The sequence below is a fragment of the Sarcophilus harrisii genome, chromosome 1, assembly GCF_902635505.1.
Source record: "Sarcophilus harrisii chromosome 1, mSarHar1.11, whole genome shotgun sequence".
Taxonomy (NCBI): domain Eukaryota; kingdom Metazoa; phylum Chordata; class Mammalia; order Dasyuromorphia; family Dasyuridae; genus Sarcophilus; species Sarcophilus harrisii.
In genome coordinates this window covers 449265348-449409526 of record NC_045426.1, presented here as the reverse complement: position 1 = coordinate 449409526, position 144179 = coordinate 449265348, and the positions used below count along the sequence as shown (strand labels likewise).

Here is a 144179-nt window from a genome sequence, read left to right as displayed (position 1 = left end):
TTATTTACTATGTCCATAGTGAGATAGAAATATTTCCTAGAGTCAGCATGTGTGCTAATCCTTATTGAATATTCTTTGGAAAAGTTATATCTATTTTATTGAAATAAGTTTAACCCAACACAGTCCTTTGTGGGCCAAATGCTTATAATTCCAAGAGTTCAGTAACCCTTCCTGAGAATACTAAATAATTGAATTTTTTTATATCTTGTTTTTGCTGAGTTATTCTTTCATAGTTTGAACAGTAGCGTTAACATTGTATTGTTTTTCCAATGAACCTCTTGAGAGCAGGGACTATCTCCTATACAGCCTAGCAAAGTGGTGAATGCTTAAAGACATGCTCAGTAATCAAGGAATTAAAAAAATATCAAGGAAGGAATGAAACAAACTTTTGTTAAGTACCTACTATGTGTCAGGAATTGTGCCAAGTATTTTTATAAACAATATTTTATTTGATGCTTTCAATAGCTGGCTCTAGGTCACAAAAGCAGAGTCAGTATTCAAATCTAGATGTTCTGACTTCAAATAATCACTCATTCCACTATGCCTTGCTATTTTCCTAGCTATTCTAGCTCTGATAATTGGAAATTAAAATGAAAACTACAAATTACAGAAGCTGGTCTTCTTCCTAATATATTTTGTCGAAGAAATACAAGAAAATTTGGACCCACTGTTGACGGAGCTCAGACCCTGCCTATTCATGTATGAAATGAGATGTAAAGCCCACGAAATGTCTGTTATACAGTGTTATTCTTTGTTGCAAGCGCAATCACCATGATTAGAACCTGAAAGTATGCCATATCTGATTTTAATCAAATCAACAGATGTTAATCAGTTGCTGTAGCTTTCTTAATTCTCTTGATGTGTTTTGCATGGCTTCTGTGCAGAATGGTTTAAATGAGAAGGTAAAGTGTAGCCATCTACAACTTCAGAACCAAGGCATAAAATTAATGATATTTCAGAACTTTTTTCTTTCAGTAAAGCTAATTAAGAATCTATTATGCTCAAGACCATGAGGTTGTGCTTTGTGGGTGTGCAAAATGATTAAGACACAGTCTCTACCTTTGTGGATCTTATATTCTAGTAGGAGAGGATAAATGTGCTTCCTTTCCTCTCCCTTCCCTGTCTCACTCTCTTCCTTCCCCTTTCCCCCATCTCAGTCTTTGGTTGATGTGGTAAATCAATATCCCTATATCTGTGATTAGAATCTAAATAGTTCTGATCCATTATGTATTAATGCCAAACTGTTATATTTCTTTTATTTCTCAATGAAAAAAATAACATATCTCCGTGGATGAATAGCAGTCATGGGATCATACTCAGTTTTGCCAGATAAGTTACTCTTGGTTGTAAACCTTTATATTTTGCCTTAGGGAATATCATATTGTAATCTCTATGATTCTTTCTAGTGTTAGCTGTCAAATCACATAGGATTCTTTTTATCTTTCTTTCTATCTTTCTATCAGTTCTTTACTGCTTGAATTCTTTCTTTCTGCCTATATGCAGGATTTATTCTTCGACATGGAAGTTCTGGATTTGGGCTATGATGTTGCTTGTAGTTTTGGCTTTGGAATGTTTTTCAGGGTTTGACTGGTGGATTCTTTTATTTTAACTTTGTTTTCTATGATGTCAGGGCAATTTTCTTTTATGTTTTCTTGAAATGTGATATCTTACCTCTTTTTTTTTGGTCATAATTTTCAGGTTAGTCCTGTTTTTTAAACTGTTTTTTCCCCTCTAATCTGTTTTTCAAGTTGGTTTTTTATTTGATATTTTACATTTTCTTATATTTTCAGTCTTTTGACTTTTTCATCATTGTCATCATTGTTATCTCTTTTTCCTCTTATTCTTCTCCTCCTCGTTCTTCCTTTTCTCCTTCTTTCTCCTCTTTTTACAGATGAGTTCTAATGTTACCTTTGGCAGCACTTTATGATTGATAAGTTAGATGTTTGTTGACTAAGAAACTTTCTGGGCTCTTTTGGTGAGCCCACTATGGCAATTCACTTTATAGGTTAAAATTTTATGGCATGAAACAATTATAATCAATAACAACATCATTTCTGTTATAAAATTTTAAATTTTTGATGGTCAATTAACTCAGGGTTTAGCTGTTTCAATTGTATGCTATATATTTTTGTCATTATTTTTCTCCCCTCCTCCATTCTGATCCTAACTTGACGAGTCAGTGTGTAGATAGTTGACCCAGAAATTTTTTCCTTTCCTTGGAAAGTAATTCAATATATGTTAAATATGTACAGTTCTTCTATATATATTTCCACAAATATCATGTCTCATAAGAAAAATTGTATCAAAAAGGAAAAAAATGAGAAAGAAAACAAAATGCAAACAAATAATAACAATAATGAAAACACTATGTTGTGATCCATACTTAGTTCTCGCAGTCTTCTTTCTGGGTACAAATGGCTCTTTTATTCACTGGACCATTGGACTGTTCTGAATCATTTCATTGTTGAAAAGAGCCATGTCTATCAGAATTTATTATAGTATAATTTTGTTGTTGCCTTGTATAATGATCTCCTGGCTCTGCTTCCAGTTTTCCTACATCCCCTTCAACATTCATCATTATATTTTCCTATCATCTTAGACAATCTGAGTGCCAATTCAAAGTTGTCTTAATTTGCATTTCTCTGATCAATAGTGATTTAGAGCACCTTTTCATATGATTAGAAATGGTTTTAATTTCTTCATCTGAAAATTGTTCATATTCTTTACATTTATTAATTGGAGAATGGCTTGAATTCTTATAAATTTGAGTCAGTTCTCTATATATTTTAGAAATGAGGCTTTTATCAGAACCCTTGAATATAATTTTTTCCCCTAATTTATTGCTTCCCTTCTAATCTTGTCTGCATTGGTTTTGTTTGTACAGAAACTTTTCAAATTAATATAATCAAAATTATCTATTTTGCATTTAATAATGATCTCCAATTCTTCTTTGGTCACAAATTCCTTTTTTCTCCACAGATCTGAGAGAGAAATTATCCTATGTTCTTCTAATTTGTTTATAATATCACTCTTTATGTCTAAATCATGAACCCATTTCGACCTTATCTTGGTATGCAATGTTAGGTGTGAATCAGTGCCTAGTTTCTGCCATACTAATTTCCAATTTTCTCAGCAGTTTTTGTCAAATAGTTAATTTTTATCCCAAAATCTGGGGCCTTTGGGTTTGTCAAATACTAGATTACTATAGTCATTGACTACTTTGTCTTATGAACCTAATGTATTCCACTGATCAACTAGTCTGTTTCTTAGCCAGTACCAAATGCTGCTTTATAATATAGTTTTAGGTTTGGTATAGCTAGGCCACCTTCATTTGCATTTCTTCCAATTAATTCCCTTGAAATTCTTGACCTTTTGTTATTCCAGATGAACTTTGTTATTACTTTTTCTAGCTCTGTAAAATAACTTCTTGAGAGTTTGATTGGTATGGCACTGAATAAGCAGATTAATTTAGGTAGTATTATCGTTTTTAATATCTTAGCTCAGCCTATCTACTTCTTGTTATATCTTTAGTAAGACGAATGGATGAAGAAACCAAATTATCTCCCCATGATATCTAGGGTAGAGGAATGGGCCATTGAAGTCAAGCACAATTCAGGTAATTTCTTATAAATGTTCCTCAGATATGGAAACTGAGGCCCCAAAATATCAAATGACCTATTCAGAGTCATGCAATGGGAGGCTCCTACTGAGTAATGGGAAGGTTGTGATAAGAAACAATATTGCCTGATTCTTAGTCCAGTTCTCTTTTCAAGACAGAATGCTGTCTCCTTATGTCACTTCTACTTTGAGGTTTGTTGTTCTAAGCAAGTGAACTGAGTAATGTTAGCATAGTGCAAAAGTCACACTTACTGATGGGGAAAAAATACATAGAGGCTTGCCAGAAACTTAATACTAACATTCTACCAACTGGCTTAGTAAGTATATTAGTAGAATTAAAGGATGGGATACAACATGTGGGGAGTCTTTTGATCTCTATTCTTGGGGAAAAAAAATCTTAGCGTGTTGATATATGAATGATTCATGGCTACTTTTAGAACTTGCCATTCTCCTTGGAATATACAACAATCACAGAGAAATACAAGTCAGGCATTTCTGCCCCAAAGAGTCACTGTTTCTTGTCATTTGTCAATTCAGAGCTTTGGGGTTGTCAAACTAACTTAATAACAAAGTGACATATTTCATGTTTCTATTTATACCCTTTTGGGAACTGGTACCATACTTGACCCCTTCTGGATTATGGCCTTATTGTGGTAGAGGGACTCGAGAAGCTCAATAAAACTATGAGCTAGGCTATGGAGTGTTACCCAAGATGGGATAGGTCATAGTGGAGAGTTCTGATGAAAGGTTATCTATTGGAGAAGAAAATGGCAAATCACTCCTGTACCTTTGCAGAGAAAACCTCATGGATAGTTTAATATAATGGAGGAAAGAAAGGCATGGCATGTTATGATCTGGGGGAATCACAGTGAGTTGGACATAATTGAATGACCGAACAACAACAACCATACCTAATAGAATTCTGGTCTGTCCTAGGACAACTACACATTCATCCTTACAGTATTTTCTATAGAAGCTGTACCTTCCATTACAAAGGAGTTTCCAAACAAAATTACATATGGTTGATATGGGTGAGGTTGTTTATAATGATAACTGATGATACATATTTTGGTATTATTATTATAAAAAGTCATTGCTCTCTTCTCTCCAGTATTCATAAATCTGTTAACAAAGCAAAACTCCAGTTCTCTCTCCCTCCCTTTCTAGGTCTTAATCTATCTTTCCTTCCTCCTTTCCTCTCTCTGCCTCTTTCTTTCCCTCTTTCTTTCTCACCCCTCTCTCCATGATGTCACCTGTATAGATATAAGAAAATTACAGTTCATTTCAGGCAATTCAGTATTTTGTACATTATAGTCTATGAATGTTGATGGACAAAAAGGAAATGTCATCAAAGGAGTTGTGAGAATTCAGTTCTGCTCAATTTAACAAACTACAGTAGACATCTACCAAACTTATGCAAGGTGTTGAAGATTAAATGATCAAAAAGAATAAAGAAAAGAAAAGAAATTCAGATCTTAAGGACCTCATATGCTTTAGGAATCTCTATGACTTGTTTAAGTAAATCCATAGAAAGATCAAAAGGCCATGCTAGTCTTAAGATACGTAAAAATGATTCCAACTGTCTCACATGCTCTAAAGTTTATCAACACACAGTCAGGTTTATATGGAGTCTACTATATTATGTGATCAATCTGGAGTTTTTAAAAAGTAAGGTATCTAGTTGCCTTTGTGAGATGGAGAAGAAAATTATAAAAATATATTAAGCTTTATGACAATTGGACTTATATTCTAAGAGGGACACAATAAGAATCATATATAGTATGATAATGTTAAATTGCTAAGAATGGCTAGCATTTAAATATCACTTTAAGGTTTTATAAAATGCTTTATAAATACCATCTCATTTTATTTTCATAACAATCCTGAACTATTATTATTCCCATTTTACAGTTGAGGAACCTGAGACAGACACAATTAAGCAACCTACTCAGGGGTCACACAGAAGGATGCTTCTGAGGGTGGATTTGAACTCACTTCTTCCTGACCTCCTGACTCCAGATCCAGTACTCCATCCACCATTCTACCAGTGTCTGCACATATGTTATGCATTCATTTTAAATATAAATATGTATATAATCATGGATACTGGAAAAAATCAATATCAGTAATAATGCTAGTTTAAAAAATACTAAGATGATATATTTGACTTTGAAAAATGTTCTTTCTCTATTGAAATTCTGCAAGATTAAATTTTTAATTATTAAATTTCTAAAGTTCCAATTTAGCCACCAGGTAGTGCTGCTATCAACTCACTTGATTCAGAAATGAGCACTTAGTGCTCTTAGTGAAATATTTATCTCTAGAAGTTATGCACTTCACCCAACACCAGAGAACGCTTAGGGGCAAATCAACTTCTCTTTGGCTCTTAGAAAGCCGGCTACCTTTCTCTCTTAGCTCTGTCCTTTTTTGAGTGGCAGTGGGTATTAAGAACAATATCCTAACTCCTGTCTTTTTGAAAATTAGGTTAATTTTTCAATATGTATTGACACAATCCTGGATATTTGATTAGCTTGAAGGATTATAGGTTCAGGCTCTAGACATCATTTCCTAGTTACTTGAATGTGAAATATTCTCTGATGCTTAGTGGATGGACCCGGAGGGCAACTCAGGCAAGGGAACTTTACTTAGTTGAATCTACTCAGATATCCTCAATGCCTATCTTTATTAAATCTTATTCTCTTGCTATGGCCAAGTAATTTTTTTTGCTAACTTGAGTGACATACAAATATCTCATTTTGTTCCACTAGTGAAGCTAGTCTGCAAAGAGATTGCCCTGAGCCAGGTCTAACTCAGAAAACAGCACTTACCTCATTAGGTTAAGGATTTAGTGTGGGTTTTTATGTTTTAGCTCACATTTCACTAGAAAAAATTCTTCCCTTCTTCTTATTTCTGGTACTTCTCAGTTGAAGGACTATGAAAAGGTACAAACTATATGCTGTTCTTTAATCATGATATACAAAAAAGGAATGAAACCACAAATATCAAAGCACTCAATGAAGGCTTACTGCCTGTCACTCATTCTCTGAGTGAGCTCATTCCTTTAGCCAAAATTTAAGTTCTCAAAGAAACATGGTTCTGGAACTTATAGGTGCTATTCACTCAGGGGATCACATGCTAAAGTTAGTTGCTGGAGGTCCTGGCCAGCTCCAGCTGCCTCTGCTTTTCCATTTTGCCTTTGCTCCTGTATCTGCTTTGATCTGGCTAGACTTTCTCAAAGCGTGTGGAACTCCCTCTCAAAATCTTATCTCAGGTTCAGCTGTTCCATGCAGATTACTATCTTCTTTCTCTCTTTGTTTTCTTTATTCTTGAAGAGTTCACCGACACCACCAAACCCTCAACTTATGATGGCAGTGGGAAGCATACCCACAATGCTAAACATGTTAATGAGAGTCTAGTAACTTTAGCTTATGTGAAATGTTCTAAAATAAAAACAAAATAAAACATGCATGGTCAACAGACAGTTTGTTTTATTTGGTTATTGTCTTTTAAAATTAAATTGATTTGATAGGAAATATAATAAAGATATATTTAATTTTCAGCATTATTGGAGAGTTCTTTGCAAGTTGCATATAAGATGTTATTGAAAGTGCTAGTAACATGAAAATGTGGAAAGTTGATCATGAAGCAAATGAGATGGGGCAGTGGCAGAAACAGTGATTACACACCCAGTGAGAAATGCAGGCATGGAAATATAAACTTTGTGAAAGCTCTAGGTGGACCATCTGATTTGACTGCCACACAGCTCAGATTCCTTTTAAATAGAAATGTCTTTGCATTTGGTAAATGAAGTTACTCTGTGTTGGGTGTCAAGAGAATAATTCTCCAATTACCGTTGCATTAGGCTGTCCAAAGCAAAGGCAACGACCTGGGTCTGGCTGAGCAAGGATTCCCATTTGGCACCAGTTCTATGGCTGTTGAGGGGATGACATTTGGCATCCATGTGCTCTGCTTAGCCTTGAACTTCAAAGGAAACCCCTTTCAGCAATTTTCACGAGTTAGCGAAAATGATCACGCTAAAGTAATGTCTAGTGCTTGGGAAAGCGTTGCTATGTTTTGAATGCAATCTCTTTCAAACAAAGACTATTTTCAGCTCTCTCCTTGAGTCAGTGTGCAGAAATTCTATAAAACTTTTGGCATCTTCATCTGTGACATTAGGAATAATTGCCCTTATTTTCACTCCTTTGTCTGGTTTTGGATGGTTTCTTGATAAAGAGTTTCAAAGTAAAATGTGGACAATGAAATGAACACATGGCAAGTGGGACAAATTAAATTTTTAAGAAATTGCAAACAATTCTTCAGTAACTCCTCTTTAATCTGTGACCTTGATATGTGTTTGACTAAGTAGGATCAGATTTAGAGGCTAGTGAATACAGTGTTCTCATGGTGAAAAAAAAATGGCTATAGTACAGGTCATTTTAGATTAACCACATTGCCTTTTTTGTTAGTATGAATAGACTGGTAGGTCAGAGAAATTCTGCAAATATAACATATCTGAATTTCAGTACAATATTTGACAGAATCTCTCAGGACATTTTTGTAGATGAAATAGAGAAACATGGGTAGTATAATTATTATATGTGTGTGTGTATATTATACATATATATATATATATATGTATTTGTGTAAGTAGGTAGATTCAGAAATATTTGAATGATGACATTCCCAAAATATTATTATTGGATTGGTATTCAACTAAGAGGGAGGTCGGTGTTGGAATGCCCTGGAATCCTTAGCCCTCTTCTGTTTAACATTCTTACTAATGACTTGGATAAAAGCTTGTGTGTGTCTGTCTGTCTGTGTGTGTGTTTACACACACACAGACAGACAGACACACACATATGAGGGTAGAAAGGGAAATGATCTAGCAAGTGGGGCTAGTCGGGAACCAAACCAGGGAGAGATACCTGAAGGCAAGAGTTGATTTTTTTTTCCATTGTTCAACTCTCCATCTACACATATCACTTTCTACCATATCTATTTCCATTTTATGCATTTCTATTTTCAGCCCAATGCCCAACCTTTCCATTTCTTTGCTACCAAATTCTCTTCCTAACCTGCTTGATTTGTGGGGAATCAACATATATTAAGCATCTATTATGTGCATCTTGTTTTCCTCATTAAGTTGTAAGCTCTTTTAAGGTAGGGAGAGTCTTTTGGCTCTTTTTGTTTGCTCAGTGCTTAGCACAGTGCCTGGTACAAAGCAGGCACTTAATAAATGTTTGTTGATTGATGTGTCAAACATGGTACTAAGTGCTTTACAGATATTATCTTATTTTGTTCTCACAACAACTCTGGGAAATAGGTGCTATTATTTTCCCTATTTTATAGAGATTTTTAAAAATACTTTATAGATGAAGAAATTGAGGAATATGTAAGTTATGTGACTTGCCTAGAGTCACATAGTTACTAAATATCAGGCTACATTTGAACTCAGGTCTTCCTCACTTTAGTCCTAGAACTCTAGCTATTGGACTGCCTATCTGACCCTAAGAATAATTACTCTGGCAACTAAACAGAATTTCCATAAATACTCCACTTTCAAATAATATAATAAAGCTTGCTTCCATGAAAATTATAATGATAAATCAGAGAGGCATTTTGGGAAAACTGTGGGACAGATATAGGCATTTTGTAACTTGTAGCTGGACAGTGGGGAATGGGAGGGTCTTTGATCAGCATTTTGAGGGTCTTAATGGGCTTCTGCCTCCTTTTTTCTTTCTCTTTGCTTCATTGGCTGATTCTTTAGTTCACAGAATCTGGTAAGATAGCAAGTTATAAGAGGAAAGGTCTCAGGGCCTCTTGAGGAGAACAGACCTTTATCCTTTTCCTTTTTGTTTGTAATTTTTCATTCTAGATGATTAGAATGGAATTTGTTACATAGGAAATTTTGAAAAGTTGAGTGACTTGTCATAATAATGCTTGGTTAATTATAAAATACTATGTGTTTTAAATTGTCCAAACAACACAAGATCTTCTTTAATAGGTGTTTACCTCTACCTTTCATCTGACAAATATGTGCTATGTGGATTTCTTTGTTCATATAAGCCTATCAATGAAAGAGATGGGCCTTCAGGCCCATTCAGTCAAATAAATATCAACTAGATAAACAGAGAACTCAGAAAAGCAAGTCAAATAACAGGAGAGATCAAAAATAAAACTGGTGAGTGGGAAGTACAGCAAGGAAAACAAGAGGGTACATTGGTAGATAGCCAGCCAAGCAGAAGAGACTAGATTTCAAATAGGAAGTGGTATGTGGAAAGGATGGTGATGGCATGAACTGATGGATGGGGAGTATTACATAGGAAAAAAGGAACATTGGATGCTGGGTTGTTATTCCTTCTTCACTTTCTAAAAGACCCAATGACTTATGAGTTGTGAGTCTCACTCTTTATTCTAGAGGTATTGAGGTCCAGTGCCATGACAAATATCAAGATGGCTTGTGATGACCTAGAATGCAATCATTGACTTTGATGTCTGTGATACCTGGCAGTTTCTAAGTGCTCCACAGTGATTGCTTCAGCTGCCTTCATGATCAGTGAAATAAACTACTCTCCAAAGGATAGTGGATAGAAAGGAAAAGTATTAAGAGAATGGCAGAGTAACAGAGCAGGGTTTGGAGAAGTAGGCAAATAGTAGACTCAAAGCAGTGATTTGGGTAAGGATGGAAATATTAGTAGTGCCTTTTATGTCCATGTTTATGTAGGAGAGATGGGTAATGATTCCACAAGCATTTATTGACCACTATTTGCAAATAACTATGCTAGATATCAAAGATACAAAATGAAGAAGAAAACAATTCCTGCTCTCAAGGAGTTTGCATCCTTTAGGGAGAGGGAGGAGGAGACAACATGTTCAAAGATTAGTGAATACAAACTATTTCTAAAGTAAGTACTAGGTAATTTCAAGGAAACAGAATACAAACAATTGGGGGTGTTCAGACAGACCGTGTATAGGAAGTAAGACTAAGCTGAGCTTTGAAAGAACCTAGAGCTTCTAAAAGATTCTGCCAGTCATCCCTAGTATGGTCTCAGGCAAATACTTGTCTATGTCTCAGTTTCTTCTTTTGAAAGATGAGGCGATTGGACTAGGTGATTTCTCAAGACTTTTTCAGCTCTAAAACTAGGATGCTATCTGGGGAGAGGTGAGAAGGGAGTGAATAATGCTTTTTAACAATTCATAAGATCTGCTAAAAGCTTTAGGGAGTTTCATGACTATATTATATGTTTTGAAATAATATACCAATTCCTATTCTCTAATTGGATAAATTTGAATTGCATAATAAGCATCCTCTTTTAAAGGGTTTTTGGAAAATGACCTAATACCTTTAATCCCACAAAACAAATTCGATGTGTTTTCTCCTTAACTTCTTTTACCTTTCATCCATAGTAAAAAACTGGAGAAGCTACTCAGTCAGACTCCATCTCTGTGGAATTTGGTTAGCATGGATGCTATTGAATAAGATAAGTCTTTAATAATCCCCTAAGTGTCTTAAGTGGCAGTGCCTCTCCCATTTGGATGCTCACATTCCTGTCCCTTTATTGTAATGAGGAAGAATGCTTCCTCAGTCTGGATTGATCATTATCTTGTGGCTTCTACTACTGACATAAATGTCTTTTCTTTTACAGCTACTTCCTGGGCTCATAGGTTTGGGTCTCTGCACAGCAGGGACCAGGAAAGACTACACCTTGTCTCTCTCTCCCATTTCCTACCTCCTCTGAAGTGTTGTAGCTGGGAAGGGGGATGTGTCTGGGCAAACTCTCTTAAAATTAAGACGAGAAGTTGAAGGCATCTGGAAAAGTGGAGCATTTCATGGGCAAAAGCTTTTAATGCTAAGTACAGAAGGGTAACATTGACATAGAGAGTATTTCAGTTTTTTCAATTTTTTTTCCAAGGGAAATAAGAGAAAAAGAGTGAGAGAGACAGACAGGGACAGAGACAGAGAAGCAGAAACAAAGATAAAGAGATGGGGGTGGGAGTGGGGGATAAAGAACAGAGGAGAGACAGAGAGAAGAAAAAGAATACAATTAATTAGCTCTCTTGCCCCAGGCACTATAATTTGCCTTTTACTTTCTGCATTTTCATATTTGAGTCTGAAAAGCAGAGGACCAAAACAATCAGCAACAGATGGCCCCATGTAATCTGCATGGTCCATGAATTCAGTTAGCATGCAAATTGTCATCCTAGGGCGATTCCAGGGAACTGCTGGGGAAAAAAAAAAGCCTCAGCAGGCCTACTTTGCAAAATAGATAGAGGACATGATTAAACTGTCTGGATTCAATCATATGTTTAATTACAATCCCTTTTTTATCTCCACTGCAATGACTGGTAGCGATTATGATACAAATATTGAAAATGTGAATGACGTATGGTGGCAGTAGGAAGGCTGATAGGTGGTCTGCGTTTGATCCAAGTGATCAAAGCCCCTTACCATAGAGGGGGAATTTCTCCCCCAGCTCCCCTTCTTTAGTTGATACACTTTAGGAGAAAGGGATATGTTTTGTGGGAGACAGTTCAATGGCATTTTCATTCTAATCCAAGACAATCCAAGACCTCTTTCCAAGCACAACACTTCGGTAATTTTAACATATTTGATTTCATCTTCACTTACCTACCTTTCCTGGGAGTAATGGGCAATAGACAATGCTTAAGGACTTTGCTTTTGAGAAGTTTTCCTATTTGAGGATCTTGGATGCATCTCTTATCTCAGCTCTAATTAGCTTTCTCCTATGCAAATGCTTGTGTGGGAATTTTTGGGAGTCCACCAAAGGCATTTCTTTTCCTGTAAATTGGAGTTTGGAAAAGTAAATAATTTGGAACAGAAATGACTTATAAAGAGACATGGAAAGACATAGCTAGGATGCTTCTCACTCCTCTTCCCTTACTCCCCCACCAGCCTTGCCATTACAACATGATTAGCAGTCCAGACTTTTTCAAAAATTGAAAAGCTATTTGGCTGTGGCTTTCATCAAGCCTTGGGTTATTACTGCAGTGGCACTGATTTATCGCTGTATTAGTGGGGCACTCTCCAGTTATTTCTCACATTGGCTAAAGTCTACAGGCAAGGATTCACTTGAACTAATGAAACTTAATTCAATTAATGTTTATTCAGCATCCGTGATGTGCTGGCATTGTGCAGGCTACAGTCATAAAACATGAAACCTCAAATAGCTTACAATCTATCTCTCTGGTAGGTGGACAGCTAGGTGCCACAGTGGATAGCGCACTGGACTTGGAGACAGGACCTCAGCCACTTAGCTGTTTGAGTTTGGGCAAATAATTTAACTTCTATCTGCCTCAGTTTCCTCATCTATAAAGAGAAAATAATAATAGTATTTATCACTTGGGATTGTTGTGAGAATCAAAAAAGATGATGTTTATAAAGTGCCTGGCAAACCTTAAAGTGCAATGTAAATGTTAGCCATTATTAATCAAGGGAAACATACAACTTATATGTGTGGAATATAATATAAAATGTCACTAAGCATGTGAGTGAGTGGTAACGATAAAGCATGTGTGCGAGTGCTCAGAAGGGGAAAAAAATCAGTGTGAGCTGAGAAAACACTACAAAAGAAATGGGCCTTGAAGGATGAGTAGAATGGGTGGCTCATTGAATTTTTAAAAATTAAATAAAAATTATGAAATAGCATAAGCATTTCCAAAACATAATACAAGACAAAAGATGATTGCACATGAAACTACAAATCAACTATGCACAACTTGCTATTCCTTTCAAATACGCAACAAAATTATTATGTAAATTTTATTCCTTCCCTTGTCTTGTCCCCTGACTCTAGAGAGGCTACCCTAAGACACAAATACACATACACTCACACAATTATCTACACATACTTTATTTATTAGTTCATTCTCTGGATGCAGATAGTTCTTTTTTCATATGAACTTTATAATTAATGTAGGTATTTATAACAGACAAAATAACTTACTCAAAGTCATTCTTAAAACTATTGTTGTTACTGTATACAATGTTCTCTTGGTTCTGCTCACTTTCCTCTTCATTATTTCATTCAAGTCTTTCCTTATATTTCTAAAATCATTGAGTTCATGATTTCTTATAGCACAGCAGTAGTATTCCATCGCAATCATGGACCACAACTTATTCAGCCATTCCCCAATTGATGGCCATCCCTGCAATTTCCAGTTCTTTTCCATCACAAAGAACTACTATAAAGTTTCTAAAATATATAAGTTCTTTTCCTTTTCCCCTAATCATCTTTGGAAATAAATCATATAGTGGTATTGCTGGATCAAAAGATTTAATAACTCTTTGGGCATAATTCCAGATTGCTTTCCAAAATTGCTTTCACAATTTTACCAACAATGAATTAGTATCCCAATTTATCCACATCCTTTCCAACATTTGCCACTTTCCCCCTTGATTATTTTAGCCAATCTGGTAGGTACAAAATGATATCTTGAGACTATTTTAACCTGTATTTCTCTGATCACTGCTCATTGAGTTATTTGTAAGCATGGTATAATAGGCCACTGATTGTGGAGTCAGAACTGTCTAGTCTAAGCCAGAGCATCTGACTTCTCTGAGCTTTTCCTTATCTGTAAAATGATGGCATAGTATTTGTTGTGAGAATTAAATGAGATGATCTTTTTAAATGTGGATGTGAGCTACCGATGCAATACTATGGAATAGGGAGAGCACTGGGATTATGGTCAGGAGAACTTGGCTTTCAGCTTTGCTTCTGATACTTCCTAGCTGTGTGATTCCAGCTAATTCATTTAACCTTTGTAGAGGGTCATAGACAGTGGGGGAACTCTGGATGAGGTATAAGACCCTTCAGCCTAGAGGGAAGCTTCTGATAATGTCTGGTTGGGCTCCCCATCTCCTCTAAAGGCTCTCAGCCTTTCTGAGAGGTCAGGGGGCCGCGAAAACCTGTGTTGTGATTGAAGCAGAGTGATAGCAGGTGGAAGAGTGATACCAAGTGGCAATTTACATACAATAGCAGCTTGTTTATGTGGTTCCACATGTGTACTTGGCACATCCCAGTGTTGTTTTTGTTACATAAGAGTATGAGGGTATAAAAGGGGAAAGTCCTTGTAATAAATGGACTCCATTTCCCACCATCCTCCGCCTCATCACTTCTCTGCTAGGACAGGATATTTTAATCACCCCAATTTGGGAGCTCTAAAAAGCATGTGGTATGTTTTGTCATCCCAACTTCAGGGCTCTAGAAAGCAGGACACAATAAACCTTGCTGAGCAATTTTTTTTGTTCTTAGAATAAAACACAATCTTCAGTCCTAGTTGCTTTTGTGTAACTTCTCTTTGGCTCTATCTACTTTTAGTCAAAGAATTCTTCATATTGGTCCAGAAATTCAGCATTATGTAGGAACTTTTCTTCTGTGTCCATGTAGCTTGGTCTCAGAATTTTTTCATGCTTCTAGGAAATCCTCCCTGCCACCATTATATTCATAAGTCCTGCTTTTAGCTCTTTTTCCTTTTTTTTAAACTATTTTCAATTAAGGCCTTTATTTTCAAAACATATGCATAGATAATTTTCAATATTCACTCTTACAAAATCTTGTGTTCCAAAATTTCCCCCTACTTTGCCCTCCTTCATTCTCCTAGATGGCAAATAATCCAATGTATGTTAAACATATGCAGTTCTTCTGTACATATTTCCAGAATTATTATGTTGCACTAGAAAAATCAGGTCAAAAAGGAAAAAAAATTGAAGAAAAATGCAAGCAAACACAAGGAAAAATGAAGATACTATGTTGTGATCCACACTCAATCCTCACAGTCCTCTCTCTGGGTGCAGATGGCTCTCTTCATTACAAAACCATTGGAATTACCTTGCTGTTGAAAAGAGCCACATCCATCAGAATTGATCATTGTATAATCTTGCTATTGCCATGTACAAAAATGAATCATTTAAATTAAGCCACATTATTGAAAAGTTAGGTCTGTTACTATATGGCATTCAAATTTTCATGAATTAGAGGGATTTCTTCGTGGATAGTGAAATAAATAGTTGTTGCTCTCAGGAATAGTGTTTAATTTATATTGATAGAAACATGAAGCTATTGTGGCTAGAAAACTTAGCTTAGAGACAGGAAATCCTCGGTTACAATCATGCCTAAAATGCTTACTAATTCTGAGATCCTGAACATCTGTGAAATGAAGTATTGGACTCTTTGATCTCATCCAGTTCTAAATCTATGAATTATGATCTAATGTTAAGCTGTTAAAGAATTTGTTTTCTATCTTTGGAAAGGATTTAACTCAATATGCATTCACCCTAAAATATAATGTCCTTCCTCAGCAGGGAGACTATCTTGAGTTGGCCAACTTCATTAGATTTTTTGCTAAGATAATGGGACCTATATTCAACTCTTTATATAACTCTTACTACTTATATGGTATTAAGCAAGTCACAACCTCTTGAGGTCTCAGTTTTCCCATATGTCAAATCAAAGAGTAGGACTAGGTGGCTTTTGAGATACTTTCCAGTGATCCTATGAATGAAAGAAATGAATATTTTATGAAAAAGAAGTGGTTCTTAGCATTTGGGTTCATAAGATGGTGGGAAACTCCTCTGCCACCCCATATATATGCGTATACTGTAACTCTTGTATGTTTATTATTGCAAAATCATGAGCCATTGGAGATTCAGGCACAGAACTCACCTTGAAAGTGCTAAGAACAGATTTTCAAAGCCATTTATTTTTAATGGTGCTTAAATATCGCCTCATTACTAACATATAAAAAAAGCCTTTTGAGCCGCTATTTCATCTTACAAATGTTAGCTATTCTTTGTAGACAGGAACTGTCTGTTAAAGTCATATGTGACAACTACTGAATCAAAAATGCCTTACAATGGGAGGCTGACATCTGTTTACGATATCCAAGGGGGAAAAAGGGTGCTGTGCATTTTTACTAGAAGAATTTTCCTTTAACAAGGCAGCCTGGAGACTTCAACAGGTCTTTGCAGTAAAGTGGTTTGCTCTGTGTGGAACACCACCACAGGCCTGGTGGATTCATGAGAATTCCTACTTTTTAGTTGTTAGCACAATTCTTAGATGGACATTTCATTGATCTAGGAAGTTGTCATAGATTCAGTGCTCTGTCTTAGAGGTAGTGTGGAGACAGTAGTCTGTTAATTATTCTTTGAGTAGGTGTTGATTTTTTTTTTGTTGTAATCTTTTGTCTCTTGCATCTTTCTTTCACATTTAAGAAGGCCAAATCATTAATTTTTAGACACCTGTAATGGTTGTCCAAGCAAAGTCTTATGCTTAGACCAACTTTATCTGAATTCCATCCAAGACATTGCAATTAAGAGAATATCAGACAGAAGGCAGTCTACTTTGTAGCAAGTTTAAATCTGTGTGTAATCTTGCACAGGTGCGACTTCCTGTGCTCTGGAAAATCCGTCCTCACAAAACAGGCCAACTGTACCACCTGGTTAAAATGGAACATCTGGACCTATTCCTTATTCACTCATGTTCTTCAAATCTTCCCTGAACAAATGGAACTTTAACACAGCCTTGACATTAGAGATTTGTAAGCTTTGTGCACAGTTTGATATGAAACACAGCTACTCTTCTTGTACTGAATAGAGTACAGATATTATATCCCAGAAGTATATTTCAATTAGCAACCTTTAGGTAATTTATGGAGGTCATTTCCACCAGTAGTGATATATCTCATAATGGTGTTAGCAGTTTTCCCAGGGAATTTTAAGAAAGGAACAAGTAGGGTGAATGCCATAATTGAGGATTGGTCAGTATTGCTTTCAATTCCAGTTGTTTTCCACTGGGGTATGAAGGCCTAGAGCTTTAAATAACAATCTAGAAAATAGTGTGATGATATTTTATATTGATTCCAGTCTCTTAAGGGAATTTTCAGATGTCTGATCCTATTGAATGTTCAGAATTATTTACTTTTTATTATTATTGTTATTTTTCGTCCAGAGTGGTGATTTGTAATTCACACTGTGGAAACTTCCCCAATAAGGCAGATAGGTGAGGTGACTCTTGATTTAAGGACTAATACAGCTATCTGGGGGATTGAGAAGCGATATAATTTCTCCATGGTCAGATAGCTAATGTAGCAAAGATAAGACTCAGAAACAGGTCTTCCCAATTCAAAGGATATCCTTCTCCCATTATATCACACTACCTCTCACTAATTCTGTGATGTCAGATGCGATTAATCAGTAATGACTGAGTCCCTGCAATTCTCAGTGATAGAACACTGAGAAGTCACATGGAAAATTGAGGGTCAGCATTTTAGTGATTATAGGAATGTTGTTTAATAAGGATAACATAGATTTTTTGCTGCCCTCAAGAAAATGCTAGTAGGTTAGCATCCTTGAGTAGTGATGAAAAGAATTGGTTATATGTATGGGAATATTGATACATGTGCTCCTCTTCAATTAAATGACTATTTGGGTTCATTCCATTTTCAAAGTTGGTCCAATATGACTATAAAACCTTGTATTCCAGTGGTCATGATATTGGCAAGCCATAGGACTCTCCATCAGTAATACTGTCATCCCAGAGAGGTGTTGAAAGTTGAACTAAGTTGTTCTGACTACTAACTAGGGAAAAATTAAGCTTTCAGCTATCCTCTCTTTTCTGCCCCTCTCCATGCCTCCCCACATGTTAGTTTTGGTAGGGTTTGGATTAGCGCTGTAAGAAAAACCTGGAAAGATTTATGTGAACTGATGCTGAGAGAAGTGAGAGTACCAGGAGAACACTATATATGGTAACAGCAAGATCATGTGATGGTCAATTATGACAGACTTACTTCTCAGTAATACAGTGATTCAAAACAGTTCCAATATATTTGCAATGGAAAATGCTATCCACACCTAAAGAGAGATTGAATGGGAATTGAAGCATACTATTTTTGTCTCCCCTTTTGTTTTGCTTTTTCTTTCTGAGTTTTCCCCACTGTTCTGATTTTTCTTTTATAATATGACCAATATGGAAATATATTTAAAATGATTGTACATGTATAACCTATATCAGAGTATTTGTTCTCTTGGGGAAGGGAAAAGGAAGGGAGGGAGGGAGAAACAATTTGGAACTCAAAGTCTTACAAAAATGTTGAAAATTATGTTTATATGCAATTAAAAAAATAAAATACTATTGAGAAAAAATATTGCTTTAAGTCTTTGGGGTTCTTTCACAATTGAACTAATAGAATCAAGCATTTAAGTACTTATCATATGCCAGACACTGTACTAAGTTCTGCAGATGCAAAGAAAGATCAAGACTGTCCCTGCCCTCAAGGAGTTCACAATCTAATGGGGGAGGCAGCATGTAAATAATAAAAAAAAAAAACATAGAGTACAGAAAAATGAGGTAATTGCATTAGCAACTGAAAGCTTGAAGACCTTCTGCCGAAGGTAGGATCTCACTCAAATCTTAAAGGAAGTCAAAGAAGACAAGGAGCATAGGTGGAAAAGGAGAATATTTTAGATATGGGGAGGAGCAATGCAAAGACTTAGAGATGGGAGACTGAGTCATGTGAGAGAATCATTTAATAGAATAGTACTGCCCAATCATAGCATATGTGGAAGGAGTAAAGTATAAGAAGACAGGAAAAGTAGAAAGGGGGCAGGTTATGGAGATCTTTAAATAACAAACAAAATACTTTTTATTGATTCTGGAGGTAAGGGAGCCATTGAAATCTTTAGAGCATATGAATGGAACTATGTTTTTTAGAAATCACTTTGGCAGCTGTGTGAAAGATCAATTGAAGAAGATAAGAGACTGGAACCAGGAGGAAAGTCATTGCAATAGTCCAGCTGAGAGGTGATGAAGGTCTGAATTATCATCATGGCTATGTAAGTAGAGACAAAGGGATCTATCTGAGATGAAGGTAAAAATGAAAAGATTTGGCAGTACATTGACTTTACAGAGTGAGAATTAAGAGTTGAGAGTAGGAGCCTGGGTGATTAGAAGGATAGATAGTGATACCTTCAATTATAATAGAGAAACTGGGAAGGAAGGAGGGATTGGAGAAAAAATAAGGAGTTTGGTTTTAGACATGTTATAAAAATATAGTCTGAAATGCCCCCAAATAAATTGGTAACATGGGAATGGAGATTAGGAGAGGTGAAGGCTGGCTATATAGATCTGACAATCATGCATAGAGAAGAGAATTGAAGCCACGCTGCTGAGATCCCTAAGTGAGAGACCTTAGAGGGAAAAAAGAAAAGGACCCAAGACTGAGCCTTGGTAGGTATCCTTCTTGGCCTCCATGGAACTGGGATTAAGTTAGTTCTCGTCTAGAAATTCCAGGAATGCTGTTAGTAGAAAAGCATTGTAAATATGGGAAGATTAATACCATCTCAGAATTAAATCCTGACACCAAACCAAACTCAGGTATGGTGGGTAGAACTAGACTAGTCTTGCAAAAGAGAATTCTTTGGAGCCAAGTATGCAGTTCATGAGATAAAAAGATTTTCATTTTTGAGGATTGTCAAGCTTGTGCCTTTTGTAGAAACATAATTGCTTCCAGATTTTTAGAGACAGAAAAAAGGGTCTTTTTCAGCACCACATATTTTGTTCCTTTAATAAATTCTCCATTTAAGGCTGAAGAAGGTTTCACAAAGGAGATTTCATAGTGGTGCATTGAGAGTACTTAATTAACGCTTATACTTAAAAAGTACTTAATTAGTGCTTGCATTAAAAAAAAAGTAAGTACTTAATAAATGCTTACTGACTGACTGGTGATACAAAGGGAGGCAACAATACTTTCCTCACAGAATCTCATGCCTGATAATGGAAAGTGCGATATGCAAGGAAGAGCTGAGGATTTTTAAAAGGGTAAAAATGGAAGAACAATGTATAAATATACAATTAGAAAATATTAGAGTTGGAGAATACAGATTTTGCAAACCATCAAATTTATATGAGATGAAAAAATTGAGAAACAGTAAATGTATGACAAGTTAGGTATTGTATAAGAAGTCTATGGCCAAATGCAAAGTCAGCAATACTTGACAGTCATTTGTGTAACAGCCAAAGAATTTTGGAGCCAATTGATAAATAGAGTGGCGAAGAATTGAGGCAGACAGGCATATGAGGAAAGGGCTTCTGGGAGCTTCTGGAAAGAAAAATAAAACAAAATTATGCTAACTACAAATAAGAGGGACAAAATTCCCCAAAGAGTATGGAACCAATATGAACGTCTACAAATGATTGAGTGATAACAGTGAGGTATGCAATAGAAAAATGGGATAAAATTGGAAATGAGAAGAGGGTGCTTGTTTTGGCAGCACATATACTAAAACTGGAATGATAGAGAGAAGATTAGCATAATCCTACTCAAGGATGACATTCAAATTTGTGAAGCATTCCACATTTTTTTTTAAAAAGAGAAAGGGAGAGATAAAAATTTATTTGTAAATAAAAGAAATTATCAAATGGAAAATTAATTTGTTTGCTGCTGGATGAATTTTTGTTTCCAGGAATAAATATTAAATAAACATACGGGTCCTTTGAAAATACATTTTATGACCCAGATGTTTTTCTAATTTACAAAAATGAAATGACACTTGTGTAAATTCTGCTTTTGAGATTCATGGGCATGAGTTAGATTCATTTTTGTCAGGTTAAGAACCTGAAGGCAGGAAAGAAGAATGGACAATCTCTGAAGGTCAGTCAGTCCTGTGATTATAACAATTAAATCTAACAGGATGGGTTCCTGTCTAAATGAGTAAAGAGCCCAATTTATCTTTTATTGAATAGTAAGTCTTAAGTATTCATATAATGTACATAGTAGGGAAGAGAAGTTTGGAATCCTTGAAAGTGCTAGATAATTTCCCAAATACAATCCAACTCATGATCACTCCTCTATGCAGTTCTGGGCCTGATTCATTGATCATTTGTCCAATATGTAGTGATGGATTAATTTAATGGACTGTCCTTTCAATTACATAATAATCTGGATTCTTTGAACATTTCATTTTTTCTGTTGTAGTTAGTTGGATTCACACAAGTAGAATGTATATTTCTTGAAGGCGATATATATTAGTATCTTTACCACTTAGCATATTGCTTTGTACATAATACTATAATATTAATATACATTTGTTGATTGATTGAGCTTTTGATAAAAAACTTTTGAATGGCCTTAGATCTTATTCAAAGAGGTATAATGTGTTATCTGTAAGCAAGAGTATCTGGTGTAACTCATCATCTAACAGAAACCAATCTTCCATTTTGACTTTTGGGCATCTCAATCTCTTCCCAGAGAATTTGGTTTAGCATAAGATTGTTTTCAATGAGGTCTTGTGGGAAAAAAAAGTTGTGCCCTTGATCACCCAAATAGGTAGAGAGATGTTAATTGACTATTCAGAGGAATACCATGATGGTGCTAGATTGACTAAGTAATATTTAAAAATTCATTAACAGATCTAAGAGTCAAATTTGGTATGAAAAGAAGCTTAGATAAAGAGAAAAATCCAGCCATTTAGAAATTTTTAAGTGCTCTGTTCAGTCATTTTTCCAGTCATGTCCAATTCTTTGTGATCCTATTTGGAGTTTTCTAGGAAAAATACTGTAAAGGTTTCCCATTTCCTTTTCTAGCTGATTTTTATGAGGCGAGGGAACTGAGGCAGAATGAAGTGTCTTGCCCAACAATTATATGACTAGTAAGCAAGCGTCTGAGGCCAGATTTGAACTCCTTACTTTAGGCTCTGCACTCTATTCACTACATTACCTAGCTATCCTTGAATGCTCCAGATAAAGTGAAAGATAACCACTTGCTTGATTGAAAGGAACTGATATTAAAGACCACTAATCTGTATGCCAGAACCTGTAATTATCTAATATTAGGGAGATATTTATATATCCCATGAAGCATACATAGGAGCGTCACATAAATCATATTTGTATTTTCCTCTTTTTTATTCTGAATTTAACATTAAATAAAATGTGTATTTCCATTTATATGACAGCACAAAACCCCTAAGATCCCCAAACTTTCATGCACAGATTGTTTTTCTTATAAAACAAATAATAAATATGACATATAACTGAACTATCTCCTTTCTGATTAGACATTTCCTGGGTGATGTTATTTATTCCTTTTTTTACTTACTTGTCATTGTTGGTAATCCAAGGCAGTTTGTTTATACCCATCATTAATTTCTTTAAGACTCTTGAAGTCACAAGGAATTTTGATGTAATTTCTAAAATTCTCTTGATTGTTTGTGATTTCTTTTGATCTTCCTTCTATTCTAACCTATGCATTTAAAATGATCTTTTTTTCCCCTTTGGCAATCCTAAAACTAGTTGACCCTTTCCTTTCAATTTCCCTCCCATCTGCCCCCAAATTTGATCTCCAGATTAAAATTCTTGTAACAAATATGTATATTCAAGTACAATAAATTCACATAATAGCTCTTTCTAAAAGTATGATATTATCATCTCTATTTTATAGATGGGAAAATAGGTATGGAGAAGTTAATTGATTTAGGATCACAGTATAACATTACTGACTCTGGATCTACTCTCGAAGGTCCAGAGGCCTGTTATAATTCCCTGTCAAGATTTTTAAGTACCCAAAAACATTGGGGTAACTTTTTTCTCTGCCATTGGCTTCCTCCATTTCACATTGGATTGTGTGGTATCTAAAAAGGTTCAAGAGATAATTTTTGGGTAATTGAGCAATTTAATTGTTTTATTAATACTACCAACATTTTAATAGAAGACTGGTCATTTGTCCATCTTTTTCTTAGACCAAAAACGATTATGGAGTGCAGGTTCATGGCTTATATGTCTATTGGAAGAGGAGTATTTTGGAGGGTAGTAATCAACTCTGATTGGTTAACAATTAGTGATAGAACAAATACTACAATGAGACAATGAACCTATTCAAATGAATTTTCCTTATATTTTTTACTCCTAATTTACCCTCAGCCTTAGGCAGTCTTTTCAAAGAATTTATCCTCCACTATCTGACAGAGAAGATTAACTAAACCTCCAGACTGAGGTCTTAAAAGAAGGATTTAAGAAAAAGGGCAAAATCTGAATGTCCCCAAATTATTGGTTATTGCTAATCATTTCTCTCAATAGTTGTATATTATTTTTTGTTTTCAAAGAGATATTTATTTTTATAACTATAGCAAGAACAGAAACACTTTACCCAACATTCAAGGGAACATAATGCTTTCTGCACCATCCTGATCTCTGAATAGAGATAAATTCACAATTTAACTCAATTTATAAATAACATTGGTGCTATGTATAAAGCCAGCATTACTATCTGCTTCTGCTAGGATGGAATAACTGGACCCTTGCTTCTCATAGTGCTGCCATTGGACTGGCTCCAACATCCTGCCTGAATTCCTGGATTCTCACATCCTTGTAGCTTGAGCTCCCACCCAAATAGAGTATTCCCTATCTATTCTTGGAATAGAAAAGAACAAAGGAAAAGGCTAAAGGCTGAGTCCAATTTTTCAGGGAGCATGTGATCTTGGAGATATGGCAGGCTTGGGAGAAATAAGGAGGCCTTCCCCTCTTATCCCATGGTCTTATCAACTTGGAATGGAGTTACATTGATCTCCCAGAGAAGAATGCAGCAAAAATTATGGATGGTGCTTTGGACTATTTTTAGAGATTCCTTCAGTTCTAGCAATATAGTCAATGATCAAAAACTCCTTCAAAATTATATGGCAGGCCAATGAAGAATGTCTATATATGTTCCAGTTCTTATGATTTTCCAAAAGCAGATCCTTAGTATCTTTCATGTAGATGAGGGCATTTTAGCAAATTGATGCTATTTGCACATGTATCAGATCCCCACTGTGCTAGATTTAGAGTCAGTTAGGTGGTGCAGTAGATAGAACACTGAACTTGGAAACAGGAAGACTCATCTTCTTGAGTTCAAATATGGTCTGACACTTATTATTAGTTGTGTGATACTGGGCAAGTCATTTAACCCTATTTGTCTCAGTTCCTCATCTACAGAATGAGATGGAGAAGGAAATGGCAAAGGACTCTTATATCTTTGCCAAGAAAACCTCGAGAGAGCATAAAGAACCAGACATGGATCACAAAATCACTGAACAAGAACAAAAGCCAGAAAACAACTCCACTCATCAGTTGGTTCAACTGCAATCTACAGATGAGGAGACTGAGGCTCAGGGAAAGTAAGTGACTTATCCAACTCACAGACATAGTAAGTGGTAAAGCCATGATCCTAACACAGATTGCTTAGTTCTGAATTCACACAATTAGCAAATATTAGAGACAGATGTAGCAGAACTAAATCTAAGTCTTACTGATTCCAAAGTTGTCACTCATTCTACTACACCACACTGATTTTTTTTTTTTTTTTAGCACTGGTATGTGTTTTAAATATCTAACAAATAGACTGCAGAATTGAGCCATTAAATGGTATCATTTTGTTCTAGCAAGAAGATTGTTAAAGAGCTTGAAAGCCAAACTTTCTGTTTACAGTAAATAAAATTATATTTTTCCTTCTTAGCTCCTGTTTTAAATCTCCTTGGTTTAAAGCATATTATTATTATTATTTTTTAAATGTGTGATTCAGGAATGATTTTGAAACTCTATCTGCATTTTCTGGTGTTTTCTGATCAAATATTTCATAAATGCAGATAAATAGAATCAAAAACCTTTTAGGTAAAGGAGATTTTAGAGATTATTGTAGTTTAAATACTTCAGATTTTTCATTTTTTTGGGAGAGAAGGAAGTTGGGGAGGTACTGGAACTGTTATTTTATTTCTGTAAAGAAATCATGATGAAGAAACTTCCTTTTTCAATCCAACTTAGAGCATTTCTTAGTGACACTGAGACATTAAATGACTTGTCGTGAGTTACATAGCCAAAAGATGTAAAAGATAAAACTTCGATCCAGTTCTTTCTGACTTCAAGGCTAGGTGTCTATCCACAACACCATGCTACTTCTCACTTTACAGATCAGGAAACTTTACAATCCAGAGAAAGCCAAGTAAATGACTTGCTTAAGGTCACATAGGTAGTTAAATGATGGAGCCCAGATGGATTTTACAAGAACAAATCCAGTGTATTTTTCAATATGCCAAATATAATAGAATCTGATGTCTTAAAAGGTTAATCTTCCTTCCTACCCAAAATTTTAGATGGCAACCCATATATATGACATGATTTTAATTACCATCATCACCATCACCACTACTACCATCATTATTATTTTTCAATGGGTAAAAAAGGGGCAACAGTCCTTGGAATTAGAAGCTAAATGGCTCAGAATTCTTTAATTTGGGTGTTTACTGACCGGAATGATCTTCATGGACCAATAAGAAAACCTTCTTGAGTTATGGTTTTCTAAGTATTCTGTGTACCAGCTATGAGACAAGCTGAGAAACATTTCCCCCCTCAAATGTAGACTGCAGGGGTTAATGTCTGCAAGCAAGTTGGAGAGCTACTTCTTGGTGCTGGATCTAATAAAGAGATCAGCCACTTTACTTTCCCTTAGAGTCCTTAGTGGAAAACAGGTCAATCTCAGAGCTATTCCTTTATGTCTTTGTTAAATCTCTAAGGTTGAAGCTGATTAACTTTTAGATTAAGCTATAGCCTGAAATGAAGTTTAAAATGCCCCAACCTTTAAATAAGGACAAATTCTAGCTAGTCATTATTTGAACTCACTGATGTTACAGATTTGTGGTACGGATGTTATCCATTAAGGTGAAAGCAGAAAGGGGCTATAAAATTGACTCAGAAGGCTAAGTACTTTACCTTACGGAAAGCATTCATAAAAATCTGTCCTGAATTGTATGTATAATAATTGGTGAGAACCAGGTGTTCCAAGTTTTAACTGGCCAGGCAAATTCACATAAAATCCTGATGTGCCTTCAACTGATTGTCACCTAATCTCTAGACAAGGTATTCTTGGATTTTGAACCATCTTGGTTTGGGAATTCTTGCCTGGTGATACAGGGGGGAAAACATGACCTTATAAAAATCCATAGTTACATTTGTCCCCAGGGTCAGATTCTTTAGCTTCTAAATTAGTTTAATTCCCTTTGACTTTAATGGAAAACATAGATTGGGATTGCAGTGTTGAGAGCTCTTGCCAGTGATATGAATAGTTAACATTTGCAGAGGGATCTATAATCTTCAAGGTGTTAAGTGTCTGGACTGGTTAGCAGAATAGGTTGGAGCATGGCCCTAATGAGGACAAGGGCAAAGAGAGGTTCAGCCCCCATATGGCTTGGTTCGCTTTTGTCAGAGGAAAAACTGTTCTGAAGCTAGAAGCTGCATCCTTAATAGTGACCAGGTGTTTTACAGAGACATGCTTTTGGTCACAAAGAGGACTACTCTAGATGTCTTACATCCAGTCCATTACTATTATGGAAAAACAGCTTGGAGATCATTTCCTAGAGTCACTGCTATATGCAAAGGACAGTGTAGTATAAAAAGATCTGTGTAGTCAATAAGCTGTATAGAAAAGAGAATTGTGAAAAAAAATGATAGGCATAGTGGTCTGACATGTGTAATATTAATAGTTCATCTTTATTTAACTCCTGACCAAAGCTATGACTATTCTACTATAAACAAGATGGATCAAAGATCTACATCATGAAAGGTGTCAACGCTGAGATGGGTTACTGAATACTACTGAACAGATTACTGAGCAGAGAGACCACAGTTCTTAAGGAGACATACAGTTATATATTATAGTGTAGTATAGAGGTAGAAAAAAGTGAAAGTGGAAAAATACATTTAGAATTAATCCAATTATAGAACAGTAGAGTTTTAAGTCACTTTAGAAGTTATTTATTACCATTTTTAATCATCAGGTATTCATGAAGCACCTAGTGTGTGCCTGACACTGGGGATGAAAGACAAAAATAAAACAATCTGCTTTCAAGGAGTTTGCATTATAATGGGGGGAATTATATGAACAAATGTAGGTGGGTCACTGAAAGGTTTCAGACAAGTGATTATCCAACTTCTCCCTACAACACTTCTGGTGACAGAGAGTTTAATATTTTAGAAAGTAAGTCATTTGATTTTTGGATGTTTTTAATTCTCAGAAATTCTGTTTTTTTCTCAGTGTTGAGTTGCCTCCCTGCAAGTTTTACCCATTGGTCCTAGTTCTTTCCCCACGTCCCAAATGGAATGAACTTAATTCTGTTTCTACAAGATAGAACTTCAACCATTCTGCTCCATTATCTTGTGCAACTGATTTTTGAAACTAAAGTGTATGATTATTATTAAATATCATCTTCTTGGATATTAGGGTAAAGTGATCTAAACTTGAATCTTGACAAGAAAGTTTGAATCTAGATGTGCCACTTACTAGTTGTATGATATTGAACAAATCATCTGCATACATCTATTTCTGTTTTCCCATATAAAAATTATCATCATATAAAGATGCTTTTATTTTTTTATCTCATAAGATTACTTTGAGGAAAGTAGTCGGTAAACAATGAAAACTATATATAACTCTAAATTATTATTTTCATTAACTTTAATATAAAAATATTTCTTAGTTGCTATTTGTTCTTCATGTTCAATGAGGACCAAAATAACATCCTGATGTTGGAATTAATATACAGTATGTCTGACTGTGGCTGCTCAGACCAGTATGATCTTAGAAGGCTCTACCACATGTCAGGCACAAATAGTCCATATGATCATTTCAGAGAGAGTATATCTAAATGTGCACATCCTCGATTTCTTTTGAACTACTGAAATTTTCTTTTGTTTATAGAGCTCAGTGCCTTCTTTGATGTGGATATGCTGTGCTGGCTAATCTTGTGCCAGAGTCTCCAAGTCTCACAATCAATACCAAAGTTATTCAGAGAGATCTTGAGAGTGTCATTGTATTAGTTCTTCTCACCACCATGTGAGTGCTTGCTGTGGATGAATTCTCTATAAAATAATCATTTTGGCATCTGACATTTGAACCATGTGATGAGCCCATCAGAATTGTGCCATCTGCAGAAAAGTTTGATTGCTTGGCAATTCAGTTCAAGAAAAGATCTCCCCGTCCAGTACTTAGTCTTGACAGCTGGTCTTCAGAATTTTCTTAAGACAATTCAAATAGGAGCAGTTCAGTTTTCTGGTATGGCACTGCTACACTGTAAACATCATCCTTCCATGTGTTTTTAACCTTTTTTTGTGTGTCATGGAAACTTTTGGCAGTTTGGTGAAACTTATGAAGCACTTCTCAGAATAACGCTTTTGGTGTAAAATAATAAAAGAACTTAATTCCATTGACAATTATCAAATGTGGATATATAAATATTATATACATTTATCTCTCTCTCTTTCTGTCTCTCTCTTTTTCCCTCTCTCTCTGTCTCTTTATCTCAATCTGACTCTCTTTTTCTCTCACGAAGTTCACATGCTCCAACTGAAGTTCTTCTCTACCCAACCCAAATCCTGATTGCAGTTATATACCAATTATCAGACTATTAAATATGCTTTCTCAAAGAATTTATTACTTGCCTTAGTCTTTTTCTCTGTTCTCATACTACAATATGCTATTTTATGTCTCTTTAAGCACCCTAATTTTTCATCAATATACCAAAATATTACCTTCCATGATCTGTGCCTTTACTCCATTTTGTTCACATTGGAATAGTCATAACCTTGATTTTGTTATTGGTCAAAAATGGTTTACCTCTACTCTCCAGAAGTCTTAAGTCCCTCTCTTTGATAATATCTTCTATCTTTTAATTTCTTTCTCTGCCTCACTCCTCCTAAACTTACATTTTGTCCTCAATATGACTTCCTGTATCTTTACTCCTCCACCCTCTCTTAGTACATCACTCTTACACTGGCCTTGCTTTGTTCCTTTTGTAATTTTATCCTTATAATTGACTCAGCTATGATATTCTCTTCTAGTTTTAAATCCTTTGGATTTCTGGATGTGAAATAAGACCTAAGTTAAAATTCTGCTTTAAACATTTATAAGCAATGGGAAACCATTAAACTTTTTCAGCTTCAGTTTCCTCATTTGTAAAAAAAAAAAAAAAAAAAAAAAAAAAAAAAGGAGATAATAATACCTATCTTGTTGTAAGGGTCAAGTGAGACAGTATATATAAAGTTTGCTATAAAATTTAAAGTGATTTGCTGTTATTATTATTATTTCCAAACCAAACCCCAGTGCTGGATTATATTTTCTATTTACTCTCTTTGCTATCCTTCATACTTAGATTATTCTCCCCCCTCACATATATGTCATATATTGGGATTATCTTCTATATATTCTGTATCTTCTTGATACCTAATTATTTACAGTTTGTCTTCCCCATTAAAGTGTAATGTTATTGAGGGCAGTGGCCGTTTTTATATTTCTTTGTATCCTTAGCTTTCAGGACAGTGCCTATAAATACTTAATAAACACTTTCAATGGATCCATTGATTGATCTGCTTATACTTACTATTCATGGAGGGCTGGAATAAAGTACACACCTATTTTAACTGGACCTATTCTATATCTATGTAGTTAATCTCTATTCAAATCATTCTCCATCAAAATCTCCCCCTACCCCCATCACCTTTCCTCTTTATGAAGAAAATTAATTAATTATTTAATAAATATTTTTCTTTACAAAAAAAATCTTCTACAACTTAAAGGTCACTATGTACTGTTTTAGGGACTCTTTTATTTCGGTTTGACACTACTGATCTATTCCAACATTCTAATTTTATAGTTGGGGAAATTGATGCCTAGAGAAATGAAGTAATATGCATTTGGGAACGACCCAGAACAACCTCTGATTCTCTAAATCATCTTCCCCATGGGAAGCTTCTTCATTGTTATCTCTCCTGCAGGGATTATCTTTCTATTAGCTTATATTTGTTTTCCAAAGTGCTCAGCAAAGTGACTACCTGACACAAGTAAATACTTAATGTTTGTTGATTGAGCGCAAACATCCTGATCATAATCGAGTTTTAAAATACTTCAAACTAAACAAAAAGTTGGGAAATCAGTTAATAGAGTCAAAAAAGGATACAGAACAAATAATAATAATTATTTTAATATTTATTATAATATTCCCAAAATATTTCAGATTTTAAAGATTTGTCTATACAATATTTTAATAATTTGTAATTGCTGAGTGTTATTAAGCTTAAAATGTTTATCTTAAATGCCAACTGAAAAAACTCAGGGTTACATTATATGCAATTTGACATTTTAGATTCTTCCTTTAAATAGTCAACAGAATACAATGTTTCCATAGTATGAATTAGTCAGTGCTTATAGAATGGAATGAATCAATTATAGGTCCTAGATGTAGCTGTAACTAGAACTGGGGTAAAAATTTCCACAGGATTGTGAGATGAATCTTGAAGTACTTATTGGAGAAATGCCCTAAATCATTAGTCTTATAGTTGTAGATTTTACTAACTTGCCAATATAATAAAATTCTCAGGCCATTTTTGCCCTGAAATCTTTGTTTATGTAGAACAGGATGTCCAAAACAGGAGAGATATTTTCTCAGTATTGTAATTTGGCAGGTTTTGTGAGTAATTTCCAAATAAATTGCTTTCTTCCTGGAGGCCTATAGCCAACATTCTTTTCTTTCTTTTTTTAAGCATAGTCTGGATTGATTGATAATTGAAAACTATTTTGAAAATGCAAAGTTATTTTTTAATAAGTGAAAAATATTATTCTTGAAATAATGCTTTAGTTTTTAAGTTGAATAAAAACAACTCCAAGATCTTTTCCAGCAGCCAATCAATTTATCAGTAATAACTTAAAGAGCACCACTATATTTCAAGCACTGTGATGGTCACTGGAGCTATCATTGCAAAACTGAAATAGTGCCTGACTTCAAGAAGCTTGCAGTTTACTAAAGGAGACAACTAGACACCATAGTCAGTGAATAGAAAGCTATCATTGAGACCTGAATTCAAATCTGTTCTCAGACATTAATTAATTGTATGATTTTGGGGGATCATAATAGGACCTATCTCCCAGGGTTATTATGAGGATCCAATCAAAAACTTGGTAAATGCTTAGTATAGTGTCTGGCATACAGAAGGTACATGACAAAGGCTTATTCTCTTTCCTTCCCTATATATGAATGGGTATGTATGTGTATAGAGATATAAATATATTTATATCATATATTTATCTTTTTATCTAATCATCTATCATCTATTGATCTATCTTCTGTCATCTATTTATCACCTATCTATCAATCAAGATATATATGCACTTCCAATCACTATTGATCAGAGAAATGCAAATTAAGACAACTCTGAGATACTATTACACACCTGACAGGAAATGATAATGATCAATGTTGGAGGGGATGTGAGAAAACTGGGACATTGATATGTTGTTGGTGAAATTGTGAATGGATTCAACCTTTCTGGAGAGCAACTTGGAACTATGTTCAAAAAGTTATCAAACTATGCATACCTTTTGATCCAGCAGTGTTACTACTGGGCTTATGTCCCAAAGAGATACTAAAGAAGGGAAAGGGACCTGTATGTCCCAAAATGTATCAGCTCTTTTTATAGTGGCAAGAAATTGGAAACTGAGTGGATGCCCATCAATTGGAGAATGGCTGAATAAATTATGGTATATGAATGTTATGGAATATTATTGTTCTTTAAGAAATGAGCAACAGGATGATTTCAGAAAAGCCTGGAGAAACTTACATGAACTGATGCTGAGTGAAATGAGCAGAATCAAAAGATCATTACACATGGCAACAACAAGACTATGCGAGGATCAATTATGATGGATGTAACTCTTTTCAACATTGAGATGATTTAGACCAGATCCACTTGCTCAGTGACAAAGAGAGCCATCTACACCCAGAGAGAGAACCATAGGAACTGAGTGTGGAACACAGCATAGCATTCTCACTCTCCGTGTTGTTATTTGCTTGCATTTTGTTTTCTTTCTCAGTTTTTCTTTTTCTTCCTTCTTGATCTGATTTTTCTTGTGCAACAAGATAATTGTATAAATATATATACATATATTGGATTTAACATGTATTTCAACATATTCAACATCAATATTTGATGTATTGGACTACCTGTCAGCTAGGGGAGGAAGTAAGAGAAAGGAGGGGAAAATTTGGAACAAAAGGTTATGCAAGGATGAATGTTGAAAAAATTACCCATGCATATGCTTTGTAAATAGAAAAGTCTTAATATTTGAAAAAATATATATGCACATATATATGTATCATACACATGTACATATATTTTATAATATACTATATAGAACAAGGAACTTGGAATATTGAAGATTCGAGTTCATATTCTATCTGATAATTTTTTTGTGAAGATCAAATGAGATAATACATGTAAAGTGCTTTGTAAACTTCAGTTTTTATAACAAAAGCTAGCTATTACTAAAATAATAAAAGCTATGTATAATACATATATTTTTATATATGTAGTAATATCTAACATTTGTACATATATACACACACACACAAAAGAAATACAAGATCATTTTTGGGGAAGATGGAAGGGGAAGCATTAGTAGCCAAAGCAAAAGATTTCATATTGGACATGATCTTTTGTGATCCTTCTAATTGTTATCACTTCCAGCCAAAAATTACTTTCTCTTGATTTTGTATATAAATTTAAATTCACTTATCTGTGTATGTTATTTGCCTCTAGTAGAATGTAAGTTTCATGAGGGCAGGGCTGTTTTTTTGTCTTTGTATTCCTAGAACTTACATATTGTTGGGCATATAGTAGGATTTAAAAATGTTTATTGGGCTAAATATATTTAGAACATTTAAATTTAAGAAAACCCAATAATTGAACCCATTGCTCTATTATTTGGTGAAGTCTACAAAGATAAACATAGCCCAAAGTTTGGTGGAAATAAAACACTGTGTATAGGGAAAAGTCATTAATCTTCTCATTGCATCCACAAAGGAAGCATTATATGTTCTCTTTGAACATTTTAAAGTGTGTGATATCATGCTCTGTACGGGCTTTTAGATAAAAAAAAAAGTTGGCTAATTGACCTATTACAAGCTCTTCCCTTTATGTCTTCGGCTTGAAGACCAGAGTGCCCCCTGAAGAGCAGTACTTTTATGAGGTGTTAAATCTGCATTGCCAAATGTGACTTAGCAGAACTCTTGAGGCTGTCAGTGCCCTGTAATCTGGGCACTGGGCTACTAGGAGATTTGTATCTCTAAAAGAGCACATGCTCAGATCAGCTTATAAGGAAATGTGAAGGAGGTCTGGATTCTGTATAAATCTTCTTGAATATGGCTTATCTGGATTTATACAAGACTACATCCAAGAGTACCTTCATGTCGCCATTTTTATTTGCTCTTTGATCCAATTAAATATATGTTAGAGAAAAATACATGTGTAAGGATTATTTTATTTCTTGTTTTGTATCCCCAGCACCCATTACAGTATCTTGAATATAGTACACCCTTGATCAATGGTTGATTAATGTATGATAGAAAGCTTGTAAAGCCTCTCTAATTAATGAAGCAGATTCTGACTAATGGAGGTCAAGGAGTACAGTGTGTTGAAGTCATAGGACCTAAATTTGACTCCTCACTCTTCCACCTACTATTTGCTAGGACTAATTGTTTAACCTTTCTTGGACTCAGTTTCTTCTGCTGTAAAATGATGAAAAATTCTAAGGTCTCTTTCACTGTAGATTGGGTTGATAAGCTTATTTAATATTAATTAATTAATATTAATTGGTAATAATAATTGATTAAATTCCATTCTATAAGCACTGTCTAATTCATACTATGGGAAACATTGTATTCTGTTGACTATTTAAAGGAAGAATTTAAAATGTCAAATTGCATGTATTAATTAATTAATATTAAATATTAAAATGTTAATGAAGGAAACTGGTGAGCCTATTTTGTCAAGAGAGGATGGCCACAGCAACTCAAGAAAATTATCTAATAAGATTAAGAAAGTTGGTGAAGAGATTGGTCCACATGAAGCCTCCTCATACTTAAGACTGATATTCTAATGCTAACTACATACAGTTTTTTGCTAGACTAATAATGGAAAACCTTTCTGGCTTAGTACTAAGCAGAGCTTATATGCTGTGATATGGTCCTTGAGAAGAGACAGTCACTTCTGTGTCATAGTAAAGCCTCAGATTGACTCTTATATGTGTATTTGGGAGGCAAGAAAATGCTGACTTAAGATTTCCAACATGGACCATTTAACTGCCATGCAGAAAGTTGCCTGGAAATTATGATTATTCCAGGGTCTGAGTTATTAGATGTCAGAGGTAATACTTTGAACCTGTCTTCCATCTCTAAGGCCAGATTCCTATACACTAAGTCATACTCATTATTATTGTGTATGTAGCAATCTATTTCTATATCATATTTTCCTCTTCTTTGCAAGCTCTGTGAGGGAGCTTTGTATCTCCCCCAATACCTAATTATGAATTTCTGTGCATAGGAAATGTTTAATTAATTGAATTGAATCTTCTTGGTTGGTGCCCTGATTTACCTTCATTCTTTCAAATATTCTTTTCAATAAATAATGTCCTTCCAAGGTTTCAGTGTGCTTATAAGTACAAACCTATTTCTCCCTCCTGTCCCCCGAAAATATGTTTCTATTTCCCTCTGTGTTCTTGGATGACAATATATGAGTTAAAGAAGGAGTCAATGATTGCTATTAGGGCACTCCTCTACATCCCCTCTTCTCAGTCATGTTGTGTATTTATTTTGTACATATCTTACATTTATCTGTGACAATGTTGCATCCTCCCAGGATCCTGTAGGGCCCTTGAAGTTAGGGACTGTCTTGATTTTATCTCTGTGTCCTGAGTGCCTAATAATTTACTTGGAACATAGTATACAAAATTTAATAAATACTTTTTGATTGGTTGATTGATTCTGTCTCCCATTAAAGAGATGAAGAGACAAATATGTTTGAATTCTTCATGGTCTCACTTATTCATGAATAATACCTATTTTTATTCATTGGATGGGGCATTATTTAAAGCATTCATATATTTATTAGCTGTGTGATTTTTGGCAAGTCACTTATGCTCTGTCTCAGTTTCTTCAAATGTAAAGTGGAGATAATAATGGTACCTAACCTTCCAGGATTGTTGTGAAGATCACATAAGATAACTGTAAAGTGTGTAGTATAATACCTGGCATATAACAGGTGCTATATAAAAAAGCTAGTTGTTTATCTAATTCATGCTTTGGCTAATTTAGGTGAAAAAGTTTTGTCCTTTATATTAGTGATTAAAAATCTTTGCAAAGATTGGTATATAGAATGAGAATATAAAGAAATGGCTTCAAGAACATTACCAGGTGATTGTTGCAATATGCATTGTATTAAGAACTATAGGAAATTTATAAGACAAATTTCACTGATAGATTTGTATCTTCTCTGGTAGTAGGATTATAAGTTTAAAATCTCTAGATTAAAAGGGTAGAAATCCGAATCTTTAAACCAGCATCAATTTATTATATGAGTCTAGTAAATTAAACATTTTTTATTTGTTATGCTCATGTGTAACAGACATGATGATATTTTCTTTTCCCAGAAATTATAAGATTAGCATAAATCAATGTACTTGAGATAGTTGAACTTTCAAGAATGTATTTTAAAACTGAATATTACTCTTTTTTTGAATATTACTCTTGTAGATCTCTTGAGACAGAAGCATAAAGCTGAAAATTGGAAAATTAAATTGTTTCTCAAATCTTATCATTTCACTGTTTTACGTGATGAAACTAGAAGTTGATACTTATCAAATGATATTTTTTAAAGCTCATATGATCATAGATTTTGAGCAGGACTGGATTTCAGTGATCATGGAGTCCAACTCCCTCACTTAACACATGAGAAAATAGAACCCCAGATTGTTCTAGTTTATCCAGTAGTAAGGCATAAAACTGAGTTGGAGGTGGGCCAAAATGTCAACTCTTCAGATTGCAAAAAATTCTACTACTCTTAAGAAGACCACATTTTACCCTGCATAGTTTATCCACTTGTTGAAACCCATTCCTTTTTTCATTCATTCCCTTATCCTGTTGGCAGGGCAAGAGACTTGATGGTGCCTTGTATATAATAGTTATTTAAAAATGTTTGTTGTGGAACAAAAAATATAAATTGAAGGGGAAAATAATAACTCTTGACAAAGCTTCCTATCTTGTTAGTAATCTTTTATGCTTTCCTATTCTTTAGCTCTTTAGAAAGAGGTAGCTTCTAAATATATCTTATAAATGAATTTCCTATTATTTACTATATAGATATTATTCTTGGAAATCACAGGGGCTTGGGCACCTGCCTCTCTCTGTCCTGTATGCAGACATGTAGTCCTGCATTGAATTAAATATTGGAACTAATGAAGCTTGACCTCTCTTTAGGGGAGTGGGCTTCCCACTCTCACATTCATTGATTCATTGCTTTCCTTCTCCCCACGCTTTTCCAATGAGTTACTATTATGATATTATTAACCATAACCATTATAATTATATTAATGATAATATTTATAATGTGAAAATCTAAGATTCTCCAGAAAGGAGAAAGGAAAATTTTTTAAAAGAGCTCTGTTTAAAAAAGAGATTAAAAAAGTTGTTAAAAATAATGGTAATTTTTATTTATTTCATTAATAGAATGATTTAAACAGGATTCAATAACTTAAAGGGGGATGCACTTTCCTGGGCAACATAGGCCACATCAGAATATAAAGCAGTCTTTATTGTGAGGTTGTTCATTTGGCATTTCACCTTTCACCTCTGCACTGGGCTTTGCCCAGTGATGTGCTTCCTAACGGCCTCTTTTAATCCATTTTTGTCACTGCGGTAGCCCTTAATTGTGACAGCTCCAGCAGATGGTGCCATGACCACCTGCACACACCTCCAGTCCTTCCAAGTCCATCAGGCTACCTATCAAAGGAAAGGAAATTTAAATGGAAGAAAGAGAGCCTAGATTATTTTTTCAACTATTTGAAGATAGTCCCTCCATCCTGCCTTCTCTTCTCTTAACTAAATATCCCTAGTTCATTTACAGTATTCTCCTATGATATTGCTTTATATATCTTCACCATCCTAGTACCTTTCCTAGATAGTATCTTATTTGTTAAAGTCAAAGGACCACAGAACTGAAAGTCATCTCCTGTGAGCCTCTCATTGGACAGATGAAGAAAAATGCCTAGAGAGATCAAACAGATAGTGACAAAGGCAGGATTTGAACCCAGGTCCTCCTCCAATATTCTTTTCATTGTCCCATATTGTTACTAGATCGTAAATTGAGGGAAGACACTAGTTTTCCCTCATCTTTGACTCTTCCTCAGCATTTAATGTGGTACATGCTTAAAAAATATTTAGTGAATTGTGATTATGATAATGTGTTAACCAGAACTAACCCCTAACACTCCCAATGTGATTTGAATCTCAATCTCTCTCTCCCTATCTCTCTCTCTCTCTGTCTCTCTCTGTCTCTGTCTCTGTCTGTCTGTCTGTCTCTCTCTCTCTCTTAGAAGAATATTAGGTTTTTTTGTTTTTAGTGTTTGATTGACATTGAATATATATCCATCTTAAACTACTGCTATATATATGCATATATATGTATTTCACATAAATTATTATTTATCAGGTAGAACATTTACCTTTCTGTTCTTGCGTAACTAAAATTTCTCAAGGCTAAGTGCAGGACTTTGTTTTTATTCCTATTATATATTTACTTTGTTTTAGTTTGTTATCGAAGCCCTTGGAAGTTTTGGGGTTTTTTGAATCTCAATTGACCTCTAATATGATTGGCGATATCTCTCATGTTTGTTCTATCTGCAAACTTTTTATTTAAAAAAATTATTTTATTGTTTTTTTTAAATCTCTATCCAAGTCACTTTTTCAGTTATGACTGATCAGTTTTTATGGGTTAAGTTGTTTAAATATTATATATTTACTACACATACTATCATCTAGTTTACATTTCTTCATCTTACCACAAGGATACTATGAGAAGCTTTAAGTCTCTCACAAAAATCCAGAACATTTTGTCTGGCATTTCTCCAATTTAGCTATATAATCCTACCTAAAGGAAAATTTGGCAGAATTTAGACTTAGTAAATCAATGCTGTCTCCTAGAGATCATTTATTTAAAAAAAATAGAATTCATCAAGTATTATTTTGTTAAAACAAAACTCCAGAAATGGGTTGTCATAAATCAGGACGAAATTTTATCATTTATAGTGATTCTTAGATATATGGAATAATAATAGCTAGCATTTGCATAAATATTAAGCATATGCTTGCTTCAAGTCTTTACTTACTCCAATCTATTCTCTATTCTCTCACTAAAATGATTTTACTAAAATTCAGGCCTGATCATACACAATAAACTCCAGTGACTCTATTGTCTCCAGGATCAACCCAAAATTCTTTGTTTGGCATTCAAAGCCCTTTATAACCTAACATCCTTACCTTTCCAGTCTTCTTATGCCTTACTTCCCAACATGTACTCTTCAATTCAGTGATGCTGGCCTCTTGGCTGTTGCATGAGCAAGAAACTACATATTTTGACTGGGATTTTCTTTGGCTGTGCTCTATATCTGAAATGTTCTCCCTCCTCTACTCTATTGATCCTAAATTTCCTTTAAGTCCTGACTAAAGCCGCCCCACTTCTATTGGAAGACCTCTCTAACCCCTCTTAATTCCAGTACCCTCTCTCTCTTATTTACTTCTTATTCATCCTGTATATAGTTTGTTTTGTATGTATTTCTTTGTATGCTCTCCCATTAGATTGTAAGCTTTTTGAGGGCAGGTACTATTTTTTAAAAATATCCCCAGCACTTAGCATAATGCCTGATATATAAGGCACTTAATAAATGTTTGTTGAATTGAAATAATAATTCATACATTATTTTATAATAATATATAATTATAAACACATAATTCAAATTAAATAAATAATGGATAAAAATGGAATTAAATATTATATATATATATATTCAAAGTTTGCAAAGAGCCTTATATATTAATCCATTCACAATTCCATCAGGTGAATTGGAGGTAAATTGAAATTGAGAGAGATTAAGATACTTGTCCTAAATCACACAATTTGAACTCAGACCTCCCTGACTCCAAGTCCAGCATTCTTTCCACTACATAACTAGCAGCTTCTTGTGGAAGAATATGAATGTAAGAATTTTTTTGAAAGTACTTTAATGATCTAATGAAAAATAAACAAGCAAACAACAACAACAACAAAACGCCCAAGAAACCAGATCTTGGGTCACATGTCTAGTTAGTACAAATGTGAGTAGAAGTTATGATTTCTGACACTTAGTGCATTGCTGCCCTTCTGCTGTTTGTCAAACTAGAAATATGATATCACCAGAATAACAATTAGTAGGAAAAAACTTTTATATTTAGCTAATTGTTAATAGAGATAACACATGGCTTATATCAGGTGCATAAGAGGCTAAGAACATAAATACTGCCCAAGATTTAGAGATATCTTGTTTCTGAAAATAAATCACATTCATAATGAATATTATGAGTAGAAATACAAGATGATTTTAAGTGGCACAGAACTTCAGGGGATTTCAATAATCTCAGCCCTGCATCCTTTTCAATTTGTCTTGAGTCCTAAATCCAAACAAAGCTACTGAAATAACAAAAGAATGAGGTAAGTTCCTGCTTAGATTTGAAGTTCAAATTGTCTCCTTATATGGATAAACCTTATTAAGGCACACATCTGTCTTTGGGCTACAGGAACGTAAAAAAGTATATTAAATGCTGACAAAAGTTAGCTTCGTTTATTTTCATAAAAAACGATTTGATACAGTTTTGCTTACATAGGCTCCAAAAGTGAGTATGGTTTCAGCATCAGAGTTTATCCCTCTCTTCCTCTTTTCTTGAAATGAATGGTTTTTAAAGATTTTCTCTCCCAAACTCCCTTAATGTAATGCTATCAGATCAAAACAACTTGCCAAACAATCTATTTCAACCTAGAATCAGGCAGGATGGAGTATGTTATATTCCTGTTGCCAACAGCTTGACCTGGGTTAAAGAGTCCAACCCGCCGCCTGTCACCACCTAATATATTTATAATACTGCTTTTTTTTTTGTCATATTAAGCTGATCTCCAAATCAATGAAAACCTGTAATAAAATAACAATAATATTAATATAATAAAAAATTTTCCAGGCTAGCAATCTTCATAGATAATTTTCCTAACTTGCTGCCCACCAATACGAAAACATACATAGTTGATGTGTGTCCCACCTTCTTGGATACCTAATCTCAACAAACAGATCTTGTCTGTGGCTGGAGGGCTTGGCAGTGGTGGTTGAAGCGGAATTCTACAAAGATGATTAAATATAATAAAGGAACTGGGAATAAAAGAGATTAAGTGCTCATAAGGAAGTTGCCAAAATCCCTCTTGCCAAGAATCAGGGCACTATTCAGCTGTATTGAATTTGATCAACTTCCCACTGTAATGAGTCATTCTTTTCTGGGCCACCTATTAAGGCCAAAAAAAAGTTGGTTTGCCAATGGATAAAATGAAAAAAAAAATGATTAAAATGGGCTCAACATTGTGCTACCATTCAGTGTTTCCTGTCTTTAGTATGAAGGAAATAAATCCAAATACCACAAAATGCCAATGTTCTCAGAATAGAGAAAGATAGAATGACTGTCTCAAATATTACACATCTCACATCTTTAAATCATTCTAACATTTTCTCCCACTTAGAAAGACTCCAAGTGTAAGAGACTAGCTGTGACTATTCTGCCATATGAAATGTGATGATAACCAAGGTAAATCACAAAATAAAAGACATTCTTATTGTTTGGCAACCCTAAACCCCTCTACTCAGCCAAAAAGTGAAAAAAATGAGCCAAATGACTGGATTATTTTTGACCATATGAGGTCAAATAACCAGTGGAATTTTTTTCAGAATTGATTATTTTGATTCTATATAGATATGAACCAAAAATGGGGCATAATTCCTTTTACTGTAACCCTCACATGAGGTGCAATTCCAGTAACTTGTTGAATCTAGATGTCAATAAATGAATGTATGTCTGCTGGACTTCCTACATTTGTTTATTTGTGCAATAAGCTACAGTAGACAGAGCGCTGTACTAGCAGGATGGAGGGATAGATACAATTCTGTAAAAGATATAATCCATGCCTTAGAGGATCTAATATTCTATTAAGGGAGACAAAATAGGACCATGATTACATCAAGTAGTAACATATTGTGTCTTTGGAGTGCTGGAAGGATTGTTCATATTGGGACAAAGATATAGAAAGCGTAGAAGATGTGGTCCTTGCCCACAGGGAATTTTTAATACAGACTAGGAAAGAGAACATATGAGATGTAAACTGGGGAAGAATCATAAAGCAATTTCAACTTTAAGAGAGGGAGCAAGACACAGAAGATAGAGTCAGTAAGATCTGAGTTCAAGTTCCCTCTCTGACATGAGTCCCTGTGAATCTATGAAAGCCTCTTAACCTCATTGTGTCCTTTGCGGACTTTTAAGCCTCTAAATTATGGAGTAGGTATTGATTCCCTATACAAATGAAATCACAAGTTTAATGTAAATAAGCTTTACAATAACAATAACTAGCATTTATATACAGCTTTAAGATTTTCAAAGCATTTTACAAGCATTATGTCATTTGATACTCACCATACCCCAATAAGATGGGAGAGATTATCTCCATTTTAAGGTGGGGGAAACTGAGACAGACAGAGATTAAGTGGGAAGAAAACAAGCATTTATTAAGAACCTACTGTGTCCTAAACACTGTGCTAAGTGTTCTTACAAATATCTCATTTGATTGGCACAACAACCCTGGGAGACATTATTATTACAATTTTACAGATAAAGAAACTGAGGCAAACAGGTTAATTAATTTGCCCAAGATCACTCAGCTATTAAGTGTATGATACTGGATTTGAACTCAGATAACTCTGACTCCAGACCCAGTGCTCTAACCACTGTACCATCAGATGCTTCTTTAGTGATTTAGTGATAGCTTTATAATAGACTTTTATTATCTGTTACCTTGTTATGTGTTATATGTTACCTTGACAAGTAACATGTTTTCTCTGGGCATTTTCTTCATATTTGTAATATTATAGGGGGTTAGATTAGATGACCTTCAAAGTACCTCTGAGCTCTCAATCTTTAATGTTATAATTCTATAATCTAAGTTGTAGTGGGAAGATAGAAGAATTTAGAGGAACAGGATCTAAATTCAAAGTGTGGTTCTGGCATTTTCTACCTGTACAAATTTGAAAGGTTCCTTAATCTTCCTAGGTCTCAGTTTGACTAAAAATGAGAGGATTGCTGTAACTAGCCTCTAAAATCATTTTCAAATCTAAATATATGATCCTATGATTTTAAGAACTTTATAAATATAATAGAAAGGAATGAATAAATTTAAAAAAGCGTTTATTAAGCATTTATTATGTGCAAAGCACTGAGCTATGGCTGGAATTGCAAATAGAAAAGTAGGGTAGTTCTTTCAAACACTTCACATTCTGGTTAGGAAGACAAAATATAGGAAAGCTTGCAAGTTAAAAGGAAAGGTCCCATGGTTTCTGGGATATAGCAGCAAAGTATATGGTATTTCATATGTGATTTCATAAAATCACATCTATTTTTGCTGTTGAACCATTTGATGTTCTTGAGGACTTTGGTGTCAAGAACCTTCTTTTCTGATCTTCAGTATTTGTAGCTAGCACACCTGCAGGAGCAATTTCCAAGCTACCCCCAGGATGATTCTGCCAGACACTAGACTGGCAGTACAGCTTTGACCAATGTGTTTGGGTTCTGGAAGATGGGCTGTCTCCATTGAGGACTAAGGGGAAGAAGAGCTGATGGTACCATGATTTTGCCTATCACATGCTAACCCCTGTCTTTTCCTCAGGGAGCCTTGTTTCAGTTAGGCTGCTTACAGCCTCTGGATTACAGTGGTTGGCAGTTGGTGAGGGTGGCTGGCTGCTCCATAATTGTTGCTTCCTAGGATGATGGCTATTAAGACTGGGTTAGAGGCAGAACCGTGATCGAGTGATATCATTGCCCTTAGGGAATGTGTATTTATCTGCTTATTGGTGACAGTTGGTTAAGAGTTATTGCTTGTGATGTTGAAGAAGATGGGTCTGTTCTCCCTAGTGATTTATCTATTCAATGATGACTGTAGATATTGGTGAAAATCTGTTGATTTGAAGGGTTCTGATTTTCCTGAGGCCTTTGTATTCATGGTTCCTGAATTTTCTCCATTAGGGTCTGAAGGGAGATGGTGATTAAATGGTACTATTAGTTTACTCATGTGCCTCCATTCTGTTCTTCATGGTACCATGTTATCTACTGGGTGTCAATGCCATTGGATCAAACTAATCTCATTCTAGGGAACACTAAGAAAATGTGTAGACAGGTGAATTGCTGCATAACATAGGACTGCATATTTTGTTTTCCTTTTTAAGAAATTGCTCTCATAGCAAATAGTATGGGACTCTGAGTTATACAATTCCAGGAAGATGTTCTAGAGTTCTAGAAATCTAGAAAAATTTGGAGCTGAGCAGACTGTATTTCAAGTGATATAAAAATGACAAGGAATAGAAGTACTATATTTTCCTGCAATATCAGGAATTCTTCTGAAATTTAGATTATATGTTTTCTCTTTTTCCCTATAGGAATTTTAGACTTAGATTCTCTACTCAAAGTCAGTTGAAGTTTTCTTCTCTGGGCCTCAATAACTTTATGTGTCAGATGAAGAGATTGAAACAGAAGATGTTTAAGGTCTAGTTCTTATGATCTAAGTTAACCAAATTTCTTATGAAAAAGCAGTGATTTTGATAATGCCACAAACTGGTATTTATGTGACACTTTAAAGATTCACCAAATATGTTGCATGTACAACAGCCATATGACACAACCTATAGAGAAAAAAACAAAATGGGATAAATATAAAGCACTATAAGTATTATTTTTGGAAAGAATACTAGTATCTCTGAGACTGGCACAAGGCTTTAAATTGAAGAAATCAACTTTAAACTCAGTTTCTCTGATCTACAGCCGTTTCAGTTTTTTCCTCACTGTTCCTGTGAGACTGACATTATGGAATGGGTGTTTTGCAATATTTTCTCTCCTATATGATCCCAAAGAGAATTTAGATAAGAAAGGAAATAATGGAGGAAAGAAGGAAAGAATGGAGGAAATATGGAAGGAATAAATGAATGAAGAAAGAAAAGGAGGAAAAAAGAAGGATGGAAGGAAGGGAGGAAAGAAAGAAGAAAAAAGAGGAAGAATAATGAATGAAGAAAGGAAGAAAAGAATAAGAGAAGGGAGAAAGTGAGCGAGAAGGGAGGAAAGAAGCAAGCCTTTATTAAACTCTTACAATGTACCAGGGACTCTGCTGAATGCTTTCCAAATAATTTCTTAAACAATTTTTCCAAACAATTTCTTAAAAAGAAAACAAAACGTATAAGCCTGCCTAGGTCAGCACAGTCTTATATTATGCAGCAATTCACCTGTCTACACATTTTCTTAGGTGCTATTATTATCTTCATTTTATAGTTGATGAAACAAAAAAACAGAGATCAATGAGTGTCTTGTCCAGCATCACCCAGCTAGTAAGTATTTGAGGCTGCTTTTAATTCATGTCTTCTTGTCTTTATGTGCATAGCTCTATTCATTACTTAGTTGCCTCTATGTGTGATGAACTAATTAGCTCAGCTATGTTTAAGAAACATAAATTGTTAGAACCAAGATTCCCATTGTATACCTTCAGTAAATTGAAGCTGGGGGCATAATGCCCTTATTGTGCATTTATTTCAATGGCTTCCATCTTCCTTGCATCCATTTACTTAATCTTTCAGTTGTTGTTTGTCCTTCGTTTTTTAAAATTTTATTTTATTTGAAGAAACAGAATTAGCGAAAAGAAAAAAGAAAAGCAGTACAACACAAAATGAAACAAAACAAAATAAAACATGGGGCGTGGTTTGTGACCTATTGGTGGCCAATCAATGAGAATCAGAATGGTTTTGGCTTAAGGCATGGTCCTTAAGAAATCTAGTTTAACTTAACAAGATCCTTCAGTAACTAAAGGTTGACTTAAATTCTCATAGCCTTTAGTCAAAACCAATATTGTTTCCCGTTAGTATGAGAGAAAGCAAACATAATTTCATTGTCTATGAAAGGTCCTATGGAGGCAGAGACAGGAGGAAGCACTTGCTCTAAATAATTCCCATGTTTGCTGGAATTTTTTTGGCAGCTGTCTGGACAGCCAATGGAGGGGTGGCTTGTAACATGGTTTTTGGTGGTTCATATGCCTTGGCTCAGCTGTATAAACATTGTTAGGGAGAGACTGGCTTTTTAAATGAAATATGTCTGCAGATGGGTGCAATAAATACTTTCTGATAATTTTGATTTCTTGACAGAAAGGAAAATCTGATAGAAGATATCAGAAGAACCTTCCATTGAACTTGATCATTACTTTTTGAGTATTAGCTAAGAAGAATTAAAGGAAGATCTCAAAGTAGATAGTAGTAATAACTCACATTTCTATGGCATTTTATAAATGTGAGAGTGTTTCATATATATTATGTTATTATTGATAATCTAGACTTGAGAGAATGATGGAGAAAATATTAAGAAAATAGATTAATTAAAAGTGTGTTGTGCATACATTTTTTAAATATTCTGGAGAACCAGTTATTGAACATATGCCATAATATCACTATTGAGAGGCCAGCCAAGTTGTCCAACCTTCACTTTATAGATGAATAAATTGAGAGGTTAAATCACTTTCTTGAGATCACATGGATAGTAAGTACATGATTGAACTAAGAATCAAATTCAGGTCCTGAATTCTAAGTTTTAGGTCAATGTTCTTTTTGTTGCAGCAATAAATGAGCAATGAAAGGATGCAGCCATCAACTGAGGAACAGCTGAACAAGTTGTATATATGAATGTAGCACAGGATAAGTATTGAACTGTGATTTCATTGGTATTGACAAACTCCCAGGTGATAAAACTTCCTCCATCAATCCAGGCTGGTACTTTCTCTACACCTAATAGTCTTAGAGTATTGGCTAGAGCAGAGAGGTCAAACTCCCCAAGTCAGAAGACAGAAGGTTTGCAAAACCTGGAATGCTGCCTGAACCTGATTAAAATCTAATGTTTAATAAAAATTATATACAAAACAACACAATATTAATTTGTGGTTTTCTAAATCAATATATAGCATTCAGTAATCTGTTTCTATTCAAGTTTGATGTCATTGAACTAGAGCACTAAGAAGTTAAATAACTTTCCAGGATCATACAGTTCTTCTATTCTTGAAGTTGTCCTTGAATCCAGGTTTCCTAGCATTGAAGCCAGTTCTCTATCTATTCTCCTATATCTCTATATGAATGCAATAGAATATTATTGCGTAAAAGAAATGAAAAAAGAGATGGATTTATCAAAACTTGGAAAAATTTCTATGAATTAATGTATAAAGTACAAAATGAGAAGAACGAGGAGAAACTTTCTACAATAACTATAATATCACAAAGAAAAATTGATATCCAAGGCCTTCATTTTAGGTCGCCCATCAGCATCTCCCTTCCCCAAGGCTTCTGTTCTCTAAACTCCACTGGCATGATTCAGATAAACAGATAAGACCAAACCTGATTCATGATCATCTTTATCTCTTGTTCTTAAAGTAGTATACTTGGGAGAGAGTTGAAAGGGTACGGCCATGATCCTTGTTCAAGGCAAATTCTCACACATAATAATAAAAATATAGGGAAAGAAAGCCAAGGCAAATGATTCAATACTGCTACTACATCTTCCAACTTTCTCCACTTTTTTCCTGTATTTTGTTTTAAAGTAAGTCATAACTTATCAGGACCATTGACTCTCCCACTAGATTCTAACACTCTTCACTGAGACTGGGCTCTACCAGGTATTGTGTTACAGTTTGAGTAAAGGGCATGAAATAAGAAACACCTGTGTTCAAACTCTGTCCTAGACATTTTTGAGCTGTGTGGCAGCTATATAAAATGGGAAGGATAACACTGAAATCACAGGGATATTGTAAAGTTCAAACTCTTCTTCCTCATCTCTACCTCCTGACTTTGCTGTCTTTAAATTTCAATTAAAAGCTCATATTTTTCTAGAAACCTTTATGAATCTCCTTTAGTGTTAATACCTTCTCTCTGAAATTATCTCCAATTTATGCTGTGTACATCTTGTTTGTACATATTTATTTTCATGGTGTTGCCTCTATTCCACTGTAAGGTCCTTGAGAATGGAACTGGTTTTTTTTGCCTTAAATCCATCAGTCACTACCTCAAAGAGATCCTGTGTGGAAAATACACAGAAATATTATTGCCAAATATCAAAACCCCCAGATCAAAGAGAAAATTTTGCAAGAAATAAGAAAATAACAATTAGAATTATATAATACTTATCAGCAGGTACAATTAAAGATTGCAGGTCCTGGAATCATATCTACTGACAACCAAAAGAACTAGGCCTGTAGACAAAATATCATATACAACAAAATTATCTATAAATCCTGAATGAGAAAAAAATGGACCTTCAACAAATCTGGAGATTTTAAGAACTTTCTATCAACCAAATACAAACTTAACAGAAAATTTAACATATAAGAGCCAGTATGAATTATCAGTTTTAAGAAACTTAACATGAACAAACTGTTTAAACATGGACAAATTATTCATGTTTATACATGTGTGTGTGTGTGTGTGTGTGTGTGTGTGTGTGTGTGTGTGAGTTTCACATCAGCAATAGGGTAACTCAAAAAAAAGATTGGCAGAGTTAAGATAAAAATAAGAAATGAGGTGCAGAGAAATAATGGACACAGAGGCATTAGAGTTGGGAGAGAGAACTTTTAGTTCTTAAAACCTATTCATATTAGGAATGAGTTCAGTAGGTAACACTACAAACATACTATAAAGGGCATAGCATCCTCCAAAATCTATAAGAAATAAGTGGGGAGGGATGGGCGAAGGGGGAAGCAAAGGGTGAGAGAAGACAAGAAAGGGATCCTTGAGTGGGGGGAGGTTAAGTAATAGTAAAACAAGTTATGGAGCAAAAATTAACTAAAGAGGCAGCAAGGATAGGAAAGACGTATGCATCTGAGGTAAGTGTGGGTGTGAGTGTGTGTATGTATCTATATATTTATATATGTATACATAAATATATCTTCTCTTAAATGTAGCTTTCTTGGGAGTGGGGCATTGAAAGGGGGGGAGAATAAAGTAAATAAGGTGAGAAGCAGAGAACCAAAGAACAATTTACAAAGAAGTAAAGAAAAAAATGTTCATTCATGAATAATTTCTTCCACTAATACATACATATATATATATATATATATATATATATATATATATATATACTTTATTGATTTGGTAATTTGTTGTTTTTGAATACTCTCTGATGTTCTGCTGATCATATGACAATATGACAATGTTCTTTTTTGTTTTGCTTTTTTTTTTGTAAAAAATATGTATGTCTTATTCTATACCCCTCTTCCATCATCACTATACTAAGAGATGGAAAACCTGCCTTCTCATCATCATTCTTCTGGAGTCATAATTGTTCATTGCCTGGGACATAGTTCTTTAGTGTCCATAGGTTTTTGGGTGATTGTTAGGTCAGATGGCAATGCCAGAGATTTGTAGGATATAGGGGCAAGGTCTGATGGACATTGGCAGACAGTTATCAGGACAGCTGGTCAAACCTGGTAGTTTTCCATCTCATTTGAAGGAGTAGAGTTGATGACTCCCAATTCAGCCAAGTTATATGAGTGGAATCAGGAACATGGATGGATTCTGTGATGGCCTGGGGTTGGTGAAGAGGTTGGGAAGTAGTGGAATACAAGGGAGGATACCTTGACAATATTTCCTGCTAGTCAGCTCTGATAATGATGATAATATAAAAAGAAGTAGAGAAAGTACTCCACTGCATTGAAGTAGAAACCCTAGAAATAAATTCTAGAAAAACATGGCCAAGAATTGTGCTAGATAAGGTGTAGAGGGATTATGGTGAAAGAAATACTCATAAATGATATTATATATCCTTAGACCAAACATTCCATTGTATATCTTCTACACTTTTACCCAGGCCATCCTCTATATCTACAATGCCCTCTTTATTTCTTTTTCTTGGAACCCTTAACTTTCTGCTATCACATAAGACTTTCCTTATCTTCTCAGTGATTTGTATTTTCTTCTTCCTCATATTAATTTTTATTTATCTATGTACATGTTGTTCTACTTTTCCCTTAAAATGTAAGTTTCTTATGGGTAGAGACTGTTTAACTTTTGACTTGATATCTCTGATATTTAGCAAAATCCTTGAACTTTTTTGGTCCAGATCTATAAATTCCTCAATGTAGATAACTCCCATTGTATAAACTCTTTACACTAATGCAACTTGACACTTCATCAATAAGTCTAATGAGATGTAAGGAGCTTAAATGACTCCATCTTGATCATCAACTTGGTATGTATTAGAGGCAGGATTTGAATTCCATGGCTCTCTCACTTAAAGGCTCTCCCTCTACTCATGTTAACCTACACTACCTTTTACCTTGAAAATAACTTTAAGTCTTCCATGAATTGAATCATATTAAATTCAATGAAGTATTAAACTAAAAGAACTAATTCATGGGGAGGGGGAGAAATCAATGTTTCCCAAACTTCCCAAAGTATACGTTGCATGCATGACAAAAGTCAAGTGTTCAAATAAGGCAATTCAATAAATGTTAAAAAGCAATGGAAGAATGTGATGTGTCTTTGTAGTGCTAGCCTTCATTGAGATGAAACTCCTTTTTCGTCATTTAATCAAGCCTTGCATATGCAGATTTCACATACTTCTCCTATAGGTATGTGCAAGTACAATAATTATACATGGCATGTTAAATCTTCTTGGAACAGAATTTCTGCTGGCTAACAGATTTCCTTCTTGTCACACACATTCTCTCTAGGTAGTTCTATCAGCTGTTAACATCACTGAATTGGTGGAGTCCTGCATCTTTGGCAGAAGTTGACTAAGATGGCTATAGAAATTAGACATTTGAAAAGTACTTATTAGAGATGTTGGGAAAGGTTAAATACAAATGAGAAATGTGCTAAAATAGAATGAAGAATAAATCATTTCCTTGAACTGATGATTAATGAAATCTTTTCTACAGGCCACTTAAAATCTTAATGGAGTTGTGTGTACATCGACATATCTATAATTATATGTATACATATGTTATATAGGTAAACATATTTATATGCATGAATATGGTTACACATAATCCTTATACATTTAATTAAATAATTTAGAATAAAAAAGGCTAGTTTATTAGTTTTTTTTGGTATATTAGTATAATACTCCAAATTTTAAGGTCCTCTACAAATTATTAGAAGAAACCTGGTAATAGTGTTAGGTTCAAAAAGTTCCATCCAACGATGAGACTTCTCACAGAATGCCTCCAACAAGCCTTTAATGATAAATTCATCAGTATATATCCATCCTATTCCAATACACATTTTCTTCATGGAATACACCAGGAAAAAAATAAATAGTCTGTATTTTTGTGTCCTCCAGTATTATGTTATCTTTCACTTCAGCATAGATCTCCATGGATCAAAGTTATTTAAATAAAACATAGAATTGTGGAGGTTTAGAGCAGGAAGGGATCTTGGCTTTAAACATGTAAATAAATACATATGTAAGATCATCTGATTCATACTTCTATTTATCTTTCTCTTTCTATGGATGTAGATAGCATCTTCCTTCATATGTTCTTTGAAATTAATTTGGGTATATATAATAGTCAAAACTAACTTAGCCATATATACATATAATATGTATATTATATATAACTTGGGTATATATAAAATAGTCAAAACTAACAAGCCTATTAGTTTTCTAACTAATCCAGTCATTCTTAAAACAATATTGCTACTACTGTATAAAATATTCTCTTGGTTCTACTCATTTTGAGCTTCATTATTTCATGCAAGTCTATCCATGTTTTTTCTAATATCATTGAGCTCAACATTTTCTTATAGAATAGTAGTATTCAATTACAATCATATACCACAACTTGTTCAGACATTTCTCAATTGATGGAAGCTCCCACAAATTCTAGTTCTTTGTCACCAGAAAGAGATATAGATTCTTTTCCTATGTGTCTAATCATCTTTCAAAATAGACCTAGTAGTGATATTGCTCAGTTAAAATTCAATAACTCTGTTCATAATTCTGGATCATACTCCAATATGATTGAATAAGTTCTCACAATTCCACCAGCACTGAATTATTGTCTTAATTTCTTTCTTTTTCTTTCTTTCTTTCTTTCTTTCTTTCTTTCTTTCTTTCTTTCTTTCTTTCTTTCTTTCTTTCTTTCTTTCTTTCTTTCTTTCTTTCTTTCCTTCTTTTCTTTCTTTTCTTTCTTTCTTTCCTTTCTTTCCTTTCTTTCCTCCCTTCCTTCCTTCCTTTTTCTTTCCTTCCTTCCTTTCTTCCTTCCTTCCTTCCTTCCTTCCTTCCTTCCTTCCTTCCTTCCTTCCTTCCTTCCTTCTTCCTTCCTTCCCTCCTTCCTTCCTTCCTTCCTTCCTTCTTTCCTTCCTTCCCTCCTTCCTTCCTTCCCTCCTTCCTTCTTTTCTTTTCTTCTTTCTTTCTTTCTTTCTTTCTTTCTTTCTTTCTTTCTTTCTCTTTCTTTCTTTCTTTCTTTCTTTCTTTCTTTCTTTCTTTCTTTCTTTCTTTCTTTCTTTCTTTCTTTCTTTCTTTCTTTCTTTCTTTCTTTCTTTCTTTCTTTCTTTCTTTCTTTCTTTCTTTCTTTCTTTCTTTCTTCTCTCTCTCTCTCTCTCTCTCTCTCTCTTTCTTTCTTTTTCTTTCTTTCTCTTTCACAATCTGAATTAAGTGACTTGCCCAGAGTCACACAGCTTAGTAAGTATCAAATATCTGAAGTTAGATTTGAGTTCAGATTCTCTTGACTCCAGAGCTAGTGCTCTATCACTGCGTCACCTAGCTTTCCCCATGTAGATATTTTAAAACTAAATTTGTTCAAAACAATTCATCATCTTTTCTTGCCAGCCCTTCTCTTTTCAAAATTTCCCTATTGTCAATGGCATTATCATCATTCACATAAAATAATTCCCCTATTCCCTTTGTAAATACTTTGTACATACTTTGTATGTATAAGGACTAGACCTGTGATTTAATTAGTATTCAAGTTATACAGAGTCTTGAGAAGTTAAGTGACTTTCCCACAGCCTGCTCTATACAGTTGGTACACAGTAGAGGGAGGGTTTGAATTCAGGTCTTTCTGGCTCTGAGACCAATTCTCTAGCCACTGTGTCATGCTATATTTACATATGTTTGTACAGTAGAATGTAATCTAGTAGAATAACCTCTTTGAAAATAGAGATTGTTTGGGTTTTATCCTTTTGTACCCCAGTCCCTAGCAAAAAGTCTGACAACTATACTATTTGAGAATTATACATTAATATTAGCTGTAGAAGGTAAAGAATTAGAGAAATATAAAAAAGAATTTGATAAAATCTTCCAAATGGCATTTCTCTCTCTTTCTCTTTTCTTTCCCTCTCACTTTTCTCCTTCATTTTCTACCAATTTATTTTTATCTATCACTCCCTCTTCATATATCCCTTCCTCTCTCTTTTCCTTTCCTTCTCCCTCTTATTTCACTCTCTTTTTTTCTCTCTTCTTCCCTCTTCACTTTTCTCTTTCTATTCCTTTTCTTCTTTTCTTTTCCCCTTTTTCTCAGTGATACCTTTCTTTTTCTAAAATATGCTATTGAATAAGCTATATTCTGAATTATTGTATTTTATTAGAAGCCTTAGAGCCTAACACGCATTTTCTTAAATGTTAGAATAATATTGTTTTCTTACCCCTCAGCTAAAATAAAGAAGATAATACCGCTTTGGAACTTTGGAACTTTTTGGAATTCCAGTTCTTTCTCCAATAAGTATTCAGCTGTTTCCTTAGTACATTATGAAAATGATTATAGGTGGGGTAATAGACTTTTTTTTCAGCTGAGTTTTTATTCTTAAACTACATCACCTCACTAGACCATGGAAAATACCACTGACAATCATTTCCTCAGACCTGACATTTATAACTCAATGGAATAGCTATGTAACTAGATCACATATTTAGCCAGAGTATGTGGCTATTCCTCAAACCATAATTAGTTCATTGCCTGGGATTCTCTTAGTCACTGTCATCATGTAAAAGTCATGCCCTCCCTGTTTCCATTACTATTCTTTTTTTTTTTTTTGTAGCTGTTTGGGTATGAAAGTAAATTCTAATGCATGTACCATCATTATGCTCTGCTCATCAAAAGTTATGAGTATCAACTACCTTTCAGAAATGGTATTACTGCCATTCTTTTGATTCTTAGTATAACCCATAGCCTCTAATCTATAGACTGTTTCTCCATAAAGAGAAACTGCATGATTTTTTAAAATCACAATTTGAGACCATTTAAGATCTCAAATTTACTCTTAGATTTTTTTGTGTTATCTTGCCATCTTTTGGGTATATTGCTTCATGTTCTCTACAGTATAGTTATCTATATAGGAGCAAATGGAAAAATCACCTTAAAATCATGCTTCAGTAAATCCTCTTGTTAGATGTATGATGAAAGAATAGGTAGGAAAAATGACCTCAGAATTAGGAAGACCTGGATTCAGATCTCACCTCTGTTACATACTATGTGATCATGGATATGTCACAATGTCTCAGCACTCCTGGCAACTCTCTAAAACTGTATGATTCAGATGAGTTGCCAAGCTTCATTGGAGGAGGGAATTTCTACACCAAAAGTTCCTCATGCCAATGAAATCACAGGTCTTCCCCTTCCCCAATTCTATTTGGTAAATGCAATTTTTGTATATTTCCTCTACATGAATGAAAACTTCTTAAAGGCAGAGACTATGTCTTGCCTCTTGTGCTATCTTAATTCTTAATACTTTGTGATACATATAGTAGACCCTTTTTTGCTAAATAAGTTAATGGATGTGCTGTTTCAATGACCAGTAATATTCAAATGATTAATTGTCAACAGAATATATGAACCTTCTCCTCAAATGATGACTAGCTTTACTGTGTTGATGTAATGACTTTAAATCCTGATTCTTCACTACCGAATACATTTACCTACAAACATATCTTGTGGGGAAGCTAGGTGATGCAGTAGACAAATCAAAGAGCTTGGAGTCAAGAAGGCTTGAGTTCAAATGTTGCCTCAGGTATTTACTAGGTATGTGATCCATTTAACTTTGTTTGCCTCAGTTTCCTCATCTGTGAAAAATGAAAAATTACAAACTATTCTAATATCTTTGCCAAGAAAAACCCAAATGTATCACAAAGGGTCAGACACAACCAAGAAATGACTGAACAACAAGAAATATTTTCTTTTCTTTCATTATGGAATCTACTGCTATGGATGGTCCCAGCTGTTAAGATAAAATGAATTAATAAAAAAATGAATAAAATCTGAAAAATTATTATTATATTCTTACTACATTTCGGTGTGTTAAACTATGTTAATTCAAATAAAAAAAACCAGTCATTTTCCCCAAGGAATTTGCCTTCTAATAGGGGAAGACAATTGAAATAGAAGAGAAGTGACCAGAAAAAATGAACTATATTCTCAGGAAGACGAGATGGAGTGAGAAACAAATGACCTAGGTGGATGACTAGAGGGGATATAAGGCTAAAGGCTATCTAGTGTATAAAGTCATCTAGCATATTAAGTGGGCTAGATTTCACCCACTTACTCAAGGAAGATGGGTCCTAAGGTAATAAGTCTAAAGATGAATGAAGCTGCTGGTGTCTCAGTGGACAGAGCACTGAGCACTGGGTCTGGAGTGAGGAAGAGCCGATTTCAAATCCAATCTCAAATACATCCTAGCTGTGTGACCCTTGTGGCAATGTATGGGTGTTGGTCAAGATGGGAAGGGGTAAAACAGTGGCCATAGACAGATTATAAGACACCCCTGGGAATTAACACGTGAATCTAAAACATGGTCTGGTGCCTAAGATGAGAGGGCTAAATGGACTGCTTACACACACACACACACACACACACACACACACACACACACACAGAGTACAGAATCACTGTACAGGGCCTGGGTGGATGAGCTCCATGGTTAATGCTACCAAAATGTTTAGATAGTCTTTTAGGAGGTTTTGTGACTGAAGTTCTTTTCTAGTAGTTACTGAGCTTTGTTTGTCCTTTGATTAACAATTGCAGCTGCCTTTTGAAAGGCCTGTGGTTGATTGTAACTCTGACACCTGTAAAAGTGATAGCATAAATAACAACAATAACAACAACAGCAATGATAGATAACATTTGCACACTGCTTACTATATGTAAGTATTTTATAATTACTATCTTAATTGTCCTCACAACAGTTTTGGGAGATAAGATCTATTATTATCTCCATTTTACAGATGAAGAAACTGAGGCAAATATAAATAAAGTGACTTGCCTAGGGTTACACAACTAGTAAGTATCTGAAGATCGATTTGGACTCAGGATTTGTTGAGGATGGATTTGAACTCAGGATTTACTGATTCCACACCAGTGGTCTATTTACTCTAGCTAGCTGCCTAGCTCTACTCAAAGAAGACTCTTCTATTCCATTTAGCTCTATGTTGGCTCCCACAACTTTGTCATGATCATGGCCCATTGCTCATGAAACCTTAATGATGTCTCTAGTTCTACTTTCTAGCTAGTTGTGTGTCAGCTGCTTGTTTATGAAAATACTTTCAAAACAGCAAACACTAGATGTCTATTGTAGTAAGACATTATATAAAATATATATATAGGTACTAGGTACTAGGACTATAAATATAAAAATGACATAGGTACTGCCTTCAAAAGGCTGATGGTCCAATAGAGTGAAAAGATGGAGGCAGAAATGACTATAATATCAGGAAGAATGAGATAAATATAAAGGAGAGGTGTTGGGTCAACTGTAGGAAATTTTAGGAGAAAGAACTCCCTTTCCAATAGGAGTGGGCAAAAGTAAGGTCATAAGATAAGTTATCATGGTATAGTTGGCACTGAAGAAAGAGAAGAAGGAGTTCATATCAGGCATAGTGGAGTGACATGACTAAAGTACAAAGGCCAATTTGGAACCAATCTGTCTAGGAGAAGAGATAAGAGTCTGAAGTTGCATGATGTACTTATAAGTGGAAAAGAGAGTACTGATGAGAGATTGTGGAAGTACATTTGAAAAGACTTAATAGCTAATTGGGAACATATGATGAGATAGAAGGAAGCGTCAAAATGATGCTAGGTGACTTAGAGATTAATAGTGATGTCAATGCAAACAAAAAAAAAGTAAGGGAAAGTTGATTTTGTGAGGAAGATGATGAGTTCTATTTTTAACATGAAGAGTTTGTGGTGTTTACATGGAAGTATTCATCAGGCAAGTGGAATTATGAGATTGGAGCTCTAGCCCAAGCTTAAAGTTAGAGAAGTAGATTTGGAAATACACTACAAAGAGATAATTCAGTAGATGAAATCGCTAAGAATATTTAGAAAGAGAAGTGCAAAATATTGATGGATATTTATTTAAAAATAGGAGGAGTGTGAAGGACAGAAAAGGAGCAGTTCAAGAGTAGGAGAAAAATGATTCTTGGAGAACTTCATGGAAGTCAAGGAGGGAAAAATCTATCCTGTGATCAGTCATGTTAGTGCCATAGAGAAGTGAAGGGGGTTGACGGTAGAAAAACTTGTCTAGAGTCAGTGATAAGTCATTGTAAACTTCAGAGAATGCTTTCTGTATCATGACAATTGTAGGGACAATAGTTGTTATTGGTCATCATTTATTTTCAAAGAGGACCAAGGACATTATGATAAGATAGATGATGATGTCTTGACTTGTTCTTGAATTGGATTTAAGTCTCTCTTCCAGAGTCATCCAAGTCTTGTTTCAGATCTCTTCATGATAAAGAAAGCTAGACTACAAACAATTAAAGAATGAGTAAGTGGTGAGGAAAGGGAACCAGGTATAGACCACTCTTTGTAGAATTTTGTCAGTGAAAAACAATTGTCCATTAATGTGGGCATTCAGTTTCAAAAGACAGCATGATAGAAAGTTAGCTTTCACACCAGTAATATCTGGGACTTAGTTTCTGCCTCTAATGGATTATCTGTGGGACAAGGGTAAATCACTTAACTTCTCAATGTTCTAGTCCATTTTTTTAAGACTATCAGTTTCCCTCAGCTGAGCATAAGAAGAAAAAGGAGGGGAAAAGAGAAGAATCAAAGGAGTCTGATGATGACATGGGATTTGGTCTGACTCATTTTTTTCTAACATTAAATAAAAAAGTTTGTCAACTAAAAAAAAGACTATAAACTGCCAAAAAATCAGTTTAAATAGTTATGTGAATAATGCTGTCACTAATAATTAGAAAAATGAAATTAAAGCAACTTTGATGTTTAGCTTCACAAGTAATAGATTGACAAAGATGATGAAAAGTATAGCAATTGTGAGTGGGATTGTGGGAAAACAGGTACTCTAGCACATAACCAATCAGCTTTCCTGGAAAGTAATTCAGAACTGTGTCCTGAAAATTGCCAAGCTGTGCACATCCTTTGGATCAGCTGAATTATTACTAATCCTATACCAAACAATCAACGAAATATGGAAAGGATCTATATGGGCAAAAATATTTATAACATCTCTGTTTATAGTAGTAGTACAATACTCTACTATTGGGAAGTGGTTGAATAAATTGTAGTATATGAATGTGATGGAATATTATTTTCTCATAGGAATTAATAAAATGGTCAAGTTCAGAACAACTGTGAAGATCTTTATGTAGGACAAAGTAAGCAGAATTGGAGAATACTCTATACAATGATAACATTTTGGAAAAACAGCAACCTTGAAAGATTTTAGAACTCTGACCAATGCAATGATAAGCCACAAGTACAAAAAATTGAAGATGAAAAATACCGCTCACCTACTGACAAAGATGTAAAGAATTTATAATGATAAAGACATACATTTCTGGATATAACTAAAGTTGAAATTAGTTTTGGTAGATTATCTATCCTTTTAAGTATTTGTTTTTAAAATTTGATTAATGGAGTGGAATGGAAAGGATAGATTAATAAAAAATTTACTATTTAAAAAAAATAGCCAGTAAAAAAAGGGAGAAAGAGGAAAAGATGTAAATGTTAAAGTAGGGATTTACCTGAATTGGTACAAGTAATTTCTTTTCAAGGGCATTGCCTCTACCAATGATCTCATTGATAGTTCTTTCCCCTATTTTAAATGATTCCTTATTTTGAGCAGAGCTGATCTGGCTTGTGAGGTTTGAGAACCCACTTTTTTACCTTTCTTATTAAATGAAAACTATTTTCTTTGTACAGAGTGTGGTACATTGGGCAATTTGTATACATGTCTATATTTTAAAAAAGAAGGAAATTTGAAGGATAAGACATCAAACACTGAAGTCCTTTTTTAAACTAAATTGCCAAGCATTCAAACTCTACTGCAGAGAGCACTGGCCACATTGTTTAAATGTCAACTCTATGCTTTCTAAAAAGACTATTTTATGGAGAACTTACACAGGGCAAGTGCTCAAATGATAGTTAAAAAAGGTACAAAGACACTTTCAAGGTCTCTCTTAAGAACTTTAGAATTGATTGCATGGCATGGGAGACACTGGCACAGGACATGGTCGGCATGGTCTCACCAGAGAAGGTTCAGGGCTCTATGAGTAAAACAGAAAACTGAAGTAGCTCAAAAGAAAGATGAGATGCACAAAATTAGAGAATCCACCCCAAATGTTCACATGCACTATTTGTGCCCAAACTTTGGAAAGGCATTCCAAACTCATATTGGTCTGATCAGTCACAGTTGGACATATTGTAACTTGACTCTAACATAGTGATGTCAGTTTTGGTCTTCTTCAGGAATGAAGGACAACAACCAGCCAGCATTTTTCAGAAGCACAATAGTTGGGAAAGAGTTTGTTACTGGGATTTTTGGCACGCTTACCTGAGGCAAACAGTTTCTGGATTTTTTCTATGAAATAAAACTTTCATTTGTATATGAGACAAATTTTTCTTGAAGTAAATTTGAATGTGAAAAATTACCTTTTAAATAATGCTTGTAAGTCTTTGGAATAACCAGTATGCTTGATTTAAGGCCAGCTGGCCTATGAGTTTAGGCTATAAGTTCTCATATGGGGAATAAAGAAAGATAAATGAAATGTGTGGATTTCCAGAAGAAAATTCAAGTGTTCAAAATGAAGGATGTAGATTACTTAATAATTCTGAATATGTGCTTGTCTGCATACATCTGAATAACAGAAGTATGAATGGTAAGATTTATAGCATTTGGCAATAAAGTTCTTCATTTCCTGGAATTAACTTAAAAATTCATTTATTCATTTAAAAAGGATTTATTTGTGCCTACTGTGCCTATAGCATTATAGTAGAATCTATGGCAAACACAAAAGAAATTGAAGAAAAATCTTCCCTTGATGTGCTTGCAATTTAGTTATGGGAATAAAACATTCACAACATCATAGATTTTGAGTTGATGTCAGAAGTAATTTGCTTCAATCTCTTTCTTTTATAGAAGAGGATACTTGAGGCCCAAAGAGATTGAGGGATGTACCCAGTAAAAAGTGAAGCCAGGATTCAAAATTAGGTCTTCTGGTTGTACATCTGGTGTTCTCTCTACTCTGCCATTCACTAATCTATTTAATGAACTATTATTGTATTCTTATTGTACAAGAGGTTTTGATAGGCACTTGAGAGAGGGGGATATAGAAGGGCAGTGGATAGAGTCCTGTAGTTGGGTTTGGGACAATGTGAGTCTAAAATCAACCTTTGACATTTTCTAGTTATGTAACTCTGGGCAAGTCATTTAACCTCTGTTTTGTGTTAACAATAATTTTTAAATTGACTATTGGTTATTAATGATTAATTCTATTGTTAGTTTCTTTGTCTGTAAAAATTGGTACAATAATAGCACTTATTTCCCAGGATTGTTGTAAGGATAAAGTGATATAATATTATAAGCACTTTGCAAACTTTAAAGCACTATATAAATGTTGAATAATATTGTTAGAAGTGAAGATCTTTGTCTCCTTTCACCACACACAAGAATTTATTAGAAAGTAATAGTTGTATGATAATATTGGCTAAACTCCATCCATAAGTACAACAATTGAAAAGTAAAGAAGCAACAAACCCCAATCCAGGGAAGACTTCCTGGAAACAGGAACATTGGTATTAATAACATGAACTGGTAGAGAGGAAATGGGTAAATAAATAACTGTAAATACATAAGACAAGGGGAATAACATGACTTCTCTACAGAGAGGTAGATTGGAAACATCCTCTCATATGTCTTCACTGGAGACATGCTTGACCTTTAGAATATTGTTACATTTACTTTTCAGTTTTTGTGTTTTAATTCTTTCCATTTACAGCCTTGTAGTTATTATGTAGATAGTTTGCAAATAAGCAGGATGTATGTAGGAGCTGTTAAAAGAATTGGATTCCTTGAACATAGATATAAAATCAATGAATTGTCCATCCATTTACATATGATAGTCAGTGGGCATTCCTCATCCACTTGGTTTTTCTGTGTGGGTAGTTAGGCTAAACTCTTTTGAGTGATAATATGCATCTAATTTGGAGGTTCTGCAGTATTCCAGAACTCAATGCTATCCACAAATAGGATCCCTTGGAAAACCTCAATATCTATCAAGGATCCCTCCTTAATTTGTACCATGTACTGAATTTTCTCTGTGTTCTTGGTTTTATATACCTTCCTATCATTTTATATACTTGGACTCATAAATTTTTTAAAATTTTTTCCTGGTAACTGGAGTTAAGTGACTTGCCCAAGGTCATAAAGCTAATAAATGTTGGAGGCTGGATTTGAACTCAAGTTCTCCTTACTCCAGGACTGGTGGTCTATCCATCTAGCTAAAGAGGAAATTCTTTGCCTCAACTGCTACTCATCTTTAATCACTCAATGGATGTGGCCTCAGTCAAACTGAGAACTGTTCAAGTCCTTACCTTAAAAAGGTAAAGGTCTCCTATTTCATCCAAGACTATCTCCAGTTGTCTTGATCTATATCTTGCCACTGGATCCAGATGCCTCTGAAGAGGATGTTATGATCCTCTTTGAGAATGAAGGGCAAACTACAACAATTATCTTCCTATATCATGAATTAAATTTTATATGAATAATTGGAGAGTTTTAAATCATTAATTCTTTTAATAATCAGAGAGCTTTTAAACCAATGCTGTATCTTTCAAAGAATTTTATCAGATTTTGACACATGTAAGGCAGGCCCTTTTTTTGAAGGGAATATTTTAGGAGGCGTTTTGCTTTTTAGAATAATATCTTTTGTATATTTAAAAATATTTTATTGATGTCTTCTATTTATTATATCCTCATAGTTACCCTCAGTATTCCCTTTTTCCCTTCTAGAGAGTTATCCCATATAGCAAGTAGAATTTTTAAAAAGGGAAAAAAATCAGTACAACTGATCAAGACATTGCCAACATCCCAGAACACCCCCCCCCCAAAGTCTTTTGCACCATCTTTGGACATCTCACCTCCACAGAGGGGTAGGTTGGAAGCATACTCTCACATCCCTTAATTTGAGTCATCTTGATCTTTATAATTTTGTTATATTGATTTTTAAATTTTTGGTGTATGGTTATTTTTTTCCATTTACATTGTTGTTATTGTGTATATATTGTTTTCTTGGCTATAATTTGCTCTGTATTGGTTCAGATATGTTTTTTTCATGCTTCTCTCTACTGATCAATATTTTGAGAATCAAGATAAAGAAATGCATTCTAGGCATGAATGGTGTTTTATGTTTATGTGTAGAGGCAGAAGGTGGAATTTTAAGTTTAGGGAACAGTTAGTCTTTCAGTCTGGCTAGATTAAGTAAATTGGAAAGAGAGGTTGGAACTTAATTGTGGAGGACCCTAAGTAGCAGGTAAAATTTTCGTATTTTGTCTTTGAGACAACAGCCACTGAAAGCTTCCTGGGTTGATGAATTATTTGGTCCTGTCTGTGCCTTAGGAAGATTATTCTGAAAGCTCAGTGAGGAATGAATTAGAGAAAGGAAGAGAATGGAAACTGTGAGACTAAATAATTTAATGTGATAGGTGATAACATGAAAGGTGATTGCTATGTGAATAGAGAGAATGGGACAAAGTTGCCTTTTCAAACTTATATATACTTCTTGCTTTTCCTCTTACTTTTGTCACATGGAGTCTTTGCACACTCTGCCTTGACCCCTCCTTCCTCCTCCAACATTTCCTCCTTAACTTTACCTCTTAAAATCCCTAGTTTCCTTCAAAGTTAAGCTCAAATACCACTTTGTAAATTGCTATATGAATTGAGATAATGGGGACAAAGTTGCCTTTTCAAACTTATTATATGTACTTCTTGGGTCCCCTTAATGGCTAATTTATTTAATTGGCATATAGTTTATATATGCTTATATGTATGTACCTGCAAATATGTTGTATGCATAGATTCTCTCTATAGAATATAAACTCCTTAGGACAGGAGGTTTTTTTTTGCTTTTGCCTTTTGTATTTCTAGTATCTAGCAAAGTGCCTGTCATATAATAGGTTGATGACCATTAATAAATGTTTGTTGATGGATGCACAATTATGCCATGTTTCTGCATTTTGATCTCCATCTCCCACCTGATATTTCTGCTCCTGGGATTCTTATTGGTGAATACTTACCCAAATTTACCATATTGTTATTCTCTGATTTTCCTTGTGCTACATCAGACCTAGTTAATAGTGTACCTCTAACGTGCTTTCTATCTTTAGCTCTGGGAACAATAATCAAATCAAAACCTTTTCCTGGAAAGGACAGATCAATAAATTGCTTTAGAACTCTCTTCTTCATCCTCATGACTTGCCTAATGAAAACACTCTTCCCTGGTTACCTTTCCCTTAAATACATTATTTTCCCTATTAGAATAGAAGTAGAAACTATTGATTTTTATATTTATGTCTCCAGTACTAACCATAGTTCCTGGCACATAGCATGTTCTTAATAAAATTTTTTCATTCATTCACATATTTTTTAAGTAATAGAAATACATACTTCTGTAAAATATAAAATATTAACCAACTGAAGGAATAGGGGCATTATACCAAGTGAAAGTTAAGGGATTACCTTAAGATCATTGGATCATGGACCTGAAGATGGAGATCCCTCATTGGCTCAACAAGCTTCAGTGGCTTCCTGTTGCTTTTAGGAGCAAATAAAAATGTATTTGCAGTTTTACAAAAGTAAATTTACAAAATATAAATGTATTTTGAATGTTTGGCATTCAAAACCCTTCATAAACTAGGTTCCTCCTACCTTTTCAATCTTCTGACATTTTACTCTGCAATATGTATTCTTTGATCTAGTGATGCTAGTACCATAAACAAGACACTCCATATCTTGGCTCTGGGTATTTCCCTGTTATTCCTTGAACCTGGAACTTTTCCCCTCCTCTTCTCAGACTACTGAACTCTCTGGTTTCTTTTAAGCTTCAACTAAAATTTAATCTTCTACAGGAAATTTTCCCCAACTTCTCTTAATTCTAGTGTTTACTCTATTTTAATAATTTTTATTCACCTTGTTAGCTCATTTTGTGTATATTTGTTTGCATTTAATCTTCCTTATTAGATTGTAAACTCCTTGAGGGTAAGGCTATCTTTTGGCTTTTTTTTTTTTTTTGTATCTTCAGCACTTAGCACAGTGCCTGGTATACATTAAGTATTTAATCAATGTTTATTGATTGACTGAGATGACAAATTTTCTCTTGGACATAAAGAGTTCATTGATGTAATAATCAGATGTAAATTAAAAAAAAACAGTTGGTAATATAGGAATAAAGAGAGATTAGGGCTGCGAAGTCTAAGAAGAGATAAACCCAAGAGAGCTGATATCACTAAGGAATAAACTATAAGGAGGGAAAACAAGAGATAGATAATGAAGGACAGACAATATATTACAAAGGGTTTTGCATGAGATCTTTATACAGTGAGAATTACTTCCAGAGCATGTGTTGCAAGTTAAACATTTGTGACATATGTGTCTCACTACTATTATGGTGTAAGTTTAAGTTTAGTCTTCTCATGGATACTGCAAGTATTTGTGGGAAGGAGTGAACTAGGTTTTTAGGAAAATGTTTTGTGTTAACAGTTTCTATCATGTTATCTGAGAAATGCTTTTGATAAAAACAAATTGAAGCCATTGAATTACTGTTACTGGCGACTACTGCATCTGGCACGCAGGACCTACAGTAGGAGAAATCATCTCCGAAAGTTATCTCCAGAACCTCAGGATAGTAGTAGCTGTCCTCTGGGGACTCAACCTGCCAATCTGTGCTGAAATTAAAAAATGCTGATGTTTCTCTTCCTCCTCTTGCTCTTTCTCTTCCCCATTCTTCTTCCTTCTCCTCTTCCTCCTCTTTTGTTTCTCCTCCTCCTCCTCCATGCTACCCATTATCTATCTTGAGCCCTTTTTGTGACTAGTCCATCTTTTTTTTTTCATCATATATTATTTACTTTCCTTGGTCTTTTAATTTTGTAGATAAGAAAATTGAGATCCAAAGAAGTTAGTGATTTGCTTATAGACCCAAGAGTAACTGAAGTCACAAATCAAGCCATGTCAACTTTATAAATTGCAAAGACAAAGTCAGAAATTTTTCTAAAAAATGTTGCCTTGCTTTTACACATATCTGGCATGTGTGTGATTGTTTCCAACCCAGATTATGAAAGATAAGCCAAGAAGCTGTCAGAATTGATGGAAAACTTCAAATTTCCATGATATGATGCTTCCATTCTCGGCTTCCATATCACACTAGTGACTTAGACTGAACAGTTTCTTTTCAGACAACCTGCCTAATTTGCAACTTATGACATTGACTTTTTGAAGCAAGTGTAAAATTTTACATTTGTTCCTATTAAGCCATTTTACTAAGTTTAACACAATGTTCTGTTCTGTTTTGATATTCTGACTCTGTTGTTCAGTGTGTTGTTCATCTTTTCCTGTTAATTTGATAATTATACCATCTGTCCACATTTTTTTATTCAGTTGTTTTTCAGTCACGTCCAATCCTTCATGACCCCCTTTGGGCTTTGTTTTGTTTTATTTTATTTTTGGTTTTGGCAAAGACATTTAAGTTGTTTGCCCTTTTCTCCTCCAGCTCATTTCACAGATGAGGAAACTGAGGAAAACAGAGTTAAGTGACTTGCCCAGAATAACACAGCTATTAAGTGTCTGAGGTCACATTTGAATTCTGATCTTCCTGGCTTTAAGTCCAGTACTCTATCCATCATGCCAGCTATTTATCCTATTTGCCTATATCTAAGTATAATATCCTTAAGCTATACCCCCTTTTCTTTCCATAGCTCCATCAAAGGTAGAAGAGAAAGTGACTTTTAGCTATTGTTTATATGTGACAAGAGAGGATGTGACATATCCCTGGCCACCTGAAACTTGGACTGAAAGGCTCAATCAGAAATATCTGAATGGAAAATCAGTAGCCTTATTCTCCTTACAGTAGATTCCTACTCCACTAATTATGTATAAATTAATTTCAGCTTATAGGTCCTTGCCAGTGATTAGACACTCAGTGGGATAGTACTGGCTATTCAGAAGTTTGGTTTACCCTGGATTCTGAACTAATGTCTAAACCCATGAGGAAGAGGAGTCCAGTCCTGCTACAAAGAGTACCTGAGTTTTCATCTAATGAATAACTACAATGGAAGTCATGAATCAAACATCATCTATGAAATCCTGCTTATTATAGGGGCAGCCACAGAAGTGCAAACAATCTGAACTATGCTTTTCTTATCACTCCTGGGTCCCAGGAGTGTATACCATCTGGGGTGTACCTAGTTCTAGGAGAAATTGAAAGTGTGGAGTTGATTTTTTATGCAGCTTTTTTTTAAAAAGGATAAAACACTGTATACATTTCAGAATGGTCTTTGTGCTCCTATGGAGAGAGACTTCTTTATGCCAAGGTCAGATGACAGGAACTAAGTGTCTTATAAGAAATTCAAGAAGGAAGCAAAGTTACTGATAAAATGAGGCTAAAAGTAAATTTAGACCTGATATCTCCACACTAATCATACTCTTTTGATTGATATGGTCCTTCAGAAAGAGGAACATCTAGGGATAGGGAGTGGGGATAAAAGATTCTTTATTCCTTAAGAATAGTAGAGAGTTTAGAACATCTTAACACTTCTGCTCAACAAGACGACAAGTTTTAAACACCAGAATAAATGTAGGGAAGACTAGGGTATGATACTTTAGGTCACTGACTAGTAGCACTGGGTCAAAAAAGCAAAAAACAAATCCTAATCTTTAAAAAATAAACAAACGCACGAAAACAAAACATTAAACAATCCAGGGAAAATTGAAGATCTTCAGGGAATTCCCTTGGAGTTCTCTTTCCAAGTTAAAATTGAACCTTGGGACCAATCATTCAAAAAGTTCTCAATCCACTTCATTGTGTGATCATCTTGTTCTCTAAGGAAAGAGCTAGTAAGCTAGTTTCCAAGTTGTTTTTTCATCCCCTTGATAAATGCTGTCATTTGTAAGTTTTATTTTAATTCCTGTTAATTTAATAATGAAAGAAAAACCTCAAATTGCTCATTTTATTGAAGATACTTGTAAACTTCAGTGGAGAGGAGTTTTTTTCTGAATTAAACTTATTTCTATTAAACATAAAAAAGTCTTGTAAAGAATTGCAGAATGAGGGATTATATCCCAAAGATATCTTAAAGGAGGGAAGGGGACCCACATATGCAAAAATGTTTGTGGCAGCCCTTTTTGTAGTGGCAAGAAACTGGAAACTGAATGGATACCCATTAGTTGGAGAATGGCTGAATAACTTATGGTATTTGAATGTTATGAAATATTATTGTTCTGCAAGAAATGACCAGCAAGCAGATTTCAGAAAGACCTGGAGAGACTTACATGAACGGATGTGAAGTGAAATAAGCAGAATCAGGAGATCATTATATATGACAACAACAAGATTATACCATAATCAGTTCTGATGAAAGTGGCTCTCTTCAACAATGAGATGATTCAAACAAGTTCCAATTGTTCAGTGATGAAGAGAGCCTTCTATATCCAAAGAGAGGACTGTGGGAACTGAGTGTGGACTACAACATAGCATTCTCACTCTTTCTGTTGTTTGCTTGCATTTTCTTTTCTTTCTCAATTTTTTTTTCCTTTTTGATCTGATTTTTTCTTGTGCAGCAAGATAACTGTATAAATATGTATACATATATTGGATTTAACATAAATTTTAACATATTTAATATGTATTGGATTACTTGCCATCTAGGGGAGGGGGTAAGGAGAAAGAGGGGATAATTTGGAACAGAAGGTTTCGCAAGAGTCAATGTTGAAAAATTATCCATGCATATGTTTTGTAAATAAAAAGCTTTAATAAAAAATGAATTGCAGAATGAGAATCTGATTATGCAATTTTAATTAGTCAGTTAAGGTGGGCTAACTCTGCTTATGGTGCACTTTTAAAGAGGCATACTTATTTATTCTTTTAGCATTCAAATATAACAAATTTTGAGTGATATAGTTTCATTCTTTGAGGATCTTGCACTTCTTTCCTTGAGGTTGTTAGTGCTTATAGTCTTGTGGTATCTTGTGGTGCCTTAGTGCTGGTCTTGTAGAGTAAAATAGTTAAAAAACAGGAGGTAGAAAACATATTTAATGTTGATAAATGGCTAATTCAGGTCTCCATCATATCTGATGAACCCCATATAATGAATGGAGAATATAGAGAAAAGACTGATAAACCCCAGAATGGATAACTGGATTGGTCAAAAAGTAGCATCAGTGAAGGGAAGTCCAGAAAGCATGAGATCATAATGGGGTATTTCAGTAAGTTACCAGTTAACATAGTGATGATATAAATAAAAGTATGCTAGATTTAGAATTTGAATCCGGGTTTGATTCCACATTGACTACAAGATCTTAGGCAAATTATTCCACTTTTCTAGTCCTTAGTGTCCTTTAAAGATGAGGGGGTTGGATTAAATGGTCTTTTAATTTCTTTCCAGCCCTAAATCTATGATCCTTTCATTCCTCAGTTGACAATTTTCAGGTCTAGGAGGATAATATTGAAATTTGCTATCATGAATCTCTCGGTCTCTGTCTTTCTGTCTCTCTCTGTCTCTGTCTCTGTCTCTGTCTTGCTGTCTCTCTCTTTCTTTACTTGATGCTGCCTCTAAAGTTTAATAGTAGAACTCATTGTATTCAGCCCAAATTTATTTAGCTAATAAGAATTAGCTGGAGTTGCATTTTCTTCTGTGTATTTGTACAGATATTCTGTCATCTGTTCTAGTAACAATTATGGGTGTCAGTGTTCTGTGGGTGTAAAATGATTTAAAACATCTCTTATCCGATACCATTTATTTAGCAACTCAAGCATTCCCCAAATGTTAATTGAAATGTTGAAAGTGAGTCACAGATTTTGGAAAGAACCAATCTTCACAACTGTTTATTATTTAAAAGAGGAGAGGAGTAAGTAGTTGAATCCCAAGAAATAGTATTTTAAGAGGTCAAGAGGAAGCTGGAGCTAAATATAATTCTCAGTTGTCTATTAGTCAATCTGTTTTTTAGAGCTGTGATTATAGTCCTTAATTCTTAGATGGACTTTCATGTGTCATGTTAAAGTTATCCATCCCCACAGACCATAGCTTATAATGGCCCTTGATGCACCCTTATGGCTTCTCCAGGTATTAAAGGAGCTTGCCATGTTTTCATTTCATTAATCTTTTCTCAGGGGCCAGTGATGAGTTCATCTGTCTTTCTCCCATCAAGTTTGAAAATTCTTTTCAATTAAAAACTCATCTTTACAGATGGTATTAGCATTAGGAGGGACTCATTCTGTCTAAAACAACAAATATTGAGATATTTCAGGAATTGCCCTATAAATCATTGAAAGTGGAATGGACGGCAGGATTTCAAATCAAAAAAAGTAAAGCAAAAGTTGAGCTGATGAGAATTTGGCCCATATGGTTTATTGTCTCTAGAATGTATCAGTTTCATCACAGTGTCTGGGCAATTTAGTTGCCCATTAATGTGAAATATAGGGAACATTTTAACCAAGCTATTAACTGTGAAACACTTTATCCAAAACATTATGATTACGGAGGTGATAATAGAAACAGTTTAAACTAAGGGAGAATGCTCTGTTAAAGAGGATTAAAGGGACCATTTATTGAATAGGATGGATTTCCTCCAAGCCCCTGTGTTCAGAAAGCATGCAATGCGTGAATAATTCATCTAGAAATTCTATCGTGAAGTTGTATCAGTTTCCACAGTAAAACCTGGCTGCGGAGGAGGAGAACACATCAACATCTGTGACAAGCCCTATGAAGAGACAGTTGCAAAGCCTTTCAGGCACCAGGAGCAAAGCAAAATATAATAAATTCACTAAAGTGTCAAATTTGTGTCGGCTGAATAATGACACCATATGTCTGGGATGCTGTGTCACCTTAGGCTGCACTGAGAAAACACATGGCTTTATAAAAATGGCTGTCAACGCAGGAGGAAAAAAAAACCCAATCAAAAAAAAAAAAAAGCTATTGCCCCTTCCCTTAGAGAAAATAAACTTTTCTGATAACCTAGGCACCTGGTCATCCTAAATAATTCTATTTTATTATATGTATTATATATTTAATATTTATTTATATAACATATTTTAATATATAAATACATAATATTGATGTGTGTTAATATTATGTATTTTTATATATTTATTATGTATATTTTAAAAACCATTTGTCACCATCCAAATGAATATGGAAACAAGCTTGAGAGGGTCAGGCCAGAGCTAATCTTTATTGTGCATTAACCTTTAAGTGCATTCATTCAAAGGTTTTGAAGGCCAAAAGCCATCCTTCCCTGTGTTCCCCTCAACTGCATCTCCACAACTCACAATTCACATGCCCTGCCCCCATGTTAATAATATTCTTGTATTTATATGGCTCTCTAAGGAGCTCTCTTCTGTGCATTTCACAGACATTACCTCTCAGCTATTCTGGGAGAGACAAAAAAGTCAGGTATTATTTTCCACTGGAGGAAACTGAGGCACAGAAAGATTTCAGATCACATTGATCAGATACATGGCCCCCAAATCCAGAGAGAGGCCATGGCTACTATGCTGGCTTTGCATGCTCCTTAAGAGACAGTGCTGGGTGCTTATTCTGTGGTAAGGATTTGCCTGGTTAAACTTAGCCAGAACTGTTTCCTCTCCCCTTATGGCTATAAAGAATACTGTATGGCTGCCTTGAATAACAGGCGGTGCTGGGAGGGGCAGTCAACAATGAGGATCCCTAGTGTAGCCTGGATCCTGGGCAGTGCTGCAGTGACCAACCTTTCCTAGGTCCTGACAAACAGTGCACTGGACAGTGACCCAGACCTGGGCTGTGGCTTTAAATACTTGTGAATCTTGGAGAGGAAAAAAAATTCTAATTATGCATGCTCAGGCCTTAAAATACCTTTTGTCGGGGCTTTGGGCCTGTGCTCAGAAATTAAAACTGATTACTGGAGTAACTATGGAATTATCAACACACAAAGTCCCATGGAGAATTGAGGAAATAGTTTGGATGAATCTTGGTTTTTGGAGAATAGATGATGAAACTCATGTTCCTCCTCTGGCAGAGAGGCAGAGATGGGGAAAATTGAATCCCAAAGACTGGTACGTTTGTTACATAGTTTTGTTTAATTGTTTTTCTTCATTAAAAGGGGCGTGTTCAGTGTGTGTGTTTATATATGTGGGGGGAGTTAGTAAATCCGTAGTGACTGTGGTATTAAAAAAACAAAGACACAATAAAAATTGAAAAAAAAAAAAGACATTTGATTGATTTCTGTAGTCCTGTATAACAATAGCTTACACAGAAGACTGACTACAAACTTTTGAGGGCAGGAACTATTTTTGCCTCTCTGTTTCCCCAGTGCTTAGCATAGTGTCTGACACAGAGTAAGCACTTAATATAAATGCTTGTTGATTGTCTTTTATATTCAGAATGTTCTCTGTTCTCATTTTTTGCCTCTTGGATTTCAAACTCAAATCAAGCACATCATGTTATATTGAGTCTTTTCTGATTTCTTTCCAGGTGCTAGTGTCTTTCTTTCTTTCTCAAATTACCTTGTTTTTATTTTGTACATCCTTATACACACACACAACCATCCCCTTTAGAATGTAAATCCTTTGACTATAGCAACTATTTCATTCTTCCTCATCGGTCCTTAATGAAATGCCTGGAACATAATAAATGCTGTTTTCATTCATTCATTCAGTGAATATATCCATTCATTATCCAGCTCCAACAATATAATCAGATGAAAGGACAGCCACTTTTTTTTTATTTAGAGGTTTTAATTTTTTTATTTAGAGTTATTTTTCTAGTTGCTACTTTTCATTCCTCAAATGAAATTTTAATATAGTTTTAATAATAAATGGATAGGTGATTTTTTTCCCTTAGCTTTCAGCTTTTTGTTTTATAAATTCTGTTTTCTCACATCTTTACAGTTAAAGGTTCTCATAAAGAGTTCATTTCCAAAGTATATAGAGAATTGACTCAAATTTATAAGAACTCAAGCCATTCTCCAATTGATAAATGGTTAAAGGATATGAACAGACAATTTTCAGATGAAGAAATTGAAACTATTTCTACCCATATGAAAAAGTGTTCCAAATCATTATTGATCAGAGAAATGCAAATTGACAACTCTGAGATACCACTACACACCTCTCAGATTGGTTAAGATGACAAAGAAAAGATAATGATGAATGTTGGAAGGGATGTGGGGAAACTGGGACACGAATATATTGTTGGTGGAATTGTGAACAAATCCAACCATTCTGGAGAGCAATTTGTTGCTCAAAAAGTTGTCAAACTGTGCATACCCTTTGACCTAGCAGTATTACTACTGAGCTTATATCCCAAAGAGATACTAAAGAAGGGAAAGGGACCTATATGTGCAAGAAATGTTTGTGGCAGCCCTCTTTGTAGTGGCTAGAAACTAGAAATTGAATGGGATGCTTATCAACTGGAGAATGGTTGAGTAAATTGTGGTATATGAATTTTATGGAATATTATTGTTCTGTAAGAAACGACCAGCAGGATGAATACAGAGAGGCTTGGAGAAACTTATATGAACTGATGCTAAGTGAAATGAGCAAAACCAGGAGATCATTATACACGTCAACAACAATATTATATAAAGATCAGTTCTGATGGAAGTGATTATCTTTGACAACAAGAGGATCCAAATCAGTTCCAATTATCAGTAATGAACAGAACCAGCTACACCTAGCAAAAGAACACTGGGAAATGAGTGTGAACCACAACATAGAATTTATACTGTTTCTGTTATCGTTTGCTTGCATTTATGTTTTTCTTCCCAGGTTATTTTTACCTTCTTTCTAAATCCAATTTTTCTTGTGTAGCAAGACAATTGTATAAATATGTATACATATAATTGTATTTAACATATACTTTAACATATTTAACATGTATGTACCTGCCATCTAGGGGAAGGGATGGAAGGAAGGAGGGGAAAAGTTGGAACAGAAGTTTTTGCAAGGTTCAATGTTGAAAAATTGCCCATGCATATGTTTTGTCAATAAAAAGCTGTAATAAAAAATAAATTCTGTTTTCTCTTAATAAAGTTTCAATGAGCTTTTCACAATTTAACCTTCACATTCCAATTCACTTTATTTGATTACTTTGTCTTCAAGAATTCCTCTATGCATTTAGTAAACTATTTCTACCATCTCTACATTCCACTCTTTCTAATTCAGAAGATGCCTGCTGGTTCTTACCTCTAAGAACATGCTGTTGAAAGCATCATAATTCAATTCAGTTAAATTCAACTCACATATACTAGGCACCTATCATATTCAGAGCCCTGCAGTAGGTACTGGAGGAAATATGAAGCTGAAGTAAGACATAGTCGCTGTCCCCAGGGGACTTCCAGTCTTCTAGAAAGACTCAGCAGGGACAAAGTTCATAGATTTTTATCACTTTTTTCAATACTTCAAAGTTCAGTTATTTGTGATAGAGCATACTTTGACTAAATTCTTTTGTGAATATATTTAATCTTTAGTAGCTCTGAAGAACATTGTGCCACTTTCACAGTATAGAACTAAGTTCTTTTCTTAAAACATGAAACAGTAATAAAGAGTCAGAATATTGAGTGGTTAACATTGTGTTACATATCCATTTTTTATTTCATTGGTGTTTAGGTCATTGACCAATATGCATTATAGTTCTTCTATACTTTCTTATCAAGAAATCAAAGGATTTTAGAATTCAACAGAAACTCAGTGACTTTCTAGAATTAAGAAACCTATGATCCATCTGATAAATAGTCATTCAGAGTATGCTTGAAGAAAGGACATTCATTTCCTTCTAAAGCACCCTATTCTCCTACAGATAACTAATGATTAGGAATCAGAAAAAAATTGTCAAGTAATTACTGTTCACCAGTTATAGTACTAACCACTTGTTGAATCATTTGTCTCAAGTAGAGTGTTTCAGGTACCAAAGGCTGTGTATGCCCTGTGCTGTTTAACATTTTATAAATGACTTTGATAAAGCCATGCTTATCTATGGATAATAAAAATAAGTGGGAGACAGGATAAAAATGCTGACAAGCTAGAACCATGGGAGAAACTGTACAAGATAAAATTTAATAGAAACAAATGTAGTCAAAAATTGGAGTCAAGAAACTGAACTTCACAAGCTCAAAATTGAAAAGGCATTACTTAAAACAGTTATTCCTATGAAAAAAGATCTGGGGGTTTTAATGAACTGTTATCTCATTTTGAGTTAGTAGTATGACAATGCAGCCTAAAAAAAGAAGAAAAGAAAATAAAAAAAAAACTATTGTTGACTTAGGCTACATTAAGAGAGGCATTACTTTCAAGAGTAGGGAGATTATAGTACTGCTGTATTTTGTGTCCATTGGACCTTATCTGGAGTATTGTGTTCAATTCTGGACACCATAATTTAGAAAGAACAACAGAGCAAACAAGAGCATGTAGAGCTTTGAGACCAAGCCATATAAAAACTGGGTAATAAAACTGGGGATAGATAGCCTGATAAAGAACTCAGGGGAATATAATAATTACATTTAAGTAGTACCATGTGGTAGAATCATAGGATATGTCATAAGGTATATAGGCCATCAAGGAGGACTAGTTCCTATAGAGTGAAGGCCCGCCAAACCCTTTCCAAGGCTGCTTATCAACCTTTGCTGTCTACTTGGCACTCAATCCTGACCTGGGGCTCCAAAAATTTTTAGTATGTGCAGTGCCCACACACCACAAAACCACCTCAACAGATGGGTGGCTTAGAGCTTGGTCAGACTTCAAAGATACTAAGGTCATCTATTTCAGTGGTTCCCAACATGTGATCCAGAGAATATGTTTTGTCAATAAAAAGCTATAATAAAAAATAAATTCTGTTTCCTCTAATAAAGTTTCAATGAGCTCTTCACAATACTCTGACATACTTGCAGAGGGTCAAAATTAGTTTTAATATCTAATATGGTAAACATCTATAACTATAATTCACATAAACAGAAACTCTTTGAACAGATCCTGAATAATTTTTGATAGTATAAAGATACTTCATCTCAGGCTATCACCAATTGTTCTGACTTTCATCTTTTTTGGACCTCAGTGATTGTGAAAGAGAGCGTGAGGTTGATTACTTTGTGCACTTCTGCCTCACTTAAATCAAAATTCATGAGTCAAGACATCATTCTATATTGTTTTTGGTCCTCTTCAAAAAAAGATGACAAACAACAACAACAACAATCTGGAAGAAGGTTTAGATTTGGTCTCTTTTTATCCTAAAGTGCAGAACCAAAAGCAACATGGAAGCTATAAGAATATACATTTAGGAATGATGTCAGAAAAAACTCCAAGTCACCTTACTTTGTCCTGGTCTCAGTCCTAAAAAAAAATTAGCCATGCCATTATTCACTCAATTATTCTCCCCACTCTACTTTATCCAATCCTAACCCTGAGAATAATAATCACTTCAACACTACTATTCCTAGAAAAGACATGTTAATCATTTACCAATCACTATTCTATGCTTTTCTGGACCAAAGCACTTTCCCCTGGCTACCATACTCCTATGTGTTATGTTCTATTAGAATGTAAACTCACTGAGGTCAGGGACTGACTTGCTTTCTTATATTTATATCTCTGGTGTTTAGGGGAGGCAGTTAGGTGGCATAGTAGCCAGAGAGTACTGAGCCTAGATTGAGGAAAACTCATCTTTCTAAGTAAGAATCTGGCCTCAGACACTTACTTTTCACACAATATTGCTTTTACTGTGTAGAACATTCTTCTGATTCTACTCACTTCACTTAACATAAGTTCATGTAAATCTTTTCAGGTTTTTCTGAAATTCACCAGTTCATCATTTCTTATAGAAAATTATTTTATATAGTGTCCCATTGCATTCATATACCATAGCTTATTCAGGCATTCCCCAATTGATGGGTATCAAGGGAATAATTTTGAATATGAGATGTTGAATATAGAGGAAGGAACTGAACTTAGGGTAAAGGAAAAGAGTTGACTTTGATGATGAGGAGAGCAAGTTATGAGATGGAGTTTATAGTGAAATTATAGTTATTTTATTAAAATGGAATAAAATAAGGTATTTTTCCTGAGCAGGGAGAAGAAAGAGATTTGTGTGAGGTTTAAGGAGGGAAGATGAAATTTGGAACAGTAATTATAGGGCCTTCAATAGAGAATCAATTGGGGGAAAAGTAAAGTTATTGTCTTGTGGTCCCAGTGAGATGAGATCACACATATTTGTAGAAGACTGCATCAACACAGTTGTATGTCTTCATCAGCATGTTATTAGGAATGGAGGAATAATTCCGGGTTGAAGATGGCAAAGCATTAGGGATTTTAGAATAAGGGATACGGAATTCAAGAATGGAGGACAGTATAATATTGAACTGATTGACCATAGAAAGGGAAGAAAATGAAACCAGAGCTGGAGTAATTGCTTGAGATAGTACTGAGGGTTGTAATTTGGAACAATATAAGGACAATCCAAATACCCTATTGATGCCTCTAAAACAATAAAAAGCAAAAGAAGACTTCTAGTAGATTCACTATGGGACTTATGGGCAATTTGTGAAAGACTGGGTAAGAGACACAAAAGATAAGAAGCTATGAAGAGGATGTGATCTGCATTGGTTGGGAGAGTAACCACATTGATAAAATCATGTATTCATAAAAATGCAAAACATTAAAATACCAACCAAAAAATTCTGCAATAAGTTGAAAATAGAAACTGCCGTACAGAGAGCCACGACAACCCAGATTTTATTTGTAAACTATTACCTCCTGGAATTTTGTCTGTCTGTTTTTCTTTGTCTCTGCCTTTGTTTCTCTGTGTCTCTCTCTCTGTCTGCTTTTGAGTGTCTGTCTTTATTTCTCAAATAACCCCTAGAAATAGGGCAATTTATTTCATAATTTATTCTTTGTTTGGTAATTACTTATTTACTCTTCATGTATTTCTGTGTTGTTGTCTGGGGTTTTTGTAAGTTGAATATTTTGCTCTTACTTATTCCCCTTTCCTCATTCCTTCTGCTTCTCTTCCCCATGCCTTAGATAATTTTCTGTTATTGAATGTTCACCTTTTCCCACTGATGATTAGGTCAGGTTTGCAGACTTCAGCATTTTGGGTTGTGTGATGAGTGCCTTGTTTTGAAAAATATATAATTTCATTCTGTTTTCTAGTATTTTTTAAAAAATCAGATATAAAATAGCTTGGCTTTATTCAAATTTTCTTTCCTTTATATTTGAAGATCTTTCTCATGGTTGGTTGTATAATTTATTGTTTGTTACTGGCATTGTTAATTTTTTTACCACAATGTTTCTTATAGTTTAAAGTACAGAGTTTTTCTTTTTCTTTTTTGTTCTGGAGTCATTTTGGATATTCTTTTGATTGGTGCTTGGTTTTCTATATTCAAAAGTTCTGGATAGTTTTCTTCTATTTCCTCCTGTTCAAGTATTCACGGTTTTGCTTTTTTTTTTTTTTTTTTTTTTTTTTTTTTTTTTTTTTTTTGGTCTTTCACATTCTTCTGGGAGACCCATTATCCTTAAATTGTTTCTGCACATCCTGTCTGATATCAATGACTCTTTTTTATGGTGATTGAGTCTCTCAAGATTTTCTTTTACTTTAGTATTTTTAAAATTATAAATCTGTTATTCTCTCTTTCAATTTCCTGGTGAAATTTACCATTTTATTATTTGGATTTAATTTTTTATAATCTAATTATTTTTGTTTTGAAATCTATGAATTTGAAATTCATTCCTTCTTAAATTATCAATTAGATTAATTAATCTTATAGATTTCATTAAGCTTTTGAACAATTCTGTATTCTATTATTTTATCATGCTCTCAGGATATTTCACAAAATTTTTATGTTTCCTCAAGCATTGTTTTTCTTTCCTTTCCTTGTAATATTTTTAAGGGAAGGTATGTATTTTTTTTTTTTGCTGAGGCAATTGGGGTTAAGTGACTTGCCCAGGGTCCCACAGTTAAGAAGTGTTAAGGTCTGAGATCAGATTTGAACTCAGGACCTCCTGACTTTAGGGCTGGTGTTCTATGCACTGCACCATCTAGTTGCCCTGATGAGTATATTTTCAAGCTAGATAGCAAAGCTGCATTTGTCTCCTCCCATGTTAAGGATTTATATTTCACCTGCCTTTAGTAGCTTTTTTGGAGGGTGGATGAAACAATAGTAGGTTTGAATAGGTTTTAGTTTCTTTTCCCTTACTCCTAATTTGGTCATTTATTCTGGCTCCTGTTCTTCCCTTGGCTTTTGTCCTTTTCTTCTCTGGACAATCAAGCTCTCCCACTATTTCAGGACTAGGGAAGGGTAAGGAGGGCACTATGGACAGTCTTTGCATCCCTGGGAATACTTCACTTAGGACAACTCTAAGCAGAAGACTGCCCAATTGTCCTGTCTGTCTTCTCCCACCTCCACCATGAGGCCCGAGTAAAATCAGTGTTGCCTTGTGGGGACATTCAGGGATGGGTTATGCCAACAATCTCTGCAGCAGGGGATATCCTAATGTGGATTTCAGGTATAAATCCAAATGTAGATTGTACATTCTAGTTGTAGTATGGAGGCTAGTGGGTGAGGAGTGCTGAATGAGTGCTCTTTAGGATTAGCATTCTCAGGTGTTCTGTAATATCATTTGCAAAGTACTTCACCTAGTAATATATAGTAGACACTTAATAAATGCTTGTTCTCTTCTCCTTTCTCCAAGTCAGTATTTTATTAAGTACTTGTTGTGTGCAAGGCATTTTGTTAAGTGCTAGAATTACAAAGAATCCTGCCCCATTTCCCCTATTCTCCCCTCTTCCCCACCACACTTACAGTAGTCCTTGCCTTAGATTCTAATGGAGTCTCCTGTGGCCATATGATCTCCCTCCTCTAGCAATTCTTATAGACCAAATTACCTAGGGTACAACCCCTCTCTCAGCACAGCAGCTTAGTTATGACTTTTATGTGGCGTGCTGATCACTTTGACAGAACTATGTGTTTCCTTTTCTATGCTCAAGTTTAAGAGTGTGGCTGAGATTTGTAATAGCCACAATCCAGTTTCTTTTGCTCAGTGGGGTATCAATAGGTTAAAAAATATCCAGATCACTGTCACCAAACAGGTATTATCAATCCTCTCAATGCAGTGTTAATGGGGATGTCATACCTCCTAGCAATCAATCAATAGACATTTATTAAATGACTACCAGGCACTGTGCTAAGCCCTTGGGATACAAAAAGAGGCAAAAGACAATCCCTCCCCTAAGAAGCTTACAATCTAATGGGAGAGATAATATACAATTATATACCAAGCAGGATAAATAGGAAATAATTAATCGATAGAAGACCCTAGAATTTAGAAAGGTTGTGAAAGACTTCCCATAAAAGAATATGATTTAAATTAGGATTTAAAGGAAGCCAGGAAAGTCAGTGTCCAAGACAGTATATTCTTCTCTTCTACACATTCCTTTAACAGAATTTAGGGAAGTGATGATGTGATTTTTGCTCATTTGAAGAGGTTTGATTTAAATTTAACCAAATGTTGTAAAGAGGCCACAACTCAACAAATGATAGAAAATGTGATATGAAATAATGCTTTAAAATAAAATGGAGTTTAAAGGAAAGGAATGCCCAAATAGCCTGGGACTATTTGAAGAAAAGAATGCCCTTATCCAAATTTCTTATTCTGCTTCCACAAGTGGAAGTTATTGCCTCTTAGGACAAAATATTCAAATAGATGCAAAACAGTTGAGATAAATTTTCACTATTTTAAATGTAAATTTCCAATGAGGAAGAGGGGGAAACAACGATCAGAGGAAGAATGAAGAAATGTGAGAAAGAGGATTCATGTTTTTAAGAAATTTGTAAGTAGCACTATTCTTTCACTATGGCTTTGGCAGACTGGAAGAAAGATTTTGAAGTTTGGCAGTCAAAAGATTTATGGGAAAATGAAGAAGATGACCTTTGTGTCCAAAGCAGACACTGGAATTCTTTGATGTTGGAGTCTGGGGAGGGAGAGATAATAAAAGAAGAGCAAAAAGAAATCTACTGACTGATTAGGCCTGTTCTCCCATGATACCAAAGGACCTAGTTAATGACTATACCCCCGAAAGACAAAAGGTGTTTTAAATATCAAAAAACTTCATAGAATGAGAATATTTATATAGGCCTGTAAATTTCCTGGAAGTTTTTTTATAAATATAAGCTTTCTGTACCCTCACAATAATCCTGTAAAGTAGGTATTATAGGTATTACTTGAATATGCAAAAGGTTAGGATTTCATCAGAATAGCAATTTCTGATGTGGGAATTACCTCTTCTAATGGAGGAGTCATTTATGTCTTATTAAGTGTCCTTGGGACTTGCCTGAAACACAAATCTTGACCAACTTGCTTGGTATTAGTTTCATAGCCAGTTTCTGTCAGAGGGAGGCATTTGAACTATGATCTCGCCTCATTCCAAGGCCAGCAGTATACCATTCTACTCCCTGAAAAAAATATAGAGGAACATTAGTTAAAAAGAATGTCAATGAACTATTTAGAATAATAATAATAATTTCAGTTGAAAGAATGAATGAAGGTTAGGTCTCACCTTGAGAAGGTTATAATACCAGGAATTGAAAGGCATTTTAGAGAACATTAAGTCCGATCCCCTAATTATTTTTAACTTTATTTTTTTCTGTTTTGAGCTTAACAATCAGTATCGAACATTTTAACTTATAAAGAATAAAAATAGGATTGTATATAGAACTATGAACTTCTGTTATAGGTAATTTGTTTTTTTAAAGAACATGTTAAATTTAACAGGATAGTAATAAAATGGGTCTCTTTGTCAGGTCCTCTTGGAGGAGGGGGAATGTATTTTCATCAGTGTATTTTAAATGTTTTATTGATTTTTGCTTCCTCTTTCCCTCCTAATCCTTCCTTCCTTCCTTCCTACATTCCTTCCTTCCTTCCTTCCTTCCTTCCTTCCTTCCTTCCTTCCTTCCCTTCATTCCTTTCTCCCTCATCTTTCCTCCCTCCTTCCCTTTCTTCCTTCCATATTAGCCATGTCTGAAAAATATATGACAGATTTTGGAGTTAATTTAATATGTTGATACTTTGTCTCAAGAAAGTGTTCTTAAACATGTTGAATTTGAAATGAATTTTTCCTAGACTTTTTGGTAAAAGGCCTACATTTGGGAGAGTGGGTGGGAGGTGGACAATGTTTAAGAGTAGAATCCTTCAGCCAATTTGGAAGAGTTTGCATTTTTGTTGGAACAATGAAGCTGAATTCTGAAAATGTTTCACCACATATTGGAAATATTAACTGGTGATGGTGACATGGGGGGTGGAGATTCTGAATGTAGGGATTTAAAATTTGGCTCCTATGACAATAGAGATTCCCCCTCCCCTTTGAAAAATGAATTGTTTATTATATCAAATTCTTTTTTTTTTATTAAAAAGCTAGTTAGTATGATGGAACTAGACTATGCAGGTATTCAGAGTTTGATATACATAGGAGATTGGAAGCAGTTTGCACAGTCCAAGGAAAAAAAAAAGAAAATAATTTATTCCATGTTAACTTCTTCCAGGATTATCTTGGTATATATTAAATAGCATGTGGGAAAAGAGGTGAGGAAATGAGAAAATACAATATAGTTATGACAAGGCTGGAAAGAATTTTTCTTAAAACAAAAAGAACCCAATTCGTACCTTTAAAATATTTTCTAAGAGGTTCAGTTTTTGTTTTTATTTTCTTTATTAAAATCTCACTTACAACCGGAAGTAAATCCTGTGATAACCTTCATTTGGTGCTATTGGATGCAACCCAGAGAAAATCCTTACCAAATAGTCTTTTCTCTTTTATTTCCCCCATGTCTCCTTTAGTGTTGCAAGGCAAAGCTAATTTGAGAAGCAAAGTAGTAAAAAAAATAGCCCAAACAGGTATATTGGACTGAGGGAGCAATTGTGGAATAAACAGAGAGAAGTTTTTGTGAGTTTATTCCAAAAGCAAACCTAAATTACTAGGATACAAACCCAACTCATCCAATAACCTGTGCAACCTCACTTTTCTTTCTTGTCCATTAAAATAAAACAAAATCATCCTCGTTCCCTCTGTCTTATTTCACATTTTTTTTCTGGATGCATTTGATATTTTTTTCTTTCAACTTAAAGCTCTGGATTTTGGTTAAATGTTCCCGAGAGTTTTTATTTAGATATTTCTTTATAAGGGGTAACCTTTATATTAGCTCCATTTTCATTTTGCCTTTGTACTAATAGACAGTTTCCAATGGGCTGTTTGTTTTATAATTTCTTCAAGGATTAAATGTAGGCTTTTTTTCCTTGGTCAAGGAGGGAGCAGTCCTGATTTTCAGATAGTCTGATGATGATTTCTCCTTGACCTGTTTTCCAAATAAGTTGTTTCTGATAGTTTGTAAACATATTTTCTTTTGATTTTTAATTTTTTCAATTTTGTTTTAATATTTGTTGCATTCTCATGGAGTCTTTACTTGCATTCTAGTTTTCAGGGCATTTAGTTCTTGAGTTGACCATGGGTTCTATAGAGAGAATGAAACCATTTAAAGCTAGTTCTTAAAAGGGATTTGGGTTTTTTTTGACAGCATAAATCAATGCTCTAAATCAAACTTTAATAGGAGGAAATAACTTTTGCAAAATACTAGTTGATATGATCTTTAGATATATTGTTATATGACTGATTTTAAAAATTAACTGAAGCTCAATAATGGGCTATTTTTTCTTTTCTTATAATCTTGTATTCATTTTGATGAATGACAGGAGAGTGAGGTTTTAGAATAAGGAAAGATATGAATTCAAATGTTACCTATAATACATACTTGCTATGGGTCTATAATCGAATGATTTAACCTTTTCCTGTCTCAAGAAACTCTCTCAGACTTCCTGGGTATTGAGTGGTCACTGCTTTGGCCATGTATCATTCTACAGGTCTGGGCTGCTTGCAAAGTATATCTTCTGCCTACCTCAGCTTTGTTACTACTCAAATCCACCTCAGGTTTCTTGCAGTCTTCACTTGAAATCTTAGATTGGATAGACAATTTAATTACACCCAATTTTCTTTAATTCACTTAATTATTGTTATCTTTGGTATATTTTTAGTGTTTCACTGAAGTGCTTATCATAGTGTTAGTTTCTTCTAAATCTAAGAAGATTGAAGATTGAGAAAAAGGTACAAAATTTATCAATATTAATGATAGAGAACTCATTTTCCATTGAATAATATGATTGGAAGCCAGATTATAGCAAGTTAAGAAGAGGATGAGAAGAAAGGAAGTGAAAGCATCTATTTTATTTAAAAATTTTTTTTATCTGTTCCAAATGCTATAACGTCCAAAGACTCTTTTTTTCTAAACTTATTTTGTTTGAAGAAACAGAATGAGCAAAAAAAGAAAAACAGAACAGCAATACAAAACCAAATGAAACAAAACAAAAAATTACCTCCTCTAATAGAGGATAATGTTCAAGCTATAGTTTAGAAAGGATATATTTATATATTATATATTGTATATATGTATATATATATATACATATACATATATACACACACATAGACACACACATCTCCCTTTCATCCCACAACCTCTAAGCAAGCTACAGTTAAGAAAAGATATATTTATGTATAGATATGTAGACATATACATACATAGATTCACATACACATCCCCCACATAAGTGCATGTGTTTCCTATCTTGCTGACTCATTAAATTCTGCTCCATGATTTGTCTTACTATTACTTAATCTCCCCCAACCAGGTATCCCTCCCTTGTCTTTTTCCTTCACCCTTTGCTTCCCCATCCACCTATCTCTCCCCCTTTATTTCTTCATAGATTTTGGAGGGTGCTATACCCTTCATGGTTTGCCTATTGAACCCATCCCCAAGATGAGTAGGTTTTCAGAATTGCAAGCCCTCCTCCCTCCTCTAATGCCTCTGTGTCTATTCTTCCTCTGTACCTCATTTGTATAACATGATTACTATTTTTAACTTTACTCTGTCAGTCTTTCTTTTGAGCTTACCCTATTGTTGATGTAAATCTTAAACATAAAGTATACATTTTCCATGTAGAAAAGACATAAACAATTTGTCCATGTTTAAACAGTTTAAACATGTTGAATTTCTTAAAATTGCTCTTTGATATTGGCTCTTGTATGGTAAATTTTTCTAAGTTCAGATTCCGTTGTAGAAAGGCTTGAAAAGCTGCAAATTCATTAAATGTCTATTTATTTCTCATTGGAAATTATAGATAATTTTGCTGCATATGGTATTTTCGGCCATAGGCCTAGTTCTTTTGCTTGTTTGTAGGTATAATTCCAAGACCTATGGTCTTTTATTGTAGCTTCTGATATGTCTTATACAAGTCTATTTGTAGCTCCAGCATATTTGAATTGTTTTTTCTTTTTTTCTTGGCAAATTTTCTCATTGATCTGGGGTTTTGAAATTTGGCAATGATATTCCTATGTGTTTTCCATAAAGGATCTCTATGAGGTGATGATCAGTGGATTTTTTCTACTTCTATTTTCCCTTCATGTTCTTTCACTCCAGAACAATTTTCTAGAATTATTTCCTATATTATTGTGTCAAGGTTTTCTTTTTGGTCACAACTTTCTGGTAGTCCAATTATTCTTATATTTTCTCTACTTGGTCTGTTCTTCAGATCTGTTGTTTTTCTTATGAGATGTTTCATATTCAGTTCTATTTTCTCATCCTTTATAATCTGTTTTGTCATTTCTTGGTCTCTCATAGCTTCACTGGCTTCCTCTTGCCTAATTATAATTTTAATCTTTGAGACTCTGTACCTCCTTTTCTATTTTCCCCCATAGGCTTTTTGCTTTTGTTGGATGGTTTTTAATGTTTTTCTTTAGTTTTTTTCAATGTCTATCATTTGATTTTTGAATTCTTTTTGAGTTTTTCTATAAATTCTCTCTGGGCAGGGAGCCATTTCATGTTACCACAGGGACTTTCACTTTTTCTCGGAAGATGAATCCTGGTCTTCCACTGTTTCCATAATGTTTTTCAATGGTGGAGTTCTTTTTTCTTTGCAGTTCATTTTTTTAAATTTAAAAAATATTAGTGTAAGCTTCTCTAATTGTGGAATGGGGGCATGGTGGCTCAAGCTTCCCTTCAGCTCTCTGCTTTGATCAGTAACCTCAAACCAAGAACTTCACACTCCTGCAAGTGCTCCCAGTCAATAGTGTCTCTGCCCCACTGCTTCTGCACTCACCAGATATTGGTTCCCTCTCACTGAGGCCATATCTCAGCAGCACATCTGGGCCTGGTGTTCCCAGTCAGTTGAGGTTCACTTTGTCTTTCTAGACTCAAACTCCAACTTGATAAACAGTAAAGTTGATAAGCTGTGGTTCCAGCTGAGGCTCCAGTCATAATCAGCTAGCTCAAGAGATTCCCACTTGATGTTTCTGCAGAGCTATTCTGTAGGTGTTTGCATTTCAGACAGGTTAATTCCAGCCAGGGGTCTTCAGATCTTCTTGGGTTGTATCAGTAGAATCCCTGTTCTGCCACAAGTCTTCCTGGTTTTTCACTAGTCTATGTTTGTCCTGAAGCACAAATTTGTTCTATTTGTGGAGGAAATCAGGAGAGCTTGAAATTTACCAATCTACTCTACCATCTTCCTAAAATCCTCCTTCTGTCAAAAGACTGTTTAAAAATTTTTAATAACTTTTTCTTTTCAAAATACATATAAAGATAGTTTTCAACATTCATCTTTGCAAAATCTTATGTTCCAAATTTTTCACTTTCCCTTCCTCCCACCCTCCTCCTCTAGACAGCAAGTAATCCAATATAGGTTAAATACATGCAATTCTTCTAAATATATTTCTATATTTATCATGCCACAAAAGAAAAATCTAATCAAAAAGAAAAAAAGAGAAAGAAAAAATCAAGCAAACAAAAATTAAAAAGGTGAAACTACAATGTTGTGATCCACATTCAGTCCCCAAAGTCTTCTTTTTGGATGCAGATGACTCTCTCCATCACAAGCCTATTGGAATTGGTTGAATCACCTCATTCTTCAAAAGAGCCATGGTCATCAGAATTGATCATCAATCACATAGAATTGTTGTATTGCAGTGTAAAATGTTCTCTTGTTTATACTTACTTCAGTTAGCATCAGTTCATGCAAGTCTTTCTAGGTGTTTCAGAAATCATCCTGCTGATTGGTTTTTACAGAACAATAATATTCCATAACATCCATATACCATAACTTATTTAGCCATTCTCCAACTGATAGATATCTCCTTACCTTCCAGTTTCTTGCCACCACAAAAAAGGGCTGCTATAAACATTTTTGCAGATGTGGGTCCTTTTCCCTTTTTTATGAACTTTTGGGGAGACAGATCCAATCAAGACACTACTGGAACAAAAGATATGCACAGTTTGATAGCCTTTTGGACATAGTTCCAAACTGCTCTCCAGGATGATTAGATCAGTTTACAATTCCACTAACACTGTATTAGTGTCCCACATCCTCTTTAACATTTGCCATTATATTTTCTTGTCACCTTAGGCAATCTGAGAAGTGTGCAGTAATACTCAGAGTTGACTTAACTTGCATTTCTGAACTCAGTAGTGATTTAGAGCATTTTTTCATATGACTAGAAATGGCTTTAATTTCTTCATCTGAAAATTGTTCATATACTTTAACCATTTATCAGTTGGGGAATGAAAACATGTATTTTTAAATAACCTTCTCAAAGATTTTAAGCTTAAAAGGAAGGAGAGACAAGGAACAATAGCTGACAGGGGTGGATGGATCATTTGAAGTGTTGGGATTTTTTTGAGCATAGAAAAGGCACGGGCATTCTTATTACAATACTTATTACAAACTGAATTCCTATAAACTAGGGATTATTAAAACTGAGGTCTTTTGAGACTCACCTGATTCTAGTTTTGATTATAACAATATTTTTGTCACTCAATATTGAACACTTCTTGATTTGGATATGATTCCATCTTTTTATGGCATATATGCCTGGCTTCACTTCAGTTGCAGTAATTCCAGGCAAATGTTAAAAAAATAAAAACCCAACCCCAAACCAAACCAGGATCAAAATAGGTCAGTAAGTCTATTTTTTCTTAACATTTAGCCCAATAGTGCAAGATCAATTAATTAAAACCTCTTGTTACCCACAGAAAAGTGAAACACAAAATTATGTATATATAACTTTAGAGTATCTTCAAAATCTCAGTGTAGAAAATTGGTACCAAAGTTCTGGTTTTAAATTATTAATCAAATATAGGAACACCTTGCATTTAATAATCATGGTATTCATTACTTAATATTTGTAATTAAGTATTAGCATGGCTACAAAGATTTATGGTAGGAGTGGACATGATATAGCACAGGATCAGTTAGGAAATATGAAAAAGAAACAAGACATTACAAGGAATTGTTTGATAGGGAGAAAAGATGGGCTGGTCATATGGCAAAAAGAAATGTGGATATGTGAAATGTTCTACTGGTCCTTATGAGGTGGGGAGAAAATGAAGAAATACTCTAGAATGATGGATAGATGTGAATAAGAGTGACCCAGGATAGTCAGAGAAAGATGAATTTTGATAAGCTTTGTTGGAGGAAATTTCCAGGTTGATGAGGTTATAGTTCCATTAGATTATTTGATTGCTTATGAAGATTCTTGTTATTGAGTAAGAAAGGGTTGCAAATTTCATCAGTGTAAAGAATGTCTAGTATGGAAACTTCATCCAAGAATTCAGATCAGTGATTCATAGTCTTGGGGAGAACATAGTTTATTGACTTGTCAGAAGACAGACATACAATTAATATGTGTCAGAGGCAGGATTTGAATTCAGGTCTGCCTTAACTCTAAGGCCAGCCCTCTATCCCCTAAACCATGCTGTCTTTCGTCCTGGAAAAAAAAGAACAAAAAAGACTGAATTATTGGGCCTCAGTTAATGAAAGAATTAGTCACACAATTTAGTAAGATCTAAAGAATATACCAACTATTTTCTAGTGAAAAGGTTTTTCCTCCTATTCAAGTTTGACTCAATTCATTGATTTCTGCTGTCAAAAAAATTCCAAATCCTTCTTAAGGACCAGCTTTAATTAGGTGTTTCATTCTTTCTCTATATTTTCTAAACTGGGGCCTCAATCTTTGATGAGGTGATGCCCTCAGTTTTACCTGTAGAAAATAGCATCAAACCTGTGTGAACCAGAAAATCCCCCCAGGCTCCAAAGCATAGTGTCAAGAAACCAGAAACAAGATAATTTTTTCTTTCCTCAGCTCCCTTTTTACCTATGTAGGAGGTTTAAATGTGTGCCAGAAATATCAAAAAGATGAGCTGCCTCCAAAACCCCTGCCTTCCCTGAAGCCAGAAGGCCATTGTTTATCCATTCTTTGAACCTTGGGAAAATTATGTCAATGTATTGTAGTCTGCCAACATTTTATACACTTAGGAATTGGCTTTGTGACAAAAGCCTGAAGAGGAGAGAAAAAATATATGTGTTTCCTAGTTTTCTAGTCTCTCCTGAGATTTACCTAGGAACTTGAAAAGAAGGCAGAGGGCACAGGTTGGGGTTATACATGCTTGTGTTAAAATGAGAGTCTATGTAAATGACCAGCTCTCTTACACTAATAGCCAAACTGCTTCTGGTAATATGTTTCAGCTTATCATAGAAATTAGAGAGGGAAAAACCCAAATCGAGGCTTTTTAGACTCATTTTTCCTACTGGGGAAGCATGGATATTTTCAATGTCCATTGTTTCAATTAGTTGAATTTAAAATATGCTATAGCCAAAGATGGCTCACAAATTTCCCTGTTTATCCTAGGTGACTAAAATTTCTTGGAAACTTGTTTTACTGTTAAGTTGCAATTTTTGAGAGGGGTACAGATTAATCTCATTATTTTGAGAAGACTTCAGAGGCATCTATGGCATTTGTCTTTCTCCCAAAACATATACTACATTTTGTTCTGTGAAAATAATTAAAAGCTATTTAATCTTTTGGATTCTCTATATTTAGTCCAATTCAGGTCAGTTCTATTCAAATCAATCTAATTAATTTCAATTAGCATTTATTAAGTGTCTAAAAGGAATAAAAATATCTTTTATATGCCAAGGAATATAGTAGGTGCGAGTTGTTTTCTTTTATAAAGATATTTGTTGATATATTTTGCTTTTGCAGTATTCTAATTTTCAAATATATTTTCCTCCAGCCCTTTGAGCACTAGAGAATATTTTTAATAATAAAGAATAAAAAAAAGGAAAAAAGCCATTTGATAAAACTAACACATCAACAGTGTCCTCATATGCCATATTTCACAATGATATCCCATACTTCTTCAAGAAGGAATGGAAGTACATTTTTTTCTGTCTTTTTATTTCTAATTTGGAGTTTTTTGCTCTATTTTCATTACTGTAACAATTTTATATTGTTTTCTGATTATACTAAATTCATTTCATATAAGTTTATATATGTTGTCATGCTTTGAAATTGACATATAAAACCCAAAAAGTATCAATGAAACATTTCTTTGAAATAAAGAACATTGAGTTTAGGACCCATTCTCTAGGGTCCTCTTAAAGATAAGATTTTTATTAACCTTAAATTTCTATTGCTATATGGATTTTTACATGGACATATGAACATATACATATACATATACTAGATTTACTCACATACCAACACAAATACATATGGAAACAAAAATCTCCAGCAAAAAGAATCCCCAGTGAACAAGACACCAGAGTAGAAACTCTAGATGATTCACAAGAAAAGTAATACTTTAAAAAGAAATGATTGGATAGAAATTGGGTTGGAAATCAGAGATCTCAAAGAAGACTTAACAAAAACAAATTACATGGTAGACAAATTGAAATGTATGGTGGAGAATCTCTTTGAAAGTATAGTAGAGGGTCTAAAAAGAGAATGACATATGTAAAATTAAGAAAATTTAAAGAAAATTTGACAGAAGAAAAGCCAAAGACTTAAAAAAACCCTCCTACATATAAATATTATATAAGCCAAGAAAATTGACCTTGAAGATAGGATGTACAAAAAAAAAATAATGAAGCAACTTACTAAAGTTTGTAGAAGACACCTGAAGCAGTCCTCAGAGGAAAATTATAATCTCTTCAAACAAGATGAACAAAATATAAAACTGGAAGATTCATAACTGAACATTCAATAAAAGCAACTATGGAATCAATAAACTAATAAAACTCAAACACAAAGGAAGTAAAATTGAAAATTAGAGGAAAAACCAATGCAATTAGAGACAAAAATGGCTATAGATAAACTAAACTAAACTAAAAGTTGGTTCTTAGGAAAGATTGACAAAATAAACGAGCCTTTAATTAATCTGTTACAAAAAGAGGAAAATTAAATGACCAAAATTATTTTTTGCTAATTATTTGCTAACAACTCTGAGAATTTAAAAGTTGTAGAGGATGAACTAAATAATCCAAATTAATAGCACATAATGAGAGATGCTATAATTAATAAGCCATAAATACCTGTTGATTGTTCATCTAGCAAAACCCAAAAATCTTGGTTTAGTCAGGCTTACAGGTGAACTCTATCATGTTTAGAAGTCAATACCTATTATTTAAATTATTTGTAATAATCGAGGGAGAAATTACTTTGCCAAATTCTTTTAACTAAATAAATAAGATCCTACTACCTAAACCAAGGATGGACAAAGGAGAGAGAACTTTAGTCTAAAATTGCTAATAAATTGAAGCAAAATTTTAATAAAATTATAGCAAAAGAATGACAGCAAAAAAGTCACCACAGTTTCAAAGTATGTGTAGGTAAGATTCAAAGTATGTGTGGATTTGCCCTTCCTGGTGGGTTAAATAGAATCTTTATAATATTCCTCACTTAGTTTCAATCCAATGTATGGAGGCTGGAAGTGCCATGTTTATCCATTAGTGAAGGAGGAATTGGTGCTGTGGTAGTAAAGAAGCATTTTTTGGCTTTTTAATGGCTTCAAAGCAAAAAATATAGATAATAGATAGATGCTGTTTTCAATTACAAAAGGACTGATATACTCTTACCTTGATCCTATTTTTGCATCTCTTTCTTTCTTTTCCTTGGTGATTGAGTAAATAAAAACTGCTATGAGCCTCCAGATATCCCTGAGTGCTTATTGACTGTTTAGATTTTGTTTATTCTTTGCTATTCTTAGGTGAATAAGTATCCAGAGATGGAATACAACAGGTCATAGCCTTGTGAGTTTTGAAAAATAAGAAGAGTTGTCAGAATTCTTTCTCAGTAGCCAGACTTGGCAGCAGAGACCATTGGACTTGAGAAGCAGCAGTAATTGACTCTGGTGAGAAGCCAGACTTGAGAAGTAACAGGCTTGACCTACGTCAACAGTGTATTGAATTGGTAGCTGAAATACTGCATGTTACAAGGAACTAGCTCCACTGAGTATTGAAGTAAGTCATCCATTGTATAGGACTCTTTGAATTAAGAAAAGACTCTCAGGGTTAACCAAGACTTTAGAAGAACCCTTCTCTTCTACCTATAGTCTCTATGTCTATCTCATTACATTTATGCTTTCAATTAGAGCTACTTTTCCCCAGAGATTGAGTGTTTAGAAAGGGGAGTATACTCTCTTTTCCCTCCAGTTTGGTGATTTTTTTTGTCACTTCTGTCCTTCATGTACCTCCTCGATAAATATCCCTTTGTAAAAGCTAATTGAATGCACATGCACAAAATTCCTTGCTTCCTTTCAACCCAACACATAGAGGCTTAGAGAGCCAGAAGTAAATGAAAGGTTGGTGCTGTGGTAATGAAGAAAGAGTTTATTTAACTCTTCTGGTAATTGAAATTGGTGGTGGGCGGGAAGTACATCCTAGATTGGGAATCTTCAGCAATAATAGTCCTAGAACTCAAAGATATTAGAAATAGCTGCTGCCCTTAAGAGCTAATTTGATTAAAAGTTGGGAGATTGAGCCCAGAGGAGTGCTATACCTGTATTCAGGGACTGTTTTTACCCCATTTCTTCATGAAGAGTAGAATTGAGATAGTAGATTAAATTTTTTTGAATAACTGTTTCAGTATAATTGGTTTCCTTTGCAATACTTTGTATTTTATATTTTGTATTTAAAAACCATTGTTTTTGGGAAGGGATCCACAGGCTTCACCAAACTGCCAATGGGGTCCATGACATAAAAGAGAGGAAGAAGAAGAGCTGAATACAAATCATTCTGATGGCCTGGATCTTGTGTGTTTTCGTCATAGCTACCAGTCAAATAAGTGGCCGTAAGTGAAGTGAACAGAACCAAGAGAACATTGTATATAGTATTAGCAATATTGTTTTAAGAATGACTTTGAGTGAATAAGTTATTTGAACTATTATAAATATCCAGATTAATTATAAGGGACATATGAAGAAATATACCATCTGCATCCAGAGAAAGAACTAATAGGAGTATGTATTGAATAATTTTACATTATCTATCTATCCATCTATATCTATTTGTGTCTAATGTTAGCCATCTCTAGGGTGAAAGGAAGAAAAAAATTAAAAAAAGATTAAAAAAATTTACATAATAACTTTATTAAATATTTAAAAGGAAGAGCTGGTCCTACATGATTGATTTGCAGTTTCATGTGCAATCATCTTTTTTATTATACCATGTTATGGAAATGCTTATATTATTCTATAAGTTAAAAATAAAATATATTTTTAAAAAGTAGCTTTGAATATCAGAAATCAAGGATTATGCCCAGGAGAAGAAATGATAATCTAGGGTATTTAAAATGAGTAAATTTACTAGCAACTCTAAATAAGGTTCATGTATTTACTTTAGGAAAAATTTCAGAGCAAATAACAAAGAATTACCTTTGGTCTTTTAACTCTCTCTTGGGAGAGTTTTTAGTCTTCTAAACATTTTAAATCAGGAATCTATATTCCAAATCATGCCATTGGAATTATTTGTGTTTGTGTTTTAAAGATAACCTCTATATCAATTTTGAATATAGTTCACTAAATTTCCCTTCAGGTGCTTGGATCTTTAGACTACTAGATGAAGGAGGCATTTGAAATGAAAGCTTTCCATTTGGAGGTTGAATTCATATTGCTTATCTTGGAAGGGGAAAAGTTGGGAATATTCTATTTGTAGCTCTTAATGGTCTTTTCTAGGACAATATGAACTCAATAAGAAATGTATATGAGGTAGTTTTTATATAACGTGTTTCTTTACTTGAAGCTTCTCTTACCTGGATCAGACACTTATGAAGCATAGTTCACATGGAAAATGATACAAGTTTTCTATTAAATATTTGACCCAAGATCTTTGAAAACAGTCTAGGAAATCTTTCTAGAGTATTTCTAAAGTATACTATATAAAGTGTAAAATAAATGTCCTTTATTTAAAAAATTTTTTTTTGAAAAAATACTTTTGACCCTAAAATATCAAATGTTTCTCCAGGGATTATCTGGATTTTTGTTCCTCTAGCAACAAAAATACTTTTGAAGGTGAAATAGGGAGACTGTTTTTTGGAATATAACATTTTTTCTTCATTCAATTTTTGAAGTTTCTGTGAACAACCCTTTGACTTCATGTCAGTTTTGTCCCTTCCACTTTCTTTGATATAATATTTTCTTATTCATGATGTATTTGCCTTTGGCACCCTGACCAATCATTTATTCTTGCTGTGGCATTTTTACAGCAAGTCTTGCCGGGTTGCTGTGAGAACAGCTGAATATCCTCACTGTGCTGTGTCCCTGGTGTCTAAGAGTAGGCAGGTGGGAACAGATGTCATTTTAAGTCATTTCTGGTGAATTAGGTTTAAATTAGCAACATATTGGCTAGTCAGTTAGCAGGATTTCAATATTGGTGCTTTCACAAAAAGGTCTCCAAGGACCATATTAGTATCAGTGAATAGGTGTAGATCATTAATCAATTAATTAATCAACATATATTTATTTAGTACCAACTATATGCCAGTCATTGTTCTAGGCACTTGGGGAAACAAAGTCAAAAGTGAAATATTATAAGCCCTCAAAGAATTTACATTCTAATTGTAGACAATGTGTACAGATATAAATATATAGGAATCTACTAGCAACTAGGAGAATCAGAAAAGGTCTCCAATAGACTGTAAATCCTGTTTTGAGTTATTAAAAGAATCTCAAAAGATGGAGGCGAAGAAAGGGTACATTCTGGGATTTGGAGACAGCCAAGTCAAAGTCATAGAAAAAGCACTGGTTTCAGAGACAGAGGACCTGATTCTGCGTCCCATTTCTGTCTTTTACTTGCAATATGAACACAACAATTAACCTCTTAGAACCTCAGTTTCTTTGTCCATAAGATGACAATAATACTTGTATTACTGATTTCACAGGCCTATTATGAGGGAAGTGTTTTGTAAATGTTGTCTTGCTATATAAGCACAAATTGTTATTCTCATTCAAATGCCTGCATGCAATTAATAAAGACAGCTGTTTAAAAAGTAAGTAATCCCAAAGGTGGAATTTAATAATAGTCCTTAGCTTTATGAAAAGAGCTCATCCTGATGGTGTCCAGCTGTTCTATGTTTTAGCCAAGAGCAGAATAGAAGTTAGCTTTAATTGGCTACATGAAGTTATTAGATTGAAAGCATACATGAGCACTAAATTTGGAACCATTGAAAACCCAGGGTTTTAGTTCTGCCTCTGTTTCTGCATTACTCTGTTATCTTGGGCAAGTCATTTGGACTTTAATTTCCTTATCTTTAAAATGTGGAAGTTGGGTTAGATGACCATGAATGCCTTTTCAGTTTCTAAAATTATCAAGTCTTAAAAAATATGCATATGACAATTGATAGAGGAGGCAGAGCTAAGGTGCTGGAGTGAAGGTAGGGACTTGACTAAGTTCTCCTCTAGACCCCTCCAAAAACTTTAAATAATTACTCTAACCATATTTTAGGGCATCAGAATCCACAAAAAAAGATGTAGTGGGGGCAACTAAGTGGCGCAGTGGATAGAGCACCAGTCCTGAAGTCAGGAGGACCTGAGTTCAAATCTGATCTCAGACCTTTAACATTTCTTAGCTGTGTGACCCTGGGCAAGTCCCTTAATCCCAATTGCCTCAGGGCCCCCCCCCCCCAAAAGATGTAGTGGAATAGTTTTCTAGGCAAAGGCAACTTGGAAGGTCAGCAGGAAGGGTTTTTAGCCTTGGGATGGGGGTCTGGAATACAAACACTGTGCCAGCACTGGTACAATACCTAGTCTTTGGGGCCTCTAAATTGGTAACAGTGACAGTGATATCCAGATTTCTAAGCCCCCTCTAAGCCAAGGAAAACTGAGGGGAGCCCCAGTTTAGGATTAGACTTTGGGAGCCATTGAATCAATAGCTATGGCAGCAACAGCAAAGGAACCCAGGAAGTAAGAGGAATGGCATCTGGATATCTAAACCACAGATGTGTGTGTGTGTGTGTGTGTGTGTATGTGTGTGTGTGTGTGTGAGGGTTGGGCAACTAGTCAGAGGGAAATTGCAGAGCTCAATTTGCTATCACTAGGACAGGACTCAGTTGCTTTGCTCATACTCAGATATGGGTAGCAGTGATGGCTTAGTGTACTAAGGTTCCTAGAAATATCTCTCAAAACAGCTACACAAAATCCCTGTAGCTTGGAATGTTGCACCCTTTATTCTGGAAATAGAGCCCTACTTTAACAAAGAGTTACAAGTCAAGTAGTAGAGTGGGAAAATAAGTAAACAACAGATAAAGATTCTGACTATAGAAAGTTGCTATGGTGAGAAGAAAGATCAAAATACATACTCAGAAGATGATAACAAAGTCAGAACTCCTATATATAAAACCTCCAAGGCAAGAATTTGTCTTAGGCTGTGGAAGAGTTCAAAAGAGATTTTAAAAATCAATTACTGGATGTAGAGGAAAAATTGGGAAGAAAAATGAGAGTGAAGAAGAATACCTTAAAAAGCAAAATTGGCCAAATGGTAAAGGAGGTACAAAAGCTCCTAAGGAAAATAATTTCTTAAAAATTAGAACTAAGCTAATGAAAGCTAATGATTTTATGAGAAATCAAGAGAGAAAACAAATCCAAAAGAATGAAAAAAAAGAGAAAATTGTAAAATATCCCATTGAGAAAATAATTGATTTGGAAAATATCTCAAGAGAGATAATTTAAAAGTGATTCATCTACCCCATAGTCATGATCAAAAAAAGATCTTGGACATCCTCTTTGAAGAAATTATAAAAAACCTATTCTGATATTCTAGAACCAGAGAGTAAAATAAAATTGAAAAAAATCCACAGACTATCTCTTGAAAGAGATCCCAAGATGAAATCCCCCCAGGAATATTATAGCTAAACTCTGGAACTCCCAGGCCAAGGACAAAATATTGCAGGTATCCAGAAAGAAACAATTCAAGTGCAGTGGAGCCACAGTCAGGCTAATGCAAAATTTAGCAGCTTCTGCATTAAAGGACTGGAGGGCTTGGAATATGATGTTCCAGAGAGCAATGGAGGTAGGATTACAACCAACAATCACCCACCCAGTAAAACTGAGTGTAATCCCTCAGAAGAAAATGTAGCTATTCAATGAAATAGAGGATTTTCAGGCATTCATGTTGAAAAGACCAGAGCTGAATAGAAAATTTGATTTTCAATATAGGACTCAGGAGAAGGATAAAGAGGTAATCAGTAAAGGGAAATCATAAGGGACTTTTCTACATAGGAAGATACTTGTAACTCATAAGAACTTTCTCATTATTATTATACTTAGAAGAAATATATATAGACAGAGGGCACAGGTATGAGTGAATATGAGGGATAATATCTAAAAAATAAAATAAAATCAAGGAGTGACAGAGGAATGTACTGAGGGAAAAGGAAAGGAAGAGGTGGAATAGTATAAATTATCTGTAATAAAAGATGCAAGAAAAAGATTTTGAATGGAGGGGATGAGGTGGGGAGGGAGAGTGAGTGAACCTTATTCTCATCAGAATTGGCTCAAAAAGGAAATAATATACACATTCAATGGATATGGAAATTTATCTTATCCTGCAGGAAAATAGGAGGGGAAGGGGATATGAAAAAGGGGGAGAGTGACAGAAGAGAGGGCACATTGGAGGAGGGGCCAGTCAGAAGCAAAACACTTTTGAGGAGGGACAGGGAAAGAACAGAATAAAAGGGAGGAAAGGAAATACAGTTAGCAATAGTAATTATAAAAAGAGTTTTGAAGCAAGTTTCTTTAATGAAGATCTAATTTCTCAAGTGTATAAGAAACCAAGTCAAATTTACATATAAAAGGAGCCATTCTCCAATTGCTAAAATATATATGAACTATGTCCAAAGGATTATAAAATCATTCCTAAACTTTGACCTAACAGTACCACTGCCAGTCATGAATCACAAAAGAGATTAAAAAGTAGGAAAAGAACTTATATGTATAAACATATTTATAGCAGGGCAAAGAATTGGAAATTGCGAGGATGTCAATCAATTGGGTAAGGACTGAAAAAACTGTGATATGTGATTATGAAGGAATATTGTTGTTCTATAAGAAATGATAAGCAGAATGCTATCTGAAAAACCTGGAAAATCCTTCATGAACTCAAGCAAAGAGAATTGTTCTCTGTATATAGTAATAGCAAAATTGTGGGATTATCAGTTGTGAATGATTTTTCTATTTTCTATTTTCTATTTCAACAATAGAATGGTCCAAGACTACTCTAAAAGACTTAGGATGATAAATGTTCTTCATAGAGAAAGAATTGACTGTTTCTAAATATACACTGAAACATTTTTTAAGCTTTCTTTTTTTCCTTAAGAGTTTGTGTGTTTGTGTGTTTGTGTGTGTGTGTGTGTGTGTGTGCGTGTGTGTGTGTGAGAGAGAGAGAGAGAGAGAGAGAGACAGACAGAGAGAGAGAAAGAGACAGAGAGAAACAGAGAGAGACACACACAGAGACACAGAGACAGAGAGAGATCTATGTTTTCTTTTGTACAACTTTTTTTGGACATTTTTATGAAAATAGTTTGCACAACTTCACATGAGCCTTTTCAGTGTGGGGAGGAAGGGAAGAGAATCTGAAAATCAAAATTTAAAATACAAATGTACAAAAAATTATTTTACATGAAACTGGGGAAAATAAAAACATTAAAACACTAAAACAAACAAACAAACAAACAAAAGACAATCTAAAGAGTTGTGGAGAAAGGACAAACCTGTCCTGTTGAACCTTGAGCTTAGTTTATACAATAATAGCTTAGTAAGGGTTGAGGAACCACTCTGTCTGTGAAGCTGATTACTAGGGGATTCCTAGAGATCACATTCAGCTCTCAGATTCCATTAAATGAGCAAAAAAAAGGGATACTACTATAAGTATGAGTGACTCTTAAGATCCCATTTAATCAGCTGTGTGTGTGTGTGTGTGTGTGTGTGTGTGTGTGTATGTATGTAATCTTTTTCTGTCTCTGGCTTTCTGTCTCTGTCTCATTTATGAAAGGAGATTTGCAAGTTGTAGTGGATGGAAAAATTGTAGGAGCCAGGAGATACTAAGGTCCTGCTTCTGACACATATTATCTGTGTGACCCTGTCTGAGTCATATCACATCTCGATGTCTTAGTCAATTCTCCAAGTTTATAAATCATAAGGTTGTAAATTTTCTTTGGTGCAGGGAGTTTTCAGGCCAATTATCTGTATGGAAATTCATGTCTGTCTTTCCATCTCTCTTCTCCACATTTTAACATATAATAAATATATTTGTAATATATTACATATAATAATATATACACATATACCCTTACTATATGTATATGTGTATGTACCTATACATTTGTTCCCATATATAATTTTTTAAAAATGTATGAAAGATGAAATTATTGAATTCTTACAATTACCAGAACAAACCTCATTACATAAACAGTGCCATAGTCTCCAAAAAAAAAAAAAAAAAAACTCTGTCCTAGAAAAGAGTGTTTAACAATTCAATCTCTCTGGAAGGCAGTTTGTACTTGTTATAATTGGCAGTCCATAAAAACAGAGAACAAGGAAATGTGTTAGAGAAAACTTAGAGATGCCAAACTAGTATATTATTGCAACAGTAACATTATAAAAAGATAAGGATTGGTTGAGTCAAGCAATAAATCACTCAATCATCCCACCCTATTGAAAGTAATTAATAAGATGCTATTCCCTAATAACTAACTAGGAATTAATCAATCAAAGGCTATAGATGAGACAATCCTCAATCCTCAATCAATAAAGTGAGATTATAAAGGAAGTATATTCATATCAGTGGAGGAAACTTGATCTAAACTATATCTGAGGGGAGCATCTTGAAAACTCTACTGAAAGGACTATTAAGAGCTGAGAGTTACCCCTTTTGCCACATATGCTCCCTAAGTTTGACCCTGCTTTCCATAAATTGGTAAATACTTGTGGAACAATGTCACAGACTTTTAATTGGAATCTTTTGTATCAACTATTTTTATTGTACCACTTTACTTAAAACCAAATAAAAGCTAATTAAATCTGAATGGCTAAGGATATCAATGGATAATCAGTGGGAGGGAGGGAGAATGTGCAAGAATACCAGTGGGGGCTCTTGAGGTACATAATAGTAGAAATCAATCCCTAATCTTTAAGAACTACTCTAAATTGTGTGGGGAAAGAAATAGTAATGAACCTCTGGGAACCTGACTTGCATGAAAGTAGAGTTTTGGAGAGTGGCACTAGGGAATGTGCTACAATTGTATTTCTATCTTATTGCTTCAAATAGTGTTTGATTCTTTGGAACTCACTAGCCTACCTGGGAGATGGTGATATTCTTGGGATAATGTTACACAATAACAAATGGGGGATCAGATTTTAATAATGGAAAACCTTACTTTTTTTTTAAAGCAATTTTTATCTTAACATGGTAAGCAAATAAAGATATAGTTTCCACAATGTTAATCTACTTTTCTTTCCATCCATTTTCTCAATTAAGCATGATGATAGGGATCAAAATTGGTGCCAGGTAAAACTAGTAGTCAGGGTTGCTGCAGTTTGAACTGGGAAAAGCATTTGCCAAACTATTCCAGTTCCCCATTCTATAGACTTCAGGAACTGATCAAAAGCCATTACCTCTTTTAAAAAATCATCCTATAAAACCATAGGAGTCATTAAAATAAAGTCCATGTTCCTAAACTCAGTATCTTTTTGGGACAATGGGTATGCTTTCCACTTTCACTTCAGTACAAGATTTTCTTGTAAATATACTTGGAAATTAAAAAAAAAATTCTCTCATTGGGAAATATGTTACGTATTTTCACTCAAATTTCCTGTCCTTGCCTATCCCACACCCAGTGCTTAAAACAGCACTCTGCATGCAGTAGATAATTCATGTTGAATTTGTCAAATTGAATCCATAGATTCTAAACCAGAAGAAGGGAGGGAAAAACTTTCAATTGCTATTGTAGCATAAATTTTCTCTTTGAGAAAGATGATAACAGAGAACAGTTGCAGCTCAGTGGGATGAGCTATGAGTTCCAATTTGGGATTAGCTACTGGATCAGGAATGTAGGAGGAAATAGCACTTGACCTGTCTGTTTTTCATCTGGAAGAGGAGCAGAAACAGAGCACAATTCATGCTGAAGAGTTGTTATCTTGTTAATGTTTGCAAACAACTGGCTGGGGATACACAAACAAAGCCGATTAAGCCAACACTTGCACATAGACTTGTCCAAGTGTTTCTCACATAATCACACACTGGGGCATGCATGTATTTCCCCTCTAATTGTTTACAGATATGGTGCTTTCCAACATGTGTGATTGCCTTCCTTGTGGTTTTCTCAGGAGCTGGAGCTTCCAGGAGTAGCAGCAAGTTGGTAAGTACCCTGAATAAAGAAAAAAAACAAATCCTCATTAACCTCAGCTACTTTGATCTGGCCCAGATTTGCTTATTCCATGACTGGCAACTCATAGTGATTTGGGGAGAATATAACTGCTTCATATATTCAATCATCTTTCACTATATAAAATATTTTCCCTAGAAAGGAAAAATGCTTGTGAATATATTAAAACGTTTACATTAGCTCTATTTAAGGGTTCATAACTCTGTAGCTGGAAAGGACCTCCAAAGCCAAAACTCACATTTTACAGATGAAGAAAATGAGAATAGAGAGAGTAAGCCATTGCTCCAAGGTTACACAGATAGTAAAAGACAAAATTAGAATTCAAAGACAGATGCTATAACTCCAACTTAGTGCTGCAGATTCTGTGCTTTATCTCTTAGAGAAGAACATTTATTACATTCACTCTGCTTCATATTCCCTATCACCATAAAATCTCAGAGTTGGAAAGGACTGCGGAGGACATCTTGTCTAAGCTATATTTAAACCAAAACCTTCTTGAAAGACATGACAGGAAGGGAGAAGATTCTACTTCTTAAAGTCCTGTCATTATACTTTGAGATAGTTCTAATTGTTAGGAAGTTTATATTGATAGTAAATCTAAATTTGTTTCTTTGTAATACTTACTGGCTGTTCCCAGTTCTTCCTAAAAGCCTTAGGGAGGTTTAAAGCTTTAAAGTGCACTAAGATTTTTTGGGACTTGTTTTATGATTCCTCTTTCACACAGCAATCCTTAAAAATATGGAATAAAGCTATAAAACTGTATGGCTCTGGACAAAACACCAAGTTTCTGTTTTCCTCAGTTTCCTTACCTGTAAAATGGGAATAATAATAAAATAATAATACCTTTCTCCTAGGGCTGTTGTGAGGATTAAATGGATAATTACTATAAAGCACAATACCTGACACAAAATTTTCTTCCTAACAGTTCTTTTCAGGAAAACATTCTCATTTACTTCTACTGATCTTTATATTGCATAAATTTGAGAACTTTAATTGTCCTGCTACCCTACTCTGAAAACTTTAACTTATCAAAGTTCTTTCTAAAAAATGGTTCCCAGAACCAAACAAAACCTCAGAAGTTGTTTGATTCAGGGTAGAGTAAAGAGAGACTATCACCTCTTAACTCCCTTATTCCTAAGGATCTCTTAATGCACCTGGAAAATTTTACACAAACTGATGCTGAGTGAAATAAGCAGAACCAAGAGTACACTGTACACAGTAACAGCAAGAATGTGCAATGATCAATTATGAAAGACTGTGGTTCATGTGGTTCAATGGTTCAGTGAGCCAAAACAATCCCAATAACTTTGGATAGAAAATACCATCTTGCATCCAGAAAAAGAACTAAAAAGACTAAATGTAAATCAACGAATATCATATTCACTTCTTCTTTCCTGTTTTTAAAAATATCTCCCGTACTTTTTCCCTTTTGCTCTGATTTTCTCTCTCGACATGAATCATTAAACAATGTGTACTAAAAATAAATAAATTTGCTAGAGGAAAAAAAAGGATCTCTTAATGTATCCCAAACTCACTTTTGCTTTCTTGGCTATTGTTCACCCTCTTGACTCATATTGACATAGCAATTAAACCCCAGGTACATTTTCTACTGAACTGATGTCCAGAATTTTCTCCCTTCCTTCCTCTCTTTTTTTCTATTTTCCTCCTGTTAATATAATTCAGGCCCATCATTTTAGAATCAGCCCAGAGATCCTATTTTGCTTTCATGAGTTATGCATTGTACTGTATTACCAATCTCTTATACAACAACCATGTTCCATTTTGTATTTCTGTAACTGGGAGATGTGTCATATATTCTTGATGCTGGATTCAAAGAATTTCTGTGCTCTGAAACAGTGAAACAAGTTCATGGTTGGTTTGCTTTATTGAAGGATGTGTGGACATAGAAGTTCTCAGTCTCTAGATGGCCCTGTGTAGACATAGTTATTTTTATCTAGTCCCCCTGACTGGGGAACTATATTTTTTATTGTCTTTTTATCAGTTCAAGAAGTAGGATAGGAACTCTTATTAGAACTGAAATATCTTTTCCTTTAGAGAGAAGAGTAGGAAAGACTTTAGTTTAAATAAGTCTCTAGACAAATGATCATTAGCAGAGAGGATTTGATTTTAGTTTAACTCAAAAGTGCTTAACACACAGGATACGCTCTATATCCCGAGGCCAAATATTAGACCTAGTTTCAGGCATGGTTATATAATGTTGCAAGCCAGAGGAAGATGTAATGGCCCCACATAGCCTTCTCCCTGGCCTAGACTATATGTTTCATGAGGGCTAGTACTTTTCAACCTTGATATATCATGTTGGACATAATATATTACTTTATATGTCATATAAACTTAATAGCTGAGGCAGCTAAATGATACAGTGGATAGACTGTAGGGTCTGTAGTCAGGAAGACATGAATTGAAATCTGGGGTCAAATATTTCCTAGATGCATGGTTCTAGACAAATCAATAAGTTTCTGTTTTCCTCAGTTTATTTATCTGTAAAATGGGAATAATAATAATAATAATATCTTTCTCCTAGGGTTGCTGTGAGGATTAAATAGATAATTACTATAAAGCACAGTGTCTGACACAACGTAAGTGCTATATAAAATTTTTGTTATTGTTGTTTATTTTTCAATCTTATCCTACTCTTCATGACCCCATTTGGGGTTTTCTTGGCAAAGACACTAGAGTGGTTTGCTATGTTCTTCTCCACTTCAGTTTACTGATAAGGAAACTGTGATAAAACAGTGTTAAGTGATTTATTTAGGTTCAGAATAGCTAGCAAGTATTTGAAGATGGATTTGAACTCAGAAAAAAATTAGTTTTTCTTACTATAAGCCTAGCACTTAATCTACTGCACCACCTAGTTGGCCCACTCATATAGGACCATTCATATAGGTCATTTAACAAACATTTGTTCAATTTATTTGAACTTGTAGCCCCCAGCACCTAGCCTATTGTTATGCATGTAATTAAGAGTCTAATAAATGTTTGTTGAGTTGAATTTATAATTAAATTGTCAAGTATAAAATAAGATTCATTTGTGTGTTTGTCTCATATATATTTATTTATTTTCCATATACACACTGAAAGAACCTCTTTCTATACTCCAATCAATTTTCTATATTGCTGTCAAAGTGATTTTCCTAAAATGCAGGTGTGCTCCTGTCATATTCTCCTCTACTTCCATGTACTCTAAAGGATCTCAATTTTCTTTAGAATTAAATATAAGTTCCTTTTTGCTATTCAAATCTCTTGATAGCCTGGCCTATCTACCTACCTTAAGCCTTCTCATCTTAGTAATCATGTTAGACATTACTCCCCTTCTTTCATTCAGTCATCCATGCATACTGGCCCATTTGCTTTTCCTCTGACAAAACATACCATCTCTTCTCTCTGACAACTTCTGTGTCTTGGAATCTCTTGGAATTCCTCCCAGAATAAGCTCAGACATCTACTTTCACATGAAGCTTTTCATGATCCCTCTCACTGCCACAACATCTTTTGTTTATGTGTGTGTGTGTGTGTTCTCCAAATATGTGTAAAATATTCATACTGTGTCCCCCATTGGATTATAAACCATTTATAAGTGGAGATTGTTATATTTTCGTCTTTACATCACCAATTTTTAGCTTAGTTCCTAATCCATAGCAAGTACTTAATAAATACTTGTGATTGATTGATCAATTCAGATTCATTTTCTAGTCATGAAATATCATGGCCTCAACAGAATTAAAGTTACAAATAACTCCCAAAAAGAATAGAAAGATGTATGATGAGTGTGTAAACAGGCTTCTACATGTTATCAATGATAATTTGACTACAAGAAATAGGATAAAAGAGATAAGTTAGGACTCATATGCCTGAAAAAGAATCATCATGCTTCAAGAATAATAGATAACAAATGGACACCCTGAGAAAAAGAGTATGGCCTCTAATTCAGGACCACTTTGGAGGATGAAACCTGAAAAGGTATGTAAAATAATTATTCAGGATGAAAAGGCAAGGGGACAATTTGTTTTCTGCACTTTGGGATAGATTAACTACATATATGACATTCTATATACATCAAGTTACCAGAATAAATTAAAGGTCACAAGGCTTTCAGTAAATTCAACCAGGATTTACTATGCATAAGAAATTGAGCTAAGATAAAAGGCTGGGAGAGAGCCAAGAAAGGATATAGTAATGATATTAATAAATAATCTAGCATTTATGTAGTACCTACTATGTGCTGGGCACTATAAATCCTTTATACACACAGACACATATCAATTTATCACATCCCTTCTTCTATTATACTTATGTGTCTGTGTCTCTCATCTCCCCACTAGATTGTAAACATCTTGGGACAAAGACAGTGTCTTAGTAGCTAGGTGGTACATTGGCTTACGTACTGGACTCAGGAAGACCTGAATTCAAATCAGGCCTTAGACACTTACTAGCTGTGTGACCTCTTTGCCTCAATTTTCTTATATATAAAATGAAAAAAAAAATAATAGCACCTACTTCCCAGGGTTTTGTTGAGGGCCAAATGAGATTATATTTATAAAGGATTTAGCACAGTGAATTAGTATTACTTTAAATTTCACTGAAGAAATTCTGAAGTGTCATTGCAATTAAAATGATGCTGCCAATAAATAAACATTTGGAGAAACTCATCAACAATAATAAATCCTATTTATAAATGATTAATTTTAATAATATGAATGTGGGACAAAGTGAAATTAACAATATAAAAAGAATTGATTTCAGTGTGTATGTCAAAAACAAGTATGTTAGAATGATGATTGTCTAAATGAGTATTTATGGTATATGAAAATAATGAGATACTATTATGCTATAAGAAATGGTGAAAAGTATTGGTTCAGAGAAACCTGAGAAGAAATATATAAACTGATACAGAGGAAATAAGGAGATCCAGGAGGAAAAATATATACAATAAAAAAGTATAAAGATAAATAACATTGAAAGATTTAAATCTCTGATTAATGTAATAACTAGTCATGATTACAGAGGACTGATGATGACCTATCCTATCACTTCCTAAGAGAGAGAGAGATGATGGATTCAAGATATGGTCAAGACATATATGTTTGGACAACATTTCTCAATTTGTTTTACTTCATGAATATTTGTTACAAAGGTTTTCTTTTTCCTCTTAAATTGTGGCAAATGTAGGAGGAAAAAAACAAATGTTTGTTAATAAAAAAAGTAAATTTTTCCATTTGGAACTCATGCAGGATATTTTATATAACCCCCCCCCAATATCTTTGTTGAATATATTCATTCTAACCTTGTAACTCTTTGATATATGGCAATACCCTAGATTGTTGAACATAGTTCTATTTATTGTCATGTTGTGTATCCTCTTGCTATTTCAATTTCTGTCTCAAAGACTTTCTGAAGAGAACCATCAATGTTGTGTTTTGTTCTGCTGAATCAAATATTTTGCTAAAATTCATAAACTTTATTTGTCTATCTATATATATATATATGTATATGTTGTATGTATTTATAGGAATTTATTTATAGGAATCTAATGTTCTCTATGCTCTTAAACCATTTGTGTGACATAAAAAGTGTGGTCTGTGATAGAAAATAGCTTACAAAAGCCTGCCTGTTTCCTTTTCACATAATATGTTCTCTATGCACGCACAGACTATTCTCATAAAGATTTTATTGAGACGAGAAAACAGGCATATGGCTCAGTAGTTGCTGATATCTTATTGGTCACTTTTTTGGCAAAAGTCTTGTCAATGATCTTTCCCATTCTTTTGGAGTCTTCCCTTCTTTGGGATTTCTTGAGAATAAATCTCTGAGTACTGTTAAAATTGAACCATTTCCAGCACAGATTTCTCCTGTAAATACTTGGTTATGTCCAGCTGCTCTTCTCAACTTCATCTTTTTAAATGCTTTCCACTTCTTCATAGAGTACATCGTGTACTGAGGTCTTAGAGTCCAAATATCATGATACCACTATTGCCGCTGATGAGAATAGATCACTATAAAAATGCCAACAAACCTATTCTATTTCAAGGCTATTTGCATCCTTCCAGTTTCATCTATAAATGATTCTTGGGATAACCTAGCTGCACTACTAAGTTCTATTTAGTCTTTTTTTTTTTTTTACCTTAATTATTTTATAATATCATGGCGGAGGGGGAAGAGGTAGAAGGTTGTATGTGGTAATATTGCCTATAGTGTTCCATCTTCCTCTCTATGTGAGCAACCTCATATCCTAAAATGGTGTTGATTCTGGCTTCTAAAGCTCTTTTCTTGGCAAATATATTCATTCTGGCTATTCATTTCTGGGCTCTTTCAGATACCTCATTGTGGTGGCTCTTTTCCATCAGTTAATCTTCTCTAGGAAATGATAAACATTAGCATCATCTTAACTTTTATCCATTTTCCATTTTTCAGCTTGTTTCAGCTAATTTTATTGAAATTGCAGTAGTCATGCAAGGCGCCTTGCACTAAACTGGACTTTTTCCTCTTACAGTTCAGTGTTTATTTGGATGTTAGCATTTAGAACATTCATTATTCTGACATAATAGAGAAAGTTGATAGTCATTAAGTGGTAATTAACATGTAGTTCTTAATTTTTTTTTTTACCACATCTAATACAATAGAACTCTCTTCCTGAAGAAAATTTGTGATATGAAAGAATTACTGAAGGAAAATGTTGTGATGTAGTTGAATGAAAGAAAATATTTATAATATGAATGAATGAAAGAAAATATAATATGAAAAAGCATTCACTGAACACTTAGTGTTCTAAAGTTCTAGAAATATTAAAATGTAAATAAAACAGTCCATACTCTTAAAGAAGAGACAGATGGGTGACTCTGGATAGAGTGCTGGGCCTAGATTCAAAGACCTGAGTTCAAATTTGGCTTCATTTACTAGCTATGTGATCCTGCCAATCATTTGGAGAAGAAAATGGCAAACTACTGTGGTATCTTTGGCAAGAAAACCTCATGATCTATGCAGTAACTATTGAATGATAAAATAAAAATCCTTATTTAAATTTTTTCTGTTTATTTTTAAATTAAATTTTAAATTCTGAACTGACTCCCTATTATCTCCCACCCTACATTAGAGAAAGGCTACCATTTGACACAGATTTGTAATTATATGTAAAACCATATGATACATGTTTCTACTTATGGTTCATTCTCTGGAAATGAATAGCATCTTCCTTCATATGTCTTTTGTAGTTAGTTTGAATATTTGCAATACTCAAAATAACTCAGTTGTTGACAATTATTTTTTAAACAATATAGCTGTCATTGTATACAACTTACTCTTGATTCTGGTCATTTCACTTTTCATTATTTCATATAAGTCTTTCCATGATTTTCTAAAATCCATCAGCTCATCATCTGTTACAGTGCAGTAGTTTTCATCTGGGACTTATATATATTTTTTTTATTTAATAGCCTTTTATTTACATGATATATACATGGGTAATTTTACAGCATTAACAATTGCCAAACCTCTTGTTCCAATTTTTCACCTCTTACCCCCCCCACCCCCTCCCCTAGATGGCAGGATGACCAGTAGATGTTAAATATATTAAAATATAAATTAGATACACAATAAGTATACCCGACCAAAACGTTATTTTGCTGTAGAAAAAGAATCAGACTCTGAAATATTGTACAATTAGCTTGTGAAGGAAATCAAAAATGCAGGTGTGCATAAATATAGGGATTGGGAATTCAATGTAATGGTTTTTTAGTCATCTCCCAGAGTTCTTTTTCTGGGCATAGCTAGTTCAGTTCATTACTGCTCCATTAGAAATGATTTGGTTGATCTCGTTGCTGAGGATGGCCTGATCCATCAGAACTGGTCATCATCTAGTATTGTTGTTGAAGTATATAATGATCTCCTGGTCCTGCTCATTTCACTCAGCATCAGTTCATGTAAGTCTCTCCAGGCCTTTCTGAAATTATCCTGTTGGTCATTTCTTACAGAACAGTAATATTCCATAATTTTCATATACCACAATTTATTCAACCATTCTCCAACTGATGGACATCCATTCAGTTTCCAGTTTTTAGCCACTACAAAAAGGGCTGCCACAAACATTCGTGCACATACAGGTCCCTTTCCCTTCTTTATAATCTCTTTGGGATATAATCCCAGTAGTAACACTGCTGGATCAAAGGGTATGCACAGTTTGATAACTTTTTGAGCATAGTTCCAAACTACTCTCCAAAATGGTTGGATTCGTTCACAACTCCACCAACAATGCATCAATGTGGGACTTATATTTTAAAGGGGGAAAAGGGGGAAAGGACTATTTGTGTCTGGAAAGTCACAGGAATGGGGAGTGGAGCCCCAGAATAGTTTACAGAATTGGAGGTTTAGAGTCTTTGGTTTTTTAAATTCTTTTTTCTGTAGTATGGGCTGCCATGGTCAAAAACACCAAACGGAAACAAAACAACACCCCAAACTAACACCTCCTGCTCAATTTTCTTGTTATGGACCTCTCCATACTTACTTAGCTAGGCTGGTCATCACCTGAGAAATATATATGGATATGTTTCCAGGAACTTATTTGGAGCTTTCCTAACTGCATGATTAGGCAAAATCCTATAGCAATATGCAAGCCATTGATTGTGACCTTGAAAATGAGTGAATGGATATAGATAAGTTCACTTATCTTGGTTCTTAGAAGCTTTGGCCTATCATATAATTGACTACAGAGAAAAATCTGCACTAGGTGAAATTTTCATTTTGTTGCTGAAGTGTACTGAATAAATGCTTATTGAAAAGATAAGGAGGGGGATTGGATCAGAAGATATGTAAGGGTATATAATCTCTTCTTGCTTAGCAGTTCTCTAGCACAAATATACTTGCTGGATGTTTAACATTTCCTGATATCAGTGGAACAAAGCAGAAAGATCAGTACAAAGAGATGTCCTATTAATCTGCCATAAATCACTTTTACATAAACAGAACTGCCTAGAATTACACAAAGTCCTCATGGCTGCCAAAAAAAAGACCCTTTATTCCTGTCACTTAGATCAATCCAGTTAATATGAAAGGGGGATTTTGTCCTATTTTTAAAAAATTGACTATGAAGTGCTTATTACCTAGTTGGAACTTTTTAATCTTTACCATACATTTTTATGAGTCACACAGCTGTTAATCCCTCTATTTACTTACACACATAGTTGTCTAATGTGTTTTATAACTCATGCATAATTATAGTGTCTGTATCTTTCTAAAGATATACTTGTGGTAAGACTGAGATTCTCCAACTTCTGCAGAAATGCTTGCATGGAAAAAAAATCATTTGTTTTCTTAACAGTATCTCAATCATTCCTTAACTAGAAGAATCTGTGCCTCTACCTTCAAAATACATATTTCAAAAACACGAAAGTGGTTAAATAATTTTTTCCCCTGGCTTAGGCATTTATTTGAGCTGACTGACTTAATAATTCAATGTGATTGAGCTATACCAAAGCTCCTTCATCCCTGAGACAACAGAAATCATAATTTCTCATGAATCTCATGATTTCTGAATTAAATTCTGGGAAAAAATGAGTATTTTTGAGGGGAAATTTATGTGGTCTCATGGAGTAAGAAGACAGAGGAAGTATCTCAAAAATCAGGCTTATGAATCATTAGTGTCTTCAAAATTATCTGTAGATGTTAAAAAGTATCCTTTCAGTTTTTATTAAGTTAAAAGAGTCAAGGGTGCTGATGCTAGTGATGTACTTAAACACTAAAATGGAGAAAATAAGTGAGAAAGAGATGATTTTTAACATGTTAAATAGCTGAAGAAATTTCTTTTGTAGAAGTGTATTTTTCTACTACTCATCTATTGTCCCTTTACAAATCATTTGCAGACCCATTGTAGCAATTAGCATGCAGAGAAGCAATGTAAGAACAGCTTAGTAATGGCATGTTAGGAACTTTTTCTTATTTATCTTAAGATCTTATGCTTTTTTAGAGTAAATTGTTAAAGGCGTATTTACACTGATATCAGGGTAGTTTAAATGGCTCCTTCAAAGAAAAGTGCACCTGCAGTTTGGTATCAGTAATGTGTTGTGGGTACTCAGCTTTACTTAACGTTTAGGCAGAATTTAAGTTCTGCTGTTCAGGGTCTGATCATGCTGGTTAAACTATCTCAAAGAGTGGGGATTCCCTATGAGTGGATAATTTTTTCATACAGTCAAATGGGATGAGAACTTGTTCTTCATGTACCTCGTCTGTACTTACACAAATGTTGGTTTTTACCCATATGAAGAACTCCAGATCTAAACAGGTAAGGTTTCATTTAGCTCAGCTGAGATCTGAGGAAAATAAGGACAAATAAGTCATGTAAAAAATCTTGTGACTCTACAAAAATCAGAAAACTTTTGGGAAAAGGTAATTGTACTATTTTTTTGAATAATGTATGAAATGCTACTTTGATATCTTTTGTTTTCATATCACCTTTATTCCCCAATAAATAACTATTTCTCTGTTCCCCAAACAGTCCTTATAACAAAAAATAAGGATGAAAGAGAAGGATTTTGTAATTGTAGTTCTATAAAATTCTCCAAAACATCAAGCAAGTGTTACACTATGTATCCTGCTTTACACTTATATGTCCCCATCTCTGCAAAGATGGGGAGAAGATGTACTTTTTCATTTCTTCAAAGGAGCTAAGATTGGTTATTATAATTTTGTAGTATTCAGTTTTCCATTAATACTATTGCATAATATTTTAAAAAGCTATTCGATCTAGTGGAACTTTTAGGCCTCTAGACTTTCTTTTGTACTTCATCTTGTCTAATCTTTACATGTATTCGTTGGAGACTAATTATTCATTTAAAGAAAGACTATTGATGCACTATAGAGTGGTAGACCAAGGGCTGGACTTACAGTCTGAGAGATCTTAATTCAAATCCTCCCTGAGAATTTATTATCTGTGAGAACTTGAGCAAGTAAGTTAATTGCTAAGCTTTCATTGCACTTTGTAGATAATACCAGCACTTTTCTCACTAAGTTGAGAGAATGTATTGAAATGTTTTTCAAACTTCCCAGTGCTGTGTTAATGCAAGTTCTGTATTAGTTGCACTTAAAACACTTAATGCCATCTGTTTTTACTTTCTTATGCTCTTTCTTATTTTTATATTCTTCCTTACATTTATATTATATTATTCCATTTTCACATTTTGAGAATCAATCAGATGAAATTTTTTCATGAATTTTTTTTCCCCTCTTCTACTTCTCCCTCCCACTTTGAAAGATCAACTATATGAGCTAGAAAAGGCTACTTGGCAGGTTTTTGTATATTAAATAGTTGAATGAATTTTAATCTTGCTAATTCAGGCAGTAGAGATAGGATAGAGTAGGAGATAAATAGAGTGTTGGTGTCAAAATCAGGAAAACTTGTGTTTATATACTGCCTTTAACACCCAGGAATATACTTCTTTCAGTGATCTATAAATTACAGAGAAGTTAACAATCTGCATTATTAGAGTTTTCATCCCTTGAAGTTCCTTATACAGGTAAAGTCCTTATCTTCCATGGTACAACAAGTATGACTAAACCAGATTAAAATTATTTTTAATAATTTAATAATAACAATAATTTTGTCAGGAAAATGTTTAACAAAATTAATAAAAATACAATATGCACACATTGTTCTTGTTGGTCAGCAATTCAGTAGAATTTGACTCTTTGTGACTTTATGGATCATAAATGCTAAGCCCTTCTATCCTTCACTATCTTTCAAAGTTTGTCCAAACTCATGTTTACTATTGCTTCTATGACACTATCTATCCATTTCATCCTCTACTGTTCTCTTCTTTCCCAACATCAGGATCTTTTCCAATGGGTCTCATATTCTCATTATCTGACCAGAATAGTTAAGATTTAGCTCCAGCATTTGATCTTCCAATTGATAGTCTGAATTGATTTCTTTAAGTATTGATTGTTTGGATCTTCTTACTGAACAAGGTACTCTCAAAAAAGTCTTTCCAAACATCACGATTCAAAAGTGTTGATTTGGGGCAGCTAGGTGGCACAGTGGGTAGAGCATCAGCCCTCAAGTCAGGAGGACCTGAGTTCAAATATGGTCTCAGACACTTAACACTGCCTAGCTGTGTGACCCTGGGCAAGTCACTTAACCCCAATTGCCTCCTCAGCACAAAAAAAAAGTGTTGATTCTGTGGTACTCATTTTCCGTATAGTCCAACTCTCACAGCTATATATTGCTACTGGAAAAAGCATAGCTTTGACTGAATGAACCTTTGTGAAAAAGATAACATCTTTTCTTTTTAATATGCTATTCAGATTTGCCATAACTTTTCTTCCAAGTAGCAAGTGTCTTTTAATTTCATGGCTGAACTCACTAGCTATAGCCCCCAAATATAAATTTTTACCCTCCTTCCATTTCTTCTCTCTTCATTTGCCAGGAAGTGCCATGATCTTTTTCTTAATGTTAAGGTTCAAACCAGCTTTTAACTCTCCTCTTTCATCTTCATTGAGTTTTTTTTTTAGTTCTTCACTTTCTGCCATCAGAGTGTGCATATCTGAGATTGTTGATATAAGATAATATTAATTTCTGGTTTTCTTAGTCCATATGCTACCTTCAGAGATCTATTTATGTTTGACATCATTGCCATAGGGCATACAAACAAAAAAAAATGTTAAAAGAGGCTCAAATTGTTTTTTTATTTACTTCAATAAACATTTATTAATCATCTACTATGTACTAAGCATGGAGAATACAAACCATCTCTCTGTTTCTGTCTCTGTCTCTTTCCTTTTCTATCTCTATAGTTATAGATATTTATCTGTATATAGACATCTACAGCAAGGAGATTACAATTATGGAGAAAGAACACACACAAATGCTGAAAGGTGGCAGGGAAAAAGAATATGTGGCAAAGACTAAAGTGAAAGTAAACTGGAAATAGAGAAAGGGGACAGGTTGCAAAGGTCATTAAATTCTGAATAGATGACTTTATACTTGATTCTTGGAAGTAATAGGGAGCCACTGGAGCTTATTGAGAAGGGAAATAACGTAGTCTGATAAATACTTGATGTATACTCTCCTGATATTCTTGCAATGTCAAGAGAAAATAAGTAAAATCTCCTGTATTTTGTGTATTTCCTTGTGGTGGATTTGTTCAAGAACATGGCCAAGATTCATAGAGGACAAGCTAGTATCTGCATCATTGGAGGTAGAGCCCATGTTGAGGGAATCACATAACCATTAGAGTATGGCAAGAAAGAAAAAGCTTAGTAATGACTGAAACATCCAAATTATGGAAAGGGCTATCTTATGAGATCATGGGTTCCTTTCTTACTTGTGGATTTCTAGCTGAAGCTGAATGACCACATTTCAGGAATGTTGTAGGAAAATTTCTTATTTCGCTATAGCTAGAACAAGATGTTGCTGTCAATTCTGATATTCTGTGATTCTATAATCCCATCAACTAAAGGAACTTAGCACAACCCTAAAAAAAGCTTCAGCAGCAGGTTTGAAAGAAATGTAATATGGCTCTCCTTTCTGTCTTTTTTTAAATTGTTTCTAAGGAAATGTTTTTCTTATATAACATTGAGTAACATGTTAGCTTTAGCATATTATTCCAGTGAGCTATAAAGACTAAAACAAGTGTGTATTTGCTAGGAGAGGAGAATGACATTAGTAAATGTGAGTGGAACCAATGGAAATTTTATGGTTTCATTATAGCTTTGTCTCCTTTTCTAGGATATGAATGAAGTTGGTTAGGGATGAATGGTAGGAGTAGAAAACATACTCTGAATGTTGTTAAGAATGGAAGGGAAAATTGAAGACTAGAAAGGTGGGCTGGGTGAGGAGAAAGAAGGATATAAGGCCACATTGTTGACATGGTGTAGAAATTACTTGTCTTGATCCTGACTATTTTAGGTGGACCTCCATATCTTACTTTTATATATCTATTATTAACAACAGTAGTAAGATTATCAAGAATTATAGATAACTATAACTTTCCATAATAAGTAAAGATAATATTTGCATGTATACATACATATATATGTATTATATATATATATATACTGTGTGCTTTTATATTGCTCAGATTTTCAAATTCATTTGGAAAAAATTGGGCAAATAATTCATAATGTGAATTGGTTATGAAATAGAATGAGATAAAGTCTTGAGCAGTTACGAAATGCTGTATTGAGGATTTAGATCTCACTAAATTAAGTAAAAAAACAACCTAGAGAAGGTCTGTTTAGAGATCAATGCTGAAAATATCTTATTTGCTCTTCTGCTATTTGGTGTGCAAAAAGGAAGGGAGAAGGATAAACTGAGTCTCTCTTGATATTAGTTATTATTATTATTATTACTCAGCAATTTACACAATCATAGAAGCATATCATCTTGTCTGATTCCCTTGCTTTCTAGATATAAAAATAAGGGTCCAATGAAATTGAAAAATTTGTCTATGTATGTGACACTAGTGTATCTATTGGAAGAATTTTATTATTAAATTCAATGATGCTATTTGGTTGAGGAAATTTTAAGTTCTATGATTGTAAAATCTAATCTGTCATTTTTAAAAAAGTTATGGTTGTCTATAGAGGGCTGAAACTCCAAAAAGGTATGCTTGAATCAGACAACTGAGCACTTAAGGCTAATTACCTATTTGATGTGAGACAATGACTCTATTAGCATCTATTTGGATAAATGGCTTTTCTCACCCTTGGTACTTGCTGAATATTTGGTGTTAAGATAATCAGAGGCCAGGATTGGAGGGCTGGGGGAGCGAGGCCAGAGTCATTTGGTGGCAGGAGGAGAAGGAGGGGGGAGGCGATAACTCTGGACTGGAGAATCCAGGATGCATCTTTAGTAAGCCTCATGGCAGTGTGTCTGCTTCCTTCACTTCTTCCCCTAAAGATGAAGGACTTTAATTTATCCTGACTCTAGCTAACCCCGAGGCCCTCCAGGGAGCTAGTCCATACTTTACAGTTGTATTTATTTTTTTGTAAGTTAAAATAAAGAAAAACTTCCATAATACAAGGTGAGCCATTTGTAAGCAAGGCTTGGGAAAGAGTAAAAATTGTAGAAGCTTAACTTGCTGGCACATGGTGACAAAGAATGTCTATGAGATGCTTGCCAAACAACATGGGCATTTTTTCCATCTTTCCTCCCCCCATCTTTTATGTATGGTAACTCTTATTTGATTAGATTACTACTACGTTGAAGACTAGAATTTTTCTTTTGATATCATGTTGAAATTAAAATAAAATGTTTCAAACTTTAGAATTATAAGGATCCCTAAGAAGAGACTTGAGAGATTGTTTAATCTAAACCTTCATATTATAGATGAAGATGAAACAGAGAGGCTAAGTATTTACCAAGGTCACGAAATGGGTTAATCGCATAGTCTTTCAAATATTTACTTTCACTCTTACTTCTGAGTCACCTGGGGCTGAAATGTAAGAGACCAGATGAGGGAGAACCTGAGGGAAAAAAAAAAGTTCAGACAGTTTGCAGTGAAATGAGATTAATCACCTTGGTATAAATAATACATGAGCTCAGTTTGTTGACAGCGAACTTGGCCTCTCACCTTTCCTGACCTCTCTCCATCCCCATTATAATAAAGTTCTATGCAGTGTCGAGATCTAACAGTTCTAGATGCCACTGGCTCTGCTTAGCGTCAGTTAATGAAATAGTGTCTCTGATGCGTTTCCCATCCCCAGTGCCAGAATGGACATTTCTGTTTGTGCTGGAAATGACTTTAGTCCATTTCCACTGGTAAAAGATCCCCCCTAACAACCTCGAGCATTAAACACCTACTTAAACCTCTCTTATGTTTTCCTCCTTAGCTCACATCTTGGTTTACACCATCTTCCCAAGGAGGCAGTCAAGTTGATTATAGCCACCTGTTGATTCTCCCCTTTTTCTTGCAGTAGCACATAGACATAGTCCTTTCATCCACTGCACACTGCACTCAAAATCATGACCTGCTAAAACCCCATTCGGCAGAATTGAAGGCTGCTAAAGATTCTATTGGGGAAGAATTGAAGCTTCTAGGCTGGGGTATTTCCAAGGCTACCAACTTTGTCAATCCCCCAGCTCCTCACTGACTAGGATCTTTATCTCTTGTCCAGACTTTAATTAAAAGCTCTTAGAGCCTTAGAAATGAACTATCCTGCCTTGTTGAAACTATGCTACCTTTTCGTTATGAACCTTGTGCCTTTGCATTAGCTACCCCATTGCCTGACAGCATGTACTATAAAGTGATTTTCTTGCTACATTAGGTAGAAAGTAAGTCATTCCTTTAGTCTTCACTGTGGCTAAATTATCTGACACTGGCAAGAGATCACAGATAAACCACAAACATAGTTATAATCACAGTGCCTCCAGTCCCCAGAGGTCTGGCCAGAAAGGCTTTCTCTTCCAGACCCTATCCTCTTTCATCTAGTTTTCTTTGCTCCATGCTTTACCTTCCTGTTGTTTTCATAGTTAATTTTCATTTCTCTCAAAGTGATCGACTTAATCCTGCCTTTACCTTCTCCCCTAATTTCAATGATGTTACTATAATTATTTTCAGTACATAGCATTTGAGGTGATGTGCAAAATGCTAAAATGATTGTCAAAAAGGAAACCATTCAGAAAGATTGCTGTCAGGTGAGAAATCTAGTCACATAAACTTTTTGCTCCTATGATGTATTTTTTTTAGCATTCACAGATTTTATTTGACTTGAAGGATACAAAATGTATTTAAAAGGACACTGTCGCTTTGAGGTTGTGACTTAGCCCTGAAACATGATTATTCTAGGAGAAGTGCACATCAGCAAAATGACTTCCTATTTTTGTAAGTGTGGAAAACATTATACCACATTTAGTAAGTATCTCCTGGAGCTCTGATGTCACAAAACCATGTCAGTGTTTTCCTTTCGGTAGAAACTGATTATTTTGTCATGTTGCAGGATTTATTGGGCAGCAGAAATGTGGCAAGAAGACCAGAAAGCTGTATACATCATAATTTTACATTACATAATTTTATAAATAAATTTACAAATTATTATAATTTTACAAATTACATAATTTACATTCATAATCTTATAAAGTCAGTCATGAAGTTTTAAAAATATATCAGGGACCAATTTTAAAAGAGATAGCAGTGTTAGGTTTATACATCCCAGACTTAAACTGAATCATTATGTTGAAATTTGCAGAAGCTGCTTTCTTTCCTTTTCTCTTCTCTTCTCTTCTCTTCTCTTCTCTTCTCTTCTCTTCTCTTCTCTTCTCTTCTCTTCTCTTCTCTTCTCTTCTCTTCCTTTCTCTTCTCTTCCCTCTCTTCTCTTCCTTTCTCTTCTCTTCCCCTCTCCTCTCCTCTCCTCTCCTCTCCTCTCCTCTCCTCCCTCTCCTCTCCTCTCCTCTCCTCCTCTCCTCTCCTCTCCTCTCCTCTCCTCTCCTCTCCTCTCCTCTCCTCTCCTCCTCCTCCCTCTCCTCTCCTCTCCTCTCCTCTCCTCTCCTCTCCTCTCCTCTCCTCTCCTCTCTCTCTCTCTTTCTTTCTCTTTCTCTTTCTCTTTCTTTTCTCTTCTCTTCTCTTCTCTTCTCTTTCTCTTCTCTTCTCTTCTCTTCTCTTCTCTTCTCTTCTCTTCTCTTCTCTTCTCTTCTCTTCTCTTCTCTTCTCTTCTCTTCTCTTCTCTTCTCTTCTCTCCTTCCTCCTCCCCTTTCTCTTTCCCTCCCCTACTTCTCTCTCTCTCTTTCTATACATCCTTATGTAGATGCACATGTGCACGGGTGCATGTGCGCATGCACACACACACACATACACACGGACTGCTGCAAGATATTAATGAAAACTTTATAGATAAAGACAGTAGAGAATCCCCTAAGTGTTAGATAACAATTTAAAATATTTTTTCTTTTCCTTTAAGGTCTGAAAGTTGTCTTAGGGCTTTGAACCCACATTCCCCTCTTTTTCCAGAATCTAACTGGTTATACTATGAACTATCATCTTCATGGTTTCCATTATTTTAAAGTTTTCCTTGTGTCAGTTCATTAATGAGAAGATTATTATGAAAATAATATTAGCCAGCGTTACACTTAATTTAATTTAATTTTATTTTTTTGCGTATCCCACCACTATCTTATTTCCTATCATCCCCCCCCCCCCTTCTTTTAGTAGGGTTTTTTTAATCTACCCCACCCATTACCTTATCTTTTATCACCCCTTCCCCCTTCTCTTACTTTTTTCCCTGGTATTTCTGCCTTTCCTTCTATCCTGTCCTTCACTTTTCTTTACTCTTTCTCCTCCTACTTCTTTATAGAGCTAGATAAATTTCTAGACTCAATTGAGTGATTATATCATTTACTCAGAACCAAAACTGATGAGATCAAGCTTCATTCATTTCTCATCCCCTTCCCTTCTTTTCCTTAATTGTAATAGGTCTTTTGCACCTCTTCATGTGATCTAATTTTCCCATTATACCTCCCCTTTCCTCTTTTTACAATACAGACTTTTCCCACCTCTTAATGTCTTTTTCTTTGATATCATCACATAAGAGTCCATTCACAACCACACCTCCGTCAAGAGTTACAGATATAATTTTCCCATCTAGAGATGTAAACAGTTTAACCTTAAAATAACACACACACACACACACACACACACACACATAACTATATATATATATGTATGTATTTCCCCCTACCTTTCTATGCTTTTCGCGAATCTTATATTTATAGATTAAAATTTCTGTTTAGTTTTGTTTTTGTCAATAAAAATGATTGAAAAGCCTCTTACTTCATTGAAGATCCATCATCTCTCTGAAATATGATGCTGAGTCTAGCTGGGTAGATAATTCTTGGTTGTAACCCTAGGTCCTTTGTCTTCTGGAATATGGTATTCCAGACCCTCTGATCCTTTATGGTAGAAGCTGCCAGATCCTGGGTAATCCTGACTATTGCTCCTTGATATTTGAACTGTTTTTGTCTGAAAGTTTGTGGTATTTTTTCCCTTGAGTTTATAATTCTGGAATTTCACAATAATGTTCCTTGGGGATTTTTTTGTGGGATCTCTTTCCAAAGAAGATCGGTGAATCCTTTCAATGAATATTTCCTCCTTTGTTTCTAGAATATTGGAGTAGTTTTCCTTAATGATCTCTTGAAGAATGCTATCCAGGCTCTTTTTTTTGGTCATGGCCTTCAGGTAGGCCAATAATTTTAAAATTTTTAAATTGTCTCTTCCAGATCTATTTTCCAGATCAGCTGTTTTTCCAATGAGATATTTCACATTTTCTTCCATTTTTTCATTCTTTTTAGTTTGTTTGACTGATTCTTCATGTCTCATAAAGTCATTAGTTTCCATTTGCTTTATTTGAGCTTTTAATATGTAATTTTCTTTTGTATATCTTTTTCCATTTGGTTAATTTTACTTTTGAAGGTATTTTCTTCAGTGATTTTTTTTTTTTTTGTGCATTTGACCAATTGTATTTTTTTTTAAATTATAGCTTTTTATTTACAAGTTATATGCATGGGTAATTTTACAGCATTGACAATTACCAAACCCTTTGTTCCAATTTTTCCCCTCCTTCCCTCCCTCCCTTCCCCCAGATGACAGGTTGACTAATACATGTTATATATGTTAAAGTATAAATTAAATACAATATAAGTATACATGTCCAAACAGTTATTTTGCTGTACAAAAAGAATCGGACTTTGAAATAGTGTACTATTAGTCTGTGAAGGAAACCAAAAATGCAGGCAGACAAAAATATAGGGATTGGGAATTCTATGTAATGGTTCATAGTCATCTTCCAGAATTCTTTCTCTGGGTATAGTTGGTTCAATTCATTACTACTCTATTGGAGCTGATTTGGTTCATTTCATTGCTGGAGATGGCCATGACCATCAGAATTGATCATTATGTAGTATTATTGTTGAAGTGTATAATGATCTCCTGGTCCTGTTCATTTCACTCAGCATCAGTTTGTGTAAGTTATTTCCAGGCCTTTCTGAAATCATCCTGCTTGACCAATTGTATTTTTTAATGAGTTTTTTTTTTTTTCAGTCAATTTTTTCCTTCCTTTTCCAAGCTATTGACTCTCTCTTACATAGCTCTCATTTCTTTTCTCATTTTTTCTTCTACCTCTCTTATTTGTCTTTTAAAGAATTTTATGATCACTTCCAATAAGCCTCTTTGGTCTTGAAACCAATTCATATCACTCTCTGAGATTTCCTCTGTGGACAGTTGGTGTTTTTTATCTTCCCTGTAACACTTTTTTTTTTTTTTTTTTTTTTTTACTTTTATGGTTGAACTCTACTCCTGGAGTAAAGGTGGCACTGTCCTAAGCTTCCTGTGTAACTCTAAGGTTTAGTTTTGAGCACAGGGATCCTTTGTGTTTGCAAGGGGTAGCTTTGTCGGCTCTTTTCAGGAAACACCCTGGTTTCCCAAAGTTTGCTTTCTGAGCTAGGATTAGAAGTTGCTCCACTGATTTGCTCTCTACTGAACCAGGACAAGAATTTTAGTTGATAATTTCCTGTGATTAAGACCCTCTCACTGCCTTTCCCAGAGTCTGTCTGATCTGGGCTGAACACCTTTTTCACCTCAAGTAAGGCTGACTTCTCTTGAAGTTTTTCCAGTTTATCTTGAGCTGAAGAGTGGTTTCATTCCATCAGACTCTATTCAAAGGCGTGGTTTCATGTGGTTTTCAAGGTAAACTGGAAGAGCTTGAGCAGCTTCCTGGCTTTACTCCACCATCTTGGCTCCACCCCTGAAAATCCTGTCAAATCATCACTTAATTTTATTTTATTTTTGTTGTTTTAAACTTAACAAATACCATCAAGCATTAACACTTTCATCATTTCCATACAAAAAAGAACAAAAATGAGAATTGCATTAAGAAACCATGAATCTCATTATTTCCAACTGAATAAAAAAGGATATACCTCACAAAGTTTATTAATTCAAAAACTATTTTGCTTATTTCTTGATCTCTGAAACTTCTTTAATCTTTTTTGTTCATTTGCTTTAAATGTTTCATTGATGATATTTTATTTTTTTTTTGATATTGCTGTTACTACCTTTCTCGCTTTCTTACTAATCATTATACCCATTCCCTTCCCCCTAAGTCCCTTCTTTGTTGAGCTTCTAGTTCTCTCAGTACACATCATATCATGAGTAAAAATAATGATATTGATTCTTTTTTCCTTTCCCCTAAATTTCTTTTCTTGTATCTTGTTACAGCTAGTATTTCTGTTGGTTGATACATCATTTCAGTCTTTCCAACTCTTTGTGACAAGAGTTTTGGAGTTTCTTTGTGAAGATACCGAAGTAGTTTACCATTTCCCTCTCCAGTTCACTTTATAGATGTGAAACTCAGTCAAACAGAGTTAAGTGACTTTGCCAGGATCACACAATTTATAAGTGGCTGAGACCAGATTTGAACTCAGAAGATAAGTCTCCCTAACCCCCAAACTCAGCACTCTATTCAGCAAAGTACCTTGTTGTCCCTTTTCTGAGACAGCAGTAATTTTAGAACTATGTTCAATAATGGATATAATGGACATCCTTGCTTTTTTCCTGATCTTATTGAAAGGTTTTCTAGAATTTCTCCATTATAGATAATATTAATTTATGGTTTCCTATAAATACATTTAATCATATTAAGGAAAGATACATTTATTTATATTTCTTAAAAATTGTATTTTGTGTAAGCCTATCTACTCATATATCATATCTTTGTTATTATGATCTATTTTGTTTATAATTTTCCCTCTATTGAATAAATCCTAAATTATTATCTATAACAAACACACATATATTTATGTACACACATATGCATTTATTTACTTGTTTGGAAAAATTGTTTCTGTAGTCTTACCAATATTTTCTTCAATCTAACCTCATAACTCTTCTTTGGAATTTATTTCAACTTTATAATTTGTACCTTCTTTTTTCCCCCTAAGAAATAAAAAAAGGTATTTTATACTTCCTTAACTGATTTGTGAATGAAAAAATGACATATGTTTTAAAACTAGCAAGCACACTTCCTATTATGTTTGAATTATGCTACCTACTTAGCCTAACTTTTATGATTCTTCTTTAAGAATTTGAATTCTTATTGCTTTGCTTAAAATTTATGACTGATCCAAGGCTTTTTCATCTGATTTTGGTTGTCTTAGAAAGTATTCTGTGGATGTTCATTACAATGCATAATATTCTGAAAGTAGGCAAAGCAGATAACACATTTCCTGCTTAAATCAGAAACATCATCCAGAGCAATCAATCAGAAATATTTATTAAACATTTATTATAAGCCAGATACAGGACTAAGTTCAGCAGACATAAGGAAAAATAAAAACAAAACAAACAAAATCCTTAAACAATTTTTGTCCTAGAGTAGGTCACATTTTAATGGGGGCAAGGAAGCAACTTGTATAAATGATATGTTTCCAGAATAATTAGAGTGTAATTTTTAGAGGAGAAGGCTCTTGCAATTAAGGAAATGGAGAAAGGCTTTTTATAGAAGCTGAGATTTGAATGGATACTTCAAGGAGCTATGAAGCTAGACTATTCCAGATTGTGGATCTGGCCAGTGTAAAGACAAGACATGAACATAGGAGATCAAGTGTTATGTCTGAGGAAACGGTGGGTCAGTTGAATCATGGTGGAATCATAGTGTGTGGAGGGGAGTAAATATGGAAAGGTAGGAGCGGGGCAAGTTGTGAAGGATTTTTAATGACAGAGGACTTTATATTTGATTTTGGAGCTAACAGGCAGTCACTGGGGTTTATTGAGTAGGTAAGTGACATCATCAGTTTATGCTTAGGAAAATCACCCCGGCAACTGAATAGAAAACAGATTGGACTTGTTGGAAAACTGTTATAAAGGAAGAAATAGTAAGGTTTGGCACCAGATGTGTGAGATGAGTGAGTATGAAGAGGATGTTGTTGTTGATTTATTGGACTGAAATTGGGGAGATGACCTTATGATCATCCTTACCTAGTTTCCTTCTGTGTCCCAAATTACCTTCTACTAGGTACATAGATGACTACAATTTCTTCTTTCCACAAGAGCGGGGAAAGTTTTTCATCTTGCTTTGAATGAAAAGCTGATTTGCCTAGTAACAATCTCTTATTTATTTTTTTCATATCACTCCTTCAGTTTTATTTTGCTTTTTATTTTATGTCATCTGAATCATTTAGTCACCTGGAAAAAATAAATTGGATGAATATGCCTTTCACCATGTCCTTAAATTAGAATGTCAAATAGCACAGATATAAGCTTATATCCCTGGGTTATCCACTGGAGACCTACAGCCAAATTGATACTGAATTTTTAACAATTGCTTTTTAAAGTATAGGTCGACATCCAGCCAGTTTCAATAGTCTAAATCTCTCTCTTAAAAAAAAAAAACAACAACTAATATGAGACAATTTATCAAAAACTTTGGCAAAATCTAGGTAAATTTTATCATGAAGATCCTCCTGATCTATCAGTTTGACGTCCTTTGGAAAAAAAGGAAATAAAGTTTTGTTGTCATAACTTTTCCTTGATGAAGTCATGTTGGCTCTTTCTAATTTAAGCATTCACCAATCATATATTTAATGATTCATTCTAGAATTTCTTCAAGAATAAGTACAACTCACTAGTCCATCATCTTTAGGCTAATTTTTCTCCCCTTTACTGAAAATTGGGACAATAGTTGCTTTTTTTATTCAAAGATCAAATCTTTTACTTTTTTATTGTCCTTAGCTTTCCTCATCAGTTACAATTGAGATTAGATATATGTGATAACATTTTAAAAAATTCTGCCATTCTTATTTCTCTTATTAACTGCTTTTGCTTCCATTTTCTGTATAGATCCTTTAAAGTTCTAAATTGTTTTATGAGTTCTCTGACTATCCACATTGTTCTCTTCATACTATTCAATATCAGGTGTTTGTTAAGCACTTACTATGTGCCTGGAATTATACAAAGATAAACATCTCATTTAAATAAAAGCTTACTGAGTTAGATATATGTGTTGACATAATGTATTAGGGTGCTGCTATATGCTTTCAAGTTACATGACAAAAATCTGCTGAGGGAACAATGTTGCAGAGGTTATCAGGCTGGGAATATTTATATATTTGTTATTAAACTCCTATCCCTATCTGTATTTGGGGGGATAATTGGAAAAAGTTGAAGATTTTCTTAGTGACAAATAAAACCCTGATGCTGGTGACTACCCACTGACATTTGCAAGCCGCAGGCAGAGAGAATTTAGCTAGCTGTCATTTTGTTACTAGGGTGTAACAAAAGAATGATACTTTTTAAAAGAGCTGATCTTGTTATGTTTGCTTCCTTATCATGAATAGTAGCAGTAGTAGACATAGTAGATAAAACAAACAAACAAACAAACAGGCAGAAAACAGCATGGGGTGGTGCTAGGTGGTGCATTGGATAGAGCCTGGAAGTTAGGAGGACTCGAGTTCAAATGTGATTTCAGATACTTAACACTTCCTAGCTGTATGACTCTGGGCAAGTCACTTAACCCCAATTGCCTCAACAGAAAACAAAAACACACACACACGCACAAAACAGTGTGGTATTGTCTAGATAATAATAGGTTTGGAATCAAGATGGTCATGATTTCAAATCTGTCCTCTCTTTCTTACTATGTGACTTTCATCAATTCACTTAACCTTTATCTTCTTCAGGCAACTTCTTAGATTTATTTACTAAGTTTTGAGATTTTTGTTTGTTTGTTTTGTTTTGTTTTTACTTTTCCTTATGTCCCCTGAACTTGGCCCAGTACCTGGCTTGTAATAAACGTTTAATAAATATTTTTGTTTAATTGCCATGGATGCTATTTCTGATATAAGCAAGAAATGTGTTATTTGCTTTGCTTATTTCAGAACATTATACTTTGTAATGAAAATCTGCATAGAATCAGGCATAAATTTTAAGCAAAGCAATAAGAATTCAAATCCTTGAAGAAGAATTATAAAAGCTAGGCCAGGTAGGTAGTATATCTCAGACATTATGGGGAGTGCTTGCTAGTTTTAAATATATAAGTCATTTACTAAGATTCATTTACAAAACAATGGGTAGGTAGTAGATGTTGGTGAAAGGAATGACTATTTGGATATTGGAGTAAGACAGGATAAAAGATTATGTTTTTCTTAAGTTAGCTGATCTAATATTTCTGAAAACCTTTTATAACTGTTATAGGCCAAATAACTCTTACAATGAATTCAGAAGTGCCTTATTTTTGTTCCTTTTGATTAACTCCCTCTGCTTTTTCTTTTAGCAACTCTGCAGACATTTTGCACCATGGCATGCAGTATGGATTATTTTAAAATTATTATTTTCTAGCTGCCTTAACTATACATTTGGCATAACTGAATTGCAATCTCTTTGAGGGCCATTATGCCACCTAAATATAGTGTCAATGGATGAATAATAAGCTGAAATTAAGTATATGTGTTCTTTTAAAATGTCATATATATTTGTGTGTGTATGAAATCAAATGGGAAGAAGTGGTTTCTTTTTAAGCTATGTTGTCATTTATTTGTTAGAAACTCAAGAATTATATTACATTACAGATTGGACTTGGTCTAAATCCTTTCATCTAAAACACTGATAAGAAATACTATCATTAATGTCTATTTGGTTATATTCCAGAGTTATATCCTTCAGTTATCTAGTCTGAGGAGAAAAGACAGGGCATAGAAATTGCTAAATGAGAGGAAAGGCAAGTAAGTATGACAAAGTGGGAGATAGCGCAAAGCCCAGTCAGCTAAAGATATATAAATAGCAGAGAGAATGATTAAGTGCCCAAGAATATATGGAGCTTGTGGCTAAATAGATGACATGGTGATAAAAGAGGATTGGAGGAGTTGAGTGAATAATCTGAGAAAGAGGCAGATACATAAGGATCCAGCTTTGCAATTGGCATATGGTGATAACTTAAATCTCTGTCAAAATAATGTAATTAAATATCCACCCAGGCCATATATTTTGGATTTTCACTTTAAGGGATGATTCTTCCAAGTTAAAATATCTAGGATATGAAACACAGAAGAAGACTTGAAGTCCCTGTCCTTCAGGTCTGAGGACATATTAAACATGGATGGGTTAATGAGTCTTAGGATATCTTAAGAGGTTTTTTGGCAAAATAGATTGTAATTATTTTTGCATTTTTTTTTCAGTTTTGGCATGACAGTCATATTTAAAGGAGTGCCAATAACATTTCAAGTTTAGAAATCTTTTGCAGTTGCTGAAAAGAGGCCCAGTGATGTTAAATAGTTCATTTTGTCCCTATTAAAAAAAAAAAAACAAACAACTCTTCAAATACTGTCTGTACTGGTTTTCAGGAGTGACTGAGTGCCTGGTAAATTTTGAAATTTTAAATGGAGGTCAGTTTTGAATTCTGCCTTCTTGTGAAAAAATTAATGCCTTTAAAAGTTAAGAAAAAGACATTCTCTAAGTTTTATTGCTTTAAAAACTGCCTGTTGGGTTTTCTTCATTGTTCTCCATTTCACATTTTGGTCTTAGTTATGAGCAGTGTATTTTTTAATAGGATTAGGATAATGAAAAGTGATGAAATAAACTAGGGATGGGTCAAAATTTTATTGAGGTAAAGTATATTTTTGTATCATTCACTGTAGTGAGTGATGATATGCTTGGAATGTATGTTGGTACATTTTTTTTTAGCATTTTTTGTTTGATCCAAATTATTAAGCACATGCAATGTATAATATAGTTCTCTTCACCAAAATCAATTCTTTCCACTTCAAGATACTGAAGAAACTATATATTCTACCTCCTTAACTGCAATGTATGCATTATAATTATATTTCCAGATTTTATTAATATACTTATTCTTTTTGCTTCCAGACTTTATCAACAATATATATTCTTTTCCTCTCCCCCCCCCCCTTTTCACCCTATCATCTTTCATTTGACTGACTGAAATCCATTTGAGACAACTGAATACTTAAATTTTTTCTGTAATATTGTGTGAAGACTCATAGTCTACAAAAAAGATATGCAATTTGAGTCTTTGATTCTAAAAATTTCTGTTTTATCCTTTCTATTATTATATTTTAAATGAACACTTACTTGTTGCCAAGAGACAGACTAAAATAAAATAATTGCTTATCAAATTGTTTTCAATAATGTCTAGAATAATTATTTCCCCATTGTTCAATATTCCAAACTCAAAATTAGGTTTAAGGGAAGCTATTAATTCCATGGAAATAATAATATACCAGAATTAACATTTGATTCAACATGGACATAAAAATAAGCTTCAGTATATTAGCTTTTTGCTTACTGCTCACCATTTAAGATTGACACATTTGAAGTTTTACATCAGTGATGAATGTTTCTTCAACAGCTTTGATAATTCATTCAATACAGCAGCAACAAGAATCTCCGTAGGGGAGGAGTGTTAGAATATTTTATGTTGTCTACTCTGCATGTCTTTTTCATGTTACTTTCATGCTGTGTTGCAGCCTTTCCTTCAACCTGCCTTAAAGTTCTTATATGCTTAAGGCAACATCTGTTGTTCTAGGACTGATTTTGTCTTATTACATGGCCTGTGAAGATCTTTGCTTGAGAGATTTGAGGTTGGCTGCATCCCTATATAATGTGAGAAATTCTTTCATGTTTGAGGATCTTCCTATTTCCAAATCCAGTCTTTCATTCTGGAATCTGAATTTCTCTCCCTACCCCAGCTTTTTATTTTCTTATTTTATAGCTGATCTTCTCTTTTCTAACATTACAACACCTGTGTTATATTATACTATAAATGCATATAGAGCGCAAATGTATTTTTCTTTGAAGGATATAAAATAATGTATTCAGTAATATGAATCCATTTTTCCTAAGCCTAACCAATTAATCACTCCAGTACATGATGAAACTTTTAATAGTTGTTTCATATCTTTAAATAACATTTTCAAATAATTCTAAATATTGATAAATTACAATATCAATAATGAGAATTCAAAGCTTTTTTTCCAAAAAGAAAATCTGTTTAGTGTGGTTAAATATAATTTGTGCTTCTCTGTGTTTGTAAACATATACCTTTGAAAAGACAGACTATTGTAAATAAAAGTAAATTCCACAACTGTTAACCATAATTCCTGAAAATTGTTACTTCAAGGTTCTGGGGGCTATACTTTGCCAAACAAACCAGCTGTTTTTACCTCTGTGAATGACTAGGGACATATGGTGAAACTTAGTAATAATAATATTATAGTGTATCTTTCCCCCAGGCATCTCCAAAGACCAAGTAAATGTTAAACTTGTTAGTCATATCTTCAATACTTTTAAAAGTTTCTTATGGTCCTTACTATTTTTATATTTTAAATGAACATAACTTGGAATTAAAACTATGGATATGACATGTACTAATTGTACCAGTTTCTCTCAATAGTGTCTCTCCTCTCTGTTTCTCTCTTTGTGGGTCTGTCTCTGTCTCTGTGTCTCTTAGTCTCTGTTTTTCTTTAACTTTGTATCTATCTCTATTTTTTCTGTGTCTTTCTGTCTTTGGACAAAGGAAAACTAAGTTCTTCATTACATTATTAATCACGATATTAGTCTTTGATTTTAGTAATGGTTATTTACCGCACTCATTTAATTGGTTGGGTATTGTGTCTATGCCTGGTACAAGATTGAATCTGGACCAGTTTTTAATATAAGTAGGATGTACAGTATAAACTTATAGTTAAAAAAGCAGTGTTATACAAGATCAGTGACTTACTTTTAGCATTTCTTTCTAGGGGATATGGCAGAGTAGAGAGTACATGGATTTATGATACTTTCTCCTCAAATTTTTTTTAAAAACTTGGTTTAGGGAATTAGAAATTCATCTTTGGATGGTCTGAGAGAGAAAGAGCTGGTATTTTCTATTTTAATCATTGCAGCTCTCTAATAGTAAAAATAGACAAAATGCTTGGTATTTTAGAACTTATGACTTGACTTCTGAGCCTAAAACTACAGCTAAAATATTACTTAATCTTAGTCAAATATACAATGGAGGAAATGTGAACAACTGAAGTGAACTTGGGATTTATGTCTTTAAAAATCTGGCTCCAGACTACCTTTCCAAGCTTATTGTCCATTATTCCCTTTCCCATGCTCTACATTCCTACCAAATTGGTTTAATTATTTCTCCTCAATCTCAGCATTTCATCTTCCACCTTAGGTCATTGTACAATCAGTCCCCTGTGCCTGGAATGCACTTTCTCATCACCCCTGCCTTTTAGAATGCTGAACTTCCTTTAAGGATTAGCTTATGTATCATCTTCTATAAATCATTGTGAAATCTTTTCTAAAAACTCTTATTGGTTAGCGCTCAATCCCTTCTCTTCAAATTCTGTTTATATGTTCCTCTTCCTCTCACTACACCCAGAAAAATGCAAAATCCTTGATGAGAAGGAAGGGTTTTGACTTTTTTTTTTTTACTTGTGCCCCTAGTAGTTAGCCTTGTATATACTAAGTATTTAATAAATACTTGTTGGATTTTGAGTCTCTACATTTTCCATTATACATCAAAGAAAAGACTTTCTACTCTGTCCTTTGTGGGGAAATTAGAATGATTATTTAGCTCATAATCAGTATACATTTTGATATCAGATAGAAAGACAACAAGGTGACACATTGAATACAACCCTAGCTATGGCATCTGGAAAACCTGAGTTAAAATTTTGCCTCAGGAACTTAATGTACATTCCTGGGCAAGTCATTTAACCATTATTTGCCTTAATTTATTCTTCTGTAAATTAGGAATAACAGTAGTACCTACCTCTCAAGGTTACTATGAAGATAAAAAGAGATAGTATTTGAAAATGATTAAAGCACTATATACATGATACCTATTAATATTATAAAATCTTTTAAATAGATTTTTAAAAATCCCTTATTATATATATATATATATATAATTTAGTATATATAATATAATTTCCAAACCTAATTTTAACAAATATTTTGACTTCATCTTTGCAAGTCATCCCTAAAACTTGTAAACAAGTAGTCAGATTTATTAAAACATTATTTCCTTTCCTTTACCTTTCTTACCTTCATGAAGAAAAATTAATAAAAAGGACAACTTGACAATAAACTACAAATTGTGTGAAAAGCCCTTAATAATTAAGACTTAATAATAATAGCATTTAGATGGTGTTATAGCATTTAAGGTTCAAAAGGTGCTACACACAGTTTTTTTTTTTTTAAATTTGAGCTTCATAACAACACTATAGAGTAGGCATTATTATTATTTTTTTACAAATGAGGACATAGAGACATAGACATAGAGTTTGGATGACTTTTTTTACATGGCTAATTGTATTGCAATTCAAATCCTAGTATTCCCTAGTATTCTTGACACTAAGACTAGTGTTTTATTCATAATTAATAAGTTAATTTAATCAACTAAATAATTAATAATTATTCATAATTAAAAATAATGTTAGAAGCTGAATAATTTTTTATGTCATAAAATAAGGATATTTTGTCTCAAAATTAAGAAAGATAATTAACTTCAACAAGCATTTATTTCATACAACATGTTCGTGATATGATACTGAGAATGCTATTAATGAAATGTCAGAAAAGATAATATAACATAATTGCTAATAAACTTAAATATGTTTAGTCCAAATGAAAGATACAGATGTTCTATAGATGTTCTGGGGGCTGTATAATATTTGAGATTTCTCTGAGGCCAATGAGAACAATTATAATCTTTCTTCTTCTTGATAATCCTTAAGATACTTGAAGACAGCTATCATGTCCTCATTTCTAGGCTAAACTTCTTCAGTTCCCTTAACCAGTCCTCATCTGACACAATCTCCTTTAGTGTTTTGGTTTGCCCTCAACCAAATGCTCTTTAATATTTAAAAATCCTTGACTGAATATGATACTTCAGGTGAGAGCAGATTGCCACAGGACCATTATCTCCAGACTCCCTGACTTAATGCAATCCAAGTTTATATTAACTTTCCAAGATTGCCACATCACACATCCAGCCACTATTGAACTTGTAGTCAACAAAGTCTTGTCTCTCTACTTTATTATCTGTGTATCTTTGAACAAATTATTTATGCTTTTTTAGGCTTCAGTTTCCTTATCTGTAATACAGAAGGTTTGGTTTGGACTTTATGAACTTTAAAATTCTTTCCAAAACCAAAAGCTAACACCCTAAGAGACAACTAAAATCCTATTTTCTCATGTCTTAATACTTTTTATTTAAAAAATTCACACACATATAAATGACATCCTTAATAGAATATGAGCTGAGAAAAAATAGGCCCTTAAAAATGACCACATATTTACCATTCCATGATTGACTGAAAGATGTAACAGATATGAGCATCAATTTTATTTACCGTTTATAGTTTTGTGTTCAGCCAAACTGGGTCACTAGCTGCTTTTCCCATACAATATACAATCTTCCCTCTCTGTGACTCAGCAAAGACTGTGACCCATTCTTGGAATGCACTCCCTTCTCACTTTCATCTTCAGAATCTCTCATTTCCATGAAGACTCTACTCAAACATCTTCAGAATTCTCTCAGCTGCCATTGCTTCTTCCCAACTTTTAACTTACTTCTACTTTTATGTGTTTAATATATGCCTATTTTGGGGTGTAGGACATGCTCAGGAAGAGTAGTACCTCTGGTGTAAGAGCTGCTGAGCCCTTTTTAGGGTTGCTCATCTATCTTTGGTGTCCACCTGATCTATGTAAATCTCACCTGTGGCTCCAAGAATTGACAGTGTACACGGAGGCTACATCACAGTAAACCATTTCAGCAGACAGGCTAAATCGGGCAGAGGGTAACTGAGGTGAGTTAGGGGTTGAGTTGGAATGGGTAGTTGAGAACAATTTGTTCCACTATCCATGAAGGCAGGTGAAGAAAGTATTGTGGAGAACTTAGAGCTTGGTAAGATACTGAGATACCAAATCTCAAGTTATCACCAGTCATCTTGACTCTATCTTTCCACTAATGATGACTCTATAAGACAGAATGAGACCAATGACTTTGTGCAACTCTGTCACACTTTAATCCACTTAATGCATGATTCAAAAGACATCATCATGGCATTTTATCACTTCTGCTTCTCTCAAAGTCCTGTGGTGATGGGCAAGTGATGAAGCAGGCATGGATATATTGGGAATTTTAGTCACAATGTGCCCATAGGTTGAATCAGGACATCCAATTGTCTTCTCACTGGAAGCAGCAGCAGGATTTGGCACCTCCCCCCTCTGCCTCCCCTCCCCATGTCTGATCAGCCTTTTAAGGATCTCGCTTCATATCTCCGGGTGTGAGGAAGGGGCTAGAATTGTTTGCTTATTCAAACCTAACCTGATTACTGCAGCAGGCGGGGTTCCCACCTTATAATTGAAACAGCAAAAATGTACAAAAACTTCTGCAAAGTTGATTTTGCTCCCTATTGGTATATGGAATGTGCACATACTGATAGACAACACAAATTCCAGTAGACCTGAAAGAACAGCTCTCATGAGAGAACTCAATAGGTATTACATTCAAATAGCAGCCCTAAGTGAAATGTTTGCTGAAGTCAGAGCTGAATATATGTTTTTTTTTTTTTTTCTGGAGTAGCCACCGTGAAAGGAAGTACCATGAAGCTGGTATAGATTTTGCAGTCAAAACTTAAGCTAGTATGCCTTCCAAAAGGAGTGAATGACAGACTTATGAAAATGTGATTACCATTTGCAGGAAAATGTTGTACTACCATCATCTGTGCCTACACTCCCACTGTGATGAACTCTGATAAAGTGAAAGAAAAATTTTATGAAAATCTAGAGATATTTATTATCAATGTACCAAAAGAGGACAAGCTTATAATTCTGGGTAACTTTAATACTAGAATAGACTCAGACTAACAGTCTGACAGGGAGTCCTTGGGACGAATGAAGTTGGAAACAGCAACAGTAAAGGTTACTTACTATTGAAGACTTGTGCACCTCATGGCTTTCTCATCATCAGCACTGTCTTCCATTTAACTAATGCAACAAAACTACATAGATGCACCCTCACAGCAAACATTGACACTTAGTAGACTATGTGATTTTAAGTAGAAGAGACAGGCAGGATATGAGAGTGATGATGGCAATGTGTGGTGCAGAGTGATGGACTGACTATAGACTTATCCTCACCAAGATGAATATTAATATTCAACAAAAGCAGTGGTCCCAAGGCAAAAAGACTAACAGAAGAATTAATATTAATAGATCAGAGTGCTTCTCTGAGATGGAGCAGTTTGTTGGTAACGTGGAGGGAAAATTGAACCAACATACACTTGGCAATAGTGGAACAGAAAAGGAATGGGCAGCTTTCAGAGATGTGATGTACAGCATTGAATTTTCTCATCTGGGTCAGAACACTTTTAAACATCAAGACAGGTTTGATGAAAATGATGGGGTAATTCAGAAGTGCTAAATGAAAAATAAGAATCCCTTTATTTTAAGAAGGGCTGACTTTCAGATCACAGATAGGGATGGAGTACAGAAGAAAAATCTATCTTTCCTTGGTTTGGTTTGTTGTGGACAATTGTAGAAAAGAGAAAAAAAATAGGGAAAGAACGTTTTTCCTTGGCTTCTTCCTGGATTTGATTTGAGTCCTTCCTTCCTCCCTCTTTTCCTCCCTCCCTCCTTTCCTTCCTTTCTTCCTCCCTCCCTCCTTCCCTTCCTCCTTCCTTCCTGCCTTCCTTCCTTCCTCCCTTCCTCCCTTCCTCCCTCCCTTCCTCCCTCCCTTCCTTCCTCCCTTTCTTCCTTCTTTGCATTCTTCCTTCCTTCCCTTTGTCTCTACTTCCCTCCTTCCCTTCCTTTTCTTCCTTCCTCCCTCCCTCCTTCCTTTCCTCCCTCTGTCCACATAGGGTATCATATCCTTATCTACAGATGTTCTTAAAAGCATTTTTTCCTCTTTTGCAGCTTTGAACCCTACAAAAATATCTTGGGGATTTACTGACTAAATTTATTTCTTAAGGATTGGACTTTAAACGAGAATCAATCTGATTTCATTGGTCACCTATAGGTTCTAGGCCAAGCCCCATTGGACCATTCTTTACATCCTGATTGACTTAAATTGAATGTAAATAGCAATCATTTCTGCTTTGGCCAGAAACTCTGAGAGCTTTCCCCTCCCAGATTTATTTATTTAGGTTTTTTTGTTTGTTTTGTTTTGTTTTTAATTAGGTGAAAGAGGAGATTTTTAGCTTCAATTACTACCTTGCCTTAATCACTGAATAGGAGCAGCTTCAGACAAACTGAGATCTGTTGAAGATCTTAGCTTAAAAAGGCCAAGGTCTCCCATTTCATCCAAGACTATCTCCAGGTGTTTTGATCTATATTTTGCCATTGGACCCAGATGGCTCTGGAGGGGAAAGTGAGGCAGGTGATCTTGCACAGTCCTCGCTCACTTAAATCCCAATTCACTTGCAAGTATATTTATAACCTCTCTAATGTCATGCTCCTCTTCAAGAATGAAGATCAAACAATAACAATGAAAGGGTCTGCTATATGATGAAATTGGAAAAGAAAGTTAGGGCCAGATACTACAAGGCCATGAACTCCGATATATATATATATATATATATATGTGTGTGCCTTTTTGGGGTTATGATTATGATGACAATAATGACTTCTATGTATATAGTAGTTAGGTTAATGAAACATTTAATAAGTAATAAAATCTAGTGAAAAGTGTTTTTTGGAGGAGAGATGTAATCAAAATAATTAATTATCAGGCAGTACTTGTAGGACAAATTGAAGAGAAAATAAATTGGAGATAAGAAAAACATTTAGGAAGTGATTATAACATCCTAGACTAAGTAGGGGAGAATAGATGAAGTTAAACCTTGGTGCTTATATTAGAAGAAAAATTAAGTTGTTGGAGAAGAAAAAATAAAACAGGAGAGATTTTTGTGGAGGTAGAAAGAATAAGAATTGTTTGGATATGGAAGATATGGTTATTGAAAGGTGCAAAGATGATTCCAGTGTTATGACCATGAAGCACTGGGAGGATAATGGTAACAATACTAGAGAAATTAGGATTGGGGTATATTTGGGGTACAATAGAGATTGGCTTCAGATATGCTGAGATTTAGGGTTATGATATTAAAACAGTGATGCTGAATAAATTTTCACTGTGCTATTAGAATAATTACTTGTTGCAAATTTTCCAAGTGATTGGAATCTAATGTATTTGATTCAAAATTTGATGAGATCTTATAAAAGTCTAGAATGTGGCAGACATCTCTGTGTTAGATGATACTAAATGTCCATTTTCCCCCCAGTATTCTCTGAGTCAATTGGATACTTGTGGCAGTCATGGAAGCTTTTTGGATGAGAGCCAGGACAAGTTTTGTTGATGTGATGGCTCAGAAAGCACTTCAGTGTGAAGTCAAGGGTAGATGACCCTTTTCACACTTGAGGGTTTACTGGAAGTCAGAATTTTAGACATATAATCCCATACAACTGTATAGAATAGAGAAGACTCTTTTCCAAATGTAATTTCCTATTTTACTCCAATATTGCTATTCATAGTAGCATTTGAATTTGCTCATTCGCAAAGATGGAAACACATATAGTTGTGGGTAATTGTAATTTTGATCTCTGCCTTAAAAAATCAATTCTGGGATAGGAGGTACTTGTTGGTGATACGACTTCATTCCTAAATGATCAAAAGCATTATAATGATTTAAAGGTAAAATATATCCTAAAATAGCTTTGGAGTAGATTCTTAAGAAAAATGCACACTTACCTAGCAAATAAATTAATCATAAAATCCTGGGTATTCAATATTGTAATTAGGTATATTTAGAGACATCATCAAAGTGACACTAATACTTATTAGTAATGAATGCATCACTAATGAATCATTGATACTGTATCTCACTTCCATTCTTATTAATGCTTTATTGTGGAAAGGTGGAAAGTTCACTAGGGCTATAGTTTTTTTTATAGATAGGTACTAGCCTGTTTCAGCTTTCCCTTTTCCTTATTGGTTCTCCTCCCTTTTGTCTCTCAGACTGTTTATTTACTTTTAATAGAAATGAAAACAAACTGGTTGAGGGAAAGGTGTAGGTGTTATGAGGAGAAAAGTTGCCTGTGTGGGGCATGTGAGAAGTAAAGGAGAACAGAAAGGGTGACTCACTCCAAGTATGAAAGACATGAGGGCAGCTAAAGGTGGATGTCTGAGGTCATTCCCTGGTCTGGTGCCTCCTTTAGTATCATTATACTAAATTCAAAACTGAGGGTCAGTGAGGGTGAAAAGGGTAGACTAGGTGGTGTTTCTTCCCATTACATAAGATCTTCTTTCCTTCTCATTTTTCTTTATTTCTTTCCTTGATATTTTCCCCTTTGGTTCTTTTTTCCTTCTTTCTCTGACTTAAAGGAATTGTTTGTGTTATCTGTCAAGTGGAAATGATATCCCATGCCCAAAACCTGCAGCCTTAGTTCCAGAGATTATATTTCTTTGAAGTTATCAGTTTGAAAACAAATAACCACATGTAGAAGTCTTAAAGGTCAACAACAAAAATTAGGAGCCTTTACACACACAGTACCCCAGAGTTTAGAACTGGAAGGAACCTCAGTCTCCACTTATATTCACCGCATCTGCATCTTCATCTGTTAAATAAAAGGTCTGGGTTCAGTCACCTCAAAGGTCCCTTTCAGCTCTCAACCCAAACCCCCTAAAGGAATCTCTATTAAAATAGCAGTTTCAACTGCTGTTAACACAATCAAGTTCTAGACTAGGAATTAGGAAGATTTGAGTTCAAATTCTGAATGAGATGCTTATTAGTTTTGAAATTCTAGACAAATCACTCTCATATATAAAATAGAGATAATAATAGCATCAACTTCAGAGGGTTATTCTGAATATAATTTGAGATAATGTATGTATAGGGCTTTGCAAACCTTAAAGAGCTATTTAAATGCTAGTTGTTGTTTTGGTTGTTATCATCATTTTGCTTGTCTGATAAGTAGTCCTCTATTCTCTACTTGAAGGCCTCCAATGGGCATCCCATTCCTTCCCAATATAGCTCATTCTATGTTTGTACAGCTCTAATTATCAAGATGTGCTTTTTGACATCAAGTCCAAATCTTTTGCTTTGTAACTTCTTTGTATTCTATGTGGTTTTTCCCTTTGGAGTCAAACAGAGAACAAAACAAAAACAACAACAAAACTAGGTGTATTTCCACATGACACTTTTCCAAAAGACATCATAGAATAATGAGTAGAACATTGGACTTGGATTCAGAAATACTTGGCTGAGATCCTGCTACAGATATTTCCTAGCTATATGACCCCAGGCAAATAATATACATTCCCCATATCTGATTCTTTATATGTTAAATGAGGTGACTGGACTCAGTGGCTTCAAAAATTCCTTTTAGATTTCAATCTCTTGATTGAAGAATCCTGTGAAATTGTTGAAAAGAGCTACCACATTTCCTTTTCCTGCCCATCTTTCCCCCGAACTGAGTCTTATTTCTCCAGACTAAATATCTTCAATTTTTTGAACTGCTTTTGTGTGCTATGATGCAGGATCCTTCTGTATCCCAGTTGCCTTTTTATAAATGTACTTCAACCTTCCATGTCTTCCCTATTATACCCTGAATTCCTTGAGAGCATGAAGCATTTTTTTTTCATTTCTTCATATTCCCAGCTCTTAGCACAATGCCTGGCACATAGTAGGCACTTGATAAATGCATATCTATTTGGTGTTGTTGATGTTCTTAACTTATGCCACCTGAACCTAAACATGGTACACTAGATGTACATCTAACCAAGAAGATCACAGATGTTCTATCATTTCCTTCCTCCTTCCTACAATCTTTGACTCTTAATGCAGCCTAAGTTTGCTTTAATTTTTTTTTGTTGCCAAATCACATGGCTGAACTTGCAGTCCCCCAAAATCTTCATACCTTTTTCAGAACATTGTCTAATTGTGCTTCTTCCACCCTGTACTTGTAAAGGTGTTTTTGAAAAAATCAAGTGTAAGTCAATATTTTCCCCACTCACATGTCTCTTTTATAGATTTGTTATTCATCCTTTGTTTTCTAAGATGACCAGTGACTTCATGGGATGATGTCTTGACTTGTGTGTGGATTGGATTTAAGTGAAACAGAAATAAGCAAAGTCACCAGCTTTCCTCTCTCTTCCAGGATCGTTGAAGTCTAGCAACAGGACAAAAGTCAAAACAACTGATGCTGGCCCAGGGTATGGTGGATGACCTTGGAGAATTTGATATTTGACCAAGCTCTAAGTGCTCCGCAGTGTGTGCTTCAGCTGTCTTTATGGCCCTTGGGACAAATTGTTCTCATCTTCCCATTCTACCAGGGAAAAATCTTCACATGCTTGGGGTAGATATCTCCTTAATTCACTGATGAATTTGAGATCTGTTAGTTACACTTAACCTGGTTTAACCCATCTCCATGGACATGGCTGCTGGGAATGCTACTACTTATTGCAGCCACAGCTTGGATGAAAGGTGAGCGCCAGTGGTAGATAAACAGCCCTGAAAAAGACTCACCAGAGTAAGATGCTAATCCTTCTGAACACCCCATATACCTCTTATTAGATTTAGCCCACTAATAGCCTGTCCATATCATTTGGGATCCTGACTCTATCACCTACTGTGTAATTACATTTCTGTCACACTTTTGTGTCATGTACAAATCTGATCTGGCATAAAGCTAAATATTCTAACAGACATTGTGGTTTAGTGGTCAAGAATCCTAGGTCCAAATGCTGATTCCTATATTTCCTATATGTGTAATTGATGGTGAATCTCCTAGCAGTATGTTTCTCATCTGAAAAAAATGTAATAATTGGTTTAGGTGACTTCTAAGCATTAGCTGTTTTCCAGATTTAAAATAAACAAATATATCCTTTCTTACTATTTGCAGAAAGGAAAACATTTAATAAATTCAATGAGTCATTCCATCAAAAAGAATTTAATAAGTGCCTACTATGTGTTAGACACTGGGCAAGGATTTGTATCATAGTTTCTCATATTTTATCTTGACTGGCATGAAAAATAAGATTTTCTTTTTAGTGCCATCCATTTGCAAAAAACTATTTGTGTGCTAGCTCATTATCTATCTATCTATATATAGGGTTGTACAATATGTACAGTAGGTTGTAAGTATATGCTTGTTGTACAAATTTCTATTGCTATGCTGGATATTTGACTTTAAAGCTAAATTGTAATTGAAAATCATATTTCCTTGAATAAAAACATCAAGTATCTAATTGTAGGTTATGTTTATGTAATTTTAATTTTTGAATAAATTATATCATCTTGAGTAACTTAATGGCATTTCTAATAGGAGCACTGATCTAAATATACCTGAAATTCATGAGATAATTTTTTTTTCATGTGTGACATAGTAGTTTATCTAATGGTTTGCATGAATATTGTAATGTTTTGCCTAGGGAAATGAGATTAAGTAAAACATTCATCTCTACTAAGCATGATATATAGCCATGAATGTATTTGTTCTTTTCTTATTAGCAAATAAAGATTAGATGAAGTGTCCAAATGGAGGGAGCCTCTTAGTCATTGAATTGAATTCTGAGTAAATTAATTTCCTGCTGCTTTTGTCACATGCTGTTGGTATTGTTAAATTTCCTTTTTACCAAAACCACTCCCAGATGGAGCTTTCTCTGCCCCATACTTGTAAATATTAGCTAATTTGCTACATTTTTCTTAGACCTGTAGGGGACAATGCAATCTAAAGGAGAGCTCTAAAAACAAAATGGAAAATGGATATTTAAGAATTAATCCAGGAACAGGAGATAGCTAGATCAAATGTTTTCAATTTATCCAGGAATTTGACATGTGGCCTATCTACTATAAAAGATAATTGGGGTCAAATACAATGGTCTTGCAGATTTTTTGGCCCACCCACAAAGCATAGGTGTAGCCTTTTACTATTAGTGTCATAAAACAGGTATTACAGATGGGCAAACATCATCTAACTACATAGTTTGAGCTCAGCAACTTATTTATTCTCATTCAGAGACGCTTCTGCAAGGCATTGAAAATAAAAGAAGGGAGCTTTCTTATTTGGAACATCTAAAACTTTTAGATAACAAAGAACAAAATAATTCAATAATCAGCATACTAACCACAATATTTAGAGAAGGGATTCTTAACCTAGGGCTCATGAACTTTAAAAAAGTATTTTGATAGCTGTATTTAATTTTTTAAAATAATTTAATGCATTTTGTGAATTTAGAACATGATTCCAAGATTCAACTAATATGGTCCATGACACACAATAAAGGTTAAGTATCCTTGTTTTAGACACTCAGCTTCAGTTCGTATTTCTGAATTGTGTATTAGCAAAATGGTAATTTTGTCTCAGATGGGGTTTTCTTTAAAGGATAAATGGACTTCTTTATCATTAACTCAAATTTAAATTGAATAAACTATAATAATACATAATTATTTATTACATAATAATTATAAATTATTTATAAATATAAATTTTATATTTAAATATATAAAACAAAAAATTTATAAATTATAAAAATAAATAAATAATTATAAATAATAATAAATTAAAATAAACAAAAAAGCATTTTGCTATGAGATGTAAATTTGAATTGAGAAATGACATTTTATTTTATTTTTTTTAACTTGAAGAATTTTCACTTATTTATTTCAATATTATTTTATTTTTCAAAATATATGTAAAATTGATTTTCAACATTCATTTTTGTAAGACTTTATGTTCCAAAATTTTCTCCCTCCATCTCTTACCTCTGTGCTCCCCAGTAGTTTAAATACGTGCAATCCTTTTAAACATATTTCTATATTTGTTATGTTGTGCAAGAAAAATCAGACCACATGAAAAAAAGAAAAAGCAAGCAAGTAAACAAAGAAATGAAAAAGATAAAAATACTATGCTTCGATCCACATTCAGTCTCCATAGTTTTTTCTTTGGGGGAATGGCATTTTTCATGCCACGTCTATTGGAATTGTTTTGAATCACAGCATTGTTGGGAAGAACCAAGTAAGTTCATTACACTTGAACATCACATAATCTTGCCGTTAGTGCATACAATGTTCTGATTCTGCTTATTTAACTCAACATCAGTTCATGTAAATCTTTCCAGACTTTTCTGAAATTAGTCTGCTCATCATTTCTTATAAAACAATAATATTCCAACTAATGACATTTTAAAATAGGTAACATAATTTTGAAAGAAATATTTGTTGTTATTAGTTCAATTTTAATGGAAAGTCAGATATTCAACAGAACTTTTATTTACCCTTATTCAGCCCCTTTGCCAAACCCCAGTAGGTATCTTTAATTGAGGCAGACCTGTCCTGGGATTAGAGGGCTGGGTCTGGAGTGAAGAACTGGCATCAGTAATAATCCTGATACCCATTTGTTATGTTGATCATGCATAAGTCATGTAGTATTTCTGAGTTTCAGTTTCATTATCTATAAAAATAACAACTATAATGCCTGTTTCAAGGTTGCTCTAATGCTCAAATAAGATAATGTATCATTTTCCAAAATAAAATGCCATATAAATTTCAATGATTTTTACTTGTAAATTTGAATGTTTAAAGAATCTACATGTTTGTTGTGTACCAACTTAACGAACAATATAAATACTCTCATGTCTATGATTTGTAGTAGTTTGATGTCTATGTATTTGTATAAGTCCCAACTAAAATCTCACCTTTTATAGGAAGCTGTTCCCAACCCCTCTGTGTGCCAGAGGGAAACAGTGCTAATGCTATCCCTCTGTTTATTGTTTCATATCTATCCTGCATAAAGCTTGTTTGTACACATTTTATGGATGTTGTTTCCCCCAATGGATTGTGAGGTCCTTGAGGGTATGAACTATCTTTTGCCTCTCTTTATATTCCCCCCTGTTTATCACAATTACTGGCTCATAGTAGGTGCTTAATAAATATTTATTAATTGATTATGAATGTGTTTCACTATGTGAATGTGAAAGATCTGTCAGCATAGAGAATTCTTGGTTTGGGAAGTATTTCCACCTATGCAGACTACAAAATCACTTATAGCCTGGTGTACAAGTTTTAGGGATTGTGCACATGTATATGTATGTACATATAATATATCCATAGATACATATACACACATATAAATACTATCACATATGTATATATGTAAACATATTGATTTATCATTCCTAGGAACAAAAAATTTCTACCTTTGAAAGTTGGAAGTAATCTCAAAGGCCATCTAATTCAACTTGTATGCAAAAGCAATATTCTCTATAACATGTATACATATATGTATTACTAAATATTATATATTTGCTTATATGTGCATTTGTACATACACAATCAACATGATTTGGCAGATAGAGGCATCCAAAATCGGGTTTCAAGCTTTGTCTCTGACTCATATCAACTGTGTGACTGTGGGCAAACCAGTTGACTTTCTAGAGCCTTAGGTAACTCTATAAAATGAGGATTATTAATCTTTTTTTGTGTTTGTCATAGAGACTTTTGACAGTCTGGTAAAGTCTATGATCCCCTTCTCAGAAAATTGCTTTAGAATGCATCAGAGAAAGTACAGTCAATACTCAGTTTTTATGGAGGGGTAACATTCCTAAAAAATAACATGAAATTGAAAAATGTGAATGTTAATACATTATCCTATGGGAAATAGGAGGTTAAGTTACCATAACCAGCAAACCCTATAATCTCTTACTAAAGATGCTAAGAATGCACTTTTTCACATGCAATTCTTTATATACAAAATATTAATTCTGATTATATGTACTTTTCTTTATAGTAACCATGAAATAACCCAAATGTATTCATTACACAAAATAAAATTGGTAACATGCAAAACATTTTTTCTTGATAATAATTCCCTAGAATTCTAACAATTAAAAAAACAACAACATTGATTTGAGGCAATATTTACTTTCCATAAAACATGAAATCTATAGTACCATGAATCTTTTACTCCTTTATGTAAATTTGATGAATTATGGATTCATTAATGTCACTCAAAGCTAATGGCAGCTGCAGACATTTTGGCAAAAATGTTATCTAACATCTTTATTTTCTTACTAAGCTGCATT

At 34.3% G+C, this 144179-nt stretch overlaps 1 non-coding gene across 1 annotated transcript; it reads left to right on the top strand.

The window, feature by feature from the left end:
• The first annotated feature begins 20889 nt into the window (after nt 1-20889).
• LOC111719014 lies at nt 20890-20995 on the top strand. Its single transcript, XR_002769336.1, has one exon. It is a non-coding gene; the product is annotated as a U6 spliceosomal RNA (small nuclear RNA).
• Nucleotides 20996-144179: the final 123184 nt, after the last annotated feature.